This window comes from Oncorhynchus gorbuscha, linkage group LG09, assembly GCF_021184085.1.
Source record: "Oncorhynchus gorbuscha isolate QuinsamMale2020 ecotype Even-year linkage group LG09, OgorEven_v1.0, whole genome shotgun sequence".
Taxonomy (NCBI): Eukaryota; Metazoa; Chordata; class Actinopteri; order Salmoniformes; family Salmonidae; genus Oncorhynchus; species Oncorhynchus gorbuscha.
This window is the reverse complement of record NC_060181.1, coordinates 8,421,423-8,533,922: the sequence shown is the minus strand read 5'-3', so window position 1 is coordinate 8,533,922 and position 112,500 is coordinate 8,421,423. Positions and strand designations below refer to the sequence as shown.

At 44.6% G+C, this 112,500-nt stretch overlaps 2 protein-coding genes and 1 long non-coding RNA gene across 4 annotated transcripts; 1 reads left to right on the top strand and 2 right to left on the bottom strand.

Moving 5' to 3' along the window:
- The first annotated feature begins 29,608 nt into the window (after nucleotides 1–29,608).
- Nucleotides 29,609–77,533, top strand: LOC124042665 (fibronectin type III domain-containing protein 5-like). Of its 2 annotated transcripts, none has more exons than XM_046360747.1 (6): nucleotides 29,609–30,254; nucleotides 47,640–47,758; nucleotides 50,945–51,143; nucleotides 65,777–65,866; nucleotides 75,456–75,656; nucleotides 75,947–77,533. In XM_046360747.1, the coding sequence occupies exons 1-5, from the start codon at nucleotides 30,176–30,178 to the stop codon at nucleotides 75,593–75,595; spliced, it is 627 nt and encodes a 208-aa protein (XP_046216703.1). In that variant the 5' UTR covers nucleotides 29,609–30,175; the 3' UTR covers nucleotides 75,596–75,656; nucleotides 75,947–77,533. The 2 variants fall into 2 exon arrangements, with proteins under 2 accessions (XP_046216703.1, XP_046216702.1); XM_046360746.1 differs by having other exon boundaries at nucleotides 29,609–30,260.
- A 14,095-nt stretch (nucleotides 77,534–91,628) lies between these two features.
- On the bottom strand, nucleotides 91,629–95,295 carry LOC124042664. Its single transcript, XR_006840188.1, has 2 exons — nucleotides 95,254–95,295; nucleotides 91,629–93,047 (listed from the first exon to the last, which is right to left on the bottom strand). It is a non-coding gene; the product is annotated as an uncharacterized LOC124042664 (long non-coding RNA).
- Nucleotides 95,296–95,417: 122 nt separating this feature from the next.
- LOC124043074 (low density lipoprotein receptor adapter protein 1-A-like) lies at nucleotides 95,418–109,261 on the bottom strand (the record flags this gene model as incomplete). The annotated part of the gene is made up of 7 exons (XM_046361247.1): nucleotides 108,908–109,261; nucleotides 99,919–100,061; nucleotides 99,413–99,525; nucleotides 99,097–99,211; nucleotides 97,696–97,768; nucleotides 95,979–96,068; nucleotides 95,418–95,524 (listed from the first exon to the last, which is right to left on the bottom strand). Coding segments are annotated over exons 1-7 (726 nt in total), but the record flags the coding sequence as incomplete, so codon positions are not given.
- Nucleotides 109,262–112,500: the final 3,239 nt, after the last annotated feature.

Below are 112,500 nucleotides of genomic sequence, written 5' to 3'. Positions count from 1 at the left end.
AGCCCATCCCCCTACATAGCCCATCCTCCTACATAGCCCATCCCCCTACATAGCCCATCCCCCTACATAGCCCATCCCCCTACATAGTACATCCCCCTATATAGCCCATCCCCCTACATAGCCTATCCCCCTACATAGCCCATCCCCCTACATAGCCCATCCCCCTACATAGCCCATCCCCCTACATAGCCCATCCCCCTACATAGCCCATCCCCCTACATAGCCCATCCTCCTACATAGCCCATCCCCCTACATAGCCCATCCCCCTACATAGCCCATCCCCTACATAGCCCATCCCCCTACATAGTCCATCCCCCTACATAGCCCATCCCCCTACATAGCCCATCCCCCTACATAGCCCATCCCCCTATATAGCCCATCCCCCTGCATAGCCCATCCCCCTATATAGTACCTCCCCCTATATAGCCCATCCCCCTATATAGCCCATCCCCCTACATAGCCCATCCCCCTACATAGCCCATCCCCCTACATAGCCCATCCCCCTACATAGCCCATCCCCCTACATAGCCCATCCCCCTATATAGCCCATCCCCCTATATAGCCCATCCCCCTACATAGCCCATCCCCCTACATAGCCCACCCCCTACATAGCCCATCCCCCTATATAGCCCATCCCCCTACATAGCCCATCCCCCTACATAGCCCATCCCCCTACATAGCCCATCCCCCTACATAGCCCATCCCCCTACATAGTACATCCCCCTATATAGCCCATCCCCCTACATAGCCTATCCCCCTACATAGCCCATCCCCCTACATAGCCCATCCCCCTACATAGCCCATCCCCCTATATAGCCCATCCCCCTACATAGCCCATCCCCCTACATAGCCCATCCTCCTACATAGCCCATCCCCCTACATAGCCCATCCCCCTACATAGCCCATCCCCTACATAGCCCATCCCCCTACATAGTCCATCCCCCTACATAGCCCATCCCCCTACATAGCCCATCCCCCTATATAGCCCATCCCCCTACATAGCCCATCCCCCTATATAGCCCATCCCCCTACATAGCCCATCCCCCTATATAGTCCATCCCCCTACATAGCCCATCCCCCTATATAGCCCATCCCCCTACATAGCCCATCCCCCTACATAGCCCATCCCCCTATATAGCCCATCCCCTATATAGCCCATCCCCCTATATAGCCCATCCCCCTACATAGCCCATCCCCCTATATAGCCCATCCCCCTACATAGCCCATCCCCCTATATAGCCCATCCCCCTACATAGCCCATCCCCCTACATAGTCCATCCCCCTACATAGCCCATCCTCCTACATAGCCCATCCCCCTACATAGCCCATCCCCCTACATAGTCCATCCCCCTACATAGCCCATCCCCCTACATAGTCCATCCCCCTACATAGCCCATCCCCCTACATAGCCCATCCCCCTACATAGCCCATCCCCCTATATAGCCCATCCCCCTACATAGCCCATCCCCCTACATAGCCCATCCCCCTACATAGCCCATCCCCCTACATAGCCCATCCCCCTACATAGCCCATCCCCCTACATAGCCCATCCCCTACATAGCCCATCCCCCTATATAGCCCATCCCCCTACATAGCCCATCCCCCTATATAGCCCATCCCCCTATATAGCCCATCCCCCTATATAGCCCATCCCCCTATGTAGCCCATCCCCCTACGTAGCCCATCCCCCTATATAGCCCATCCCCCTATATAGCCCATCCCCCTATATAGCCCATCCCCCGCTATATAGCCCATCCCCCTATATAGCCCATCCCCCTATATAGCCCATCCCCCTATATAGCCCATCCCCCTATATAGCCCATCCCCCTATATAGCCCATCCCCCTACATAGCCCATCCCCCTATATAGCCCATCCCCCTACATAGCCCATCCCCTATATAGCCCATCCCCCTATATAGCCCATCCCCCATATAGCCCATCCCCTATATAGCCCATCCCCTATCCCATCCCCCTATATAGCCCATCCCCCTACATAGCCCATCCCCCTATATAGCCCATCCCCCTACATAGCCCATCCCCCTACATAGCCCATCCCCCTACATAGCTCATCCTCCTACATAGCCCATCCCCCTACAAGAGCCCATCCCCCTATATAGCCCATCCCCCTACATAGCCCATCCCCCTATATAGCCCATCCCCCTACATAGCCCATCCCCCTACATAGCCCATCCCCCTACATAGCCCATCCTCCTACATAGCCCATCCCCCTACATAGCCCATCCTCCTACATAGCCCATCCCCCTACATAGCCCATCCCCTACATAGCCCATCCTCCTACATAGCCCATCCTCCTACATAGCCCATCCCCCTACATAGCCCATCCCCCTACATAGGCCATCCCCCGACATAGCCCATCCCCCTATATAGCCCATCCCCCTACATATCCCACCCCCTACATAGCCCATCCCCCTATATAGCCCATCCCCCTACATATCCCACCCCCCTACATAGCCCATCCCCCTATATAGCCCATCCCCCTACATAGCCCATCCCCCTACATAGCCCATCCCCCGACATAGCCCATCCCCCTATATAGCCCATCCCCCTACATAGCCCATCCCCCGACATAGCCCATCCCCCGACATAGCCCATCCCCCGACATAGCCCATCCCCCTACATAGCCCATCCCCCTACATAGCCCATCCCCTACATAGCCCATCCCCCTACATAGCCCATCCCCCTATATAGCCCATCCCCCTACATAGCCCATCCCCCTACATAGCCCATCCCCCTACATAGCCCATCCCCCTACATAGCCCATCCCCCTATATAGCCCATCCCCCTACATAGCCCATCCTCCTACATAGCCCATCCCCCTACATAGCCCATCCCCCTACATAGCCCATCCCCCTACATAGCCCATCCCCCTACATAGCCCATCCCCCTACATAGCCCATCCCCCTACATAGCCCATCCCCCCATTACATAGCCCATCCCCCTACATAGCCCATCCCCCTACATAGCCCATCCCCCTACATAGCCCATCCCCCTACATAGCCCATCCCCCTACATAGCCCATCCCCTTACATAGCCCATCCCCCTACATAGCCCATCCCCCTAGCCCATCATAGCCCATCCCCCTACATAGCCCATCCCCCTACATAGTCCACCCCCCTACATAGCCCATCCCCCCCTACATAGCCCACCCCCTACATAGCCCATCCCCCTACATAGCCCATCCCCTACATAGCACATCCCCCTACATAGCCCATCCCCCTACATAGCCCACCCCTACATAGCCCATCCCCCTACATAGCCCACCCCTACATAGCCCACCCCCTACATAGCCCATCCCCCTACATAGCCCATCACCCTACATAGCCCATCCCCCTAAGTAGCCCATCCCCTACATAGCCCATCCCCCTACAAGAGCCCACCCCTACATAGCCCATCCCCCTACATAGCCCATCCCCCTACATAGCCCATCCCCCTACATAGCCCATCCCCTACATAGCCCATCCCCCTACATAGCCCATCCCCCTACATAGCCCATCCCCCTACATAGCCCATCCCCTACATAGCCCATCCCCCCCATCCCCCTACATAGCCCATCCCCCTACATAGCCCATCCCCCTACATAGCCCATCCCCCTACATAGCCCATCCCCTTACATAGCCCATCCTCCTACATAGCCCACCCCCTACATAGTCCATCCCCCTACATAGCCCATCCCCCTACATAGTCCATCCCCCACCCCTACATAGCCAATCCCCCTACATAGCCCATCCCCCCCCTACATAGCCCATCCCCTTACATAGCCCATCCTCCTACATAGCCCACCCCCTACATAGCCCATCCCCTATATAGCCCATCCCCCTACATAGCCCATCCCCCAACATAGCCCATCCCCCTACATAGCCCATCCCCCTATATAGCCCATCCCCCTACATAGCCCATCCCCCTACATAGCCCATCCCCCTACATAGTACATCCCCCTACATAGTACATCCCCTACATAGACCATCTCCCTATATAGCCCATCCCCTACATAACCCATCCCTCTACATAGACCATCTCCCTACATAACCCATCTCCCTATATAGTACATCCCCCTACATAGTACATCCCCTTACATAGCCCATCCTCCTACATAGCCCACCCCCTACATAGTCCATCCCCCTACATAGCCCATCCCCCTACATAGTCCATCCCCCTACATAGCCCATCCCCTACATAGCCCATCCCCCTACATAGCCCATCCCCTTACATAGCCCATCCTCCTACATAGCCCACCCCTACATAGCCCATCCCCCTATATAGCCCATCCCCCTACATAGCCCATCCCCCAACATAGCCCATCCCCCTACATAGCCCATCCCCATATATAGCCCATCCCCCTACATAGCCCATCCCCCTACATAGCCCATCCCCCTACATAGTACATCCCCCTACATAGTACATCCCCCTACATAGACCATCTCCTATATAGTACATCCCCCTACATAGTACATCCCCCTACATTACCCACCACCTACATAGCCCATCCCCCTACATAGCCCACCCCCTACATAGTCCATCCCCCTACATAGCCCATCCCCCTACATAGTCCATCCCCCTACATAGCCAATCCCCTACATAGCCCATCCCCTACATAGCCCATCCCCTTACATAGCCCATCCTCCTACATAGCCCACCCCCTACATAGCCCATCCCCTATATAGCCCACCCCCTACATAGCCCATCCCCTATATAGCCCATCCCCCTACATAGCCCATCCCCCTACATAGCCTATCCCCCTACATAGCCTATCCCCCTACATAGCCCATCCCCCTACATAGCCCATCCCCCAACATAGCCTATCCCCCTACATAGTACATCACCATACATAGTACATCCCCCTACATAGTACATCCCCCTACATAGTACATCCCCCTATATAGTACATCCCCCTACATAACCCATCCCCCTATATAGTACATCCCCCTATATAGTGCATCCCCCTACATAGTACATACTCCTATATAGTGCATCCCCCTACATAGTACATCCCCCTACATAGTACATCCCCCTATATATCCCATCCCCCTACATAGCCCATCCCCCTACATAGCCCATCCCCCTACATAGTACATCCCCCTACATAGTACATCCCCCTACATAGTATATCCCTTACATAGCCCACCACCTATATAGCCCATCCCCCTACATAGTACATCCCCCTACATAGTACATCCCCCTACATAGTATATCCCTTACATAGCCCACCACCTATATAGCCCATCCCCCTACATAGTATATCCCCTATCTCTCTCAGACTCGCAGAGAGGAAACAGGCAAATAGAGGGTGAGGGAAAGAATCGAGAGAAGAATCGAGAGTGGGGGGAGAGAGAGTAGAGGGGGACTGTGTATATGGGGTTTGGGAGACAGATATTGAGAGGAGGAGGGACTGTGTGCATGGAGGTTAGGGGACAGAGAGAGAGAGAGCATGGTGAAAGACTAGAGAGAGGCATGGAGGGGGGGGGCTGGGTATATGGAGGTTGGGAGACTTGAGGTTGGAGACTAGGGTACGTGACTTGTGTTACCATGGTGATATTTTCTCTGTCTCCCACATGCAGAGAGATGGTGGTTTAATGAGTGTGAGAGAGAGAGAGAGAGAGAGAGAGAGAGAGAGAGAGAGAGAGAGAGAGAGAGAGAGAGAGAGAGAGAGAGAGAGAGAGAGAGAGAGAGAGAGAGAGAGGAGAGCGAGGGAGAGAGAGAGAGAGAAAGAGAGAGAGAGAGAGAGAGAAAAACGTAAAACACCAAATAATGCATGCAGAGCAGAATTAGGCCGACACCAGATAATTATCAAAATCCAGAAAAGAGACGTTAATTTCTACAACCACCTAAAAGGAAGTGATCCCCAAACCTTCCATAACAAAGCCATCACCTACAGAGAGATGAACCTGGAGAAGAGTCCCCTAAGCAAGCTGGTCCTGAGGCTCTGTTCACAAACACACCCCACAGAGCCCCAGGACAGCAACACAATTAGACCCAACCAAATCATGAGAAAACTAAAAGATAATTACTTGACACATTGGAAAGAATTAACAAAAAAACACAGCAAACTAGAATGCTATTTGTCCCTAAACAGTGGCAGAATACCTGACCACTGTGACTGACCCTAAACAGAGAGTACACAGTGGCTGAATACCTGACCACTGTGACTGACCCTAAACAGAGAGTACACAGTGGCAGAATACCTGACCACTGTGACTGACCCTAAACAGAGAATACACAGTGGCAGAATACCTGACCACTGTGACTGACCCTAAACAGAGAGTACACAGTGGCAGAATACCTGACCACTGTGACTGACCCTAAACAGAGAGTACACAGTGGCTGAATACCTGACCACTGTGACTGACCTACACTTAATAAAAGCTTTGGCTATGTACAGACTCAGTGAGCATAGCCTTGCTATTGAGAAAGGCCGCCGTAGGCAGACCTGGCTCCCAAGAGAAGACAGGCGATGTGCACACTGCCCACAAAATGAGGTGTAAACTGAGCTGCACTTCCTAACCTCCTGCCCAATGTATGACCATATTAGAGATACATATTTCCCCCAGATCACACAGATCCACAAAGAATTAGAAAAATATAAAATCTTGATAAACTCCCATATCTACTGGGTGAAATTCCACAGTGTGCCATCACAGCAGCAAGATGTGTGACCTGTTGCCACGAGAAAAGAGCAACCAGTGAAGAACAAACACCATTGTAAATACAACCCATATTTATGCTTATTTATTTTAACATATTTGTACTGTAACTATTTGCACATCGTTACAACACCGTATATATACATTAAATGACATTTGTAATGTCTTTACTCTTTTGTAACTTTTGTGATTGTAATGTTTACTGTAAATATTTTATTGTTAATTTCACTTTCCTTGACAATGTAAACATGTGTTTCCCATGTCAATAAAAGCCCCTTAATATGAAAATGAATGGAGAGAGAGAACATAAATAAACCCCTTAGGGACAGTGTGTGTGTATGTGTCACAATGTAGGTTATGACAGGGCGTGACAGAGCGAGAGAACCCCAGTGTCTCTCAGGATCACAGAGGAGCATCTGGTTCAGGATTGGGATGAGAAATTCTGTGGAGTGACATCACCATCTGCTGTCTGAAAAGAGCAGAAGACCCATGTACTCTGTTGGGGGGGACAGGGTTTCAATGCATTCTCCATTTTTTTAAATGTACTTGACAGTATGTAATATTATAAATACCTATTTCAAATAATATTTTCAAAAACCTGGGATAAATGCATGGGAGCATATTTGAGTAATTGTATTTGAATTTTTCGAATACATTCCAAGTATATTTCCAAATACATTTAAATATTCACCTACTTGTCGTTTCAAATACAATGGGAAAGTAACTGAGATATTTGAAATAGCAGTTGAACCCAGACCTGGCACGAATACATAGAAACAACACACACACACACACACACACACACACACACACACACACACACACACACACACACACACACACACACACACACACACACACACACACACACACACACACACACACACACACACACACACACACACACACACACACACAATGGTTGCTGGATCGAATCCCTGAGCTGACAAGGTAAAGATCTGCCATTCTGCCCCTGAACAAGACAGGTAACCCAGTATTCCCCTGGCCTTGAACAAGACAGTTAACCCAGTGTTCCCCTGAACAAGACAGTTAACCCAGTGTTCCCCTGGCCTTGAACAAGACAGTTAACCCAGTGTTCCCCTGGCCTTGAATAAGACAGTTAACCCAGTGTTCCCCTGGCCTTGAACAAGACAGGTAACCCAGTGTTCCCCTGGCCTTGAACAAGACAGGTAACCCAGTGTTCCCCTGGCCCTGAACAAGACAGTTAACCCAGTGTTCCCCTGAACAAGACAGTTAACCCAGTGTTCCCCTGGCCTTGAATAAGACAGTTAACCCAGTGTTCCCCGGGCCCTGAACAAGACAGTTAACCCAGTGTCCCCCTGGCCTTGAACAAGACAGGTAACCCAGTGTTCCCCTGGCCCTGAACAAGACAGTTAACCCAGTGTTCCCTTGAACAAGACAGTGAACAAGACAGTTAACCCAGTGTTCCCCTGAACAAGTGTTCAGTTAACCCAGTGTTCCCCTGGCCCCCAGTGAACAAGACAGTTAACCCAGTGTTCCCCTGGCCTCGAATAAGAGAACCCAGTTAACAAGACCAGTGTTCCCCTGGCCCTTAACCTGGAACAAGACAGTTAACCCAGTGTTCCCCTGAACAAGACAGTTAACCCAACAAGTGTTCCCCTGAACAAGACAGTTAACCCAGTGTTCCCCTGATCTTGAACAAGACAGTTAACCCAGTGTTCCCCTGAACAAGACAGTTAACCCAGGTTCTGAACAAGACAGTTAACCCAGTGTTCCCCTGAACAAGACAGTTAACCCAGTGTTCCCCTGAACAAGACAGTTAACCCAGTGTTCCCCTGAACAAGACAGTTAACCCAGTGTTCCCCTGGCCTTGAATAAGACAGTTAACCCAGTGTTCCCCTGATCTTGAACAAGACAGTTAACCCAGTGTTCCCCTGATCTTGAACAAGACAGTTAACCCAGTGTTCCCCTGAACAAGACAGTTAACCCGGTGTTCCCCTGAACAAGACAGTTAACCCAGTGTTCCCCTGGCCCTGAACAAGACAGTTAACCTGGTGTTCCCCTGAACAAGACAGTTAACCCAGTGTTCCCCTGGCCCTGAACAAGACAGTTAACCCGGTGTTCCCCTGAACAAGACAGTTAACCCAGTGTTCCCCTGAACAAGACAGTTAACCCAGTGTTCCCCTGAACAAGACAGTTAACCCAGTGTTCCCCTGGCCTTGAATAAGACAGTTAACCCAGTGTTCCCCTGATCTTGAACAAGACAGTTAACCCAGTGTTCCCCTGTTATTGAACAAGACAGTTAACCCAGTGTTCCCCTGATCTTGAACAAGACAGTTAACCCGGTGTCCCCCTGAACAAGACAGTTAACCCAGTGTTCCCCTGAACAAGACAGTTAACCCAGTGTTCCCCTGGCCTTGAATAAGACAGTTAACCCAGTGTTCCCCTGGCCTTGAATAAGACAGTTAACCCAGTGTTCCCCTGGCCTTGAATAAGACAGTTAACCCAGTGTTCCCCTGGCCTTGAATAAGACAGTTAACCCAGTGTTCCCCTGGCCCTGAACAAGACAGTTAACCCAGTGTTCCCCTGAACAAGACAGTTAACCCAGTGTTCCCCTGGCCCTGAACAAGACAGTTAACCCAGTGTTCCCCTGGTCCTGAACAAGACAGTTAACCCAGTGTTCCCCTGACCTTGAATAAGACAGTTAACCCAGTGTTCCCCTGAACAAGACAGTTAACCCAGTGTTCCCCTGGCCCTGAACAAGACAGTTAACCCAGTGTTCCCCTGAACAAGACAGTTAACCCAGTGTTCCCCTGAACAAGACAGTTAACCCAGTGTTCCCCTGATCTTGAACAAGACAGTTAACCCAGTGTTCCCCTGAACAAGACAGTTAACCCGGTGTTCCCCTGAACAAGACAGTTAACCCAGTGTTCCCCTGGCCCTGAACAAGACAGTTAACCCAGTGTTCCCCTGGCCTCGAATAAGACAGTTAACCCAGTGTTCCCCTGGCCCTGAACAAGACAGTTAACCCAGTGTTCCCCTGGCCTTGAATAAGACAGTTAACCCAGTGTTCCCCTGATCTTGAACAAGACAGTTAACCCAGTGTTCCCCTGAACAAGACAGTTAACCCAGTGTTCCCCTGAACAAGACAGTTAACCCGGTGTTCCCCTGAACAAGACAGTTAACCCGGTGTTCCCCTGAACAAGACAGTTAACCTGGTGTTCCCCTGAACAAGACAGTTAACCCAGTGTTCCCCTGGCCCTGAACAAGACAGTTAACCCGGTGTTCCCCTGAACAAGACAGTTAACCCAGTGTTCCCCTGAACAAGACAGTTAACCCAGTGTTCCCCTGAACAAGACAGTTAACCCAGTGTTCCCCTGGCCTTGAATAAGACAGTTAACCCAGTGTTCCCCTGATCTTGAACAAGACAGTTAACCCAGTGTTCCCCTGATATTGAACAAGACAGTTAACCCAGTGTTCCCCTGATCTTGAACAAGACAGTTAACCCGGTGTCCCCCTGAACAAGACAGTTAACCCAGTGTTCCCCTGAACAAGACAGTTAACCCAGTGTTCCCCTGATCTTGAATAAGACAGTTAACCCAGTGTTCCCCTGGTCCTGAACAAGACAGTTAACCCAGTGTTCCCCTGACCTTGAATAAGACAGTTAACCCAGTGTTCCCCTGAACAAGACAGTTAACCCAGTGTTCCCCTGGCCCTGAACAAGACAGTTAACCCAGTGTTCCCCTGAACAAGACAGTTAACCCAGTGTTCCCCTGAACAAGACAGTTAACCCAGTGTTCCCCTGATCTTGAACAAGACAGTTAACCCGGTGTTCCCCTGAACAAGACAGTTAACCCAGTGTTCCCCTGAACAAGACAGTTAACCCAGTGTTCCCCTGAACAAGACAGTTAACCCAGTGTTCCCCGGGGCTCCGATGACGTGGATGTCGATAAAGGAACCCCCCTCGTGCCTCTCTGATTCAGAGGGGTTTGGGTTAAATGCGAAAGAAGACACATTTCAGTTGAATGGATTCAGTTGTACAACCTGGTATCCCCCAGGTTTTCTTTTCCCTGTTTCGCTTGGTCACCAGCCTGCTGTTACATTCTCTGGTGGCAGCTGCAGAGTCGCGGGCTTCATATATAAACTCCCAGTCATTGATTGGGTAAATCGATAAGGTTTTGGGCATCACTGTGCCTCCCTCAGGGTGATAGGTAGCTGTAGACTAAACTATAAAACTTAAGTAAAGAGAGTCGCGGGCTTCATATATAAACTCCCAGTCATTGATTGGGTAAATTGATAAGGTTTTGGGCATCACTGTGCCTTCCTCAGGGTGATAGGTAGCTGTAGACTAGACATTAAAAAAGAGCTTGAAGTCTGAACAAGAAGTTCACCTTTTTTGCTTCTTATTTTTTGATTTATTTAATGACAATAAAAGCGCTTATAAAATTATAATGTCACTGTTTCAAAAGTAGTCAATGATAAAATTGCATTGTCATACTTAGTTGTTTCCTTCTAGGCAGTGTTCCAAGCCCCGTAGGAAAACGAGAGTCGTTTTCTTACGATCACAGTAGCAAATTCAATAGGTTTGCATAACGCTCTGTGAATGCCAGAGGAGGACATGCAAAAGGCATCGGGACGAGGGACAGTCAGAGGTCAGAGGTAAAAGGCAGTCAGAGGTCACCCATCCAACCATCGGTAGGAACAGACTCACACTCTGAAGAGCAAGAAATACACTGAAAGGAAACTGTCGGATCACCAAGTGCTGAAGGTAAGAATGCATGAATACTGTGACTACAAAAATAAACAAAAATGTTTTGTGACTCAATAGAACTCAGTTGGTGGAAAACAACTGTTTTGTGACTCAATAGAACTCAGTTGGTGGAAAACAACTGTTTTGTGACTCAATAGAACTCAGTTGGTGGAAATCAACTGTTTTGTGACTCAATAGAACTCAGTTGGTGGAAAACAGCTAATTATTTTGTTTGATCTTTCATTTCGTTGAATTAGTCGTTGAATTACTTGATGTTTGAATTATATTTAGCTTTGATTGTAACTATCCCAATCAGTATAATGCATATAATTCCTACATAAAGTGAAAATGTTTTTACTTTTTAATACGGATATTTGTAGGATTACTGTTCGGAAATTGCTCTAAATATCAAACCTGCTGTGATTTAGTTATCCCTCTTTATTGCTATTGTTTTGTATAGTATAGTATAGTATTGTATAGTAGTGTATTGTATTGTATAGTATAGCATAGTATAGTATAGCGTAGTATTTTAGTGTATTGTACATTTAGCAAATATTTTGATGGTTGTTCTGTCTGGGTGGAGGACAGGTCAGTGATGGTTGTTCTGTCTGGGTGGAGGACAGGTCAGTGATGGTTGTTCTGTCTGGGTGGAGGACAGGTCAAACAGTGTTTTCTGTTTGTACTTTACAGGGAACATGGAGCTCAGCGTGACTCTCTTCCTTCTCTCAGGTCAGAGCTCACAGAGTTATCTGTGTTTGTGTGTGTGTGTGTGTGTGTGTGTGTGTGTGTGTGTGTGTGTGTGTGTGTGTGTGTGTGTGTGTGTGTGTGTGTGTGTGTGTGTGTGTGTGTGTGTGTGTGTGTGTGTGTGTGTGTGTGTGTGTGTGTGTGAGAGAGAGAGAGAGAGAGAGAGAGAGAGAGAGAGAGAGAGAGAGAGAGAGAGAGAGACAGAGAGACAGAGAGACAGACAGAGAGACAGAGAGAGGGAGAGAGAGACAGAGAGAGAGAGAGAGAGAGAAGAGAGAGAGAGAGAGAGAGAGAGAGAGAGAGAGAGAGAGAGAGAGAGAGAGAGAGAGAGAGAGAGAGAGAGAGAGAGAGAGAGAGAGAGAGACAGAAAATATTTCTGTGGATGTGAACACTTTATATTGAAACAATAACTCTGTTTACAGGCTTGTACACACACTCCTCCTCTCACGACTATCAGTCTGTGAACATATCAAAGACCTGGGCTGAAGCTCAGAGTTACTGGGAGAATGTGGTATGAACTGGACTGTGGCTCAGAGTTACTGGGAGAACGTGGTATGAACTGGACTGTGGCTCAGAGTTACTGGGAGAACGTGGTATGAACTGGACTGTGGCTCAGAGTTACTGGGAGAATGTGGTATGAACTGGACTGTGGCTCAGAGTTACTGGGAGAACGTGGTATGAACTGGACTGTGACTCAGAGTTACTGGGAGAACGTGGTATGAACTGGACTGTGGCTCAGAGTTACTGGGAGAACGTGGTATGAACTGGACTGTGGCTCAGAGTTACTGGGAGAATGTGGTATGAACTGGACTGTGCACTACATTAGACCAAATGGAACCCTATTCCCTACATAGTGCACTACATTAGACCAAATGTGTCAGGACCCGGTTACAAACCCGGGTCTCCGGAGTGAGAAACAGTCACTTAACCAACCGAGCCACGAATAGTCGGCAGAACCCAGAAGATGAGGCAGACACAGCAGTACTTGAGACGGTGTATTTAATGAAGTAAAAAGTGAAGTTCTTCAGGAAAACATGTAACTCCACAACCTCAAAAGGAATCCTACAAGAACAAAGGTGATCCTCCAAGACAAAAAGGTAAATCCACAAGGTGGAAGGTAAAGCACAAAAAGCCTCAAAAGATACTCAAAAAACAAACAAACAAGAACAAAAAACAGAATTCCACAAGAGAGTCCACCGGGATCAACAAGAGTTCACAGAATACTAGGGCTGGGTGCTAACATACAAACACAGAGCAAAGAACAGAGGAAAACAAAGGGTTTAAATACAATCAGGGGAAACGAGGCACAGGTGCAAATAATAATGGGGATCAAGGGAAAACAAAAGGTCAAAAGGCACAAAGGGGGCATCTAGTGACCAAAAACCGGAACAACCCTGGCCAAATCCTGACAAAATGGAACCCTATTCCCTACATAGTGCACTACATTAGACCAAATGGAACCCTATTCCCTACATAGTGCACTACATTAGACCAAATGGAACCCTATTCTTTACATAGTGCACTACATTAGACCAGGACCATTTGGGAAGCATAATGTGTATTAGACTCTGTGTCAAACTGGATTCCAGCAGACTACTGATGCATCTGTTAAAAAGGGACTTTTCAAAATGCCTGTGCTGCTGCAATGGAAAATGAATCATGTGACAAACTCTCGCAGAGTGACGCCGGGCCAGCTCAGAGTGACGCCGGGCCAGCTCAGAGTGACGCCGGGCCAGCTCAGAGGGACGCCGGGCCAGCTCAGAGGGACGCCGGGCCAGCTCAGAGGGACGCCGGGCCAGCTCAGAGTGACGCCGGGCCAGCTCAGAGTGACACCGGGCCAGCTCAGAGTGATGCCGGGCCAGCTCAGAGTGATGCCGGGCCAGCTCAGAGTGATGCCGGGCCAGCTCAGAGTGATGCCGGGCCAGCTCAGAGTGATACCGGGCCAGCTCAGAGTGATACCGGGCCAGCTCAGAGTGATGCCGGGCCAGCTCAGAGTGATGCCGGGCCAGCTCAGAGTGATGCCGGGCCAGCTCAGAGTGACGCCGGGCCAGCTCAGAGTGACGCCGGGCCAGCTCAGAGTGACACCGGGCCAGCTCAGAGTGATGCCGGGCCAGCTCAGAGTGACACCGGGCCAGCTCAGAGTGATACCGGGCCAGCTCAGAGTGACGCCGGGCCAGCTCAGAGTGATGCCGGGCCAGGTCAGAGTGACGCCGGGCCAGCTCAGAGTGATACCGGGCCAGCTCAGAGTGATACCGGGCCAGCTCAGAGTGATGCCGGGCCATCTCAGAGTGATGCCGGGCCAGCTCAGAGTGATGCCGGGCCAGCTCAGAGTGATACCGGGCCAGCTCAGAGTGATGCCGGGCCAGCTCAGAGTGATGCCGGGCCAGCTCAGAGTGACACCGGGCCAGCTCAGAGTGACGCCGGGCCAGCTCAGAGTGACGCCGGGCCAGCTCAGAGTGACGCCGGGCCAGCTCAGAGTGACGCCGGGCCAGCTCAGAGTGACGCCGGGCCAGCTCAGAGTGACGCCGGGCCAGCTCAGAGTGACGCCGGGCCAGCTCAGAGTGACGCCGGGCCAGCTCAGAGTGACACCGGGCCAGCTCAGAGTGATACCGGGCCAGCTCAGAGTGATACCGGGCCAGCTCAGAGTGATGCCGGGCCAGCTCAGAGTGATACCGGGCCAGCTCAGAGTGATACCGGGCCAGCTCAGAGTGATACCGGGCCAGCTCAGAGTGATACCGGGCCAGCTCAGAGTGATACCGGGCCAGCTCAGAGTGATACCGGGCCAGCTCAGAGTGATACCGGGCCAGCTCAGAGTGATACCGGGCCAGCTCAGAGTGATACCGGGCCAGCTCAGAGTGATACCGGGCCCACGTTTAAAAAAAGTAATAATCTAACAATAACCCATGTAATGAAATATGTCTGAAACAAGTCTGAAACAAGTCTGAAACATGTCTGAAACATGTCTGAAACATGTCTGAAATATGGAGAAGGGTGAAATGTCAGAACGTAATTAGCTGGGTTTTTCAGACAATGACGTTTCTTGATATCAAGCTATCGTAACCTTTATGTCAATAAATTGTCTGTGTTGACAAACCATCAGTCTCATAACACCGAAACTGACCAATGGCAGGTATCAATGGGCGTTTCCTGATATCACGGAACACCCACATCAAGAAACGCCCCATTTTGTGGTCTGCAATTACACCATATTTGGAATATGCTCCAGATATTGCACATCCCCTTTGCAGCACCTGTTTTTTTTTAAACTTGCCCTGCATTGAAAGGAGACGTTTTTACCTGCCTGGCGTAGCGGGTTTGTTATACCTCTCGCTGATGTCCAGTGATTTAAAAACACATCTAATTATTGTGTAGGCTACTTACATTTGGTTTGAAAAATAAACTACTAGAAGAATTAATAAATCATTGTAGTTCATATCAGCTCTCAGTCAAGAGTCAGGTTGGATCTCAAATGGCACTCTATTCCCTATGTAGTGCACTACTTTAGACCCTATTCCCTATGTAGTGCACTGCTTTAGACCCTATTCCCTATGTAGTGCACTACTTTTGACTCTATACCCTATGTATAGTGCACTACTTTTGACTCTATTCCCTATGTAGTGCACTACTTTAGACCCTATTCCCTATGTAGTGCACTGCTTTAGACCCTATTCCCTATGTAGTGCACTACTTTTGACTCTATTCCCTATGTAGTGCACTACTTTAGACCCTATTCCCTATGTAGTGCACTGCTTTAGACCCTATTCCCTATGTAGTGCACTGCTTTAGACCCTATTCCCTATGTAGTGCACTACTTTAGACCCTATTCCCTATGTAGTGCACTGCTTTAGACCCTATTCCCTATGTAGTGCACTACTTTTGACTCTATTCCCTATGTAGTGCACTACTTTTGACTCTATTCCCTATGTAGTGCACTACTTTTGACCCTATTCCCTATGTAGTGCACTATTTTAGACCCTATTCCCTATGTAGTGCACTATGTTTGACTCTATTCCCTATGTAGTGCAGTACTTTAGACCCTATTCCCTATGTAGTGCACTACTTTTGACTCTATTCCCTATGTAGTGCACTACCTTTGACCACGGTCAAGGGAATAGGGTGCCAATTGAGATGCAGGCTCAGTCTTCATACCGTAGTCAATGGGGATTGATTCCAGTTAACTGTTACACGCACAACAACAATGAACAATGAAAAGTCATTCACATCTCATAGCCTGGCCCTTTGTCACTTTAGCCTTGTTTACACCTTCCGCTAACATGCGTCCTTTGTGCTTATCTGTCCACATTCTGATTGTGTCCACATTTTCAGAAATATGTCGACACCTGGTATTAAAATGTGTCTCATCGTCTGGTCCCTACCTGTATGCAAATGATTGGAAATTATTTGACAGCTATTGTTTCAAAATAATATTTATTCATTTTAAAAACACAATATGGTGCCATTAGCCACTGTTGTCAATGACTTTGGAGGACTGGACAATGAGGATTTAAATGGTTTCACTGTCCGTCCAGATCCGGCTACATTTGTAAGAGACAGTGCGTGTCTGACTTCCTCCGGATGTGATCAGGAAGATCAGATCCCAATCAGATCACAATGCGTCTTTTAATCACCTACACCTGTCTGAAAATGTGGGCACAATTAGAATGTGGACAAGATCAGGAAGAAGGACGCATGTTAGAACCAGGTATAAACAGGGCTTACAAGGCACGCACATTTTTAATTTTTCCTTTATTTAACCAGGCAAGTCAGTTAAGACACACAGACACCCAGATACATATCATTACCTTTGAAAATGCCTGGGACACTTCTCTGTATGTGAGGCGACAGCGTAGCCTAGTGGTTAGAGCTTTGGACTAGTAACCGGAAGGTTGTGAGTTCAAACCCCCGAGCTGACAAAGGTACAACAAATCTGTCGTTCTGCCCCTGAACAGGCAGTTAACCCACTGTTCCCAGGCCGTCATTGAAAATAAGCTCTAACCACTAGGCTACGCTGTCGCCTCACATACAGAGAAGTGTCCCAGGCATTTTCAAAGGTAATGATATGTATCTGGGTGTCTGTGTGTAAATATACCTACGCATAATTCAAATTCCACCATATCTGAGCCGATAACACGGCCGGCTCACTTTGACCCTGGTGACGCTGCGTAGATGTTCTCACTTTGACCCTGGTGACGCTGCGTAGATGTTCTCACTTTGACCCTGGTGACGCTCCGTAGATGTTCTAGTTTTGACCCTGGGGACGCTCTGTAGATGTTCTAGTTTTGGAACCCTGGGGACGCTCTGTGATGTTCTAGTTTTGACCCTGGTGACGCTACGTAGACTTTCTTTCAAAAATACATTTTTCCAGTTTGTCCTTCAGAAAATCATCAATAAGAATAATTGTGCCCATGGAAATGATCAGAACCTGTGTAAGACAGGAGAAAACTGATTGAAAACAACATTTCACACAAAACCTACGCCATGTTTCGGAACCAGTTTTGTGTGTTAGACATTGTGTGTGTCACAGGTTCTGATTTATTTTGAGTGTGTTTCTTTGGGAGGGTTTACCGTCCTGAGGAGTGATCCTGGGTTCCGGCTCGGGACATTCTGGACCCCGGACTCATTCGGGACTACCGGCGCCTTTTCAGCCACCCCTGGTGGAACGTCAGGAGCTGTTCCTTGAGGGAGGGGTCCTGTCACAGTGTGTTTCCTTAGGTTACCACTGGAGGGCACTCTAACCTTGTTTCTAGTTCTCAGGTTATCCTGATTGTTTCTTATTGGTTTCACCTGTGTTTGATTGCCTTCTCCGTTCAACTGGTTGCCTGGCTATTTAGGTTCCTCTGTTGGCTTGGATCCTTGCTCAGGTCTTGTGTTTTGTTTAGTGTACTCATCAGACCAAAGGACAGTTTTCCACTGGTCTAGTGTCTATTGCTCCTGTTTCTTGGCCCAAGCAAGTCTCTTCTTATTATTGGTGTCCTTTAGTAGTGGTTTCTTTGCAGTGATTCGACCATGAAGGATTGATTCACACAGTCTCCTCTGAACAGTTGATGTTGAGAGTTGTCTGTTACTTGAACTCTGTAAAGCATTTATTTCGGGCTGCAATTTCTGAGGCTGGTAACTCTAATTAACTTATCCTCTGCAGCAGAGGTACCTCTGGGTCTTCCTTTCCTGTTAAGGTCCTCATGAGAGCCAGTTTCATTATAGCACTTGATGGTTTTTGCAACTGCACTTGAAGAAACTTTCAAAGTTATTGACATTTTCCGGATTGACTGACCTTCATGTCTTAACGTAATGATGGACTCTCTTTTCTCTTTGCTTATTTGAGCTGTTCTTGCCATAATATGGACTTGGTCTTTTACCAAATATGGCTATCTTCTGTATACCATCCCTACTTTGTCACAACAAAACTGATTGTCTCAAACTCATTAATAAGAAGGAAAGAAATTCCACACATTAATTAATTTTTAACAAGGCGCACCTGTTAATTGAAATGGATTCCAGGTGACTACCTCATGAAGCTGGTTGACAGAATGCCAAGAGTGTGCAAAACTGTCATCAATGCAAAGGGTGGCTACTTTGAAGAATCAAACATTTAAAATGTGATGTCTTCACTATTATTCTACAATGTACAAAATAGTATAAATAAATAAATAAAACCCTGGAATGAGTAGGTGTGTCCAAAGTTTTGACTAGTACTGTACATTGTGCACCTAGCTAGTCAATGTAGCTAGCTAGCTAATGTAGCTAGCTATTTAATGTAGCTAGCGAGTTAATGTAGCAAGCTATTTAATGTAGCTAGCGAGTTAATGTAGCTAGCTCAGGCAGCTTGATCCTCATTGGCCTGCCGAACAGTACATCAGCCGGAGCCATCCCTGTTTAGCAGTGTGGTGTAGCACGGTAGTTGCACAGGAAGCTACACAGGAAGTTAACCAGGAAGCTCCACGTGAGCTGTTTCCTAAGAGTATGCATGAAACACTCTGCCTCAGCATTCACATGATATTTCTGCGTTTAGACCTAGATATTTAGAAAAATAAATGGGAAAACTCTGAATTTTGGAAAAGATGGGGGGGGGACCCTTTTACATTCGACAGGAACTCCAAAGGTTGAAAATATTCGATTCAAATGTGGAATTTGTTTCCTGAGCTGATGTGGATTAAATCATATCTGCCTCCAGATATATCTTGAGTATTCATCTATGTCCACCAACAGGTACTCAACAGAGGGAAACGGCCCACATAAATCAACTGCCACTTTGTTCCAGTGTTGATGGCAGGTTTTTTCAAAGGTTACCTATGATTGGTTGGCGTTGCAGCTTGGCGTAGGATGCAGACCGTGACCATCGTCTCCACTGATTTACCAACTCTAGGAAACCTAGACTTTCTCCCTGATTAGCGTCTTTAGTTTTTTCACCTGTCCCTGGTGTCCTTTACTGAGCAAGAGATGGCGTCCAATGAAGATGTAGAAACATCTCAAGGACCAATAGAAACAGGATGCACCTGAGCTTAATGTAGAGTCTCATAGCAAGAGATCTGAATACTAATGTAAAGTAGGTATTTCTTCTTCTTCTTTTTCTTTTTTTGTAAACATTTCGAAAAAGCAGTTTTGTCTTTGTCATTGTGGAGTGTTTTGTGTACTTGTTTTATTTAATCCATTTGAGAATAACGCTGTAATGTAACAAACAAACGTGTTAGAAACCAAGGGGTCTGAATACTTTCCGAATGCTCTGTACATACATTTATTTAAAAAATATCATTTCAAAATGGTCTGAGAAGAACAACATTGGCAGGGCAATTCAAGCAAAGCCAATATGCAGTGATAATGTATTGGGCCTATAGTCTACTGCACAAAAGCCTGCTGTACAAACCTCATTGCTACAGAACTGTTTCTAATTGGTTAATGTTGCATAGGCTTATTTTTATGAATTCAGGTTTAAAAACAAGACTGAGCTGTTGATCTCAGCTTGTATTTTGTCCACTGCTTTAACAGTATCATGTACTGTAAACACCTGCTATGGTGATGAGATAACATTATAACACTACTGTATGGATACCTGCTATGTTGATGAGATTTTTTTTTGAAAGTGAGTAAGAGAGAAAGAGAGAGAGAGAAACAAGTTCAGTATACAGTAGCTGTACATCATCAGATTCCAAGCTTCTGTACTGTAGGTTGGGTTTCTGTACAGCACTTTGAGACATCAGCTGATGTACGAAGGGATATATAAATACATTTGATTTGATTATATATTGTCTATGTTCAGTGATTGTAATGATGTGCAAATAGTTAAAGTACAAAAGGGAAAATAAATAAAAATAAATATGGGTTGTATTTACAATGGTATTTGTATTTATAATGGTATTTGTATTTACAATGGTATTTGTATTTATAATGGTATTTGTATTTATAATGGTATTTGTATTTATAATGGTATTTGTATTTACAATGGTATTTGTATTTATAATGGTATTTGTATTTATAATGGTATTTGTATTTATAATGGTATTTGTATTTATAATGGTATTTGATCTTCACAGGTTGCCCCTTTTCTTGTGGCAACATGTCACTAATCTTGCTGTTGTGATTGCACACTATGCTGTTAAGACTCACTCACCCTCTCACTCACCCTTCACTCATTCTCTCACTCACCCCCTCACTCACCCCCTCACTCATCCTCTCACTCACCCTCTCACTCACCCCTTCACTCATCCTCTCACTCACCCCCTCACTCATCCTCTCACTCACCCCCTCACTCATCCTCTCACTCACCCCCTCACTCATCCTCTCACTCACCCCCTCACTCATCCTCTCACTCATCCTCTCACTCACCCCCTCACTCATCCTCTCACTCACTCACCCCCTCACTCGACCCCTCACTCACCCCCTCACTCACCCCCTCACTCATCCTCTCACTCATCCTCTCACTCATCCTCTCACTCATCCTCTCACTCATCCTCTCACTCATCCTCTCACTCACCCCCTCACTCATCCTCTCACTCACCCCCTCACTCATCCTGAGCTAAGGTTAACTGTCATTTAATGCCCAGGACATTGATTGCAAGACACTAGCTGCTTGTCCCTCAGCCTCTTAATAATTGCTTAACGGTAAACCTAGTCACGTGTATTCTACAGTACTTCCGAGTGGTGACGCAAGGCTCGCGACCTCGGGCTATACCCACTGGATACGACTATAGGACTACACCATTCACATTCATAGTAATGGAGTCCGCTTGCAATACGTATGACATCTTATGAATTCCAGCTAGGTGGCTAACGTTAGCTCGCTCACTAATGTTAGCTAAACCAGGGGTTAGGGTTAAGGTTAGGACTTAGGTTAAAGGGTGGTTAGCTTCAATTGATAAATGCAGTTTATTATTATTTGACCATCTTTGGTACATAATGGAGACTCCTTCAACCTCAGTGGATTTCCACTGATAAGGGTTGGATCATTTACACCAATCTAGAGAACGGTTGGATCATTTACACCAATCTAGAGAATGGTTGGATCATTTACACCAACCTAGATAACGGTTGGATGATTTACACCAATCTAGAGAACGGTTGGATCATTTACACCAATCTAGATAACGGTTGGATCATTTACACCAATCTAGAGAACGGTTGGATCATTTACACCAATCTAGAGAACGGTTGGATGATTTACACCAATCTAGATAACGGTTGGATGATTTACATCAATCTAGAGAATGGTTGGATCATTTACACCAACCTAGATAACGGTTGGATGATTTACACCAATCTAGAGAACGGTTGGATCATTTACACCAATCTAGATAACGGTTGGATCATTTACACCAATCTAGAGAACGGTTGGATGATTTACACCAACCTAGAGAACGGTTGGATCATTTACACCAATCTAGAGAACGGTTGGATGATTTACACCAATCTAGATAACGGTTGGATCATTTACACCAATCTAGAGAATGGTTGGATCATTTACACCAACCTAGATAACGGTTGGATGATTTACACCAATCTAGAGAACGGTTGGATCATTTACACCAATCTAGATAACGGTTGGATCATTTACACCAATCTAGAGAACGGTTGGATGATTTACACCAACCTAGAGAACGGTTGGATCATTTACACCAATCTAGAGAACGGTTGGATGATTTACACCAATCTAGAGAACGGTTGGATCATTTACACCAATCTAGAGAACGGTTGGATCATTTACACCAATCTAGAGAACGGTTGGATGATTTACACCAATCTAGATAACGGTTGGATCATTTACACCAATCTAGAGAATGGTTGGATCATTTACACCAACCTAGATAACGGTTGGATGATTTACACCGATCTAGAGAACGGTTGGATCATTTACACCAATCTAGATAACGGTTGGATGATTTACACCAATCTGGAGAACGGTTGGATGATTTACACCAATCTAGAGAACGGTTGGATGATTTACACCAATCTAGAGAACGGTTGGATGATTTACACCAAAACTATAAATGGTGACTCCTCCAGTCGATGGGGATTTTCTAAAGTACATTACACACGGACTCTGCGGTACATCATTTCACCCCAATGGACTTTGAATTTGTGCTACCACAACCATTATTTCATCCCCACCTATCTGAACCCACAACTCTCTGTCGTTCTCGCTCGCATGCTGGATGTTGGATGTCATAAGGTGAATGCACCAATTTGTAAGTCGCTCTGGATAACAGCGTCTGCTAAATGACTTAAATGTAAATGTAATGCGCACGCACGCACGCACGCACGCACGCACGCACGCACGCACGCACGCACGCACGCACGCACGCACGCACGCACGCACGCACACACACACACACACACACACACACACACACACACACACACACACACACACACACACACACACACACAAAAAAAAAAAACCTGCGCGCACAAAAACACACACACACACATATATATAATGGGGATGGAAAATGGATGTTGAACTCAACACCATGAGAACTGCTTCACAATTCCGATTTTGGAGGTTGGACTAACTTCATGTCCAGTTCTTGCTTTCATGTCCAGTTCTTGCTTTCATGTCCAGTTCTTGCTTTCATGTCCAGTTCTTGCTTTCATGTCCAGTTCTTGCTTTCATGTCCAGTTCTTGCTTTCATGTCCAGTTCTTGCTTTCGTGTCCAGTTCTTGCTTTCGTGTCCAGTTCTTGCTTTCGTCCAGTTCTTGTCCAGTTCTTGCTTCTTGCGTGTCCAGTTCTTCTTGCTTTCGTGTCCAGTTCTTGCTTTCGTGTCCAGTTCTTGCTTTCATGTCCAGTTCTTGCTTTCATGTCCAGTTCTTGCTTTCATGTCCAGTTCTTGCTTTCATGTCCAGTTCTTGCTTTCATGTCCAGTTCTTGCTTTCGTGTCCAGTTCTTGCTTTCGTGTCCAGTTCTTGCTTTCGTGTCCAGTTCTTGCTTTCGTGTCCAGTTCTTGCTTTCGTGTCCAGTTCTTGCTTTCGTGTCCAGTTCTTGCTTTCGTGTCCAGTTCTTGCTTTCATGTCCAGTTCTTGCTTTCATGTCCAGTTCTTGCTTTCATGTCCAGTTCTTGCTTTCATGTCCAGTTCTTGCAAGCTTTGAAATAAGAACGATTGAGATCGAAAACGTGTCAGATTTTTTTAATGAACAAAAGAGCACATTAGAAAACAATTTGATGTTGCAATATTTTTGGCACATCACCATTTCTTATCTGGGACAGGACTACCCAGATTAACTCTCCATTCGATTGAAGCATTGTAGTACAAATGAACACTACATTCTATAGAAGCATTGTAGTACAAATGAACACTCCATTCTATAGAAGCATTGTAGTACAAATGGACACTCCATTCTATAGAAGCATTGTAGTACAAATGGACACTCCATTCTATAGAAGCATTGCAGTACAAATGAACACTCCATTCTATAGAAGCATTGTAGTACAAATGGACACTCCATTCTATAGAAGCATTGTAGTACAAATGGACACTCCATTCTATAGAAGCATTGCAGTACAAATTAACACTCCATTCTATAGAAGCATTGCAGTACAAATGGACACTCCATTCTATAGAAGCATTGTAGTACAAATGGACACTCCATTCTATAGAAGCATTGCAGTACAAATGAACACTCCATTCTATAGAAGCATTGCAGTACAAATGAACACCCTCCATTCTATAGAAGCATTGTAGTACAAATGAACACACTCCATTCTATAGAAGCATTGCAGTACAAATGAACACTCCATTCTATAGAAGCATTGCAGTACAAATGAACACCCTCCATTCTATAGAAGCATTGCAGTACAAATGAACACCCTCCATTCTATAGAAGCATTGCAGTACAAATGAACACCCTCCATTCTATAGAAGCATTGCAGTACAAATGAACACTCCATTCTATAGAAGCATTGCAGTACAAATGGACACTCCATTCTATAGAAGCATTGCAGTACAAATGAACACTCCATTCTATAGAAGCATTGCAGTACAAATGAACACTCCATTCTATAGAAGCATTGTAGTACAAATGGACACTCCATTCTATAGAAGCATTGCAGTACAAATGAACACTCCATTCTATAGAAGCATTGCAGTAGAGCTGGCATAACTAAACAGACTGACTGAACCACATCTAAACAGACTGAATGAACCACATCTAAACAGACAGACTGAACCACATCTAAACAGACTGACTGACTGAACCACATCTAAACAGACAGACTGAACCACATCTAAACAGACAGACTGACTGACTGAACCACATCTAAACAGACAGACTGAACCACATCTAAACAGACAGACTGAACCACATCTGAACAGACTGACTGACTGACTGAACCACATCTAAACAGACAGACTGAACCACATCTAAACAGACAGACTGAACCACATCTAAACAGACAGACTGACTGACTGAACCACATCTAAACAGACTGACTGACTGAACCACATCTAAACAGACAGACTGAACCACATCTAAACAGACTGACTGAACCACATCTAAACAGACTGACTGAACCACATCTAAACAGACAGACTGAACCACATCTAAACAGACTGACTGAACCACATCTAAACAGACAGACTGACTGACTGAACCACATCTAAACAGACAGACTGACTGACTGACTGAACCACATCTAAACAGACTGACTGAACCACATCTAAACAGACTGACTGAACCACATCTAAACAGACAGACTGAACCACATCTAAACAGACTGACTGAACCACATCTAAACAGACAGACTGACTGACTGACTGAACCACATCTAAACAGACTGACTGACTGAACCACATCTAAACAGACAGACTGAACCACATCTAAACAGACTGACTGAACCACATCTAAACAGACTGACTGAACCACATCTAAACAGACTGACTGAACCACATCTAAACAGACAGACTGAACCACATCTAAACAGACTGACTGATCCACATCTAAACAGACAGACTGACTGACTGACTGAACCACATCTAAACAGACTGACTGAACCACATCTAAACAGACTGACTGAACCACATCTAAACAGACAGACTGAACCACATCTAAACAGACTGACTGAACCACATCTAAACAGACAGACTGACTGACTGAACCACATCTAAACAGACTGACTGACTGAACCACATCTAAACAGACTGACTGAACCACATCTAAACAGACTGACTGAACCACATCTAAACAGACAGACTGACTGACTGAACCACATCTAAACAGACTGACTGAACCACATCTAAACAGACTGACTGAACCACATCTAAACAGACAGACTGACTGACTGAACCACATCTAAACAGACAGACTGAACCACATCTAAACAGACTGACTGAACCACATCTAAACAGACAGACTGAACCACATCTAAACAGACTGACTGAACCACATCTAAACAGACAGACTGACTGACTGAACCACATCTAAACAGACAGACTGACTGACTGAACCACATCTAAACAGACTGACTGAACCACATCTAAACAGACTGACTGAACCACATCTAAATAAACAGACAGACTGACTGACTGAACCACATCTAAACAGACAGACTGACTGACTGAACCACATCGAAACAGACAGACTGAACCACATCTAAACAGACTGACTGAACCACATCTAAACAGACTGACTGACTGAACCACATCTAAACAGACTGACTGAACCACATCTAAACAGACTGACTGACTGAACCACATCTAAACAGACTGACTGACTGAACCACATCTAAACAGACTGACTGAACCACATCTAAACAGACAGACTGAACCACATCTAAACAGACTGACTGAACCACATCTAAACAGACAGACTGACTGACTGAACCACATCTAAACAGACAGACTGACTGACTGAACCACATCTAAACAGACTGACTGAACCACATCTAAACAGACTGACTGAACCACATCTAAACAGACAGACTGACTGACTGAACCACATCTAAACAGACAGACTGACTGACTGAACCACATCGAAACAGACAGACTGAACCACATCTAAACAGACTGACTGAACCACATCTAAACAGACTGACTGACTGAACCACATCTAAACAGACTGACTGAACCACATCTAAACAGACTGACTGACTGAACCACATCTAAACAGACTGACAGACTGAACCACATCTAAACAGACTGACTGAACCACATCTAAACAGACTGACTGACTGAACCACATCTAAACAGACTGACTGACTGAACCACATCTAAACAGACTGACTGAACCACATCTAAACAGACTGACTGAACCACATCTAAACTGACTGACTGAACCACATCTAAACAGACAGACTGAACCACATCTAAACAGACTGACTGACAGGGCGGGGGCAGGGCTGGGTGGTGAGGTTGGCTGCATCATTAACCAGATGGTGGCCCAAATGTATGTGTGTGTATATATATATATTTTTTTGTATGTATTTATGAATTTTATAAAATGGTCGTCCACCGTGCAAACAATATTTCTCTCTACTCTCTAAGTGCACTCAGTTCATAACTACAGTACATGAGTCAATGAGTGTCTCAAAAATACATGAATCATTTGAAGCAAGAATGAATCATTTGAGGTAAGAATGAATCATTTGAAGTAAATATGAATCATTTGAAGTAAGAAGTAATCATTTGAAGTAAATATGAATCATTTGAAATAAGTATGAATCGTTTGAAATAAGTATGAATCATTTGAAGTAAGAATGAATCATTTGAAGTAAATATGAATCATTTGAAGTAAATATGAATCATTTGAAGTAAGAATGAATCATTTGAAATAAGTATGAATCATTTGAAGTAAGAATGAATCATTTGAAGTAAATATGAATCATTTGAAGAAAGAAGTAATCATTTGAAGTAAGAATGAATCATTTGAGGTAAGAATTAATCATTTGAAATAAGTATGAATCATTTGAGGTAAGAATGAATCATTTGAAGTAAATATGAATCATTTGAAATAAGTATAATTAGTTTCAAATAAGCATGAATAATTTGCAATAAGCACAAATCATTTGAAGTAAGTCCACTTGAAGCTTTGATGTAATATATGAGGATCAGTGAATGAATGAATGAATGAATGAGAAAGTAATTTGACACACTTTTAAAATTGAGCCTGAGGGTAGCAGCATTGAAAAGTTGCAAGCTCTTGAGCTATCCAAGCCAATACAGGGAGGGAGAAGGCCAGAATAATTGGTACCAGAATGACAGAGACATGGACCTTAGCTGACCATGAACTGAAACTCTGCGATATGAATATGCAGCACCACTGATGATGCAGAAGAGCAGGCACATGCACATGTATGCACACACACACACACACATATGCACACATATGCACACATATGCACACATACGCACACACACACACACACACACACACACACACACACACACACACACACACACACACACACACACACACACACACACACACACACACACACACACACACACACACACACACACACACACACACGTATGCACACACACACACATGCGCATGTATGCACACACATACACATGCACACGTATGCACACACACACATGCACACATATGCACACACACACAGACACACGTATGCACACACACACACATGCACACGTATGCACACACACACACATGCATGCACACACACACATGCACAAACACATGCACACATATGCACACACACACATGCACACGTATGCACACACACACACATGCACACGTATGCACACACACAGACACACACACACATGCATGCACACACACACATGCACAAACACATGCACACATATGCACACACACACACACAGACACACGTACCCTCTGCAGCCTGATTCCTGATGGTCCAAGCATGGCTATAATAGGAGATAAAGTCAACTGAGACACGATAATGACTGTTTGGGGTAGTTTAGGTTCCCCAATTATAGTTAGGACATTTATCTTTTACGTCACATCCAGTCAACATCAAATTATGAATCGGACTTCATTGATTCCAGTAAAGAAAAACATTTATCACAGACGCAGTCTATTCCAACCATGTAGACTAGTGTCACGTCCTGACCTTCGTTCCTTTTTTATGTCTCTATTTTAGTTTGGTCAGGGTGTGAGTTGGGGTGGGCATTCTATGTGTTGTTCTATGTTTTGGTATTTCTATGTTTTGGCCTGGTATGGTTCCCAATCAGAGGCAGCTATTTATCGTTGTCTCTGATTGAGAACCATACTTAGGCAGCCTGTTTTCCCACTATGATTTGTGGGTAGTTGTTTTCTGTCTCTGTGTCTGTTTCGTTTGTGTTCAGTTTAAATACATATTAACATGGACACGTACCACGCTGCTTAATGGTCCGATCTTTCATACTCGTCATTAGACGAGGACGAGAATCGTTACATACAGACTACATAGCAGCAACAACAGAAACATTGGGTTGTTTTTTAAACCAGTCATTGTTTTATTGAGTAGACTTTAGATTACTCAATGGCAACCTGGTGGGAGTGGAATTCAAAAATAAACCATAAGCAAATGTACATTTCACATCCTTATTTGGGCTAATAATACACGTTTACAATAGAATACAAAAACGGTGAACGTCGTTTTATTAATAATCTCTGGATAAAGATTAGAAAGAGGCACGACCGAGCGCGGTGTTAAGAAGAGCGGGAAGCGCTCTACATCTCAGTTCCCTCCTGGGACGACCCTCTCAGAGAGAGAGAGAGACAGAGGGAGAGAGAGAGACAGAGAGAGAGAGAGAGAGTGAGAGCGAGAGAGAGAGAGAGAGAGTGAGAGCGAGAGAGAGAGAGTGAGAGCGAGAGAGAGAGAGAGAGAGAGAGAGAGAGAGACAGAGAGAGAGACAGAGAGAGAGAGAGAGTGAGAGCAGAGAGAGAGAGAGAGAGAGAGAGAGAGAGAGAGAGAGAGAGACAGAGAGAGAGAGAGAGAGAGAGAGAGAGAGAGAGAGAGAGAGAGAGAGAGAGAGAGAGAGAGAGAGACTGAGAGAGAGAGGAAAACAAAAACAGAGAGAAAGATATGGATGAGAGGGGTGGGTTTTTGTCCGTCTGACAGGAGCAGCACTGCAACCCTGGGGCTCTCAGCCTCAGCCAGCGCACCTCGGTAAAGATGGCAACAAGAGAAAAACAACCTAAACGGATGTTTATACTAAGGTATATATACTATAGCCTAACGTTTGTTAAACAGGGTAGCAAACAGTGGTAACGAATTTTAGGACAACGGAATTGTCCCGTTACTGAGGTAATCGTTTCAAATAAGACCTTTTTTGTTGTTGTTGGTGTGTGTTCATCTAACAAGTGACTGTGCCGACCGTGCCCCACCGTAAGCAGCGCACAGACCTGTCCCAGGTGCTGAAACCGCCGGTGTTGCGTTTCTGCGGCAACCAACGACCAAGTTCAGGCTACACCGCCAGTAAGCGATTTTTTTTTAATGAGAACAAGAAAAGGAGAGCGGGGGAGGAAAGGATCTTAGCGCGGTGAATGCTAAGCAACCCACTAGCCGAGGTGTCGGTCCGGCTTTCGCGAGTAAATGGGATATTCGTTTGTCCGGGCAGGATGTAAAAAATTGCTTGAAGGAGGATGGGGAAACAAGGCTTCTCTGCGGCGACACTGCCGCTGCTCGTGTTGGGCTCGCTTACCGTATCCGTTTCCGCCGGTGGTAAGTGTAAGTTGACATGTGTTGATGCTAATATGATTAATAATAGCATCCGGAACAGGATCTATCAATCGATGATCAACCAAGTCAATGACCTGACAGTTCTATGCCCGTACAAACACATGTAAATTGAACATCCATATACTGGTAAATCAGTAAGAATAATTGTGTGTGAATAGGCTATTGATTTAATAGGTTATTGATGAGAGGAAGGAGATGGTTCACAATCTTTTTCGGTTACTGTATCACCAACTGAATTTAGCTCTGCCAGGAGTACCCCTGAAGTACCCCCTCTCGTGCATTTTACCAGTACGCCTATGGTCTCATGAGCCTTCTCAAGAACCCCCTGTGGACAGGCCAAGTAACCCCCGGGGTCCTAGGCCCCTGGTTGGGAACCACTGGTCTAATATAATGAATGGTAGGGTAGTCTAGGGGTTCTGGAGAAACACCACTATGTAATATATATATATATATATATATATATATATATATATATATATATATATATAAGTGAGATAGAGATAGAGCTGTGAGTACAGGTTGTAGAGGTATGAATGGATTGGTGTAGTCCAGTGTTTCCCAAACTCAGTATACTACATATGGTGGTGAAATGTCTCCTAGTAGTATACTATCTATGGTGGTGAAATGTCTCCTAGTAGTATACTATCTATGGCGATGAAATGTCTCCTAGTAGTATACTATCTATGGTGGTGAAATGTCTCCTAGTAGTATACTATCTATGGTGGTGAAATGTCTCCTAGTAGTATACTATCTATGGTGGTGAAATGTCTCCTAGTAGTATACTATCTATGCTGGTGAAATGTCTCCTAGTAGACATGGTGAAATGGACCACACTCTCCAAGCTGCTATTTAATTCAAAGCATTTCAGACGTCACTGCAGTATGCCCACATACTTGATCATAGCTGCGGGGGCAGTTACCTAAATTTGCCTTTCTTACAGCCTAATTTTCCAAGGCTGTTCTGAAGACTGACTGTTAGTGACTATTTTATATATTTTATTTGAAGTGTTAACCTGGCTGTTCTCTCTTGTCTACAAGGCTAGCTACCACCAAATGTGCCTGGGTTCAGGCGTGTTCAAAAACCTTTCTTCAGAGCGCTCTTCTTTCTTTTTCCTTTTCTACGTCTGATGCACAGGATGTTTTCCACCAGCTGTGTAAAGTACTACTTAAGTAGTGTCACAGGCTGGCTCATAGCCTGTGGCAACAGTGAGGGGACACGAACAACAGGTATAGGCCAATTAGAGAGTGAGAGAGAGAGAGAGAGAGAGAGAGAGAGAGAGAGAGAGAGAGAGAGAGAGAGAGAGAGAGAGAGAGAGAGAGAGAGAGAGAGAGAGAGAGAGAGAGAGAGAGAGAGAGAGAGAGAGAGAGAGAGAGAGAGAGAGAGAGAGAGAGAGAGAGAGAGAGAGAGAGAGAGAGAGAGAGAGAGAGAGAGAGGTGATTAGTGACAGTTTAAATAACCTGATCCCAGGTGACTCCAATCACTAACGACCCTCCTCTACCTGCAGGAGGACCTGGCCCTGTAAAAAATAATATAAAGTACTACTTAAGTAGTTATTTGGTGGTATCTATACTTTACTATTTATATTTTTGGCAACTTTTACTTTACTAAAATTCCTAAAGAAAAGATTGTACTTTTTAACTCCGTACATTTTCCCTGAAAACCAAAAGTACTCGTTACGTTTTGAATGCTTAGCAGGACAGGAAAATTGTCAAATTGAAGCACTTATCAAGAGAGCACTTGGTCATCCCTACTGCCTCTGGTTCTGGCAGACACACTACACACAAATGCATCTTTTGTAAATAATGTCTGAGTGTTTTTCTGTATTTGTGTTTACCATGGATCTCTATTAGCTGCTGCCAAAGTAGCAGCTACTCCTCCTGGGGTACAGCAAAATTAAGGCAGTTTATACCATTTTAAAATCATTACAATGCATTCACAGACTGTGTCCTCAGGCCTCTACTCCACCACTACCACACATATGCAGTACAAACTCCATGTGTATGTATAGTGTGTATAGTGTGTATGTATAGTGTGTATGTATAGTGTGTGTATGTATAGTGTGTGTGTGTATAGTGTGTATGTATAGTGTGTATGTATAGTGTGTGTGTGTGTATAGTGTGTATGTATAGAGTGTATGTATAGTGTGTATGTATAGTGTGTATGTATAGTGTGTATGTTATCGTGTGTGTGTGTATAGTGTGTATGTATAGTGTGTGTGTGTATAGTGTGTGTGTATAGTGTGTATGTATAGTGTGTATGTTATTGTGTGTGTGTATAGTGTGTATGTATAGTGTGTATGTTATTGTGTGTGTGTGTGTGTGTATGCATGTGTCTGTGTTTATGTATAGTGTGTATGTATAGTGTGTATGTATAGTGTGTATGTATAGTGTGTATGTTATCGTGTGTGTGTGTATAGTGTGTATGTATAGTGTGTATGTATAGTGTGTGTGTGTATAGTGTGTATGTATAGTGTGTATGTATAGTGTGTATGTTATCGTGTGTGCGTGTATAGTGTGTATGTATAGTGTGTATGTATAGTGTGTATGTATAGTGTGTATGTTATTGTGTGTGTATGTATAGTGTGTATGTATAGTGTGTATGTATAGTGTGTATGTATAGTGTGTATGTTATTGTGTGTGTGTGTGTGTGTATGCATGTGTCTGTGTTTATGTATAGTGTGTATGTATAGTGTGTATGTATAGTGTGTATGTATAGTGTGTATGTATAGTGTGTATGTTATTGTGTGTGTGTGTGTATGCGTGTGTCTGTGTTTATGTATAGTGTGTCTGTGTTTATGTGTGTGTTGCTTCACAGTTCCCGCTGTTCCATAAGGTGTTTTTTAATCTGTTTTTTAAATCTAATTTTACTGCTTGAATGATTTACTTGATGTGGAATAGAGTTCCATGTAGTCATGGCTCTATGTAGTACTGTGGAATAGAGTTCCATGTAGTCATGGCTCTATGTAGTACTGTGGAATAGAGTTCCATGTAGTCATGGCTCTATGTAGTACTGTGGAATAGAGTTTCATGTAGTCATGTCTCTATGTAGTACTGTGGAATAGAGTTTCATGTAGTCATGGCTCTATGTAGTACTGTGGAATAGAGTTTCATGTAGTCATGGCTCTATGTAGTACTGTGGAATAGAGTTTCATGTAGTCATGTCTCTATGTAGTACTGTGGAATAGAGTTTCATGTAGTCATGGCTCTATGTAGTACTGTGGAATAGAGTTTCATGTAGTCATGGCTCTATGTAGTACTGTGGAATAGAGTTTCATGTAGTCATGTCTCTATGTAGTACTGTGGAATAGAGTTTCATGTAGTCATGGCTCTATGTAGTACTGTGGAATAGAGTTTCATGTAGTCATGTCTCTATGTAGTACTGTGGAATAGAGTTTCATGTAGTCATGGCTCTATGTAGTACTGTGGAATAGAGTTTCATGTAGTCATGGCTCTATGTAGTACTGTGGAATAGAGTTTCATGTAGTCATGTCTCTATGTAGTACTGTGGAATAGAGTTTCATGTAGTCATGGCTCTATGTAGTACTGTGGAATAGAGTTTCATGTAGTCATGGCTCTATGTAGTACTGTGGAATAGAGTTTCATGTAGTCATGGCTCTATGTAGTACTGTGGAATAGAGTTTCATGTAGTCATGTCTCTATGTAGTACTGTGGAATAGAGTTCCATGTAGTCATGGCTCTATGTAGTACTGTGGAATAGAGTTCCATGTAGTCATGGCTCTATGTAGTACTGTGGAATAGAGTTTCATGTAGTCATGGCTCTATGTAGTACTGTGTGCCATCCATAGTCTGTTCTGGACTTGGGGACTGTGAAGAGACCTCTGGTGGCATGTCTTGTGGGGTATGCATGGGTGTCCGAGCTGTGTGCCAGTAGTTTAGACAGACAGCTTGGTGCAGTCAACATGTGCTGCTCTACCTTCTGAATGCACCTTCTGAATTCTGAATGCACCTTCTGAATGCACCTTCTGAATGCACCTTCTGAATGCACCTTCTGAATTCTGAATGCACCTTCTCGGTGCATTCAATACCTCTCATAAATACAAGCAGTGACGAAGTCAATCTCTCCTCCACTTTGAGCCAGGAGAGAGTGACATGCATATTATTAATATTAGCTCTCTGTGTACATCCAAGGGCCAGCCGTGCTGCCCTGTTCTGAACCAATTGCAATTTTCCTTTTAAGTCCTTTTTTGTGGCACCTGACCACATGACTGAACATGGCTCTATGTGACAAAACTTGGGCCTGTAGGGCCTGCCTTGGTGACAGTGCTGTGAGAAGGTAGAAACTAGGGCCTGTAGGACCTGCCTTGTTGACAGTGTTGTCAGAAGGTAGAGCAGCGCTTTATCAGCGTAGCCTAGTGGTTAGAGCGTTGGACTAGTAACCGGAAGGTTGCGAGTTCAAACCCCCGAGCTGACAAGGTACAAATCTGTCATTCTGCCCCTGAACAGGCAGTTAACCCACTATTCCTAGGTCGTCATTGAAAATAAGAATGTGTTCTTAACTGACTTGCCTGGTTAAATAATGGTAAAATAAAAAAATATATTTAAAAAATGGACGTACTTCTCTCCCATCTTAGCTACTGTTGTATCAATATGTTTTGACCATGACAGTTTGGTCACCTCAACTTGCTCAATTTCCACATGATTTATTACAATATTTAGTTGAGGTTTAGGGTTTAGTGAATGATTTGTCCCAAATACAATGCTTTTAGTTTTAGAGATATTTAGGACGAACTTATTCCTTGCCACCCACTCTGAAACTAACTGCAACTCTTTGTTAAGTCTTTGCAGTCATTTCAGTCGCTGTAGTAGCTGACATGTATAGTGTTGAGTCATCCACATACATAGACACACTGGCTTTCCTCAAAGTCAGTGGCTTGTCAGTAGTAAAGATGGAATAGAGTAAAGGGCCTAGACAGCTGTTGGACTGTGTCTCTGGCTATCCGTACATTTTAAAAACAAGAACATGGTGCTGTCTGCTTTGCTTAATAGAAGGGATTTGAAATGACTTATACTTTTACTTTTGATACTTAAGTATATTTAAAACCCAAATACTTTTAGACTTTTACTCAAGTAGTATTTTACTGGGTGACTTTCACTTTTACTTAATTAAAGTAACTTTCTATTAAAAGGTATCTATACTTTTACTCAAGTATGACAATTGGGTACCTTTTCCACCCACACTTTTGCTAGTTGAATCCCTCCAGTCATTTCTAGACCCAAGCTACCTTTTTGCATGTTGTACAGCCCAACATTGATTTCTGCATGACAAGCCAGGTTTTACGTTTGCTTGTTCGCTGCTAGTTAGTAAGCTTATTAGCTAGTGGTCGTGGTGATGTTGAACTGGTGTGATTAGCATCGCTGCTAGCTAGTAAGCTTATTAGCTAGTGGTCGTGGTGATGCTGAACTGGTGGGATTAGCATCGCTGCTAGCTAGTAAGCTTATTAGCTAGTGGTCGTGGTGATGCTGAACTGGTGGGATTAGCATCGCTGCTAGCTAGTAAGCCTATTAGCTAGTGGACGTGGTGATGCTGAACTGGCGGGATTAGCATCGCTGCTAGCTAGTAAGCCTATTAGCTAGTGGACGTGGTGATGCTGAACTGGCGGGATTAGCATCGCTGCTAGCTAGTAAGCCTATTAGCTAGTGGACGTGGTGATGCTGAACTGGCGGGATTAGCATCGCTGCTAGCTAGTAAGCCTATTAGCTAGTGGACGTGGTGATGCTGAACTGGCGGGATTAGCATCGCTGCTAGCTAGTAAGCCTATTAGCTAGTGGACGTGGTGATGTTGAACTGGCGGGATTAGCATCGCTGCTAGCTAGTGTAACAGTATATATACTTTAGTCCGTCCCCGGGCGCGAACCAGGAACCCTCTGCACACATCAACAGTCACCCTCGAAGCATCGTTACCCATCGCTCCACAAAAGCCGCGGCCCTTGCAGAGCGCGCACCACCGCTAACTAGCTAGCCATTTCACATCCGTTACACTAGTAAGCCTATTAGCTAGTGGAGGTGGTGATGCTGAACGTCAAATTCGATTGCCTCTTCGGCAGGGTAGCCTAGTGGTTAGAGTGTTGGACTAGTAACCGGAAGGTTGCAAGTTCAAATCCCCGAGCTGACAAGGTACAAGTCGTTCTGCCCCTGAACAGGCAGTTAACCCACTGTTCCTCAGCTGTCATTACAAATAAGAATTTGTTCTTAACTAGTAAAATAAATCAAATCACACTTTATTTGTATGTCCCATGATTCTAATTCAGTATGGAGACGACTAGACCACGTGACGTGTTCACAAGCCACTACTACCAAGACCTGTGTCGAGATCAGTTACTTACTCCACCGGCCCTCTCCATAAGCTCTATGTACAAATGAGAGAGCAGGTCTGGGATCAGTGTAGCAGGATATGATGATTACATAGTAGGATCACAGCACTTTTACATGATGGTCTTTCTGGGGGGGTGGGAGAAATAACGAGGAGGCAACTTGATTATACGCTGATCGATTTTATTAGAATGTTGACAGTGCGAACAGTGAGATAATTAAGCACTGCGATATGGCCAATATACCACGGCTAAGGGCTGTTCTTATGCACGACGCAGTCTATGCTCTGCTAACAGCTTCCTTCTCAAATAATGCATGATAATTATAAGGTATTGCAGTAAACTGTGATTCTAAAAAAATTGAAAATGATTCTAAATTCCTGACATTGTATAAGCTGTGTGTGTGTGTGTGTGTGTGTGTGTGTGTGTGTGTGTGTGTGTGTGTGTGTGTGTGTGTGTGTGTGTGTGTGTGTGTGTGTGTGTGTGTGTGTGTGTGTGTGTGTGTGTGTGTGTGTGTGTGTGTGTGTGTGTGTCCTTAGAGCATTCCTTGGAATATAGTGTTGTTGACAGTAATTAACCGTAAAGTAATCTATCATCACTGTGAGACGATGGGAACCATTTGATGAGATTTTTCTCTAACCTCTTAGTTCTGCTGTGTCAGCGAGAGACTGATAAATGAGCTGGTTTTGGCAAACAGTCCCAGACATATCACAGCGCCTTTGGAAAGAATTCAGAACCTCGTGACTTTTTCCACATTTTGTTACATTCCAGACTTATTCTAAAAATTGATTCGATTTATTGATTCAATTTACACACACAATACAATTTTGGCAAACAATCCCAGACAGAGCCTTTGGAAAGAATTCAGAACCTCGTGACTTTTTCCACATTTTGTTACATTACAGCCTTATTCTAAAAAATTATTTGAATGCACCTTCTGAATGCACCTTCTGAATGCACCTTCTGAATGCACCTTCTGAATGCACCTTCTGAATGCACCTTCTGAATGCACCTTCTGAATGCACCTTCTGAATGCACCTTCTGAATGCACTTTGATTTATTGATTCAATTTACACACAATATCTCACAATGACAAAGCAAAAAACACATTTTTAGACATTTTTGCAAATGTATTGAAAATAAAAAACTGAAATGTCACATTTACATAAGTAATCATAAGCTTTACACATTACATTGTTGAAGCACCTTTGGCTGCGATTACAGCCTTGGGTCTTCTTGGGTATGACGCTCTCAAGCTCTGTCAGGTTGGATGGGGAGCATCGCTGCACAGCTATTTTCAGGTCTCTCTTTCTCTGTTCGATCAGGTTGAAGTCCGGGCCCTGGCTGGGCCACTCAAGGACATTTAGAGACTTGTCCCAAAGCCACTCCTGCGTTGTTTTGACTGTGTGCTTAGGGTCATTGTCCTGATGGAAGGTGAACCTTCGCCCCAGTCTGAGGTCCTGAGTGCTCTGGAGCAGGCTTTCATCAAAGATCTCTTTTTACTTTGCTCCATTCATCTTTCCCTCGATCCTGACTAGTCTCCCAGTCCCTGCCGCTGAAAAACATCTCCACAGCATGATGCTGCCACCACCATGCTTCACCGTAGGGATGCTGCCACCACCATGCTTCACCATAGCGATGGTGCCAGGTTTCCTCCAGATATGACGCTTGTCATTCAAGACAAAGAGTTCAGTCTTGGTTTCATCAGACCAGATAATCTTCTTTCTCATGGTCTGAGAGTGCTTTAGGTGCCTTTTGGCAAACTCCATGCAGGCAGTCATGTGCCTTTTACAGAGCAGTGGCTTCCGTCTGGCCACTCCACAATAAATGCCTGATTGGTGGAGTGCTGCAGAGATGGTTGTCCTTCAGGAAGGTTCTCCCTTCTCCACAGAGGAACTCTGGAGCTCTGTCAGAGTGGCCATCGGGTTCTTGGTCACCTCCCTGAGTCTTGGTGGCTCCAAACTTCTTCCGTTTAAGTGGAGGCCACTGTGTTCTTCGGGACCTTCAATGCTGCAGAAATGTTTTGGTAGCCTTCCCCAGATCTGTGCCTCAATACAACCTTGTCTCTGAGCTCTACGGACAATTCCTTCGACCTTATGGCTTGGAACCTTATATAGACAGGTTTGTGCCTATCCAAGTCATCTCCAGTCAACTGATTACCACAGGTAGACTCCAATGAAGTTGTAGAAACATCTCAAAGATGATCAATGAAAACAGGAGCTCCTGAGCTCGTCTCATAGCACAGGGTCCGAATTCTCATGAAAATAAGATATTTCTGTTTTTATTTTTAATACATTTGCTTTTTCATTATGGGGCATTGTGTGCAGATTGATGAAGAAAATGTTTTATTTAATCCATTTTAGAATAACATGCTGACCCCACTGCTCACATCACGTGCGCGAGTGTTGCAAAATAAATGTTATTCAATCATTGCATCCACACTGCTCGCACGCCTCAACGAGTGTCTGTAACTTGGTTCTATTTGTGATACTTGAAGTGCTGCAAGTCCCCCCCTTTCCCATCTCCTCATTGTTTTTTTGGGAGCATATACCCACATGGGTGATTGAAAGATGAACTGAGGTCAACAATCCAGTCCAGTTGGTGATGGTAATGCACTTTAAAGTTGGTTGCCAAACAGCCATATAAAGTCCACAGAAGAAGAAGCTTGAAGGAGGAGAGATTACTAGAAACTAACTAAGTTGACCCTTTTATCTGTGGATTAATTGTCGGAGTAGAGGACCTTGTGTATTTCAGGTAAAATAACAACCCAATGTTTATATCCCAGGACAAATTAGCTAGCAACCAGCAAGCTACAGCAAGCTAGCTACCTAAATTGCCATGAATGTTTAATGCTTTTCAACCTGATTGTTTTGATATTTCAACCTGCGTGTCCTGACCGTGTCTGGTGTCCGTGGACAAAATCATTATGCGTATTTGGACACACACCCACGAGTGGTCTGGTCAGTATGTCAGGCTGTAACGTAACAAAATGTGGAAAAGCAAAGGGGTCGGCATACTTCCCGAATGCACTGTACATGCACACACACACATAGGACACACACACACATAGGACACACACACATCTTTTTCCGAGATGGCGTAGAAGTACAGACGTTTTTTTGTTGTCTTCTCGTGTACTTTTTGTATTATTTGTCTTTTTTTGTATAATTTCAATTTATTTTCAATCTCTTTTCCATTTTTTAAAACTAAATATGCCTTCCATAACCCGTCTCACCCAATGTGGTACGGATCCGTAATTTTTTATAGCCAGAACCTCCATCAGAGGCTAACCAGCTAATTAGCTACTAGCTATTTAGTCATTGTCAGCCACTGCTAGTGGCCTTTACCTTCTGCACAGACACCAGACATTTTTTTTTGCCTGGATAATACTTGCCAGCCTGCCAGCATCGGACTGTTTCTCCACTACAACGCCGGATTGCTGACGTAAACCCTGGACCATTACTCCTGATCATCACAGTTAGCTAGCTGCCACCGAGTGACCCAGCCCCGAAGCTAGCACCGAGTCAGGCCCACCTCACTGGCCCCAACACTGCTAAAATCCACTACTCCTCCTGATCCCTGTCGTAAGCTCTGGTCCTTTGCATCTGATCACCGCTGCTAGCTAGCTGCTACCGAGTGGCTATAGTGGCTAACTCCCCTGCCCCGAAGCTAGCACCAGTTAGCCGCGAGCCAGGCGCATCTCCCGGCTAGCAAACGAAATTACAACAACTACAATACCTCTTTCGCCATCTGGCCCTTGTCGACACAGCGCCCTGCTGTACCATCACGACTGGTCAGCCGATGTAACTCCATCTGGCCCGGACCCCTTGTCGACACAGCGCCCTGCTGTACCACCACTCCATCCTCTGTGCCCTCAACCGGTCTGTACCGGACTTCAGAGCAGAAGCTTCTACTAACCCCGGCCTGCTAACTTTAAACGCTGCGTAGTAACGACTACCTTGCGGCTTCCCTGCTCCATCTGTTTCTGTTCACCGGACCCTATGATCACTTGGCTACATAGCTGATGCCTGCTGGACTGTTCATTAATCACTGTACTCTTTTTTGTTTATCTGTAGGCCCCAGCCCCGAACTCAGGCCACGTGTGTTGTTAACCGACCCTCTCTGCCCATTCATCGCCATTTCACCTGTTGTTGTTGTCTTAGCTGATTAGCGGTTGTTGTCTTACCCGTTGTTGTCTTAGCTAGCTCTCCCAATAAACACTTGTGATTGCTTTATGCCTCTCTCAAATGTCAATATGCCCTGTATACTGTTGTTTAGGATAGTTATCATTGTTTTAGTTTACTGCGGAGCCCCTAGCCCCACTCAACATGCCTCAGATACCTCCTTTGTCCCACCTCCCACACATACTGTGACCTCACCCAGCATAACTAGCACATCCAGAGATGCAACCTCTCTTATCATCACTCAGTGTCTGGGTTTACCTCCACTGTACCTGCACCCCACCATTCCCCTGTCTGCACATTATGCCCTGAATCTATTCTACCACGCCCAGAAATCTGCTCCTTTTATTCTCTGTCCCCAACGCACTAGACGACCAGTTTGATAGCCTTTAGCCGTACCCTCATCCTACTCCTCCTCTGTTCCTCAGGTGATCTGGAGGTTAACCCAGGCCCTGTGTGCCCCCAGGCACTCTCATTTGTTGTCTTCTGTAACCCCAAAAATCTTGGTTTCATGCATGTTACGATCAGAAGCCTCCACCCTAAGTTTGTCTTACTCACTGCTTTAGCACACTCTGCCAAACCTGATGTCCTTGCCATGTCTGAATCCTGGCTTAGGAAGGCCACCAGAAATTCTGAGATTTCCATAGCCAACTACAACATTTTCCATCAAGAACTGATGGAACTGATAGAACTGCCAAAGGGGGAGGAGTTGCAATCTACTCTAGATATAGCTTGCAAAGTTCTGTCATACTTTCCAGGTCTATCCCCAAACAGTTTGAGCTTCTAATTTACAAAATGTATCTCTCCAGAAATAAGTTTCTCACTGTTGCTGCCTGTTATAGACCCCCCCTCAGCTCTGTGCCCTGGACACCATATGTGAATTGATTGCCCCCCATCTATCTTAAGAGTTTGTTCTGTTAGGTGACCTAAACTGGGATATGCTTAACACCCCAGCAGTCCTACAATCTAATCTAGAAGCCCTCAATCTCACACAAATGATCAAGGGACCCACCAGGTACAACCCTAAATCCGTAAACATGGGCACCCTCATAGATATTATCCTGACCAACTTGCCCTCCAAATACATCTTCAATCAGGATCTCAGAGATCACTGCCTCATTGCCTGCATCCGCTATGGGTCCGCGGTCAAACAACCACCCCTCATCACTGTCAAATGCTCCCTAAAACACTTCTGTGCGCAGGCCTTTCTATTCGACTTGGCCCGGGTATCCTGGAAGGATATTGACTTAATCCCGTCAGTCGAGTATGCCTGGTCGTTCTTTAAAAGTAATTTCCTCAACATCTTAAAAAAGCATGCCCCTTTCAAAAAAATGTAGAACTAAGAAAAGATATAGCACTTGGATCACTCCAGACCTGACTGCCCTCGACCAGCACAACAACATCCTGTGGCGGACTGCACTAGCATCGGATAGTCCCCGCGATATGCAACTGTTCAGGGAAGTCAGGAACCAATACACACAGTCAGTCAGGAAAGCAAATACAAGCTTTTTCAAACAGAAATGTGCATCCCGTAGCTCTAACTGCAAAAAGTTCTGGGACACTGTAAAGTCCATTCCTACCTCATTCCCATCTTGCTTTTATTTACATTTCTGCTCTTTTGCACATCAGTATTTCTACTTGCACATCATCATCTGCTCATCTATCACTCCAGTGTTAATTTGCTAAATTGTATTTACTTCGCTACTATGGTCTATTTATTGCCATACCTTCTCAAGCCATTTGCACACACTGTATATAGACTTTCTTTTTTCTATTGTGTTATTGACTGTACGTTTGTTTATGTGTAACTCTGTTGTTGTTTGTGTCGCACTGCTTTGCTTTATCTTGGCCAGGTCGCAGTTGTAAATGAGAACTAGTTCTCAACTAGCCTACCTGGTTAAATAAAGGTGTTCTCAACTAGCCTACCTGGTTAAATAAAGGTGTTCTCAACTAGCCTACCTGGTTAAATAAAGGTGTTCTCAACTAGCCTACCTGGTTAAATAAAGGTGTTCTCAACTAGCCTACCTGGTTAAATAAAGGTGTTCTCACCTAGCCTACCTGGTTAAATAAAGGTGTTCTCACCTAGCCTACCCGGTTAAATAAAGGTGTTCTCAACTAGCCTACCTGGTTAAATAAAGGTGTTCTCAACTAGCCTACCTGGTTAAATAAAGGTGTTCTCAACTAGCCTACCTGGTTAAATAAAGGTGTTCTCAACTAGCCTACCTGGTTAAATAAAGGTGTTCTCAACTAGCCTACCTGGTTAAATAAAGGTGTTCTCACCTAGCCTACCTGGTTAAATAAAGGTGTTCTCACCTAGCCTACCCGGTTAAATAAAGGTGTTCTCAACTAGCCTACCTGGTTAAATAAAGGTGTTCTCACCTAGCCTACCTGGTTAAATAAAGGTGTTCTCACCTAGCCTACCTGGTTAAATAAAGGTGTTCTCAACTAGCCTACCTGGTTAAATAAAGGTGTTCTCAACTAGCCTACCCGGTTAAATAAAGGTGTTCTCAACTAGCCTACCGGGTTAAATAAAGGTGTTCTCAACTAGCCTACCTGGTTAAATAAAGGTGTTCTCAACTAGCCTACCTGGTTAAATAAAGGTGTTCTCAACTAGCCTACCTGGTTAAATAAAGGTGTTCTCAACTAGCCTACCTGGTTAAATAAAGGTGTTCTCAACTAGCCTACCTGTTTAAATAAAGGTGTTCTCAACTAGCCTACCTGGTTAAATAAAGGTGTTCTCAACTAGCCTACCCGGTTAAATAAAGGTGTTCTCAACTAGCCTACCTGGTTAAATAAAGGTGTTCTCACCTAGCCTACCTGGTTAAATAAAGGTGTTCTCAACTAGCCTACCTGGTTAAATAAAGGTGTTCTCACCTAGCCTACCTGGTTAAATAAAGGTGTTCTCAACTAGCCTACCTGGTTAAAGGTGTTCTCACCTAGCCTACCTGGTTAAATAAAGGTGTTCTCACCTAGCCTACCTGGTTAAATAAAGGTGTTCTCAACTAGCCTACCTGGTTAAAGGTGAAATAAATAAATAATAATTACACACAGGACACTAACAACTGCACTCTGAGGACACTGGCTGGCTGTATCTCATTGTCTCAAAGTGGTTTCCTTTCCTAATATCCTTGTCAACTTTCCTTCATTTGCACTGAGGAGAGGAAGACACTGAAGACTATTGAGATTCACCCACAGGGTCGATAGTTCAAAGGCCGTGTCGCAATACTCTTCAAATATTGCCTTTCCTCATCAGCACTTGTGTGGGTGACTGTGTGACTGTGTGTGACTGTGTGACTGTGTGTGACTGTGTGTGACTGTGTGACTGTGTGTGACTGTGTGACTGTGTGTGACTGTGTGACTGTGTGTGACTGTGACTGTGTGTGTGACTGTGTGTGAGACTGTGTGACTGTGTGTGAGACTGTGTGACTGTGTGCGACTATGTGTGCCTGTGTGCGACTGTGTGTAGTGTGCGACTGTGTGACTGTGTGACTGTGTGACTGTGTGACTGTGTGTGACTGTGTGACTGTGTGTGACTGTGACTGTGTGTGTGACTGTGCGACTGTGTGTGAGACTGTGACTATGTGTGAGACTGTGTGACTGTGTGTGACTGTGTGTGTGCCTGTGTGCGACTGTGTAACTGTGTGTGACTGTGTGACTGTGTGTGACTGTGTGACTGTGTAACTGTGTGTGACTGTGTGACTGTGTGCGACTGTGTGACTGCGTGCGACTGTGTGACTGTGTGACTGTGTGTGACTGTGTGACTGTGTGTGACTGTGTGACTGTGTGTGGTGTGTGACTGTGTGACTGTGTGTGACTGTGACTGTGTGTGTGACTGTGTGCGACTGTGTGTGAGACTGTGACTGTGTGTGAGACTGTGTGACTGTGTGTGACTGTGTGCCTGTGTGTGACTGTGTGCGACTGTGTGTAGTGTGTGACTGTGTGTGACTGTGTGACCGTGTGTGACTGTGTGACTGTGTGAATGTGTGTGACTGTGACTGTGTGACTGTGTGTGAGACTGTGACTGTGTGTGAGACTGTGACTGTGTGTGAGACTGTGTGTGCCTGTGTGCGACTGTGCGACTGTGTGTGACTGTGTGACTGTGCGACTGTGTGACTGTGCGACTGTGTGACTGTGCGACTGTGCGACTGTGTGTGACTGTGTGACTGTGTGTGACTGTGTGTGGTGTGTGACTGTGTGTGACTGTGTGACTGTGTGACTGTGTGTGCCTCCAACATCAAATCAAAATCAAATCAAATGTATTTATAAAGCATTTCTTGCATCAGCTGATATCTCAAAGTGCTGTACAGAAACCCAGCCTAAAACCCCAAACAGCAAGCAATGCAGGTGAAGAAGCACCGAGGCTAGGAAACATCTCTCCTTAATGAGGCCATCAACCGTGCAGCCTCCCTGATGTGTGAGTTGTTATGAGCATCAGACACACAGTCGGGGGGAGAGTTAAACAGATCAAAAACAAGCTAAGAGAAAACATCAGCAAAAAGCAGATATCAGGATTAGACAGCAGATATATCAGGATTAAAACAGCAGTTATCAGGATTAGACAGCAGATATATCAGGATTAAAACAGCAGTTATCAGGATTAGACAGCAGATATATCAGGATTAAAACAGCAGATATCAGGATTAAAACAGCAGATACCAGGGTCAGACAGCAGATATATCAGGGTCAGACAGCAGATATATCAGGGTCAGAGAGCAGATATATCAGGGTCAGAGAGCAGATATCAGGGTGAGACAGCAGATATCAGGGTCAGACAGCAGATATATCAGGGTCAGAGAGCAGATATATCAGGGTCAGAGAGCAGATATCAGGGTGAGACAGCAGATATCAGGATTAAAACAGAAGATATCAGGGTGAGACAGCAGATACCAGGATTAAAACAGAAGATATCAGGGTCAGACAGCAGATACCAGGGTCAGACAGCAGATACCAGGATTAGACAGCAGATACCAGGGTCAGAGAGCAGATATCAGGGTGAGACAGCAGATACCAGGGTCAGAGAGCAGATATCAGGGTGAGACATTGTCACTGACAGAGAGTAACCTAGTGAGAGAGAGTACTGTATAATCTTCTTAAAGGAATACTTCAGGATTTTGGAAATGAGGCCCTTTATCTCCTTCCCCAGAATCAGATGAACTCCTTTATCTCCTTCCCCAGAGTCAGGTGAACTCCTTTATCTCCTTCCCCAGAGTCAGGTGAACTCCTTTATCTCCTTCCCCAGAGTCAGGTGAACTCCTTTATCTCCTTCCCCAGAGTCAGGTGAACTCCTTTATCTCCTTCCTCAGAGTCAGGTGAACTCCTTTATCTCCTTCCCCAGAGTCAGGTGAACTCCTTTATCTCCTTCCCCAGAGTCAGACGCCATTTTGACGTCTCTGTCTCCAGCATGGAGGAAGTTAGAGGTAGTTTCGACAAGCCCATGCTAGGTAGTGTTGGTGCAATTGCTGAAAGTCTACGGGTCTCTATTAACATGAACAACACTTTACAATACAATAACATACTGTACAATAACATTAATCCATTATATAAAGACAATGAAAACGGAACAGTACCTGGAACAGTATTATATTACATATATTAGTTTACATATATTACATATATTAGTACCCGGCTTCACTGAGGAGTGGGGGCTAGCCCAGATAATAAATCAACCAATGCTAGATCACTTCCTGACAAGATTAATTAACATAACAGAAAAACAATCGACCCACATCCAGCACAGGACTGGTGAGTGTGTGTGTGTGTGTGTGTGTGTGTGTGTGTGTGTGTGTGTGTGTGTGTGTGTGTGTGTGTGTGTGTGTGTGTGTGTGTGTGTGTGTGTGTGTGTGTGTGTGTGTGTGTGTGTGTGTGTGTGTGTGTGTGTGTGTGTGTGTGTGTGTGTGTGTGTGTGTGTGTGTGTGTGTGTGTGTGTGTGTCGTGTGTGTGCAGCATGTGTGTGTGTGTGTGCAGCATGTGTGTGGTTTGTATGTGTGTGTGGTTTGTATGTGTGTGTGGCGCGCGTGTGTGTGGTGCGCGTGTGTGTGGCACGCGTGTGTGTGGCATGTGTGTGTGTGGCATGTGTGTGTGTGTCTCACTCCCATAATGAGAGAGGGAGAAAGTGTGTGTAGAATGATATCAGTGTTTCCCTCTGTCAACAGTAAAAGAGGATGCTAGTCAAGACAATTGAGCAGTCTCCCTCTCACCCATCTTCTCTCCAACAGAAAGCAGTCTCCCTCTCACCCATCTTCTCCCCAACAGAAAGCAGTCTCCCTCTCACCCATCTTCTCTCCAACAGAAAGCAGTCTCCCTCTCACCCATCTTCTCCCCAACAGAAAGCAGTCTCCCTCTCACCCATCTTCTCTCCAACAGAAAGCAGTCTCCCTCTCACCCATCTTCTCCCCAACAGAAAGCAGTCTCCCTCTCACCCATCTGCTCCCCAACAGAAAGCAGTCTCCCTCTCACCCATCTTCTCCCTAACAGAAAGCAGTCTCCCTCTCACCCATCTTCTCCCCAACAGAAAGCAGTCTCCCTCTCACCCATCTTCTCCCCAACAGAAAGCAGTCTCCCTCTCACCCATCTTCTCCCTAACAGAAAGCAGTCTCCCTCTCACCCATCTTCTCCCCAACAGAAAGCAGTCTCCCTCTCACCCATCTTCTCCCCAACAGAAAGCAGTCTCCAGGTACAGGACGTACGTAGTACTGTACTGGACTCTTTAAAGGTGACCCACCGGACTACCAGCAAAAGGCTGTGTGATGTCAAGTTAAGACACATGACCCTTCTCACCTTCTGTCCCGTTGGCTCTGTCAGTGTGTCTCAGTGTTAGACACTTTCTCACCTCTCCTGTGGTGTGTGTGTGTGTCTAGACTCGGCCCTGTCGGCTCCTCTCAATGTGACGATCAGGGAGCTGGAGGCGAACACAGCCATAGTCACATGGGAGATACTGGAGGGAGATCCCGTCATCGGATTCGCCGTCACACAACAGGTAGGGGAGTGTGTGTGTGTGTGTGTGTGTGTGTGTGTGTGTGTGTGTGTGTGTGTGTGTGTGTGTGTGTGTGTGTGTGTGTGTGTGTGTGTGTGTGTGTGTGTGTGTGTGTGTGTGTGTGTGTGTGTGTGTGTGTGTGTGTGTGTGTGTGTGTGTGTGTGTGTGTGTGTGCGTGCTTGCGTGTTGGGTCAGGGAGTTGGTTAGTTGAACTACAGTTGTGTGATGAGCAACCTTGTCTGAATCTGAGATACAGAAAACTCTTGTTTGCTCCCAGAGCTAATGCCTAGGCTTTGTCTCAGTGGGCCAAGTCAGTGGGCTAGGGCAGTGGGCTTTGTATCAGTGGACCAAAACAGTGGGCTAGGGTAGTGGGCTTTGTCTCAGTGGGCTAGGGCAGTGGGCTAGGACAGTGGGTTTTGTCTCAGTGGGCTAGGGCAGTGGGTTTTGTCTCAGTGGACCAAGACAGTGGGCTAGGGCAGTGTGCTAGGACAGTGGGCTAGGACAGTGGGCTAGGACAGTGGACAAGGACAGTGGGCTAGGGCAGTGGACCAGGACAGCGGGCTAGGACAGCGGGCTAGGTCAGTGGGCTAGGATAGTGGGCTAGGACAGTGGGCTAGGACAGTGGGCTAGGACTGTAGGCTAGGGCAGTGGGCTAAGACAGTGGGCTAGGACTGTGGGCTAGGACAGTGAGAATGCTGTTCATCGACTACAGCTCGGCATTCAACACCATAGTACCCTCCAAGCTCGTCATCAAGCTCGAGACCCTGGGTCTCGACCCCGCCCTGTGCAACTGGGTACTGGACTTTCTGACGGGCCGCCCCCAGGTGGTGAGGGTAGGCAACAACATCTCCTCCCCGCTGATCCTCAACACGGGGGCCCCACAAGGGTGCGTTCTGAGCCCTCTCCTGTACTCCCTGTTCACCCACGACTGCGTGGCCACGCACGCCTCCAACTCAATCATCAAGTTTGCGGACGACACAACAGTGGTAGGCTTGATTACCAACAACGACGAGACGGCCTACAGGGAGGAGGTGAGGGCCCTTGGAGTGTGGTGTCAGGAAAATAACCTCACACTCAACGTCAACAAAACTAAGGAGATGATTGTGGACTTCAGGAAACAGCAGAGGGAACACCCCCTATCCACATCGATGGAACAGTAGTGGAGAGGGTAGCTAGTTTTAAGTTCCTCGGCATACACATCACAGACAAACTGAATTGGTCCACTCACACTGACAGCGTCGTGAAGAAGCGCAGCAGCGCCTATTCAACCTCAGGAGGCTGAAGAAATTCGGCTTGTCACCAAAAGCACTCACAAACTTCTACAGATGCACAATCGAGAGCATCCAGGCGGGCTGTATCACCGCCTGGTACGGCAACTGCTCCGCCCTCAACCGTAAGGCTCTCCAGAGGGTAGTGAGGACTGCACAACGCATCACCGGGGGCAAACTACCTGCCCTCCAGGACACCTACACCACCCGTTGTTACAGGAAGGCCATAAAGATCATCAAGGACATCAACCACCCGAACCACTGCCTGTTCACCCCGCTATCATCCAGAAGGCGAGGTCAGTACAGGTGCATCAAAGCTGGGACCGAGAGACTGAAAAACAGCTTCTATCTCAAGGCCATCAGACTGTTAAATAGCCACCACTAACATTGAGTGGCTGCTGCCAACACACTGTCATTGACACTGACCCAACTCCAGCCATTTTAATAATGGGAATTGATGGGAAATGATGTAAATATATCACTAGCCACTTTAAACAATGCTACCTTATATAATGTTACTTACCCTACATTATTCATCTCATATACATATGTATATACTGTACTCTACAACATCGACTGCATCCTTATGTAACACATGTATCACTAGCCACTTTAACTATGCCACTTTGTTTACTTTGTCTACATACTCATCTCATATGTATATACTGTACTCGATACCATCTACTGTATGCTGCTCTGTACCATCACTCATTCATATATCCTTATGTACATGTTCCTTATCCCCTTACACTGTGTATAAGACAGTAGTTTTGGAATTGTTAGTTAGATTACTTGTTGGTTATCACTGCATTGTCGGAACTAGAAGCACAAGCATTTCGCTACACTCGCATTAACATCTGCTAACCATGTGTATGTGACAAATAACATTTGATTTGATTTGATTTGATTTGATTTGATTTGATTTGGGCTAGGACAGTGGATAGGACAGTGGGCTAGGACAGTGGGCTAGGACAGTGGGCTAGGACAGTGGATAGGACAGTGGGCTAGGGCAGGTTAGCTATCTGATATCTGGTCTGTATCCTTTTTTAATTTTATTTCACCTTTATTTAACCAGGTAGGCTAGTTGAGAACAGGTTCTCATTTGCAACTGCGACCTGGCCAAGATAAAGCATAGAAGTGTGAACAGACAACACAAAGTTACACATGGAGTAAACAATTAACAAGTCAATAACACAGAGAAAAAAGGGGAGTCTATATACAATGTGTGCAAAAGGCATGAGGTAGGCGAATAATTACAATATTGCAGATTAACACTGGAGTGATAAATGATCATGTACAGGTAGAGATATTGGTGTGCAAAAGAGCAGAAAAGTAAATAAATACAAACTGTGGGGATGAGGTAGGTGAAAATGGGTGTGCTATTTACCAATAGATTATGTACAGCTGCAGCGATCGGTTAGCTGCTCAGCTAGCTGACGTTTGAAGTTGGTGAGGGAGATAAAAGTCTCCAACTTCAGCGATTTTTGCAATTCGTTCCAGTCACAGGCAGCAGAGTACTGGAACGAAAGGCGGCCAAATGAGGTGTTGGCTTTAGGGATGATCAATGAGATACACCTGCTGGAGCGCGTGCTACGGATGGGTGTTGCCATCGTGACCAGTGAGCTGAGATAAGGCGGAGCTTTGCCTAGCATGGCCTTGTAGATGACCTGAAGCCAGTGGGTCTGGCGATGAATATGTAGCGAGGGCCAGCCGACTAGAGCATACAAGTCGCAGCGGTGGGTAGTATAAGGTGCTTTAGTGACAAAACGGATGGCACTGTGATAAACTGCATCCAGTTTGCTGAGTAGAGTGTTGGAAGCAATTTTGTAGATGACGTCGCCGAAGTCGAGGATTGGTAGGATAGTCCTTGTGTTACGGCCCTAACCTTAACCCTAACCCTTCCTGTTGTCATTGGTTACAGAAGAAGGATGTGCGTATGCTGCGGTATATCCAGGAAGTGAACACGACCACGCGCTCCTGTGCATTGTGGGACTTGGAGGAGGACACGGAGTACATTGTTCATGTCCAGAGCGTCAGCATGGGAGGCAGTAGTCCTCCCAGTGACCCGGTCAGCTTCAGAACTCTCAGAGAGTCTGAGAAACTGGCCTCCACAGTACCAGGTAGGTAACACACACAACAGAATGACAAAATGTTCATTTTTGAATGTGGACAGAAAAAAAAACCAGCAGGGAATTCTAATATTATACAACATCTCAATGAATTCCAATGTTACACAACATCTCTACATTTCCCATAACGATTCCTGGCTATTCTACCGTTCTGATACAGAGCAGCAACGCCTGGCTGTCTTTGTCATGTAATACAGCAACTCGTAACACTTCCAGGTTGACCATCTCCTCTCTCAGCGACCCAGATACACACAGAGGAAGAGAAGAGCTTCACACAGAGAGAGGCATACATCGGCACTTACATCACACAACAGATAAACAGATGTACACAGGAGATGATGGGAAAACATTAGAAGCACTGGTGCCAAGATAATATTTAGATAATGTTAAGGTAACGTTAAGGATCGTTGTATTCTAGTTCCCGTTTCTCAAAGTCGAAGTGAATCATTATTTTTATAATCATGTTTCGACGTTTAATCTTGGAACTCCCTCTCCCGGATCCGGGAGAATTGTCATCAACTGACACTAATTAGCATAACGCAACGGACAAAAAATATTACTAGAAAATATTCATATTCATGAAATCACAAGTGAAATATATTGAAACACAGCTTAGCCTTTTGTTAATCACCCTGTCATCTCAGATTTTGAAATTATGCTTTACAGCCAAAGCAAGACAAGCATTTGTTTAAGTTTATCGATAGCCTAGCATAGCATTATGCCTAGCTAGCAGCAGGCAGCTTGGTCACGAAAATCAGAAAAGCAATCAAATTAAATCGTTTACCTTTGATGAGCTTCGGATGTTTTCACTCACGAGACTCCCAGTTAGACAGCAAATGTTCATTTTGTCCCATAAAGATTATTTTTATAGCCAAAACACCTCTGTTTGTACTTCACGTTTGGTTGAGAAATCCACAGGAAACTGTGGTCACGACCACGCCAAAAAATATTCCAAATTAGATCCATAATATCGACAGAAACATGGCAAACTTTGTTTATAATCAATCCTCAAGGTGTTTTTCAAATATCTATTCGATAATATATCAACCGGGAGAGGTGGCTTCTTAGTAGGAAAGAGAGAAACAATGGTCGCATTTGTCTTTTACGCACAAAACACTCTGAGAGACTTCAGCTGACCACTGACGCAATGTTGACGTTCAGGCTCATTTTTCAAAATAAAAGCCTGAAACTATGTATTGTGACACTAGACACATTAGGGAAGCCATAGAAAAAGGAATCTGGTTGATATCTCATTCACTGCTCAATAGGGACGCAGAGGTTTCTAAATAAGAGTCACTTCCTGATTGGATTTTTCTCAGGCTTTCGCCTGCAATACCAGTTCTGTTATACTCACAGACAATATTTTTACAGTTTTGGAAACTTTAGAGTGTTTTCTATCCTAAGCTGTCAATGATATGCATATTCTAGCATCTAGTCCTGACAAAATAGCCTGTTTACTTTGGGAAAGTTATTTTCCAAAAATGAAAATAGTGCCCCCTAGTTTCAAGAGGATAACTAAAAGACGTTATTGATATGGTTGAAAAATGTTCAGATAAAGTCAAAAAATATGTTGTTGAGACATTGAGAGACATCCTGAAGTAACATACAGTACGTTATAACGTCCTCCTAAATCACCAGATTATCACAGTAACAGAAGTTATAACGTCCTCCTACATCACCAGATTATTACAGTAACAGAAGTTAGAACGTCCTCCTAAATCACCAGATTATCACAGTAACAGAAGTTATAACGTCCTCCTAAATCACCAGATTATCACAGTAACAGAAGTTATAACGTCCTCCTAAATCACCAGATTATCACAGTAACATAAATTATAACGTCCTCCTAAATCACCAGATTATCACAGTAACAGAAGTTATAACGTCCTCCTAAATCACCAGATTATCACAGTAACAGAAGTTATAACGTCCTCCTAAATCACCAGATTATCACAGTAACATAAGTTATAACGTCCTCCTAAATCACCAGATTATCACAGTAACAGAAGTTATAACGTCCTCCTAAACTAAAGCATGTTGGTGCTAATATGGTTCCCAATTAGAGGCAGCTGTTTATCGTTGCCTCTGATTGGGGATCATATTTAGGTAGCCATTTCCAAAACATGTGTTGGTGGGATATTGTTTGTGGTTCTGCTTGTAGCACCACTGAGGTTACGTTTCGTTGCTTGTTTATTTGAGAAGTTTCACTGCAAATAGAGATGTGGAACTCCACACACGCTGCGCCTTATTACGAACGTGACAGAATATCCCACCAAGCAAGGACCAAGCAGCGTGGGACGGCGGTAAAGACATTACGGGAGGTTGTGAGACCCTTCCTTGGAAGGAGACACCAAGGAAGGTGGAAGGACAGAGAAGACGCCGGGGGCCGCGGCCACTTAAACCCCAAGTTATTTTATTGTGTGGGGGGGGGCACGAAGGGTGGTATGCGGAGAGTGGAAGAGCGGGTCATCAGTCCGGTGCCATCTGTGCCAGCTCCCCGTACTCACCCTGAAGAGCCAGAGACTGTCAGGGAGGCGATTAAGTTGGGAGAGCGAGATGAGAGAAATGTTATGTAGGTGTGTTCTGCACGGCATTCGACCTGAAGAGCCTGTCAGCAGTCTGGTGAGTCCTATGCCAGCTCCCCGTACTCACCCTGAAGTGCGTGTCACCACTCCGGTGCCACCTGTACCGGCTCCATGCACTAGGCCTCCAGGGTGCATTCACAGTCCAGAGCTTCCGGAGATGTTTCACGGTCTGGAACCTCCAGCGACGGTCCTCGGTCCGGAACCTCCAGCGACGATCCACGGTCCGGAACCTCCAGCGACGATCCACGGTCCGGAACCTCCAGCGACGGTCCACGGTCCGGAACCTCCAGCGACGGTCCACGGTCCGGAACCTCCAGCGACGGTCAATGGTCTGGAGCTTCCAGGCATGGCGTCCAGTCCTGTTCCAGAGCGGGAGTCTTCCTCTGCATCGATGTCCAGTCCAGGCACGGCATCCATCTCAGCTCCATGGCCGGAGTCCTCCTTTGCGCCGATGCCCAGTCCAGGCATTGCGTTCAGCCCGGCGCCATGGACGGATCCGGGGTCTGGGCGGGGGCCACGATCTGCACCGGAGCCGCCACCGACACTAACCCCCTTCCCTACCCTCCCCATTTGGTATCAGGTTTGCGGCCGGAGTCCGCACCTTTGGAGGTGGGTACTGTCATGCCCTGACCATAGAGAGCCCTTTGTTCTCTATGGTGTAGTAGGTCAGGGAGTGACTAGTGGGTGTTCTAGTAAGTCTATTTCTATGTTGGTGCTAATATGGTTCCCAATTAGAGGCAGCTGTTTTTCGTTGCCTCTGATTGGGGATCATATTTAGGTAGCCATTTCCCCACCTGTGTTTGTGGGATATTGTTTGTGTTTAGTTGCCTGTCACTTCATAACATCTTCGTTTTGTTGTTTATTTATTGTTTTGTTTGTTTATCGGAGATTAAAAATATGTGGCACTAAAGTCACGCTGCGCCTTGGTCCGCTCATTACGACGATCATGACAAACTACCAGATTATCACAGTAACACACGTTATAACGTCCTCCTAAATCACCAGATTATCACAGTAACACACGTTATAACGTCCTCCTAAACTACCAGATTATCAGAGTAACAAACGTTATAACGTCCTCCTAAATCACCAGATTATCAGAGTAACACACGTTATAACGTCCTCCTAAATCACCAGATTATCAGAGTAACACACGTTATAACGTCCTCCTAAATCACCAGATTATCAGAGTAACACACGTTATAACGTCCTCCTAAATCACCAGATTATCAGAGTAACACACATTATAACGTCCTCCTAAATCACCAGATTATCAGAGTAACACAAGTTATAATAACGTCCTCCTAAATCACCAGATTATCAGAGTAACACAAGTTATAATAACGTCCTCCTAAATCACCAGATTATCACAGTAACACACGTTATAACGTCCTCCTAAACTACCAGATTATCACAGTAACACACGTTATAACGTCCTCCTAAACTACCAGATTATCAGAGTAACACACGTTATAACGTCCTCCTAAACTACCAGATTATCAGAGTAACACACGTTATAACGTCCTCCTAAACTACCAGATTATCAGAGTAACACACGTTATAACGTCCTCCTAAATCACCAGATTATCAGAGTAACACACGTTATAACGTCCTCCTAAATCACCAGATTATCACAGTAACACACGTTATAACGTCCTCCTAAATCACCAGATTATCACAGTAACACACGTTATAACGTCCTCCTAAATCACCAGATTATCAGAGTAACACACGTTATAACGTCCTCCTAAATCACCAGATTATCACAGTAACACATGTTATAACGTCCTCCTAAATCACCAGATTATCACAGTAACACACGTTATAACGTCCTCCTAAATCACCAGATTATCACAGTAACACACGTTATAACGTCCTCCTAAATCACCAGATTATCACAGTAACACACGTTATAACGTCCTCCTAAATCACCAGATTATCACAGTAACACACGTTATAACGTCCTCCTAAATCACCAGATTATCAGAGTAACACACGTTATAACGTCCTCCTAAATCACCAGATTATCAGAGTAACACACGTTATAACGTCCTCCTAAATCACCAGATTATCACAGTAACACACGTTATAACGTCCTCCTAAATCACCAGATTATCACAGTAACACACGTTATAACGTCCTCCTAAATCACCAGATTATCAGAGTAACACACGTTATAACGTCCTCCTAAATCACCAGATTATCAGAGTAACACACGTTATAACGTCCTCCTAAACTACCAGATTATCAGAGTAACACACGTTATAACGTCCTCCTAAATCACCAGATTATCAGAGTAACACACGTTATAACGTCCTCCTAAATCACCAGATTATCAGAGTAACACACGTTATAACGTCCTCCTAAATCACCAGATTATCACAGTAACACACGTTATAACGTCCTCCTAAATCACCAGATTATCAGAGTAACACACGTTATAACGTCCTCCTAAATCACCAGATTATCAGAGTAACACACGTTATAACGTCCTCCTAAATCACCAGATTATCACAGTAACAGAAGTTATAACGTCCTCCTAAATCACCAGATTATCACAGTAACACACGTTATAACGTCCTCCTAAACTACCAGATTATCACAGTAACACACGTTATAACGTCCTCCTAAATCACCAGATTATCAGAGTAACACACGTTATAACGTCCTCCTAAATCACCAGATTATCACAGTAACACACGTTATAACGTCCTCCTAAATCACCAGATTATCACAGTAACACACGTTATAACGTCCTCCTAAATCACCAGATTATCAGAGTAACACACGTTATAACGTCCTCCTAAATCACCAGATTATCAGAGTAACACACGTTATAACGTCCTCCTAAATCACCAGATTATCAGAGTAACACACGTTATAACGTCCTCCTAAATCACCAGATTATCAGAGTAACACACGTTATAACGTCCTCCTAAATCACCAGATTATCAGAGTAACACACGTTATAACGTCCTCCTAAATCACCAGATTATCAGAGTAACACACGTTATAACGTCCTCCTAAACTACCAGATTATCAGAGTAACACACGTTATAACGTCCTCCTAAACTACCAGATTATCACAGTAACACACGTTATAACGTCCTCCTAAACTACCAGATTATCAGAGTAACACACGTTATAACGTCCTCCTAAATCACCAGATTATCAGAGTAACACACGTTATAACGTCCTCCTAAACTACCAGATTATCACAGTAACACACGTTATAACGTCCTCCTAAACTACCAGATTATCACAGTAACACACGTTATAACGTCCTCCTAAATCACCAGATTATCAGAGTAACACACGTTATAACGTCCTCCTAAATCACCAGATTATCAGAGTAACACACGTTATAACGTCCTCCTAATTCACCAGATCATCAGAGTAACACACGTTATAACGTCCTCCTAAATCACCAGATTATCAGAGTAACACACGTTATAACGTCCTCCTAAATCACCAGATTATCAGAGTAACACACGTTATAACGTCCTCCTAAATCACCAGATTATCAGAGTAACAAAAGTTATAACGTCCTCGTAAATCACCAGATTATCACAGTAACACACGTTATAACGTCCTCCTAAATCACCAGATTATCAGAGTAACACACGTTATAACGTCCTCCTAAATCACCAGATTATCAGAGTAACACACGTTATAACGTCCTCCTAAATCACCAGATTATCAGAGTAACACACGTTATAACGTCCTCCTAAATCACCAGATTATCACAGTAACACACGTTATAACGTCCTCCTAAATCACCAGATTATCACAGTAACACACGTTATAACGTCCTCTAAATCACCAGATTATCACAGTAACACACGTTATAACGTCCTCCTAAATCACCAGATTATCAGAGTAACAAAAGTTATAACGTCCTCGTAAATCACCAGATTATCACAGTAACACACGTTATAACGTCCTCCTAAATCACCAGATTATCAGAGTAACACACGTTATAACGTCCTCCTAAATCACCAGATTATCACAGTAACACACGTTATAACGTCCTCCTAAATCACCAGATTATCACAGTAACACACGTTATAACGTCCTCCTAAATCACCAGATTATCACAGTAACACACGTTATAACGTCCTCCTAAATCACCAGATTATCACAGTAACACACGTTATAACGTCCTCCTAAATCACCAGATTATCAGAGTAACAAAAGTTATAACGTCCTCGTAAATCACCAGATTATCAGAGTAACAAAAGTTATAACGTCCTCCTAAATCACCAGATTATCAGAGTAACAAAAGTTATAACGTCCTCCTAAATCACCAGATTATCAGAGTAACACACGTTATAACGTCCTCCTAAATCACCAGATTATCAGAGTAACACACGTTATAACGTCCTCCTAAATCACCAGATTATCAGAGTATCAAAAGTTATAACGTCCTCCTAAATCACCAGATTATCAGAGTAACACACGTTATAACGTCCTCCTAAATCACCAGATTATCAGAGTAACAAAAGTTATAACGTCCTCCTAAATCACCAGATTATCACAGTAACACACGTTATAACGTCCTCCTAAATCACCAGATTATCAGAGTAACAAAAGTTATAACGTCCTCCTAAATCACCAGATTATCAGAGTAACAAAAGTTATAACGTCCTCCTAAATCACCAGATTATCACAGTAACACACGTTATAACGTCCTCCTAAATCACCAGATTATCACAGTAACACACGTTATAACGTCCTCCTAAATCACCAGATTATCAGAGTAACACACGTTATAACGTCCTCCTAAATCACCAGATTATCAGAGTAACACACGTTATAACGTCCTCCTAAACTACCAGATTATCAGAGTAACACACGTTATAACGTCCTCCTAAATCACCAGATTATCAGAGTAACACACGTTATAACGTCCTCCTAAATCACCAGATTATCAGAGTAACACACGTTATAACGTCCTCCTAAATCACCAGATTATCACAGTAACACACGTTATAACGTCCTCCTAAATCACCAGATTATCAGAGTAACACACGTTATAACGTCCTCCTAAATCACCAGATTATCAGAGTAACACACGTTATAACGTCCTCCTAAATCACCAGATTATCACAGTAACAGAAGTTATAACGTCCTCCTAAATCACCAGATTATCACAGTAACACACGTTATAACGTCCTCCTAAATCACCAGATTATCAGAGTAACACACGTTATAACGTCCTCCTAAATCACCAGATTATCAGAGTAACACACGTTATAACGTCCTCCTAAATCACCAGATTATCAGAGTAACACACGTTATAACGTCCTCCTAAATCACCAGATTATCAGAGTAACACACGTTATAACGTCCTCCTAAATCACCAGATTATCAGAGTAACACACGTTATAACGTCCTCCTAAATCACCAGATTATCAGAGTAACACACGTTATAACGTCCTCCTAAATCACCAGATTATCAGAGTAACACACGTTATAACGTCCTCCTAAACTACCAGATTATCAGAGTAACACACGTTATAACGTCCTCCTAAACTACCAGATTATCACAGTAACACACGTTATAACGTCCTCCTAAACTACCAGATTATCAGAGTAACACACGTTATAACGTCCTCCTAAATCACCAGATTATCAGAGTAACACACGTTATAACGTCCTCCTAAACTACCAGATTATCACAGTAACACACGTTATAACGTCCTCCTAAACTACCAGATTATCACAGTAACACACGTTATAACGTCCTCCTAAATCACCAGATTATCAGAGTAACACACGTTATAACGTCCTCCTAAATCACCAGATTATCAGAGTAACACACGTTATAACGTCCTCCTAAATCACCAGATTATCAGAGTAACACACGTTATAACGTCCTCCTAAATCACCAGATTATCAGAGTAACACACGTTATAACGTCCTCCTAAATCACCAGATTATCAGAGTAACACACGTTATAACGTCCTCCTAAATCACCAGATTATCAGAGTAACACACGTTATAACGTCCTCCTAAACTACCAGATTATCAGAGTAACACACGTTATAACGTCCTCCTAAACTACCAGATTATCAGAGTAACACACGTTATAACGTCCTCCTAAACTACCAGATTATCAGAGTAACACACGTTATAACGTCCTCCTAAATCACCAGATTATCACAGTAACACACGTTATAACGTCCTCCTAAATCACCAGATTATCACAGTAACACACGTTATAACGTCCTCCTAAATCACCATATTATCAGAGTAACACACGTTATAACGTCCTCCTAAATCACCAGATTATCACAGTAACACACGTTATAACGTCCTCCTAAATCACCAGATTATCACAGTAACACACGTTATAACGTCCTCCTAAATCACCAGATTATCACAGTAACACACGTTATAACGTCCTCCTAAATCACCAGATTATCAGAGTAACAGAAGCTATAACGTCCTCCTAAATCACCAGATTATCAGAGTAACAGAAGTTATAACGTCCTCCTAAATCACCAGATTATCAGAGTAACACACGTTATAACGTCCTCCTAAATCACCAGATTATCAGAGTAACAAACGTTATAACGTCCTCCTAAATCACCAGATTATCAGAGTAACACACGTTATAACGTCCTCCTAAATCACCAGATTATCAGAGTAACACACGTTATAACGTCCTCCTAAATCACCAGATTATCAGAGTAACACACGTTATAACGTCCTCCTAAATCACCAGATTATCAGAGTAACACACGTTATAACGTCCTCCTAAATCACCAGATTATCAGAGTAACACACGTTATAACGTCCTCGTAAATCACCAGATTATCACAGTAACACACGTTATAACGTCCTCCTAAATCACCAGATTATCAGAGTAACACACGTTATAACGTCCTCCTAAATCACCAGATTATCAGAGTAACACACGTTATAACGTCCTCCTAAATCACCAGATTATCAGAGTAACACACGTTATAACGTCCTCCTAAATCACCAGATTATCACAGTAACACACGTTATAACGTCCTCCTAAATCACCAGATTATCACAGTAACACACGTTATAACGTCCTCCTAAATCACCAGATTATCACAGTAACACACGTTATAACGTCCTCCTAAATCACCAGATTATCAGAGTAACAAAAGTTATAACGTCCTCGTAAATCACCAGATTATCACAGTAACACACGTTATAACGTCCTCCTAAATCACCAGATTATCAGAGTAACACACGTTATAACGTCCTCCTAAATCACCAGATTATCACAGTAACACACGTTATAACGTCCTCCTAAATCACCAGATTATCACAGTAACACACGTTATAACGTCCTCCTAAATCACCAGATTATCAGAGTAACAAAAGTTATAACGTCCTCGTAAATCACCAGATTATCAGAGTAACAAAAGTTATAACGTCCTCCTAAATCACCAGATTATCAGAGTAACAAAAGTTATAACGTCCTCCTAAATCACCAGATTATCAGAGTAACAAAAGTTATAACGTCCTCCTAAATCACCAGATTATCAGAGTAACACACGTTATAACGTCCTCCTAAATCACCAGATTATCAGAGTAACAAAAGTTATAACGTCCTCCTAAATCACCAGATTATCAGAGTAACACACGTTATAACGTCCTCCTAAATCACCAGATTATCAGAGTAACAAAAGTTATAACGTCCTCCTAAATCACCAGATTATCACAGTAACACACGTTATAACGTCCTCCTAAATCACCAGATTATCAGAGTAACACACGTTATAACGTCCTCCTAAATCACCAGATTATCAGAGTAACAAAAGTTATAACGTCCTCCTAAATCACCAGATTATCACAGTAACACACGTTATAACGTCCTCCTAAATCACCAGATTATCAGAGTAACAAAAGTTATAACGTCCTCCTAAATCACCAGATTATCAGAGTAACAAAAGTTATAACGTCCTCCTAAATCACCAGATTATCACAGTAACACACGTTATAACGTCCTCCTAAATCACCAGATTATCACAGTAACACACGTTATAACGTCCTCCTAAATCACCAGATTATCAGAGTAACACACGTTATAACGTCCTCCTAAATCACCAGATTATCAGAGTAACACACGTTATAACGTCCTCCTAAATCACCAGATTATCACAGTAACACACGTTATAACGTCCTCGTAAAACACCATTGTATTTAACTAAGGTTACCTGAGAAACCAGATGGTCAGATATTGTTGTAACCTCTAACGTCCTGAGTCTACACAGGTGGGAATCTGTAATGGACAGGTGTATGCGGGCGTGGTGTGTGTGTGCGTCCTTGTGTTGTTTGTTTGTGCGTGTGTGCGTGTGTGCGCGTGTGCGTGTGTGTGACACCTGCTCTGGTTATCACTAGTCATATATGACAGCCACACACACACACCACACCGCATACACCTGTCCATTACAGATTCCCACCTGTGTAGACTCAGGACGTTAGAGGTGACTACAATATCTGACCATCTGGTCTCTCTCACACACACACACACACACACACACACACACACACACACACACACACACACACACACACACACACACACACACACACACACACACACACACACACACACACACACACACACACACACACACACGCTCACACACTCTCTCTCACACACACGCTCACACACTCTCTCTCTCACACACACGCTCACACACTCTCTCTCTCACACACACACACTCTCTCTCTCACACACACACACACACAGCGTTTCTGTCTCTCTTTTCTCTTCTATTGTCAACGGGCTCGAAGTTCGGAACAAAAAGGGAGACAACGTGGAGATAAGGAACAACAAAATAGATTTATTAACTAAAGTAAACTAAATACAATTAACAAGGATGTGTGTAAGTCAGTAGTGTAAGTGAGTGATTGTATGTATACTGTGATAATGAGGGGTGTTGAAAAGGTGCCAACGCAAACAAACAAAACAGCCTCAAAAATAACGCAACCAAAATCTGTCTGTGTCTGGATGGAGAGAGTCTCCTCCATGAATGGGGAAGTGGTGTATTTATCCTGGGACACACCCGGGACCAGGTGTGTCCCATGTCGCTGACGACCCTCCCGGCTCCGCCCACCGGCATCCTAATAAGGAAAACGAGAGCAAAGAGAAAGAATTCGGCAGAATGAGAGGGTCGTCACAATATTAAGCAAAACTATTTGTTTTTTCATTTTAATTTTACATTTATTTAACTAAGCAAGTCAGTTAAGAACAATTTCTTATTTACAATGACGGACTACCATGTAAATACAGGACAAAACAAACCTCACGAGAAGAGAGAAGCCACAACACTACATATAGAGAGACCTGAGACAACATAGCATAGCTATTACCACCTGATATATATAACCACTAGTACAACACAGCCCTGTTACCATCTGTTATATATGACCACTAGTACAACACAGCCCTGTTACCATCTGTTATATATGACCACTAGTACAACACAGCCCTGTTACCATCTGTTATATATGACCACTAGTACAACACAACACAGCCCTGTTACCATCTGTTATATATAACCACTAGTACAACACAGCCCTGTTACCATCTGTTATATATCAAATCAAATCAAATTTATTTATATAGCCCTTCGTACATCAGCTGATATCTCAAAGTGCTGTACAGAAACCCAGCCTAAAACCCCAAACAGCAAACAATGCAGGTGTAAAAGCACGGTGGCTAGGAAAAACTCCCTAGAAAGGCCAAAACCTAGGAAGAAACCTAGAGAGGAACCGGGCTATGTGGGGTGGCCAGTCCTCTTCTGGCTGTGCCGGGTAGAGATTATAACAGAACATGACCAAGATGTTCAAATGTTCATAAATGACCAGCATGGTCAAATAATAATAAGGCAGAACAGTTGAAACTGGAGCAGCAGCACAGTCAGGTGGACTGGGGACAGCAAGGAGCCATCATGTCAGGTAGTCCTGGGGCACGGTCCTAGGGCTCAGGTCCTCCGAGAGAGAGAAAGAAAGAGAGAATTAGAGAGAGCATATGTGGGGTGGCCAGTCCTCTTCTGGCTGTGCCGGGTGGAGATTATAACAGAACGTGGCCAAGATGTTCAAATGTTCATAAATGACCAGCATGGTTGAATAATAGTAAGGCAGAACAGTTGAAACTGGAGCAGGAGCATGGCCAGGTGGACTGGGGACAGCAAGGAGTCCTCATGTCAGGTAGTCCTGGGACATGGTCCTAGGGCCCAGGCCAGTTGAAACTGGAGCAGCAGCATGGCCAGGTGGACTGGGGACAGCAAGGAGTCATCATGTCAGGTAGTCCTGGGGCATGGTCCTAGGGCTCAGGTCCTCCGAGAGAGAGAAAGAAAGAGAGAAGGAGAGAATTAGAGAACGCACACTTAGATTTACACAGGACACTGAATAGGACAGGAGAAGTACTCCAGATAAACAAACTGACCCTAGCCCCCGACACATAAACTACTGCAGCATAAATACTGGAGGCTGAGACAGGAGGGGTCAGGAGACACTGTGGCCCCATCCGAGGACACCCCGGACAGGGCCAAACAGGAAGGATATAACCCCACCCACTTTGCCAAAGCACAGCCCCCACACCACTAGAGGGAAATCTTCAACCACCAACTTACCATCCTGAGACAAGGCCGAGTATAGCCCACAAAGATCTCCGACACGGTACAACCCAAGGGGGGAGGAAACCCAGACAGGCCGACCACAACAGTGAATCAACCCACCCAGGTGACGCACCCCCAGGGACGGCACGAGAGAGCCCCAGCAAGCCAGTGACTCAGCCCCCGTAACAGGGTTAGAGGCAGAGAATCCCAGTGGAAAAAGGGGAACCGGCCAGGCAGAGACAGCAAGGGCGGTTCGTTGCTCCAGAGCCTTTCCGTTCACCTTCCCACTCCTGGGCCAGACTACACTCAATCATATGACCCACTGAAGAGATGAGTCTTCAGTAAAGACTTAAAGGTTGAGACCGAGTTTGCGTCTCTGACATGGGTAGGCAGACCGTTCCATAAAAATGGAGCTCTATAGGAGAAAGCCCTGCCTCCAGCTGTTTGCTTAGAAATGACCACTAGTACAACACAACACAGCCCTGTTACCATCTGTTATATATAACCACTAGTACAACACAGCCCTGTTACCATCTGTTATATATGACCACCAGTACAACACAGCCCTGTTACCATCTGTTATATATGACCACTAGTACAACACCAGTCACTTCTGTGTCTCATTGTGCCTGGAGTAGTCTGCAGAGTAGACTCGTCTCTCTCACATCTCTCTCAGTGTCAGCGGTCTTTGTGTCCGTCTGGCTATCTAGCGTCAGTCAGTCTGAAGTCCAACTATTTCTCACCCCTTTTAAAGTCTCCTTCGGGACTACATCTAAGGCTTTTAAATACCAGGTCCTTGATTGGTTCTCACCCCTTTTAAAGTCTCCTTCGGGACTACATCTAAGGCTTTTAAATACCAGGTCCTTGATTGGTTCTCACCCCTTTTTGAAGGGTACTTAACTCCAGACCTCTGACTCTGCTTTGACAAGACTCTGAACTCTCCCTCAGAAGTCATGGCTCATGGTTTTCTCCATTTTGGCCCCAGAGACCCTTCCCCTTTGGTGTTTGTAGATCTAGATATAATTCAGCAATATGGTCATGATAAGAGCAGAGAGATTTCCGTTTGTAACCAAGCGCTCGCACGCACGCACGCACGCACGCACGCACGCACGCACGCACGCACGCACGCACGCACGCGCGCACGCGCACACGCGCACACACACACACACACACACACACACACACACACACACACACACACACACACACACACACACACACACACACACACACACACACACACACACACACACACACACACACACACACACACACACACACACACAACGACAGGTTAATTAGCCCAGGATATGGCTGGGACTACAACATCTCATGTTCAATATGTGTGAATGTAGTTCTGATAGAGGTGATGATAGACAAGGTGTGTGTGTGGTTTCTACAGTATAACTGTGTCTCCCTTCTCCAGACCAGGTCGACAGGGAGGAGATGGAACAGGCAGTGCAGCTCAGAGTTGGAGAGCTCATCATCATCGTAGTGGTGCTGGTCATGTGGGCAGGTAAAACAACCACAACACAACACAACACAACACAACACAACACAACACAACACAACACAACACAACACAACACAACACAACACAACACAACCACAACCACAACCTCAACCACAACCACAACCACAACCTCAACCACAACCACAACCTCAACCACAACCACAACCACAACTCAACCACAACCACAACCACAACCACAACCACAACCACAACTCAACCACAACCACAACCACAACCACAACCACAACTCAACCACAACTCAACCACAACCACAACTCAACCACAACTCAACCACAACTCAACCACAACTCAACCACAACCACAACTCAACCACAACTCAACCACAACTCAACCACAACTCAACCACAACCACAACCACAACCACAACTCAACCACAACCACAACCACAACCACAACTCAACCACAACCACAACTACAACCACAACCACAACCACAACTCAACCACAACCACAACCACAACTCAACCACAACCACAACTCAACCACAACCACAACTCAACCACAACCACAACTCAACCACATCCATTATTTTTATTCTATTTTTTTTAACCTTTATTTAACTAGGCAAGTCAGTTAAGAACAAATTCTTATTTTCAATGACAGCCTAGGAACAGTGGGTTAACTGCCTGTTCAGGGGCAGAACGACAGATTTGTACCTTGTCAGCTCGGGGGTTTGAACTTGCAACCTTTCGGTTACTAGTCCAACACTCTAACCACTAGGCTACCCTGCCGCTCCATTAATCATGTGGGCAGGCAACTCAACCACAACTCAACCACAACTCAACCACAACACAACCACAACACAACCATAACTCAACCACAACACAACCCAACCACATCCATTAATCATGTGGGCAGGCAACTCAACCACAACTCAACCACAACACAACCACAACACAACCATAACTCAACCACAACACAACCCAACCACATCCATGAATCATGTGGGCAGGTAACTCAACCATAACACAACCATAACACAACCACAACACAACCATAACACAACCACAACACAACACAACGACATCCATGAATCATGTGGGCAGGTAACTCAACCCCAACACAACCACAACATAACCACACTGACCATGACTTCTGACCAGAGCTATTATAATGCTAGCGATGTCATGTGGGAATATGGCCAGACGGCTACACAACATAACACAACCACGACACAACCCCAACGCAACCACAACCATAGCACAACAGAACCAAATCGATGCATCATGTGGGCTGGTAACTGAACCACATTTACGTCGCTACACAATCATAATTTTGATGAACCCCAGGAAGAGTGGCAGCTAATGGGGTTCCATAATAAACTCCAGGAAGAGTAGCTGCTGCCTTGGCAGGAACTAATGGGGATCCATAATAAACCCCAGGAAGAGTAGCTGCTGCCTTGGCAGGAACTAATGGGGTTCCATAATAAACCCCAGGAAGAGTAGCTGCTGCCTTGGCAGGAACTAATGGGGTTCCATAATAAACCCCAGGAAGAGTAGCTGTTGCCTTGGCAGGAACTAATGGGGTTCCATAATAAACCCCAGGAAGAGTAGCTGCTGCCTTGGCAGGAACTAATGGGGTTCCATAATAAACCCCAGGAAGAGTAGCTGCTGCCTTGGCAGGAACTAATGGGGATCCATAATAAACCCCAGGAAGAGTAGCTGCTGCCTTAGCAGGAACTAATGGGGATCCATAATAAACCCCAAGAAGAGTAGCTGCTGTCTTGGCAGGAACTAATGGGGATCCATAATAAACCCCAGGAAGAGTAGCTGCTGCCTTGGCAGGAACTAATGGGGTTCCATAAGAAACCCCAGGAAGAGTAGCTGCTGCCTTGGCAGGAACTAATGGGGATCCATAATAAACCCCAGGAAGAGTAGCTGCTGCCTTGGCAGGAACTAATGGGGATCCATAATAAACCCCAGGAAGAGTAGCTGCTGCCTTGGCAGGAACTAATGGGGATCCATAATAAACCCCAGGAAGAGTAGCTGCTGCCTTGGCAGGAACTAATGGGGATCCATAATAAACCCCAGGAAGAGTAGCTGCTGCCTTGGCAGGAACTAATGTGGATCCATAATAAACCCCAGGAAGAGTAGCTGCTGCCTTGGCAGGAACTAATGTGGATCCATAATAAACCCCAGGAAGAGTATCTGCTGCCTTAGCAGGAACTAATGGGGATCCATAATAAACCCCAAGAAGAGTAGCTGCTGCCTTGGCAGGAACTAATGGGGTTCCATAAGAAACCCCAGGAAGAGTATCTGCTGCCTTGGCAGGAACTAATGGGGTTCCATAAGAAACCCCAGGAAGAGTAGCTGCTGCCTTGGCAGGAACTAATGGGGTTCCATAAGAAACCCCAGGAAGAGTAGCTGCTGCCTTGGCAGGAACTAATGGGGTTCCATAAGAAACCCCAGGAAGAGTAGCTGCTACCTTGGCAGGAACTAATGGGGATCCATAATAAACCCCAGGAAGAGTAGCTGCTGCCTTGGCAGGAACTAATGGGGATCCATAATAAACCCCAGGAAGAGTAGCTGCTGCCTTGGCAGGAACTAATGGGGATCCATAATAAACTCCAGGAAGAGTAGCTGCTGCCTTAGCAGAAACTAATGGGGTTCCATAATAAACCCCAGGAAGAGTAGCTGCTGCCTTGGCAGGAACTAATGGGTATCCATAATAAACCCCAGGAAGAGTAGCTGGTGCCTTAGCAGGAACTAATGGGGTTCCATAATAAACCCCAGGAAGAATAGCTGGTGCCTTGGCAACAGGAACTAATGGGGATCCACAATAAACACCAGGAAGAGTAGCCGCTGCCTTGGCAACAGGAACTAATGGGGATCCATAATAAACCCCAGGAAGAATAGCTAGTGCCTTGGCAACAGGAACTAATGGGGATCCATAATAAATAAAAATACACAACAGAACCATAACACAAATATTTACTTTGTTGTTGATTTCATTTCATCTTAAACACCAGATGTATACTAAAAAACACCAGATGTATACTAAAAAACACCAGATGTATACTAAAAAACACCAGATGTACACTAAAAAACACCAGATGTATACTAAAAAAACACCAGATGTACACTAAAAAACACCAGATGTACACTAAAAAACACCAGATGTATACTAAAAAACACCAGATGTACACTAAAAAACACCAGATGTATACTAAAAAACACCAGATGTACACTAAAAAACACCAGATGTACACTAAAAAACACCAGATGTATCGGGTGGGGTCCGCGCAGTCTGCCCGGAGGATTCAACTCGGCGGGTCAGGGTCGGCCGTTCCGGTGTGGTCGGATCCCCTCGTGGGACTGATCCGTATACCACAAGATCAGTGAGTTAGCCAGCTGACTTTGATAAGCAACCAGAAAGATCTATTGAAAAAATTTACTTAGATATGTGTTTTCATTAGTTGAATCAATTAGATCCTGCCCATTTCCAGCTCATCTTTCCAAAATATTTAGCCGAGTTAGCTGGCTAACTCCTGGATCCTGCTTTGTAGTGTACCCCTCGGTTTCATCGACACACTCTACTATGAATGCATACAACCGACTCTCTGTCTGAATCCCTGTTACTCACACATGGAGAGTACTGTGCCTCTAGTACACTGAAGAGGATACTAGTCTTGCTCTCTCTCCCTCTTTCTCTCTCTGTATTTATCTCAATTAAATTCAAAGGGCTTTATTGGCATGGGAAACATATGTTTACATTGCCAAGGCAAGTTTTTAAATGTATTTTTATTTGACCTTTATTTAACCAGGTGGTGAAAAAGATCAAATAAAAGAGAAGTAAACATTACAGTAAACATTACAACATGACAGTAAACATTACAGTAAACATTACAACATGACAGTAAACATGACAGTAAACATTACAGTAAACATTACAACATGACAGTAAACATTACAACATGACAGTAAACATTACAACATGACAGTAAATATTACAACATGACAGTAAACATTACAACATGACAGTAAACATGACAGTAAACATTACAACATGACAGTAAACATTACAGTAAACATTACAACATGACAGTAAACATTACACCATGACAGTAAACATTACAACATGACAGTAAACATGACAGTAAACATTACAACATGACAGTAAACATTACAACATGACAGTAAACATGACAGTAAACATTACAACATGACAGTAACCATGACAGTAAACATTACAACATGACAGTAAACATTACAACATGACAGTAACCATTACAGTAAACATTACAACAACCATTACAGTAAACATTACAACAACCATTACAGTAAACATTACAACATTACAGTAAACATTACAACAACCATTACAGTAAACATTACAACAACCATTACAGTAAACATTACAACAACCATTACAGTAAACATTACAACAACCAGTACAGTAAACATTACAACAACCATTACAGTAAACATTACAACATTACAGTAAACATTACAACATTACAGTAACCATTACAACATGACAGTAAACATTACAACATGACAGTAATCATTACAACATGACAGTAAACATTACAACATTACAGTAATCATTACAACATGACAGTAAACATTACAACATGACAGTAAACATTACAACATGACAACATGACAGTAAACATTACAGTAAACATTACAACATGACAGTAAACATTACAGTAAACATTACAACATTACAGTAAACATTACAGTAAACATTACAGTAAATATTACAGTAAACATTACACCATTACAGTAAACATTACAACATTACAGTAAACATTACAGTAAACATTACAACATTACAGTAAACATTACAACATTACAACATGACAGTAAACATTACAAAACATTACAACATGACAGTAAACATTACAGTAAACATTACAACATTACAGTAAACATTACAGTAAACATTACAGTAAACATTACAGTAAATATTACAGTAAACATTACAACATTACAGTAAACATTACACCATTACAGTAAACATTACAACATTACAGTAAACATTACAGTAAACATTACAACATTACAGTAAACATTACAACATTACAAAACATGACAGTAAACATTACAACATGACAGTAAACATTACAACATGACAGTAAACATTACAACATGACAGTAAACATTACAACATTACAGTAAACATGACAGTAAACATTACAGTAAACATTACAACATTACAGTAAACATTACAACATGACAGTAAACATTACAACATTACAGTAAACATGACAGTAAACATTACAGTAAACATTACAACATTACAGTAATTACAACATTACAGTAAACATGACAGTAAACATTACAACATGACAGTAAACATTACAGTAAACATGACAACATTACAGTAAACATTACAACATGACAGTAAACATTACAACATGACAGTAAACATTACAACATTACAGTAAACATTACAACATTACAGTAAACATTACAACATGACAGTAAACATGACAGTAAACATTACAACATGACAGTAAACATGACAGTAAACATTACAACATGACAGTAAACATTACAACATTACAGTAAACATTACAACATTACAGTAAACATTACAACATGACAGTAAACATGACAGTAAACATGACAGTAAACATTACAACATGACAGTAAACATTACAACATGACAGTAAACATTACAACATGACAGTAAACATTACAACATGACAGTAAACATTACAACATGACAGTAAACATGACAGTAAACATGACAGTAAACATGACAGTAAACATGACAGTAAACATTACAACATGACAGTAAACATGACAGTAAACATGACAGTAAACATGACAGTAAACATGACAACATGACAGTAAACATGACAACATGACAGTAAACATGACAGTAAACATTACAACATGACAGTAAACATTACAACATGACAGTAAACATGACAGTAAACATGACAGTAAACATGACAGTAAACACTACAGTAAACATGACAACATGACAGTAAACATGACAACATGACAGTAAACATGACAACATGACAGTAAACATGACAACATGACAGTAAACATGACAAAACATTAAACATTACAGTAAACATTACAACATTACAGTAAACATTACAACATTACAGTAAACATTACAACATTACAGTAAACATTACAGTAAACATTACAACATTACAGTAAACATTACAGTAAACATTACAGTAAACATTACAGTAAACATTACAACATTACAGTAAACGTTACTACATTACAGTAAACATGACAGTAAACATGACAGTAAACATTACAACATGACAGTAAACATTACAACATTACAGTAAACATGACAGTAAACATTACAACATGACAGTAAACATTACAACATTACAGTAAATGTTACAACATTACAGTAAATGTTACAACATTACAGTAAACGTTACAGTAAACATTACAACATTACAGTAAACATTACAACATTACATTAAACATTACAACATTACAGTAAACATTGCAACATTACAACAGATATAGTGTTATAACGATCTGCAAATAGTTAAAGTACAAAAGGGAAAATAAATAAACATAAATATGGGTTGTATTTTTAATGGTGTTTGTTCTTCACTGGTTGACCCTTTTCTTGTGGCAACAGGTCACAATTCTTGCAGCTGTGATGTCACACTGTGGTATTTCACCCAATAAATATGGGAGTTTATCAAAATTGGATTTGTTTTCCAATTCTTTGTGGGTATTTGTAATCTGAGGGAAATATGTCTCTCTAATATGGTCATACATTTGGCAGGTTAGGAAGTGCAACTCAGTTTCCACCTCATTTTATGGGCAGTGTGCACACTTCTCTTGAGAGCCAAGTCTGCCTTCAGCGGCCTCTCTAAATAGCAAGGCTATGCTCACTGAGTCTGTACATAGTCAAACCTTTCCTTAATTTAAATCAGTCACAAGGGTCAGGTATTCAGCCACTGTGTACTCTCTGATTAGGGACCAAATAGCATTCTAGTTTGCTCTGTTTTTTTGGTAAATTCTTTCCCATGTGTCAAGTAATTCTTTTTTTTCTCATGATTTGGTTGGGTCTAATTGTGTTGCTGTCCTGGGTCTCTGTGAGGTCTGTTTGTGTTTGTGAAAAGAGCCCCAGGACCAGCTTGCTTAGGGGACTCTTCTCTAAGTTCATATCTCTGTAGGTGATGGCTTTGTTATGGAAGGTTTGGAAATCACTTGATTTTAGGTGGTTGTAGAATTTAACGTATCTTTTCTGGATTTTGATCATTAGTGGGTATCGGCCTAATTCTACTCTGCATGTATTATTTGGTGTTTTACGTTGTACACGGAGGATTCTTTGCAGAATTCTGCATGCAAAGTCTCAATTTGGTGTTTGTCCCATTTTGTGAATTATTGGTCGGTGAGCGGACCCCAGACCTCACAACCATAAAGGGCAATTTTTATTTATTTTATTTCACCTTTATTTAAATAGGCCATAGTGGCGAAATAATTACAATAAAGCAATTAAACACTGGAGTGATAGAGACTGGAGGGGTAGATGTACAGAAGATGAATGTGCAAGTAGAGATACTGGGGTGCAAAGGGGCAAGATAAATAAAATAAATAACAGTATGGGGATGAGGTAGTTGGATGGGATATTTACAGATGGGTTATGTACAAGTGCAGTGATCTGTGAGCTGCTCTGACAGCTGGTGCTTAAAGTTAGTGAGGGAGATATGAGTCTCCAGCTTCAGTGATTTTTGCAGTTCGTTCCAGTCATTGGCAGCAGAGAACTGGAAGGAAAGGTGGCCAAATGTTGAATTGGCTTTGGGGGCGACCAGTGAAATATGCCTGCTGGAGTGCGTGCTACGGGTGGGTGTTGCTATGGTGACCAGTGAGCTGAGATAAGGGGGGACTTTACCTAGCAGGGTCTTGTAGATGACATGGAGCCAGTGGGTTTGGCGACGAGTATGAAGCTATGGCCAGCCAACGAGAGCATACAGGTCGCAGTGGTGGGTAGTAAATGGGGCTTTGGTGACAAAACGGATGGCACTGTGATAGACTGCATCCAATTTGTTATATAACTGATTTGAATTTGTGGTCCTGGCAACTGGACCTTTTTTAGAACACCATTATTTTTGTCTTACTGAGATTTACTGTCAAGGCTGAGCTCTGGCAGAATCTGTGCAGAAGATCTAGGTGCTGCTGTAGGCCCTCCTTGGTTGGTGACAGAAGCACCAGATCATAAGCAAACAGTAGACATTTGACTCCAGATTCTAGTAGGGTGAGGCCGGGTGCTGCAGACTTTTCTAGTGCCCTCGCCAATTTGTTGATAAATATGTTGAAGATGGTGGGGCTCAAGCTGCATCCCTGTCTCACTCCACAGCCCTGTGGAAAGAAATGTCTGTTTTTGGCCCATTTTAACTGCACACTTGTTGTTTGTGTACATGGATTTTATAATGTCGTATGTTTTTCCCCCATCACCGCTTTCAATCCATTTGTGTAGCAGAATATGTGGTCTGTCGTACAGTAATTCCGTAAAGAGATAATTTGACATTTGCTCAGTAAATTGTTTTCACTGAGGAAATGTAAGAGGCTGCTGTTAATGATAATGCAGAGGATTTTCCCAAGGTTGCTGTTGATGCATATCCCGAGGTAGTTATTGGGGTCAAATGTTTCTCCACTTTTGTGGATTGGCGGTGATCAGTTCTTGGTTCCAAATATTGAGGAAGATTCCAGAGCTGAGGATGATGTTAAAGAGTTTTGCCAATTTGAGGTCTGTATATTTTACCTTTTCATTTAGGATACCATCTCTCTCTCCCCCTCTCTCCATCTATCCGTCCCTCCATCCCCTCCTCTCTCACTCTTCTCTCTCCCCCCCCTCTCCCTCTATCCGTCCCTCCATCCCCTCCTCTCTCACTCTTCTCTCTCCCCCTCTCTCCCTCTATCCGTCCCTCCATCCCCTCCTCTCTCACTCTTCTCTCTCTCTCCCCTCCCCTCCCCCTCTCTCTGTCCCTCCATCCCCTCCTGTCTCACTCCCCCTCTCCCCTCTATCTGTCCCTCCATCCCCTCCTGTCTCACTCCCTCCTCTCCCCTCTATCTGTCCCTCCATCTCCTCCTCTCTCACTCTTCTCTCTCTCTCCCCCTCTCTCCCTCTATCCGTCCCTCCATCCCCTCCTCTCTCTCTCTCTTCTCTCTTTCTCTCCCTCTCTCCCTCTATCCGTCCCTCCATCCCCTCCTCTCTCACTCTTCTCTCTCTCTCCCTCTATCCGTCCCTCCATCCCCTCCTCTCTCACTCTTCTCTCTCTCCCCCTCTCTCTCTCTCCCTCTATCCGTCCCTCCATCCCCTCCTCTCTCACTCTTCTCTCTCTCCCCCTCTCTCTCTCTCCCTCTATCCGTCCCTCCATCCCCTCCTCTCTCACTCTTCTCTCTCTCCCCCTCCCCCTCTCTCCGTCCCTCCATCCCCTCCTCTCTCACTCTTCTCTCTCTCTCTCTCTCTCCCTCTATCCATCCCTCCATCCCCTCTCTCACTCTTCTCTCTCTCCCCCTCTCTCCCTCCCTCTATCCGTCCCTCCATCCCCTCTTCTCTCTCTCTCTCCCTCTCTGTCCCTCCATCCCCTCTCTCTCTCTCTCTCTCTTTCTCTCCCTCCCTCTCAGGTGTGATCCTCCTGTTCTGTCGTCAGTATGACATCATCAAAGACAACGAACCCAACAACAACAAGGACAAAGCCAAGACCTCGTCCGAATGCAGTACGCCCGAACACCCACAGGGAGGCCTACTGCGTAGCAACCTCTGAAACCAGCCCCCACAGTCCACTCAGCTATAAAGCAAAAAACTCATCCGATTCCTTAGGACAGGTGAGATGACATAGCCAACCAGAACCCCCACACCTGGGGCTCAATCCAGATTCTTCATACTTACGTGTTTACTTGCACACAGCCATGAATTTAACAAATGATAGAGATTCCCTCCAGCTAATTTCTTACACAAATCCATGACGGACAGTATGCATGTGCACACTTTGAGAAAAGTGTGGATAATCGGGACACAGTCCTGCTATCCTCAAAACCTTCACCACCAAATAGTGAAGTCTGAATGCTTTTCATAACAACTGACCTGTCTATTTCTAATTGTTCCTCACACACAGATCCAGAGACCAACAGAAGCCATTCTCAAACTCCCCCTGAAACCATTCAGAACCCTCCTTGCAACAACAGAAACAGACCGGGACTAATACTAAGACCAGAATGTAACCCAGGACACATTGATAAAGCCACGACAAAGAGTCAGACAACGACAAAAAAAACAGTTGTCTTTGAAGCAAACAGAACTTGTTCATTGCCACTCTCTTTTGAATTCAGGGATCTGGATCCTGGAAACTGTGTGGCCAATTGACTGAGATTGGCCGACAATGGATCCAAAAAGGACACCGGTCAACATCTTGAACCTGGATCACTAACTGTCTGAATGACAGTATGCACCATCCATTTGGAAACATTTTGGAAACGTTGGCACATATTGAACATGACCCCTGGTTTCAGAGTAGCCTGACTGAGGATGGGATGTGTTTGTTTGGTTCCAAGCGAGAGGCCGTGCATGTCGTCCGCAACATGACGATCACCACGACGATGATGATGAGATCCCCAGCTCCGAGCTAAGACTCCTGACACCATCTCCTACACCAATCAGCACCTCAAAGACTACAGCATAGATCCCGCCCAGGAACCCAGCCCAGCCAATCACAATAGCCCAAGTCCACTGTGGACCACAATCACCCACCATCCAGAGTGGGGAACCTGAATAGGTTTTTTAACCACGGTTCTTCTACTTTCTAATATAAAGTAGTTCATTGCATCCGCCGTGGAGCCAAGTTTCATAATATTACCATATGTCCCAACTGCTTGCCGTAGTTTTGAAGTAATCACACAAAAAAACAGGCGATATTTCAGGGCATTTTTCACCCTGCCAGCTCCTATTAGTTCTATTGAGCATCGTGGCACCAACTCACCTTCAGAACATTCTATTCCCAGCATAATGAACTATGTCACAATGCCTGTTTTGCTATTGTTGGCACTGAGACCTGCCCACGTTGCTGGTAGTTAACAACAACAAAAATGACTCATGGAAGTCTGAGGTCGTCCCATTGTTTACTATATCTCACAATATGTATATTTAGATTTTTTTTCCGAATAGGACACCATTTTAAACATTAGAATCTCCTCTTTCTAATTATGTAAGGCTGGGTAGCATACTCCGTAGTCATCAAACACTAGCCCCCAAAATACCTTTTGCCCTTGGAACGCTGGTATATTTCGCAATGTGTATATTTAGATTTTTTTCAAGTCGGATACCATTTTAATCACGATAATCTCCTCTATCTAATTGGTTGGGTCTAATTGTGTTGCTGTCCTGGGGCTCTGTGGGGTGTGTTTGTGAACAGAGCCCCAGGACCAGCTTGCTTAGGGGACTCTTCTCCAGGTTCATCTCTCTGTAGGTGATGGCTTTGTTATGGAAGGTGTCGGCCTAATTCTGCTCTGCATGCATTATTTGGTGTTTTACGTTGTACACGGAGGATATTTTTGCAGAATTCATGCATGCGTGATCTCAATTTGCGAATTCTTGGTTGGTGAGCAGACCCCAGACCTCACAACCATAAAGAGCAATGGGCTCTATGACTGATTCAAGTATTTTTAGCCAGATCCTAATTGGTATGTTGAATTTTATGTTCCTTTTGATGGCATAGAAGGCACCTCTTGGCTTGTCTCTCAGATCGTTCACAGCTTTGTGGAAGTTATCTGTGGCGCTGATGTTAGGGCCGAGGTATGTATAGTTTTTTGTGCTCTAGGGCAACGGTGTCCAGATGGAATTTGTATTCCTGGCAACTGGACCTTTTTTGGAACACCATTATTTTACTGTCCCAATCTGACAGAATCTGTGCAGAAGATCTAGGTGCTGCTGTAGGCTCTCCTTGGTTGGGGACAGAAGCACCAGATCATCAGCAAACAGTAGACATTTGACTTCAAATCATAGTAGCATTCTCTCTCTCTCTCTCCCACCATATGTCTCTCTCCCTCTCTATATCTCAGTTGAATTCAATTTAAGGGCTTTATTGGCATGGGAAACATATGTTAACATTTCTCTCTCCCCCACCCCCCTCTCTCTGTGTCTGTCTCACCATGCTCAGCATCAGCTCAAAGTGAAAACCACATACACAGACAGAGACAGAGACAGAGACAGAGACAGAGACAGAGACAGAGAGACAGAGAGACAGAGAGACAGAGAGAGAGAGAGAGAGAGAGAGAGAGAGAGAGAGAGAGAGAGAGAGAGAGAGAGAGACTTACTCCTAGATACTTGTTGTGATCTGTTCACGGAGTTAATGATGAGTTAATGTTTTATGTAAAACCATCAAGTGTGTGGTGAAGCATTTTGACGTCTATAACACACAACTTTCATGAGTTTATACTATTTCTATGAAAATAATATACATGAATATACATCAAACACAATAAAATAATACATATCTGATATTTTCAATCACAGTGGTTTAGATGTTGATGTTTTATCTACAGTGGGTTTGTTGACGAGCAAGGACATATTTATTGAGTCTGTCTGTCTGTCTGTCTGTCTGTCTGTCTGTCTGTCTGTCTGTCTGTCTGTCTGTCTGTCTGTCTGTCTGTCTGTCTGTCTGTCTGTCTGTCTGTCTGTCTGTCTGTCTGTCTGTCTGTCTGTCTGTCTGTCTGTCTGTCTGTCTGTCTGTCTGTCTGTCTGTCTGTCTGTCTGTCTGTCTGTCTGTCTGTCTGTCTGTCTGTCTGTCTGTCTGTCTGTCTGTCTGTCTGTCTGTCTGTCTGTCTGTCTGTCTGTCTGTCTGTCTGTCTGTCTGTCTGTCTGTCTGTCTGTCTGTCTGTCTGTCTGTCTGTCTGTCTGTCTGTCTGTCTGTCTGTCTGTCTGACACCCCATATTTGTTCTGTTGTTTCTCTACAGTGAGATGACCAGCTTTGTTGACTGCGAGGGGAACATATTGGGCACAGTGCATATTGGGTATCCATCACCACACCATAAAACATGTCTCCCCCTGAGTGCTCAATGGAACCAAAAGCTGAAATTAGCTTTACTGTACAGCGAGGCAGAACTGCAGATTTCACTGAGGCACCCTGGGATACACTGAGACACACTAAGACACACTGGGGCATACTGGGGGACACTGAGACACTAAGACACACTGGGGCATACTGGGGGACACTGAGACACACTAAGACACACTGGGGCATACTGGGGGACACTGAGACACACTAAGACACACTGGGGCATACTGGGGGACACTGAGACACACTAAGACACACTGGGGCATACTGGGGGACACTGAGACACTAAGACACACTGGGGCATACTGGGGGACACTGAGACACACTAAGACACACTGGGGCATACTGGGGGACACTGAGACACTAAGACACACTGGGGCATACTGGGGGACACTAAGACACTAAGACACACTGGGGGACACTGAGACACTAAGACACACTGGGGGACACTGAGACACTAAGACACACTGGGGCATACTGGGGGACACTGAGACACTAAGACACACTGGGGCATACTGGGGGACACTAAGACACACTGGGGGACACTGAGACACTAAGACACACTGGGGGACACTGGGGGACACTGAGACACTAAGACACACTGGGGCATACTGGGGGACACTGAGACACTAAGACACACTGGGGCATACTGGGGGACACTGAGACACTAAGACACACTGGGGCATACTGGGGGACACTGAGACACTAAGACACACTGGGGCATACTGGGGGACACTGAGACACACTGAGACACACTAAGACACACTGGGGCATACTGGGGGACACTGAGACACTAAGACACACTGGGGCACACTGAGACACTAAGACACACTGGGGCACACTAAGACACACTGGGGCATACTGGGGGACACTGAGACACTAAGCCACACTGGGGGACACTAAGACCCACTGGAGCACACTAAGACACACTGGAGCACACTGGAGCACACTAAGACACACTGAGACACACTAAGACACACTGGGGCATACTGGGGGACACTGAGACACTAAGACACACTGGGGGACACTAAGACACACTGGGGCATACTGGGGGACACTGAGACACTAAGACACACTGGGGGACACTAAGACACACTGGAGCACACTAAGACACACTGGGGCACACTAAGACACACTGGGGCATACTAAGACACACTGGGGCATACTAAGACACACTGGGGCATACTGGGGGACACTGAGACACACTAAGACACACTGGGGCATACTGGGGGACACTGAGACACTAAGACACACTGGGGGACACTAAGACACTAAGACACACTGGGGGACACTGAGACACACTGGGGCATACTGGGGGACACTGAGACACTAAGACACACTGGGGGGCACTGAGACACTAAGACACACTGGGATACACTGAGACACACTGGGGCATACTGGGGGACACTGAGACATTAAGACACACTGGGGGACACTAAGACCCACTGGAGCACACTAAGACACACTGGAGCACACTGGAGCACACTAAGACACACTGGAGCACACTAAGACACACTGAGACACTAAGACACACTGGGGGACACTAAGACACACTGGGGCACACTAAGACACACTGGGGCATACTGGGGGACACTGAGACACTAAGACACACTGGGGGACACTAAGACACACTGGAGCACACTAAGACACACTGGGGCACACTAAGACACACTGGGGCACACTAAGACACACTGGGGCACACTAAGACACACTGGGGCATACTAAGACACACTGGGGCATACTAAGACACACTGGGGCATACTAAGACACACTGGGGCACACTAAGACACACTGGGGCATACTAAGACACACTGGGGCACACTAAGACACACTGGGACACACTAAGACACACTGGAGCACACTAAGACACACTGGGACACACTAAGACACACTGGGGCATACTAAGACACACTGGAGCACACTAAGACACACTGGGACACACTAAGACACACTGGGGCATACTAAGACACACTGGGGCACACTAAGACACACTGGGGCATACTAAGACACACTGGGGCACACTAAGACACACTGGGGCACACTAAGACACACTGGGGCACACTAAGACACACTGGGGCATACTAAGACACACTGGGGCATACTAAGACACACTGGGACACACTAAGACACACTGGGGCATACTAAGACACACTGGGACACACTAAGACACACTAAGACACACTGGGGCACACTAAGACACAGTGGGGCACACTAAGACACAGTGGGGCACACTAAGACACACTGGGGCACACTAAGACACACTGGGGCACACTAAGACACAGTGGACACACTAAGACACAGTGGGACACACTAAGACACAGTGGGGCACACTAAGACACAGTGGGGCACACTAAGACACACTGGGGCACACTAAGACACACTGGGGGACACTAAGACACACTGGAGCATACTAAGACACTGGAGGACACTAAGACACACTGGAGCACACTAAGACACACTGGGGGACACTAAGACACACTGGAGCATACTAAGACACTGGAGGACACTAAGACACACTGGAGCACACTAAGACACTGGGGGACACTAAGACACAGTGGGGCATTCTGAGACACACTGAGACACACTGGGGGACACTGACACACATTGAGACAGTATCACCACCTCAAGCTGAACCTCTGTAAGACGGTGCTGCTCTTCCTCCCGGGGAAGGACTGCCCGTTCCATGATCTCGCCATCACGGTTGACAACTCCATTGTGTCCTCCTCCCAGAGCGCTAAGAACCTTGGCGTGATCCTGGACAACACCCTGTCGTTCTCAACTAACATCAAGGCGGTGGCCCGTTCCTGTAGGTTCATGCTCTACAACATCCGCAGAGTACGACCCTGCCTCACACAGGAAGCGGCGCAGGTCCTAATCCAGGCACTTGTCATCTCCCGTCTGGATTACTGCAACTCGCTGTTGGCTGGGCTCCATGCCTGTGCCATTAAACCTCTACAACTCATCCAGAACGCCGCAGCCCGTCTGGTGTTCAACCTTCCCAAGTTCTCTCACGTCACCCCGCTCCTCCGCTCTCTCCACTGGCTTCCAGTTGAAGCTCGCATCCGCTACAAGACCATGGTGCTTGCCTACGGAGCTGTGAGGGGAACGGCACCTCAGTACCTCCAGGCTCTGATCAGGCCCTACACCCAAACAAGGGCACTGCGTTCATCCACCTCTGGCCTGCTCGCCTCCCTACCACTGAGGAAGTACAGTTCCCGCTCAGCCCAGTCAAAACTGTTCGCTGCTCTGGCCCCCCAATGGTGGAACAAACTCCCTCACGATGCCAGGACAGCGGAGTAAATCACCACCTTCCGGAGACACCTGAAACCCCACCTCTTTAAGGAATACCTAGGATAGGATAAAGTAATCCTTCTCACCCCCCCTTTAAGATTTAGATGCACTATTGTAAAGTGGCTGTTCCACTGGATGTCATAAGGTGAATGCACCAATTTGTAAGTCGCTCTGGATAAGAGCGTCTGCTAAATGACTTAAATGTAATGTAAATGTAATGTAATGAGACACACTGGGGCATTCTGAGACACACTGAGACACACTGGGGCATTCTGAGACACACTGGGGCATTCTGACACACACTGAGACACACTGGGGGACACTGATTGGCACACACCCACCCGGATTGGCACACACCCACCCAGATTGGCACACACCCACCCATAGTGGGTATCATACTGCATGACATCAAGCCCCTGAGATTACGCAGTTCACTTCAAATTAACATGGGACACAAGTGATAATGGAACATTTCAATGACACTGATCAAAATGAAGACTTTCGCAAAATATGAAAATAAGGTTGATATATTGGCTGCAAATGAAGCTACAACAATCCTTGGAATGTGTTTCCAGATATCTATGAAATATGACGTATAATTAATTCCAATATAAGTGAAATCATTTTCCTTCCAACAAATAGTATGTCTAACAGCCTCTGCTCTGTGTTTGAATGGTGTGGTAGTACCCTCAATACAGAGTGGTGTGGTAGTACCCTCAATACAGAATGGTGTGGTAGTACCCTCAATACAGAGTGGTGTGGTAGTACCCTCAAAACAGAATGGTGTGGTAGTACCCTCAATAGAGAATGGTGTGGTAGTACCCTCAATACAGAATGGTGTGGTAGTACCCTCAATACAGAATGGTGTGGTAGTACCCTCAATAGAGAATGGTGTGGTAGTACCCTCAATAGAGAATGGTGTGGTAGTACCCTCAATACAGAATGGTGTGGTAGTACCCTCAATAGAGAATGGTGTGGTAGTACCCTCAATACAGAATGGTGTGGTAGTACCCTCAATACAGAATGGTGTGGTATAGTACCCTCAATACAGAATGGTGTGGTAGTACCCTCAATAGAGAATGGTGTGGTAGTACCCTCAATACAGAATGGTGTGGTAGTACCCTCAATACAGAATGGTGTGGTAGTACCCTCAATACAGAATGGTGTGGTAGTACCCTCAATACAGAATGGTGTGGTAGTACCCTCAATAGAGAATGATGTGGTAGTACCCTCAATAGAGAATGGTGTGGTAGTACCCTCAATACAGAATGTGTGGTAGTACCCTCAATAGAGAATGGTGTGGTAGTACCCTCAATACAGAATGGTGTGGTAGTACCCTCAATACAGAATGGTGTGGTAGTACCCTCAATAGAGAATGGTGCGGTAGTACCCTCAATACAGAATGGTGCGGTAGTACCCTCAATACAGAATGGTGCGGTAGTACCCTCAATACAGAATGGTGTGGTAGTACCCTCAATACAGAATGGTGTGGTAGTACCCTCAGTACAGAATGGTGTGGTAGTACCCTCAATACAGAATGGTGTGGTAGTATCCTCAATACAGAATGGTGTGGTAGTACCCTGAATACAGAATGGTGTGGTAGTACCCTCAACACAGAATGGTGTGGGCGTATACCGGTCAATAAAAATCTGAATGGCATGTAAAACAGCTTATTGGCCAGCTCAGCCAATGAGCCAATAAGATGTCTCGGACAAAAACATGACGTCATCCTCCATGAGGAAATAGCAATAATTTTATAAATGGTCTGTTTGAGATCAAGTTTGAGTTGGGGGTTTTTAAGTGTATTTTTCTCAAATGTGTCCTTTGGCCACAAATACAGATGTAGGATCTTAATTTGAGCCAATTTACTACGGCAGGAAAATATGAATTATCTTGTGGATAATAATTCAGGGACAATTGTTTTAGGGGAAAATCAACTCTGAAATTTTAAAGTGGAAGTTACAAACTTCAGAAGCCTTTTTAAACCTCAAATACACTACAACGTTTTACATTTCCTGCAGTGTAGAGGAAGTTCTACTGCAACGCGGTGATCAAATTAAGATCCTACATCTGTATACGACGAGTCAACAACATGATCTTGGTATGAGATAACAGATGAAGTGTTTTTAAAATGCGACATTTTCACTGGAGAGTTACTTTAAAATGTCAAGGAAGGAAAAGCTCAATATCCTCGTCCTGTCTGTCACTCAAGTGGAGATCAGACATGGCATCAGTGAGACTTCTCTACGCCTGTTGCTTTCATTCCTCTGTCTGCTCCATCGGGTCTATAACTACCCCTTTCAATCCCCTCTTTCTCCTCTCTCCATCATCTCACCATGCAGCCCAATGTTGTCCGAACATCTAGAGGAAGGAGCCAAATCAATGGTGTTTCATTCTATCATCTCACTCATTCAATACGTTCTACCAGAAAGAGCATTTTTACCATTGCATTAGATAGGAAAATGATGGAGTTATGGATTTGTTTAGTCTTTTTTTAAATGTATTCAACTCTAGAGACTTCCACATACACAGTGTATTCCAACCATTATTAATGAAGTAGTCCTATAATGTATTGATACAGTGTATTCCAACCATTATTAATGTAGTCCTATAATGTATTGATACAGTGTATAATGTATTGATACAGTGTATTCCAACCATTATTAATGTAGTCCTATAATGTATTGATACAGTGTATTCCAACCATTATTAATGAAGTAGTCCTATAATGTATTGATACAGTGTATTCCAACCATTATTAATGAAGTAGTCCTATAATGTATTGATACAGTGTATTCCAACCATTATTAATGAAGTAGTCCTATAATGTATTGAACATAACTGCACATAGTTTAGGGTTTTCTCCTGAAGAATATCAATCAATTCAAATGCTGCAACTCTGGTCCTGGAGGGCTGCGGTGTGTGCAGGGTTTTGTTCCAACCCCAGTGCTAACGCATCCACTTATCCAGAACAGAATCTGTTTAATCATGTGTGTTAGTGCTGGGCTTGAACAAAATCATGCACACACTAACTCTCCCTGACCAAATATTCTAAACCGCTGCTACTCTAATCAACTCAAAGTCAAGACCATTCAGGCTTAAGCTTGATGTTGTGTTTCTCTGGAGAATCAGATCTAGGACAGGGCCATAGCTCCTAAAGCTCTTCAGTACCAGAAGCAAGGTACACCAGCTGTAGGGGCCAAGGTACACCAGCTGTAGGGGCCAAGGTACACCAACTGTAGGGGCCAAGGTACACCAGCTGTAGGGGCCAAGGTACACCAGCTGTAGGGGCCAAGGTACACCAGCTGTAGGGGCCAAGGTACACCAGCCGTAGGGGCCAAGTTACACCAGCCGTAGGGGCCAAGGTACACCAGCCGTAGGGGCCAAGGTACACCAGCCGCAAGGGCCAAGGTACACCAGCCGCAGGGGCCAAGGTACACCAGCCGTAGGAGCCAAGGTACACCAGCCGTAGGAGCCAAGGTACACCAGCCGTAGGGGCCAAGGTACACCAGCCGTAGGGGCCAAGGTAAACCAGCCGTAGGGGCCAAGGTACACCAGCCGTAGGGGCCAAGGTACACCAGCCGTAGGGGCCAAGGTACACCAGCCGCAGGGGCCAAGGTACACCAGCCGTAGGGGACAAGGTACACCAGCCGTAGGAGCCAAGGTACACCAGCCGTAGGGGCCAAGGTACACCAGCCGGTAGGGGCCAAGGTAAACCAGCTGTAGGGGCCAAGGTAAACCAGCTGTAGGGGCCAAGGTAAACCAGCTGTAGGGGCCAAGGTAAACCAGCTGTAGGGGCCAAGGTACACCAGCTGTAGGGGCCAAGGTAAACCAGCTGTAGGGGCCAAGGTAAACCAGCTTTAGGGGCCAAAGTAAACCAGCTGTAAGGCCCAAGGTACACCAGCTGTAGGGGCCAAGGTACACCAGCTGTAGGGGCCAAGGTAAACCAGCTGTAGGGGCCAAGGTAAACCAGCTGTAGGGGCCAAGGTAAACCAGCTGTAGGGGCCAAGGTACACCAGCTGTAGGGGCCAAGGTAAACCAGCTGTAGGGGCCAAGGTAAACCAGCTGTAGGGGCAAAGGTACACCAGCTGTAGGGGCCAAGGTACACCAGCTGTAGGGGCCAAGGTAAACCAGCTGTAGGGGCCAAGGTAAACCAGCTGTAGGGGCCAAGGTACACCAGCTGTAGGGGCCAAGGTAAAGACAGCTGTGTAGGGGCCAAGGTAAACCAGCTGTAGGGGCAAAGGTACACCAGCTGTAGGGGCCAAGGTACACCAGCTGTAGGGTGAATAGTAAAGCTCTGATAGAAGAAGGATGAAGAGACAGAGAGGTGTAGTTTGGTCCCCTGCTTCTGTTCTGTAGTCAGTCAGTGTGAAGAAGACTCTGGAGAGTTGAGAGACACAAGGGTGAGCACGCAAACAGATAAAAACACATTTTCACACTCTCACTCTGGTAGACTTGCACCCTCTCTCTTACACACACTCACTGGTAGACTTGCACCCTCTCTCTTACACACACTCACTGGTAGACTTGCACCCTCTCTCTTACACACACTCACTGGTAGACTTGCACCCTCTCTCTTACACACACTCACTGGTAGACTTGCACCCTCTCTCTTACACACACTCACTGGTAGACTTGCACCCTCTCTCTTACACACACTCACTGGTAGACTTGCATCCTCTCTCTTACACACACTCACTGGTAGACTTGCACCCTCTCTCTTACACACACTCACTGGTAGACTTGCATCCTCTCTCTTACACACACTCACTGGTAGACTTGCACCCTCCTTACACACACTCTGGTAGACTCTTACACACACTCACTGGTAGACTTGCACCTCTCTCTCTACACACACTCACTGGTAGACTTGCATCCTCTCTCTTACCCACATACACAGTCTGTCCCTGGCTGATCCCGGAGGTTGGTTTTTGACATGTGGTTGTGACCAGATTATTTAACCCTCTGCATTATTTACCAGTGACTTGCCTCGAAGGGAATTGTATCCTCTAACTTTAATAATTTGAAATGATCTGGTAGACTTGCACCATCTCTCTTACACGCACACACACACTCACTCACTCTGGTAGACTTGCACCCTCTCTCTGGTACCCACACACACACACACTCACTCACTCTGGTAGACTTGCACCCTCTCTCTTACCCATACACACACACACACACACACTCAGGTAGACTTGCACCCTCTCTCTTACATGTACACACACGCACTCACTCACTCACTCACCCACTCACCCACTCACCCACTCACTCACCCACTCTGGTGGACTTGCACCATCTCTCTTACACACACACACACGCACGCACACTCTGTCCCTGGCTGATCCCGGAGGTTGATTGTTGAGACCAGATTACTTAACCCTGCATTATTTACCAGTGACTTGCCTGAAAGGGAAATGTTGATCCTCTAACTATGTAATGATGTGTTTTCTTTGCTCTCTGGTAGACTTACACCCTCTCCCTTACACACACACACACACACACACACACACACACACACACACACACACACACACACACACACACACACACACACACACACACACACACACACACACACACACAGACTTACACCCTCTCTCTTACACACACTCTGTCAGGAGACTGAAGCAATCCTTAAGAGATGAATAGATACTGACCAGCCACACCTTGACCTTAACACACTCGGTGCGTGGCATACTGATCACAGGAGATAGTGGGTGGCTCCATAGTGGGTGAGCCTATGCCCTCCAAGCCCACCAATGTCTGCATCCCTGCCCAGTCATGTGAAATGCATAGATTAGGGCTTAATGAATTTATTTAAATTGACTGATTTCCCTATTTTTCCCTATATGAATTGTAAATCGGGGGGAAAAAAGTATTAGAAATTACATTTACATTTACATTTAAGTCATTTAGCAGACGCTCTTATCCAGAGCGACTTACAAATTGTTGCATTCACCTTATGACATCCAGTGGAACAACCACTTTACAATAGAAATTGTTGCATGTTACATTTATATATTTTTTCATAATAATTCCCAGTGGGCATGCATTATATCATACTTGTGTTGTCAGTTCAGTGATGGAGAGGAGGGAGGAGAGAAGAAAGGAAGCCATTGAGGACAATTGAGATGTAGCCAGCGGAGGAATGTTGTGGTAGAATGTTGGAATGTTGTGGTAGAATGTTGTAATGTTGTGTTAGAATGTTGGAATGTTGTGTTAGAATGTTGGAATGTTGTGTTAGAATGTTGGAATGTTGTGTTAGAATGTTGGAATGTTGTGGTAGAATGTTGGAATGTTGTGGTAGAATGTTGGAATGTTGTGGTAGAGTGCTGCTCCCTGCTGGTGAAAAACTGTATTTCAGTCTTCTACAGTGGCTTGATAAAGTATTCACCCCCTTGGTATTTTTCCTATTTTGTTGCCTTAAAACCTGGAATTAAAATATATATATATTTTTTTTTTTTGGGGGGGGGTTATCATTTAATTTACACAACATGCCTACCACTTTGAAGATGCAAAATATTTTTTATTGTGAAGCAAACAAGAAATAAGACAAAGAAAACTATTTACCCCCTCAAAATCATGTTTCTTGGGGTGTCTATATAAGCTTGGTATTTTGCCCATTCTTCAAGGAAAAACTGCTCCAGCTCCTTCAAGTTGGATGGGTTCCTCTGGTGTACAGCAATCTAAGTCACACCACAGATTCTCAATTGGATTGAGGTCTGGGCATTGACTAGGCCATTCCAAGACATTTAAATGTTTCCTCTTAAACCACTCATGTTGCTTTAGCAGTATGATTAGGGTCATTGTCCTGCTGGAAGGTGAACCTCCGTCACAGTCTCAAATCTCTGGAAGACTGAAACAGGTTTCCCTCAAGAATATCCCTGTATTTAGCACCATCCATCATTCCTTCAATTCTGACCAATGTCCTAGTCCCTGATGCTGCCACCAACATGCTTCACTGCATGGATGAGAGGTGTTGTGTTTGATGACCAAAAAAGCTACAGTTTAGTCTCATCTGACCAGAGTACCTTTTTCCATTTGTTTGGGGAATCTCCCACAACACCAAATATGTTTTCTTATTACTTTCTTTAAGCAATGGCTTTTTTTTCTGGCCAGTCTTCCGTAATTCCCAGCTCCGTGGAGTGTACAGCTTAAAGTGGTCCTATGGATACTCCAATCTCCGCTGTGGAGCTTTGCAGCTCCTTCAGGGTTATATTTGGTCTCTTTGTTGCCTCTGATTAATGCCCTCCTTGCCTGGTCCGTGAGTTTTGGTGGGCAGCCCTCTCTTGGCAGGTTTGTTGCCTCTCTGATTAATGTCCTCCTTGCCTGGTCCGAGGGTTTTGGTGGGCGGCCAGCTCTTGGCAGGTTTGTTGCAGTGCCATATTCTTTACATTTTTTAAACATGTATTTAATGGTGATCTGTGGGATGTTCAAAGTTTCAGATATTTATTTATAACCCACCCTGATCTGTACTTCTCCACAACTTTCTCCCTGCGCTTCTTGGTTTTCAGAACAGGTTTAGATATGAGAGATCATGTGACACTTAAAGTCCACCTGTGTGCAATCTATTCAACTAATTGTGACTTCTGAAGGTAATTGGTTGCACCAGATCTTATTTAGGGGCTTCACAGCAAAGAGGATGAATACATACACCACTTCTCAGTTTAAAAAAAATCATTTAAAACAAGTTATTTTTTTAGATTTCACTTCACCAATTTGGATTGTGTCCATTACATGAAATCCAAATAAAGACACATTCATATTACAGGATGTAATGCAATAGGAAAACTGAAAGGGGGTGAATACTTTTGCAAGGCCCTGTACGTTGTAATGGTATATAGCAGGGCAGCAGGAAGCCTAGAGGTTAGAGAGTTGGACTTGTAACCGAAAGGTCAAGCTAAAAATCTGTCGTTATGCCCCTGAACAAGGCAGTTGTTCCAAGGCCTTTAATTGAAAATAAGAATTTGTTCTTTAACTGACTTAGCTAGCTAAATAAAAGGTAAAAAAAAAAAAACATTAGAAGCTCAGCTTTTAACACCATAGTACCCTCCAAACTCGTCATTAAGCCTGGGACCCTGGGTCGTTGACTTTGACAGGCCGCCCCCAGGTGGTGATTGTAGGAAACATCTCTACCCCACTGATCCTCAACACCGGGGCTCCACAAGGGTGTGTTCTCAGCCCTCTCCTGTACTCCCTGTTCACCCATGACTGTGTGGCCACGCACGCCTCCAAATCAATCAAGTTTGCAGACGACACAACAGTGGTAGGCTTGATTACCAACAACGACAAGACTGCCTACAGGGAGGTGTGTGGTGTAAGGAAAATAGCCTCACACTCAACGTCAACAAAAGGAGATGATCGTGAACGTCAGGAAACAGCAGAGGGAGCACCCTCCTATCCACATTGAGGGGACAGAAGTGGAAAGTTAAGTTCTTCAGCGTACACATCATGGACAAATAGAAATGGTCCACCCACACAGACAGCGTGGTGAAGAAGGCGCAGCAGCGCCTCTTCAACCTCAGGAGGCTGAAGAAATTTGGCTTGTTACACTTTACAGATGCACAATCGAGAGCATCCTGTCAGGCTGTATCACCGCTTGGTACGGCAACTGCTCTGCCCACTTCCGCAAGGCTCTCCAGAGGGTAGTGAGGTCTGCACAACGCGTCATGGGGGCAAACTACCTGCCCTCCAGGACACCTACAGCACACGACATCACAGGAAGGCCATAAAGATCATCAAGGACGACAACCACCCGAGCCACTGCCTGTTCACCCCGCTATCATCCAGAAGGCGAGGTCAGTGCAGGTGCATCAAAGCTGGGACCAAGAGACTGAAAAACAGCTTCTATTTCAAGGCCATCACTGTTAAACAGCCATCACTATCAGAGGCTGCTGCCAACATACTGACTCATCTCTAGCCAATAACAATTAAAAAATTGGATGTATCTCTAGTCACTTTAAACAATGCCACTTTGTTTGCATACCCTACATTACTCATCTCATATGTACATACTGTACTCTATACCATCTACTGCATCTCATCCACATATTTATATGTACATATTCATTCCTTTACACTTGTGTGCGTGTGTATATAAGGTAGTTGTGAAATTGTTAGATATTACTGCATGGTCAAAACTAGAAGCACAAGCATTTCGCTACACTCACATTAACATCTGATAACCATGTGTATGTGACCAATAACATTTGTTTTGAAGCATTTAGAGTTACAAAATTGTGGAAACTATCACAAAATGTCCATGTTTTTGCAGAAATACAGATTGAAAGATTCCTGGAATAAGCAGCAAATCCAGAATACTCCAACCACAATTTCTGGAACATTTTTGATAAGTAGCTGGAATTGTACAACACAGGCAGAAATGCCCTCTCCGTCAGTGGGTGTCAAGCAACAAGAAAAATCCTTTCCTAAAAGTAGACCAAACATCCTTTTAATATCATATGCATGATTAAAAAGTTTTATTCAAAAAGTTCTGCTGTTATACAGTACTACATGGTGCTTATTGGTCAAGATAGGTTACAGAACAGGTTGAAACTGGCCATGGAAGGATTTCAATATAGTATATCACTTTCCTGGGTCACATTAAGTAGGCACAAACAGGACAAATAGTTTTGAATAAGTTGGAGAAAACAAATTCAGGAAGTACCATTTTTTTTCTTCTCCAAAGTGATTTCTGCTGTTTCATGACAACTGAACTAAACTCTAGTATGCAGACTACATCCCCTAAGCAAAGCAGGGAGTACCAACCTCGATCGTCTTGCTTGGTCTGTATAGAGGCTTTGTAGTATCAAGTGTGTTTATGTAGAAGACTAATCGAAAATGTAATGTGACAGATTTATATTGAGATTAACTGACTGAAATTACACATCCCGTCCTTAGTTAGAACAAATATAAATTAGAACCAACACAAAATAAATAAAGGTAAATAATAATGATTATGGTTCAAAGAGCACTGCACACTGCCGTGGTCCCAAAGAGCACTGCCGTGGTCCCAAAGAGCACTGCCGTGGTCCCAAAGAGCACTGCCGTGGTCCCAAAGAGCACTGCCGTGGTCCCAAAGAGCACTGCACACTGCCGTGGTCCCAAAGAGCACTGCACACTGCCGTGGTCCCAAAGAGCACTGCACACTGCCGTGGTCCCAAAGAGCACTGCACACTGCCGTGGTCCCAAAGAGCACTGCACACTGCCGTGGTCCCAAAGAGCACTGCACACTGCCGTGGTCCCAAAGAGCACTGCATACTGCCGTGGTCCCAAAGAGTACTGCATACTGCTGTGGTGGTGGGGGGGGGGGCAGGTCCCGGTTCAAGTCCCTAGCCTCTACCCATAGGTTCTTCCTGGCGGCCCCGTGTAGATCTATAAAAACTTGGTTGAAACTTGAAAAAAAAAAAAAGTTTGGACATAAGTTCAACCAAAAGCTCTCAACCTATGCAGTCCTTTCAGATCTATAAGGGGGGAGGGAGTCAACCTATGCAGTCCTTTCAGATCTATAAGGGGGGAGGGAGTCAACTAGGGAATAAGGACAGAGGAAAGGGATCGGTTTGGAATGGAGCCAAAGCCAACTCTATGGGCCCCATCTCAAATTGACCTATGCACTTGTGCAGACCTGAGAGGGGGAAACAAATATGGTATGCTGTAGCTCCAGCGTAGGGCCTAGGGGTTTGATTTGGGATTGGGCCAAAGAGTCACCCTCCGGTAGCCAATCAGAAGACAAAGGAGAAGTCATCTCCATTGGTGGTGTTCGATGTGTTCTGGTTGCATGTGTTCCCATTGGCCAGGTCAGGTTCTGTAAGCAAATCCTGGGGGGTCACCCCAACATCCAGGACCTGGGGGTTAGTACGGGACACTGCCAGTCTGGAGGGGGGTGAGAGACAGAAAGGAGAAATGTGATGGAATGGGTGAGAGGATTGAAGAGAGGTAGGTATGCATTGTAATCATGTAATGCACTGCAGGGATTGTTAGCGGAGTCGGGTGTTCAAACCCCTCTAACCTCGACCTGCTCCAAGACAGAAGACCAGCAGATGTTGAATGATCACAATCAGACGTTAACTGATGCAGTATGTACAACAGTGGGTCCTACACATAAATATACCTGAAGAAAACTTGATTGAACTCTCAATTAAAATTGTATAGATGATATTAGTCGGTCTGGTAGGAGTGGACACAAACAGGAAGTCACTACACGAGACATGTATGCTGCCTTACCAAGCAAAAAGACAGTAACTGCTCACAGAGTGGGACATTTTTACCTTAGTTTTAAACAGTAACTTTAGCACAGTGCTGCCTTACCAAGCAAAAAGACAGTAACTGCTCACAGAGTGGGACATGAGAAAAATAGCTTTAATTTACCTTAGTTTTAAACAGTAACTTTAGCACAGTTACTGCTAACATGACCCCCCCCATTTTCTTCTGAACACAATAGAGACAGGATACTTGTCCACATGATTAAACATAGCAAAAATGACATGAACTAATTTTTGACCAAATGAGCAGTTACTGCCTTTTTGCCCCGTTTTATACACAAAGGATGTTATTGTAGCACAAGGAGTGTTTATGGTTGGGTCAGTGGACTGTATAATGGTGTTTTTAGTTTAGGTTGGGGGCGGGGTTAGAGTCCACTCTACACCAAACGCACAGTGTTACCTGGAGACAGTAAACAGAAAGGAGGCGGGGCTACACACTGCTGTCATTTCCTTATTCTGTCACATTCTTCATTTTCTGTCCGGGTTGGGCTGATTTTTAGGCTGCATTAAGACTCAAATACCAGCCCCCCCACCTCAATGTGTTACCATACAATATATTTAATGAAGAAACATTAAGATAATTATGAATAAGAAACTAAAATGATAAGACCTGCTTCCCCTATACTTAGTCCCACAGCCCACAGCCCAGTCCCATCCCACAGCCCAGTCCCACAGCCCAGTCCCACAGCCCAGTCCCACAGCCCAGTCCCACAGCCCAGTCCCACAGCCCAGTCCCACAGCCCAGTCCCACAGCCCAGTCCCACAGCCCAGTCCCACAGCCCAGTCCCACAGCCCAGTCCCACAGCCCAGTCCCACAGCCCAGTCCCACAGCCCAGTCCCACAGCCCAGTCCCACACAGCCCAGTCCCAAAGCCCAGTAGTCCCACAGCCTCCCAGCCCAGCCTCCCACAGTCCCACAGCCCACAGCCCAGTCCCAGTCCCACAGCCCACAGCCCAGTCCCAGTCCCACAGTCCCACAGCCTAAAGCCTAGTCACACAGCCTAAAGCCTAGTCACACAGCCTAAAGCCTAGTCCCACAGCCCAGTCCCACAGCCTAAAGCCTAGTCACACAGCCTAAAGCCTAGTCCCACAGCCTAGTCCCACAGCCTAGTCCCACAGCCCCACAGCCTAGTCCCACAGCCCCACAGCCTAGTCCCACAGCCCCACAGCCTAGTCCCACAGCCCAAAGCCTAGTCCCACAGCCCAAAGCCTAGTCCCACAGCCTAAAGCCTAGTCCCACAGCCTAAAGCCTATGTTCATTATACATTTCATCCCAGTCCCACAGGCTTCCCACATTGAATAAAAATGTAACTGATTAATTGAATGTAATATTTTAGAATATTTGCATAGAGGATTTGTTTGTCCTAAAAATCTATTTTTTCAACATTTTATGTGCATTTATACTGACATGTTTGATATACATACTGTACATTTGTACAGACTACACCTAATATTGAACAGAAGAGGCATTTGGATTTAATTAAAATGTCTTTTAATTCAATTTCTAAATGCAATTCTATATCCTGTTTACTGCTTCAAATTAAAATTAAATAATTGAGATATGAGGCAGTCTGAATTGAAGCCAACCCTGTTCTCGGTTTCTTCTCTACCTCTGACCATTTCTCTCGTCTAACCTTGTAAGTCTGATGATCCATTATAGACGGAGCTGTGGAGTCACATTCTCCAAAAGCTGCAATCACCTCTCAGGCAAATCTGATCTGAGCAAATCAATGAGCCGATTGATTTCTGTGGTCAATCAGCAGCAAGAAGTGACTCGCTTTATTGACAACAGATACATTTTTAGGATGAGTGTCTTACCTAGAAAAAGCCTCATCCAAGTCTTCCTCAATTTCCTGCAAGAGAGAGAGCCCACAGCCCACAGTGAGTTTCTGTATCCAAAATATTTTTCTCCCATTTAAAGACAAAACGGTTGATTTGAAACGTCCCACAGACAGTGTTGTTGTTATCAATGTCCTCGGGAGCGGTGTGGTCCCACAGCCCACCTGGAACTCCTCGTTGCCATTGGTTTCCAGAACCACGGCAACATGAGTCCGTTCCTCCAGGTCCAGTAGGTTACCCGTGGCAACATCTATGGAGACAAAAATCAGCCAATCAAATCAGATTGAGTGTTTACAGTTGGACAGAAAGCCCAGTCCCAACAAAATCCTAAGGATCCAACCAAGGCCTCAGGAGGAAATACAAGACAGGCATTTCATTGCTAAATAACAAAGTAAATGTTATTCTGATTTACACTGTAGTCATTTAGCAGATGCTCTTATCCAGACAGACATACAATTAGTGCATTCCATCGTAACATAAATCTGTTGAACATTATATTTAAAAACTCTGAATGTCTGCATTGGATAAAGATGGAGAGCGTGTGTGTTTGAGGGCTGCGTTTACACAGCCAGTAAAATTCTGATATTTTTCCAGAGCTGATCGGATTGGTGAAAAAAATAAAAAAAAATAAAAAAAATCAGAATTGAGCTTCAATTGAAAATGCAGCCTCAGTCTCGCTCTGTGTGTGATGTGTATCACCTCACCTTCTCCTTTCAGACTAGCCAGGCTGTTGGATCCTTCTAATTGAGAGCTGCCGGATGCTTCTCCAGCCGAGCCGGACTTCACCCTCTTCTCTACAAGACACAAAATACTACCATCAACAGGCAAGACAGGCATTTCACACGGCTACTGAACAGCTTCTACACCCCCAGACATACAATTAGTGCATTCCATCGTAACATAAATCTGTTGAACATTATATTTAAAAACTCTGAAGCCAAAAGACAGCAGATACAATTCAGCAAAGTGGCTACCGAACACCAGCTACCTGAACAGCAGCTACCCTTTCAACAGCAGCTACACCCCCCCAAGCCAAAAGACAGCAGATACAATTCAGCAAAGTGGCTACCCAACAGCAGCTACCGAACAGCAGCTACACCCCCCCAGCCAAAAGACAGCAGATACAATTCAGCAAAGTGGCTACCGAACAGCAGCTACCCAACAGCAGCTACCCAACAGCAGCTACCCAACAGCAGCTACCCAACAGCAGCTACCCAACAGCAGCTACCCAGACTTTTTGCTTTGACAGCCTTTGTATTTTGTTGTTGCGTCGCCTCACCTCACTGGACTCAACACCTCTAATACACACGCTGCAGCTGCTACTCTGTTAATGATCTATCCTGATTCCCTAGTCACTTACCCCCCCCCCTACCTACATATTACTTCAACAACCTGGTACCCCTGCACCAGTACTCCTTGTACATAGCCTCGTTGCTCTCATGTTGTGATACCATTTTTCTTCCTCCTCCTTTTAGCAAATGTCTTCCTTTTTAACTCTGCACTGTTGTTTAAGGGCTGTTAACTAAACTTGTTGTGGGTAAAGTCTACACCGGTTTTATTCACCGCATGTGACAAATAACATTCGATTTCATATAGAAAATGCTAAATTGTGACCTCGTGTGTAAATAAATGTACGTGTCCCCATTTCCCAGGTTGCGTGTAATAGGGTGTCTCTATAGCAACAATCTAATGCTATTGGCTGCATACACATATTTAAAACGGATGCCAGTGTAGCGAAATGCTTGTGTTTCTAGCTCCACCAGTGCAGTAATATCTAACAATACACAACAGTATAAAATATTAAAGACGAGCAATGTCGGAGTCTGTATGTGTGTATATATATAAATAAAAATCTATAAATGGCCAGTATGATAAAATATATAGCATATGTAACATTACAGTAATAGTTGGACTTAACTAGTATACAGTATATACACATATGAAGTGGGTAAAACAGGATGTAAACATTATTAAAGTGACCAGCGTTCTATGACCATGTCCACAGGAGAGCAGCTTCTAAGTAACCGGATGCTAGCCGGCTAGTGACGACAACTAAATTTCAGGGCCTGGGAACTGGGCAGGGGAACTGGGCAGGAGGCCGGCTAAAGTTCAGGGCCAGGGGGAACTGGGCAGGAGGCCGGCTAAAGTTCAGGGCCAGGGGGAACTGGGCAGGAGGCCGGCTAAAGTTCAGGGCCAGGGGGAACTGGGCAGGAGGCCGGCTAAAGTTCAGGGCCAGGGGGAACTGGGCAGGAGGCCGGCTAAAGTTCAGGGCCAGGGGGAACTGGGCAGGAGGCCGGCTAGTGGGAACTATTTAACAGTCGGATGGTCTTGAGATTGAAGCCGTTTTTCCAGCCTCAGCTTTGATACACCTGTACAGACCATCCCCTTCTGGAGGGTAGCAGGGTTTGAACAGCAACCTACCTTCTTTGGCAACCTGCCAGAACTCAAAGGCCACTTTAAAGGCCTGTGCTACAGTCAGAGTCACTGCCTGGGCCTAGGAGAGAAATAGAACATTCACAAAGTTGTTATAATGTTATAAGCCCCAATTAAACAACATTAACAATCAAAAGGACACTAAATGGGACCACATACAAACATGATTGAACAAGACCAATTGAAAAATATACTTTTATTAAGTAAAATGTATGTATGTATGTATGTATGTTTTTCAAAATCCCAGCAACACATGCAGTCGAAAAAGGGGGGCGCGAGGAGTGCAACCTTCTAATGTTTCCCCCGGGGGAACGAGAGAAGGCCAGTCAGATGGAGGGGTTATATTGGAAGCAAACATGTTTTAAGGCAGGCTTTTGTTCCAGCCCCCCGCTTTAATATACCCGAATCAGGTGCTCAAAGTGCTGCTGAGTAGCTGATTAGTAGAGTCAGCTGGGTTAGAGCAGGACTGGAACAAAACCCTACACAACCAGTAGTTATAGTAGGAAGGTTGTTAGATCCTGTTCTAAGGAGTGGATTGATTTCCTCAACCCTGGTCCTCCAGTACCCCCAAACACTGTCACCCTGGTCCTCCAGTACCCCCAAACACTGTCACCCTGGTCCTCCAGTACCCCCAAACACTGTCACCCTGGTCCTCCAGTACCCCCAAACACTGTCACCCTGGTCCTCCAGTACCCCCAAACACTGTCACCCTGGTCCTCCAGTACCCCCAAACACTGTCACCCTGGTCCTCCAGTACCCCCAAACACTGTCACCCTGGTCCTCCAGTACCCCCAAACACTGTCACCCTGGTCCTCCAGTACCCCCAAACACTGTCACCCTGGTCCTCCAGTACCCCCAAACACTGTCACCCTGGTCCTCCAGTACCCCCAAACACTGTCACCCTGGTCCTCCAGTACCCCCAAACACTGTCACCCTGGTCCTCCAGTACTCTTACGATCTCTTAAAACTAGAGACATCTGTGTCGTTGTGTGAAAAAAACTGCACATTTTAGAGGCCTTTTTTTGTCCCCAGCACAAGGTGCACCTGTGTAATGATCAAGCTGTTCAATCAGCTTCTTGATATGCCACACCTGTCAGGTGGATGGATTATCTTGGCAAAGGAGAAATGCTCAGTAACATGTATATAAAGCAAATTTGAGCACAACATTTGGGATAAATAAGCTTTTTTGTGCAGTATGGAACATTTCTGGGATCTTTCCTTTCAGCTCATGAAACCAACACTTTACATGTTGTGTTTATATTTTTGTTCAGTGTAGATAAGTAAAAATAATAGTTTACAGGAGGTCCAAGCAGAGGCATGAGAATATTTCTTAGACTCATCCAGTCCTTTCAGATTATAGGGGCTGTTGTGGCGTCAGTTCACACTCACCACTTTCCTCTTGGAGCAGAGGTAGGCGTGGCACTCCAGTGTTCCGTTGAGGGTGTTCTGGGAAATGTAGGCAAACACCTTGTCGTGCAGCTTGTCCGCCGTGCAGTAGGATATCCTGCAGGACACAAGGGCAAAGGTTAAAATGTCAGAGGGCAAAATAAATTCAGCGGTTTACAGTTATGGTTTAAAATGGCAAGTGTCCTCAGAGAGAGAGAGAGAGAGGAGGAGAGGAGAGATCACCCAGCTCTGTGGAGGTCTGGTCTCTTGTAGGGAGATGTATTTTCAAAGACATTTGCCCTCTCCCCACCACACACACCTGTATATGGAGATGTTGTCTAGCAGCTGGTTGGTCAGACTATCGTAGAGCATTATACCCTGAGGAGAAACCTTCAGAGAAACCTTCGGAGGCTTCTTACCTCCCGCTTTGGCCTGGAGGGGATAGAGTTGAAGACAGAGAATATAGATTCATTACAAATCTTTTATTCCCAATGGCCTTGGCCTGGATCAATATGAGATAACAATAATTAGACAAAAATCTTAAAATAAATCACAATAATAGATATATCTATTATCAGTAAGCATTGATGCTAAGATAAAAGATGATCAACAATATGATGAAACCAATACAGCTATTTGATCATTTGTTTTTAAAGGAGCCACATTATTTAGTTATCGTGAAGCACTTAAGAAAAAATAAATGCTGTTCTTGAGAGCAAAAGCAATCAAGATCAACTCCAAAAATATAATCTAAAATCAAGAGTTTAGGAACTTCCTGTGCTTTGAAATTCCAATCCCTCCTACTTGCATGACATTACAGCTCACCGTGGCAACGATCCTCTTGACAGCAGCTGCTGATTGGTCCTCTCCTTTGGCCTGGTCCACCACGGTCATGCCTAGGTGGCGGAGGTTAAAGGTCATGCCCTCCACAACAGTCTCCCTCGTGTCGGTCCAGTTCTCAGGAAGTTCTAGAGAGACAGGTTATAAGATTGTAAGGAATAGGGGGTCAACCACAGCAAGGTTGTTATAGTAAAACAAAAACTAAATAAAGAAATACAATAATGTAGTAAACTGAAGAAAAAAAAAAAACCATAATTCGTTAGAATTTATCTTCTAAACTTTGGCCAAAAATCTAAATGGAGTTTAATGCTGAAAGTAGTAGATGCAGAGGTTTCAAAGAGCTAGTGATAATGATGCACAAGCTAGGCCACTAACTAACAGGGAAGAAATCTGAGGTGGGAGCACGGAGCGTGACTGGGCCAAGCCATGCCACTAACTAACAGGGAAGAAATCTGAAATGACTGGGCTGCCACTAACTAACAGGGAAGAAATCTAGGTGGGAGCACGGAGCGTGACTGGGCCAAGCTAGGCCACTAACTAACAGGGAAGAAATCTGAGGTGGGAGCACGGAGCATGACTGGGCCAAGCCATGCCACTAACTAACAGGGAAGAAATCTGAGGTGGGAGCACGGAGCATGACTGGGCCAAGCCATGCCACTAACTAACAGGGAAGAAATCTGAGGTGGGAGCACGGAGCGTGACTGGACCAAGCTAGGCCACTAACTAACAGGGAAGAAATCCGAGCACGGAGCATGACTGGGCCAAACTAGAGCAGCTTGTGAAGTTGCTGGAGCCGTTCTCAATACACACCGACTTCAAACTGACAGCCGGTCGCTGTCTGATGTGGTACCGTGTCGTCTCAACCTCGAGTCACACTTGCAGTCAACTACTGTTGCAAAACAGTTGGCACAGGTCCTCCTGAAGTCACTGCGAGAGCGCTTTGCATGCATACTGAATCCTCTGGCAGCAAACTTCATCCTCACTCTCTACAGCAGCTTGCTCAACATAGATGGAGCTGATGAGGGAAGCAGAGTCTATTGTACTTCAGCATATCAGAGAGTACAGACATGGAGCAGCAGGACCCCAAGCAAGATGACAGCACGTTGAATGCAGCAAGCATCTCGACCACAGTTCTTCAGAAATATAGTTTCCTCGCAACGAGGATAGTCCAGCCGGAAGGTCAACCTGTCAGGGCATTGTGTCCTGTGTGAGCTGTGGAAATACCTGGAAGAGGTCAACCTGTCAGGACATTGTGTCCTGTGTGAGCTGTGGAAATACCTGGAAGAGGTCAACCTGGCAGGGCATTGTGTCCTGTGTGAGCTGTGGAAATACCTGGAAGAGGTCAACCTGTCAGGGCATTGTGTCCTGTGTGAGCTGTGGAAATACCTGGAAGAGGTAAAGCTGGGCATGTTTACAGAGTTACCTCTCCAGTTCTGGCAGGCAAGGATGGCTGTTTATCCAAAGCTGTGGTTTCTGCCCCTGCATCCCAAGCGTTCGTGGAGAGAATATTCTGTCTGTGGACAACTGTCATCACGCTTTAGAAACCGAACGACCACCTCTCTGGAACGCAGAGTCTTGTTTGGTTTAACAGAAACACGAACATAAAGTTATCATGGGCAGTGACCTTGAGGACTTTTGCCATTTTTTTTTTACATTTATTTAGTCAACTGGGCAAAAGTTCCAAATTCATTAGTTGATCCCTCGTGATGACCCGGGGTTGGCATGACCTAATGACCCGGGGTTGGCATGACCTAATGACCCGGGGGTTGGCATGACCTAATGACCCGGGGGTTGGCATGACCTAATGACCCGGGGGCTGGCATGACCTAATGACCCAGGGGTCTGGCATGACCTAATGACCCAGGGGCTGGCATGACCTAATGACCCAGGGGCTGGCATGACCTAATGACCCGGGGTTGGAATCATGACAGCAGGGTCATCAGGAAGGGATCAGTCAATGAATCTCTCTTGTAGAACAAAATGGACTATTTCAAGAGAGATGTCCTCAACAGTGCTTCCCACACTCACAGAAACCCTCATCACACAGAGATGCTGTCTATCCAAGTCTATGGTCCCCATCTCCTTATGCATTACTGCCCCCCAGTGGCAAGATGTGACATTCCAAAAAACTGTCTCCCAACACATAAATGTCTCAGACTCCCACAGCTACTTCCTCTCCCAAACACAATAAATATATATATAAAAAACTAAAATGTTAAGCAAAATAACCAGTAAATCAAGTCAGAAAACAGACTAACTTTAAATAAATATCTTAAAACAAATATTAAAAATCACAAAACTATAATAAAGTTTGAACCATAGAGATATATACTCTATGGGATCAAGATCAGTAGAAGGTCATGACCTCCAGGTTGTTCTCACATGTTTCCAAGCAGCAAGGTGGGTCAAAGTCCAGATGCTATATTCAACTGTGTTTGAGAACAGGGTCAATATTATGAGATAGATGTAGGTTGCTACATCCGTCTCTGAAAGTGTTGAGTCAGTCGTGTGGAGCTAAAATATATTTTCCTTTAAAACAGGACTTTGAATATGAACATTAAAAAAGTACAACAAAAAAAATACTATGGATCATGGTGAAAGAAAACAACTTTTAGGCAAAAGTACATGTTTTTACTCAGAACTAACCTACAGCTGACCTGCAAAAGAGGGCAAAAATATTGAGGGGGAGAAAAGGGAAAGAATATTGAGACAAAAAAAAAAAATGGAATAGTCTTGTACACTAACTTTTACAAGTAATGATAAGAGAAATATGGTTCTGTTCCAGAGTCTCCATCAATGTTTTCATTCTTTTTATCCTGGAGTAAGTCATCTAGGACCAGCTACCTTCTATGAAGCCTCTGCCTGACAACTTCTAGCCTACTGCACAGTCACTAGCTGCACTCATCATGGAGAAGAAACAGTGGGCGTGGGATTTGGATAGAGCTGTGTAGATGGGAAGCCAGGCAAATTAACCCTTAACACGCAGTAGGTCACGTCATCCTACTTCCATGTGTCCTTCTGTAGCTCAGTTCTCGCTTGTAACGCCAGGGTAGTGGGTTCAATCCCCGGGACCACCCATACGTAGAATGTATGCACACATGACTGTAAGTCGCTTTGGATAAAAGCGTCTGCTAAATGGCATATATTATTATTAATATTATTATTATATATTATTGAATTGAAGGAGACAGACGGAAGGCCAAACGGGGAGGGGGGCAGTGAGTAATAAACTATTGAAGTCAATTCTCTCATTCCTTATCGGTTCTGTAGCCTTCTAGAACTATGGAGATCTAGTGCACACTGCCATACACACAGATACACAGACCTTCTCTCTCACCCAGATGCAGACAGACCTCTCTCACCCAGACACACCACATTGACACACCATCCCCAGAACGGTTCCATTTAAAACTACAAAACAGTCCCAGTGTTTTTTCTGGTTTGTTAACCATGATTCTGACTAATGACCAAAACATATACATCACTGTATACCATGAGGAGGAGTGTGTGTGTGTGTGTGTGTGCGTGCGTGTGTGTGTGTGTTAACAAGCAGCTCAACTTTGTGGACGAGGCTCCAAAAAGACCAGGCAGAAGGCATGGATGTTATCCCTGTCAGACTTTATGTAGACCGTAGACCTAAAGTGACGCACTGGATCTATATGGCAGAAACACATATCCTAGCCGCTTTCATTTCTCTCTCTCCCCCCCTCCTTCCATTCATCTGACTGCCTGAGGACCAGATGACAAGATGGATGGGTTAGGGTCCAGGGGTCAGTGAGGGGAATCAGCTGAATGTAGGGGTGACAGACGCAAGCCTAAAGATCGCCATTAATGACTTTCCCTTATCAATCCCTCAAAAAAAAAACACAAAAAAAAATCAATGACTTTCCCTTAGAGATGGTTTATGAAGGAAAGATATTCAACTGAAAAAAATTGTTCAATGACTTTGCGTCATTGCCAAGTCTTCAGATGAGGGATTGAATGGAAGGAAAGATATTCAAACAGTGAGGGAGAAATGAAAGTTTGTGTTTCTGCCATGTAGATCCAGTGTGTCACTTTAGGTCTACGGTCTACATAAAGTCTGTTATCTAGGGACATTGGACTAAAAGGAGCCGACTTCTGACAGGGCTAACATCCAATGAAAACACTGCTTCTTAGAAGACCTGTAGGGCTATGTCCAATGAAAACACTCGCTTCTTAGAAGACCTGTAGGGCTATGTCCAATGAAAACACTCGCTTCTTAGAAGACCTGTAGGGCTATGTCCAATGAAAACACTCGTGAAGACCTGGGGCTATGTCCAATGAAAACACTGCTTCTAGAAGACCCTGTGTTTCTGCCATGTAGAAGACCAGTGTGTCACTGCTTCTTAGAAGAGCAGAGAGGGCTATGTCTGAAAACACTGCTTCTTAGAAGACCTGTTATGTCCAATGAAAACATTGGACTTCTTAGAAGACCTGTAGGGCTATGTCCAATGAAAACACTTCTTCTTAGAAGAGCAGAGAGGGCTACATCCAATGAAAACACTGCTTCTTAGAAGACCTGTAGGGCTATGTCCAATGAAAACACTCGCTTCTTAGAAGACCTGTAGGGCTATGTCCAATGAAAACACTCGCTTCTTAGAAGACCTGTAGGGCTATGTCCAATGAAAACACTGCTTCTTAGAAGACCCTGTAGGGCTATGTCCAATGAAAACACTGCTTCTTAGAAGAGCAGAGAGGGCTATGTCCAATGAAAACACTGCTTCTTAGAAGACCTGTGGGGCTATGTCCAATGAAAACAATGCTTCTTAGAAGAGCAGAGAGGGTTCACGTTCATGTCAGGTTTCTGGATGTAAGTTGAACCTATAGACTACAGTGACACACACGATAACGCAGGGAGGTCGACCACTCAGTCCCAATGTAGATCAAAGGTCACAAAAACATTGCCACAGCAACAGGAAACACACACACACACCTGAGTCCTTTAGCAACACAACAGCCAATTAGAATCCAGGGTTTTCAAGGTGGATGTAAATGACTGAACAAACAATAGTGAATTCTCAGAACTCTGTCAACAACACCTATAGGAATGATGAAAAACATTCAATTCACAGAAGTCAACACATACTATAGGAGTGTGTGTGTGTGTGTGTGTGTGGGTAGAACTAAATGGATTTCACAGAACTAGGTATGACTGAATAAACATGACTATTGAGCATTCTAGTTCCTAAATGGTATGTACTCTGAAATTAAGAGGAGCCTTATAATACGAGGACAAACGATACTGTTGGTGATCTGTAGTAATATGGAAGTGATGTGGCCTCAAAATGGACCTATATTAGCCAATGGTGCATGTGCCAGAGAAAAGGGTGAGGGCTGCTGGGACAAGAGGAAAGGGTGAGGGCTGCTGGGACAAGAGGAAAGAGTGAGGGCTGCTGGGACAAGAGGAAAAGGCTGAGGGCTGCTGGGACAAGAGGAAAGGGTGAGGGCTGCTGGGACAAGAGGAAAGAGTGAGGGCTGCTGGGACAAGAGGAAAGAGTGAGGGCTGCTGGGACAAGAGGAAAGGGTGAGGGCTGCTGGGACAAGAGGAAAGGGTGAGGGCTGCTGGGACAAGAGGAAAGGGGGGGCTGCTGGGACAAGAGGAAAGGGTGAGGGCTGCTGGGACAAGTCGCCCTTGGCGGTGCAGAGAAAAATGAGTTTTCTGGGAGACTGTAAATAGATTATGCATCTGTGCCTGAGGGCAACTTCTATCCAAAAGAAAGAGATTGTCCCCAGTCTACATGCCTGACCACGGCCAGTCCTGCAGGTTGAACCATATGGGTCAGTAGTAATGACCACGGCCAGTCCTGCAGGCTGAACCATATGGGTCAGTAGTAATGACCACGGCCAGTCCTGCAGGTTGAACCATATGGGTCAGTAGTAATGACCACGGCCAGTCCTGCAGGTTGAACCATATGGGTCAGTAGTAATGACTGATGACTTCCCCCCCCCCTCAACCTGGAAAACCAATTCAGAAAACCCTAAACAGTCAGAAAGCCTACTGTAGATTAGAGGCCAGAAAGCAGGTCACTGCCAGTAGCTTAGAAATCAACATTACCTACCTCTACCCTGTAGCTCTACATCACAGTTAAATCAACATTACCTACCTCTACCCTGTAGCTCTACATCACAGTTAAATCAACATGACAATTTGTGTTAACTTGGAACATGATTTCATGAGTTATTTAACTAGGTAACTCAGTTAAGAACAATTTATTATTATGATTTATTTTTTACAATGACGGCCTCCCGGTCAAACCCTCCCTTAACCCGGATGACGCCAGACCAAATTGTGCGCCTCCCTATGAGACTTCCGATCACAGTCGGTTAGGATACACCCCTGGATCGAACCAGGGTCTGTAGTGACGCCTCGAGCACTGAGATGCAGTGCCTTTAGACTGCAGCGCCACTCGGTAGGCCCCTTAAATTAAGAAGCTTCAATAAAACACAATATCCGTAAGTGTGCGGAATGTTGACAGAGGAAGCACCAGCAGTTCCCAAACCTGAACCCAGCCACGCTGCGGACCAGAGGAGAAGAGGTAAGAGCGATGATCAGTCATCTCCAGCAGGTGGTGTTTTTGGATTATTTTTGTTATTTGTTTTAAATGTATACGCTCACCAAGCGAGGGGTTTTAAATGTATACGCTCACCAAGCGAGGGGTTTTAAATGTATACGCTCACCAAGCGAGGGGTTTTAAATGTATACGCTCACCAAGCGAGGGGTTTTTATACGAGTGTTGAATGTGGTTAAACAAAACATGTAATGGTTTATTTGCTACGTCTTATTTGATAGAATCTAAGTTTGGTTGTCGAGTGTACGGATATAAAAAAACTACAAACACTTTATATCAGAGTTGCGCCTGTTGTTCACACACACCTGCCCTCTCATTGGCTAGAACGGTCCCACCTGACCTTACCTCCTCCCCCGACTGCCTTCCATTTATATATCGGTTGTCAGAGCGGCCATTTGAGTATCTGATTAATAGCAGCATGGTTAATGTTACTGTGGCTGGTTAATGTTACTGGCTGGTCCCTGTAGCTGATATCTTGTCTATAGTGATCAGTAGGTCTAATTTCCCCGGACGCCACCGAATCACCCACCTGGCCCAGGATCAAGGGAGAATCTGCATCCCACCCTATTCTCTACATAGTGCACTACTTTTGACCTGAGCCTTATGGGACCCTGGTCAATAGTAGTACACTATGTCACCAATAGGGTGGTCAACTGACCTTCCATGTGCCCCCCCCCACAGGAAAATATTATTAGAGTAAAAGTTTTTTTTTTTTAAGTATTTGGTTTTCAAATGTACTTAAGTATCAAGTATTACACACACACTACAACTGACATTAATTTACAAACAAAGCATGTGTTTAGTGAGTCCTCCAGATCAGAGGCAGTAGGGATGACCAGGGATGTTCTCTGTTTAGTGAGTCCTCCAGATCAGAGGCAGTAGGGATGTTCTCTGTTTAGTGAGTCCTCCAGATCAGAGGCAGTAGGGATGTTCTCTGTTTAGTGAGTCCTCCAGATCAGAGGCAGTAGGGATGACCAGGGATGTTCTGTTTAGTGAGTCCTCCAGATCAGAGGCAGTAGGGATGACCAGGGATGTTCTCTGTTTAGTGAGTCCTCCAGATCAGAGGCAGTAGGGATGACCAGGGATGTTCTCTGTTTAGTGAGTCCTCCAGATCAGAGGCAGTAGGGATGTTCTCTGTTTAGTGAGTCCTCCAGATTAGAGGCAGTAGGGATGACCAGGGATCTTCTCTGTTTAGTGAGTCCTCCAGATCAGAGGCAGTAGGGATGTTCTCTGTTTAGTGAGTCCTCCAGATCAGAGGCAGTAGGGATGTTCTCTGTTTAGTGAGTCCTCCAGATCAGAGGCAGTAGGGATGTTCTCTGTTTAGTGAGTCCTCCAGATCAGAGGCAGTAGTGATGACCAGGGATGTTCTCTGTTTAGTGAGTCCTCCAGATTAGAGGCAGTAGGGATGTTCTCTGTTTAGTGAGTCCTCCAGATCAGAGGCAGTAGGGATGTTCTCTTGATAAGTGTGTGAATTAGACCATTTTTCTGTCCTGTTAAACACTCAACATGTAAAGAGCACTTTTGGGTGTCAGAGAAAATGTATGGAGTAAAAAGTACATTAATTTTATTTATGAATGTAGTGAAGTAAAAGTTGTCAAAATATAATAAAGTATAGTGAAAATGCACATAAAAAAGACTTTAGTACTACTTTAAAGTATTTTTTACTTAAGTACTTTACACCACTGCTATTTATGTACAGGCAGAATTACCCTAATTGGGCTACTGTAATAGTACACTGACCAGTGACAGTAAAAAGAGTGTCCCAATATAGGGACAAAGTAGACCGCATACAGGAAATAGAGTACCGTTATCCAAACATGCAATTAAGTCATTTTGCATGAGAGAGGACTATGGTCATCAAGGGTGTGGTGCATTTCAGCCTCTGATCTCAAATTGGGAAGATTTGGGGATAGTGGATTACTAGATAGGAATGTCCTCAGCCTACACTGCCAGTTCCATCTAAACCCCCCCCCCCAACAAAAAAAAAAAGCGGTATGATATTGTAACGGGGTTCATTTCATAGGTAACACGTAGTTGCTACGTGTTTTTTTTTACTTGATTGGTAGCGTAATGGTGCCACCAATCATGACAACGGTAGGAACCAGCCTAGTGAGTGAACTAATGACAAACATGCAACGGATATATGATTGATGAGATTATGTAGAAGTGTTGCACTGAATGTAACAAGAGTTATCAAGTCGCCTACAAACGGTCAGAAATTCGGCATAACACGAAAATTGGACCCACAAACATAAAAACAAAAATTGGCAAGTGTTAATAACTCGCTGTGTTTACACCACTAAAACAATGTTTTTGTCGAATACTTTGTTCGGTATAAATAAAATAACCAGAGGAAGTTTTCACTTAATTAAAACAAATCTTACTTTTATGTTTGCCGGAATTCCAAGACCGTTTTGCGATGCTTGGACTTCGGATGATCGCTCTTCCAGCCGACCGTAAGGCATCCATCACCGACTTCAGGACAAGACAACTTGACAAAGGTGTTTGTAGACCGCAGAGCTCAAAAGACTGTAGTTGACTTCGAGTGTTTGGAATGAGTTGAAATAGGACCCGGTGGACGGGGCTTATATCCGCCAATCAACCGAACGGGGATCCCCACGGTCACATACGTCAGGAGGGAATCCCAAGAGGTCAAAATAGTGTCCAACTGCCTTTGCTTTATTACCGATTATCTGCAACTGTGATATCAACAAGTGATAACGAAGATGCTAGACTACTTGTCACAATGTTTTAAAACATTTTTTTTTAAAAAGCGCAACAGTCATGAGTTATCAACAAAAAATAATACTGTCGCCACCTTGTGGTCATAAACTGTAACACTCCTGCATACCATTCTAATCCGTAATCAGTATTGAAGTAAACTAGCGGAAAAAGGTATGTTCACAGACAAATAGGAACTCTTAAGTTTCTCATCAATTTTCCACTCATTGGAGGTACCATTTTTTTAATGCTCTGGTGCATTTAGTAGTCTTAACAAGAGCCTGATGACTAGACAGATGTCAACATCAGAGATATTCATATCTGAGAGAGAGAGAGATATTCTTATCTGAGAGAGATATTCTTATCTGAGAAAGAGAGAGATATTCTTATCTGAGCGAGAGAGATATTCTTATCTGAGAGAGATATTCTTATCTGAGAAAGAGAGATATTCTTATCTGAGAAAGAGAGAGATATTCTTATCTGAGAAAGAGAGAGATATTCTTATCTGAGAGAGATAGATATTCTTATCTGAGAGAGATAGATATATACTTATCTGAGAGAGAGATAGAGATTTCTTATCTGAGAGAGAGAGATATTCTTATCTGAGAGAGAGATATTCTTATCTGAGAGAGAGATATTCTTATCTGAGAGAGAAAGAGAGAGACATTCTTATCTGAGAGAGAGAGAGAGAGAGAGACATTCTTATCTGAGAGAGAGAGAGAGAGAGAGGGGGAGACATTCTTATCTGAGAGAGAGGGAGAGAGACAGAGAGAGAGAGACATTCTTATCTGAGAGAGAGATATTCTTATCTGAGAGAGAGATATTCTTATCTGAGAGAGAGAGAGAGAGAGAGACATTCTTATCTGAGAGAGAGAGAGAGAGACATTCTTATCTGAGAGAGAGAGAGAGAGAGGGGGGGAGACATTCTTATCTGAGAGAGAGGGAGAGAGACAGAGAGAGAGAGACATTCTTATCTGAGAGGGAGAGAGAGAGAGAGAGAGAGAGAGAGACATTCTTATCTGAGAGAGAGGGAGAGAGAGAGAGAGAGAGAGACAGAGAGACATTCTTATCTGAGAGAGAGGGAGAGAGAGAGAGAGAGACAGAGAGACATTCTTATCTGAGAGAGAGGGAGAGAGAGAGAGAGAGACAGAGAGACATTCTTATCTGAGAGGGAGAGAGAGAGGGAGAGAGACATTCTTATCTGAGAGAGAGACATTCTTATCTGAGAGAGAGGGAGAGAGAGACAGAGAGAGAGACATTCTTATATGAGAGAGAGAGAGAGAGGGAGACATTCTTATCTGAGAGAGGGAGAGAGAGACATTCTTATCTGAGAGAGAGGAGAGAGAGACATTCTTATCTGAGAGAGAGAGAGAGAGAGAGACATTCTTATCTGAGAGAGAGAGAGAGAGAGAGAGAGAGAGACAACACACAGATTGTTCTCAATCAGCTTGCATCATCAGCATCATCGCCTGCAAGACTCTTTTTTTTATTTTTCATTCCAGGTGACGGCCCCAAAGTGAGAGAAGTTTGGACTCAGCCGACATCATCATCATCATCATCACTTTGAGATAGAGAGAAAACAACATGGTGGAACAAAACAAAAAACCACTTTCCCACTAAAACATCTAGAACATCTTCACAACAGGTCACGAGTCCGTCACTGTGATCCACACCAATACTTTCCAGGTAGGAAACATGAGAAAACGCCAGGGCTCAAGTTTTGTCTAGGTACTGACCCAGAATCAGATTCCGCTCCCCTAATCCTAATTTTAACAATAGCGGAGAAACGTAAAACTGACCCAGAATCTGTATCTAGGGGCAACTTTCCCCTACAGCAAAAACAATAAAACCCCACGGCATCAAACAGATGTCAACTGAACGTCTATTTCACGTTGGCTCAACGTAATGTAAAAGACATGGAAACAACAGCGATTCAACAAGCGTGTGCCCAGTGGGCAGGGTGTAACTTCCCCAATACAAAACATCACACCATCATCATCATCATCCCAGTTGGAAAGAGATTAGCCTGGTCCCAGATCTGTTTGTGTTCTTCCTAACTCTCCTTCTAGCCCGGGTCCCAGATCTGTTTGTGTTCTTCCTAACTCTACTTCTAGCCTGGTCCCAGATCTGTTTGTGTTCTTCCTAACTCTACTTCTAGCCTGGTCCCAGATCTGTTTGTGTTCTTCCTAACTCTACTTCTAGCCTGGTCCCAGATCTGTTTGTGTTCTTCCTAACTCTACTTCTAGCCTGGTCCCAGATCTGTTTGTGTTCTTCCTAACTCTACTTCTAGCCTGGTCCCAGATCTGTTTGTGTTCTTCCTAACTCTACTTCTAGCCTGGTCCCAGATCTGTTTGTGTTCTTCCTAACTCTACTTCTAGCCCGGGTCCCAGATCTGTTTGTGTTCTTCCTAACTCTCCTTCTAGCCTGGTCCCAGATCTGTTTGTGCTCTTGCCAACTCCCCTTCTAGCCTGGTCCCAGATCTGTTTGTGCTCTTGCCAACTCAAAATGTATTTTTTTCGTTTGTTCTTTCAAGCCAATTGTTTTGCATGACGACTCCATAGGGAGTTGGGAAGAACACAAACAGATCTGGGACCAGGCTAGAAGGAGAGTTAGGAAGAACACAAACAGATCTGGGACCAGGCTAGAAGGAGAGTTAGGAAGAACACAAACAGATCTGGGACCAGGCTAGAAGGAGAGTTAGGAAGAACACAAACAGATCTGGGACCCGGGCTAGAAGGAGAGTTAGGAAGAACACAAACAGATCTGGGACCAGGCTAGAAGGAGAGTTAGGAAGAACACAAACAGATCTGGGACCAGGCTAGAAGGGGAGTTAGGAAGAACACAAACAGATCTGGGACCAGGCTAGAAGGAGAGTTAGGAAGAACACAAACAGATCTGGGACCAGGCTAGAAGGAGAGGATTAAACACATGATGCAAGAGGGAGAATGTGGCTACAACCAAATCAATAACACAAGCAGTGAGTCAATTCAACCACCACTGTCCTTGCTTTCTGATCAACCTAGAAAAACACAATGAAATAAAATCAAAACCGAATGTCCCCCCCCATCCTCCAAAAAAAAGTAAAATATATGAACACAAAAACGTGTAGCTCTGATGCTGTTATCCCAACCTAAAGCAGGCTAGAGGTACGTCAACCTAATGGATGGAGAGGGAATCTGTTATCCCAACCTAAAGCAGGCTAGAGGTACGTCAACCTAATGGAGAGGGAATCTGTTATCCCAACCTAAAGCAGGCT

Excerpts from the sequence above, each read along its gene's own strand:
- LOC124042665 (XM_046360746.1), top strand. The coding sequence starts at position 30,176 with ATGGGGAAACAAGGCTTCTCTGCGGCGACACTGCCGCTGCTCGTGTTG. Across the intron at positions 47,759-50,944 it reads GATTCGCCGTCACACAACAG|AAGAAGGATGTGCGTATGCT; the intron begins GTAGGGGAGTGT and ends CATTGGTTACAG. Across the intron at positions 65,867-75,455 it reads GGTGCTGGTCATGTGGGCAG|GTGTGATCCTCCTGTTCTGT; the intron begins GTAAAACAACCA and ends CCTCCCTCTCAG.